The sequence below is a fragment of the Cornus florida genome, unplaced genomic scaffold (assembly GCF_030987335.1).
Source record: "Cornus florida cultivar Cherokee Brave unplaced genomic scaffold, ASM3098733v1 CherokeeBrave_3.0.0_Hap2_Chr05, whole genome shotgun sequence".
NCBI classification, from domain to species: Eukaryota; Viridiplantae; Streptophyta; class Magnoliopsida; order Cornales; family Cornaceae; genus Cornus; species Cornus florida.
Window position 1 is genome coordinate 82,577,483 of NW_026775575.1, and position 107,466 is coordinate 82,684,948.

The following is a 107,466-nucleotide window of genomic DNA, read 5'->3' on the forward strand; positions in this document are numbered from 1 at the left end:
TATATAAATTCTAATTTCAAGCCAATAATGTATTGTCAAAGACTTTCACCTCATATTTCGAAGGTCGAAAATTTGAATCCCTTTGGAGCCATTCTTTGGCAATTTTGTCCAGAGATGAGGAATTATATGTTTCCGATGATGGATATGAGTATTCTAAGAGGCATGACACCACCATCATCTACAAAATATTTGTATATAAATAACATAATATAAAATTTTAATCTTTTTATACTTCTAAAATTTATAAGGCTTGTGTTGGGGAAATTAACTACCTCCAACCCACTCAACGGTCGACTGTTATTAAGAATTAAAATCCCTCATTCATCACACACAACAGAAGTATCACATCACATCAACACAAACATATATGGAGATAACAATCATACACATCCACGCACAACATAATATTTTATATAGTTTAACCAACTCTAGGGTTACGTTCATGGGAAAGATATTTCACTATTATGAATTAAAAAAGAGAATATACAATCACATATCAAAACCCCACTCACTCACTTATCATCTCTTTTGAGGCTACATGTATACGCTTGGGAATTACATATACTCTCCCCTCTCTTCATAACACCCACCCTTAAACCCCTTACATATTTTCTCTCTCTTCTCTCTCAACCTCTCATACCCATCTCTATTTATAGAGTCTCCAAAACCCAAATCCTTGTTGGACAAGAATTCCATAACGTTCCTACAAGGAATTACTACATCAGTCATAATTCTAAAATAATGAAATACAATTTCCTCCATAAATTTGAGTCTTTCATAATGGAAAAGGAAATTAATTCTCATACACAAATTTCGAACCACAAATCCAACAATCTCCACATTGGCTCGAAATCGGTCTTCACACACTCCACCATAGCTTCACTTCGAACGATGATCTCTCTATAGCTCCACCTTAATTGAAGTTCTCTCCACCTCGAACAAAATACCATGATGAAATTGAGGAACACTCTAACAATCTCCACATTTTCTTAAATTTCATCATTCTCCTTCATCTTCTATATCCACCCCATTGGTGTTCAATTGCTCACGCATGACAACCCACCAATTTTAAACTCATCTTCATCAATTGCTATTTTGCCTCAAAGCAACAAACCTCTCCTCTTCATTCTTCATATTTCTCCTATTACTCTTTATCGGGCTTAGAGAAAACTTCTTCATTCTTCACACCCTTGCCCTATCTTAAGAACTTGCACATTCTCTGGTTTGTTCCCAAAACTTGTTCCTCACGGGCTTCACACCAACATACCTTATGTCATCATCAACTCTGATTGAATCTCCATTGCACCTCACGATCAATCTTTTGCTCTGACAAACTTCACACTAACATTTTGCAATGTTCTTTAGGACCAATCACAAGTTCTGACTCACCATTGGCTTTGATACTAGTTGTTGGGGAAATTAACTCTCTCCAACCTACTCAATAGTAGGCAGTTGTTGAGAGTTAAAATCCCTTATTTATCACACACTGCGGAAGCATCACATCACATCAACACAAGCATATATGGAGATAACAATTATATACATCCACGCACAATACAATTTTTTACATGGTTTATCCAACTCTAAGGCTACGTCTATGAGAGAGAAATTTCACTACTATGAATCAAGAAAGAGAATATACAATTACATATTAACACCCTACTCACTCACTCATCATCTCTTTTGAGGCTACACGTATACACTCTGGAATTAATATACTCTCTCTTCTCTTCACACCACTAACTCTTAAACCCGTTACATCTCCTCTCTTAACCTCCTGTTACATCTCTTCTCTCTTAACCTTTCATGCCCATCTCTATTTATATAGTCTTCAACACTCAATTCTTTGTTAGACAAAATTTTCGTAACTTTTTTATAAGGAGTAACCATATTAGTCACAGCTCTAAAATAGAAACATAATTGAATATAATTTTCTCCATAAATTTTAGCCTTTTTTGAAGAAAAAATTAATTTAATTTCCTCACACAAATTTCGCGCTACAAACCTAGCAACTTGAATGGGTAATGGAAACTTAAAATGAATTACCCAACCAATGGGAGCCAGTCCCATCTTTATTATTTTCTGGTGGTCTTAATTTCTTAAATGCCTGCTTAGTGTTTATTATATACTACCTCACCAGATAAGGATAGAATCTTAGCCTCATTGGATCTTAGCCAAATATGACATCCACCATGTCATGGTCCCAGTGGTTGACTACCTAATTCTGTGTGTGAACCCATTTACTCTTAATATCTTTTCTAAAAGCCATCATAGAACTTCTGTTAATATGTCACATCTTAGAAAAGTAGATGTCAAATTTTTAATATCTTTTCAATTTTAACTTCTCTTGAGTTGTTCTGTAATTATTAAATTTAATGTCCAATGCTTTAGTTTATGACAATTTAAAGACATCATAAGGTTAGCAAGCATGAACTTTCATTTATATAGTATATAAATCCATCTATCTATATATCATAGTAATTCTCCTTCATATGTGGAGTAATTGCGAGAAAAAATTTGAAGACTGCCCAAGATTTCAACCCAGAAGCATTTGGATTATTATTAGTAATTTTTTTTTTGAAAGTTCAAATAAACACACGAACTCAACTGTATATTTGCTCTCATCAGGACTCGACATTTAATATTTTTAAAGAAGGAGAGTTTATGTTGTAAAGGTTAGAGTCTTTAGATTTTGAATTTTAAATTCATTAAGGGTATGTTCAGCTGCACGAAATTAGAATTGAAATTTTAAAAAATAATAATAATTAAGAAAATTGAATAAATTTTTTTTTTTTTTTTATATCAAATTCTACCAATTTCAATTCCAAAACTCCAATTCTGTACTGCCGAACACACCCTAAACTGTTGTTAGATGTCGTGAGTTTTAGAATATGATGGCAAAGTGTGCGATTGTAAAGTTATTTAAGTGAATTTTAAAATATGATTTACCAAGTGTGTGATTGTAAATTTATTTTTTAAGTAAATTAGTTGAAAGCTCAATCATGTCCCAGTGAATTCTTAGGCTCTGTTTGTTTGAATATAAAATATTTTTCAAAAAATATTTATTTTATTTCCTGGTGTTTAGTTGTCATAAAATATTTACGAAAAAAAAAAATATTATAATCTAATAAAAAAATTTACCCATTAATTTTAGACAAGTTATTTTACACGCCTTGTCCGATGAACTCTACCTCAATCTCGACTTACACCTTTGCCATACACCAAAAAAACAAAAATATAGAAACTATTTTACCTAAAAAAAAAAAAATTCCCAAAAAATATTAGAGCCTTAACATTTAATATTAATGTTAGTGTAAGTTGCATTTAATTTCATGCAACTGTTTGAATTTAGTTAAAAGATTCTATTATTTTTATCTTTCTTGAATAGTACATAGATAATTGAAACTTATTTTTTCTGCCTTCACGCATCACCATATTAAAAGGTCAAAATCATAAATTATTCATAATCATTCATATAATCCACTAAAAAAAAAAAAAAAAAAGTATCTCATAAATTTTTATTACCTTTTAAAAATCCATCATATCACCTTCAATTGGATACCGGTCATATGTCAACTTTTAAAATATTACATGATCAAAATGTCCTTTTAACCACTTAAATGATCAAAATATCCTTTTAACTATTTACAATCAAAAATTCCCTTTTAACCCTTCATGTTAGTTCCAAGTTGTCTTCTCCACAAACATCTCTTCCATAGATATCAAGTCTTGGCCCTGGAACTTTCATCCGAAGCCCCAAATTACTCTAGCTTGTTTAGGTGGTATATGTCATTCTTTAGTTCAAGTTTCAAAAGTATTATTTTTCTAAAAATATCAGCCAAAATTAGCAACTCCAATTTTGTTCATTTATAATGGACCCAAGAAGGACATAATTGTCATTGTAAATTAACTCTATAGCTTTTAAACCATCAAGGTAATTTTTGCCATTTCAAATGTCAGTTACCAGCTTTGTCACATGATGGGAGTAAAATGATTACTTTTGTTAGTTCTGGGAATTATTTGTTAGTATATGGGCTTATATGATCAAATTGGATAGTATATGGGTTATGTGATCAAATTGGATAGTAGATGGGGTCTTATAAGTTCAACAACATGTTATTGCATTAGCATATGTCTAGCATAGTTAAGCCTTAAATTTTTTTATTTTTTTTTTCCTACTCAACCAAAGAAAAGAGAAAATACTACTATTTATGTCATTCAAATACTTATTGTGATTAATTTTCATATTTGTCAATCTAATTGTTTGATCGTCCATCTCATATACTTGTATATATGCATTGTATAAAATTAAAAATATAATATAAATAAATAAATAAATATATATATATATATATATATATAATATAATATAATATAATATATAATATGAGTAAACATAAAAGATTTGAACTTATATGTATTTGTGCTCGTAACTATGAATTTTTACTCTTTTTTAATATACTCACATATTTTTTTAGTTAAAAGTACGATGATGCATGACTCCCCTAACACTTTGAATGTTCTCTGAAAAAAGCCTTTGCACTAGTGCTCAAGTATTTTCTAACTAGGTCAAAACGCAAAGTTCAGAAAATATAAATTTAAATATTATTATTCAATAAAGAAGAAAAAAAAAAGAGAATAAAATATTTTAACTAAATTTACACAATTGGGTGAATCATATAAAACCTCTTTCAACTTAGCGGGGTTATTTTTGACAAAAATAACCCTCAAGGTTAGTTGCGGCATACCATTGACATTAATTATGAGTAATGTAATTGAGTATGACTCACACGTGTAATATGAATAAGAATCCCATGTTCATGTCCATGCCTACAAAGCCTCGCTTACTTTTCTCCCACCTATATAATTCATCTATAAAGAGTCATGTAAAAAAAAAATATGGGATTGGGCAAAGGCAATAATATCTAGAGACATTGTTTGTCCTAAAAGGGTATAGAACTAGAGTGGGTAAAGAAATAGGTGTAAGAAAGTGTTTCAAATTAAGCAAAAGCTACTTTTTGCAGAAAGTGAGATATCGAAGCCATTATCACTTAGATACTTTTTTTAATTCATTCTCAAATTGCAGCCAACAGAACCAACCATTTGTTGGTGCAGATTTGCATTATTACACGCGCGCATGGGCTTGCAAGTTGTGTTGGGGTTCATGTAAGTGAGTCTGTGGAGTGAGTCCAGAGCTGTCACTAACAATCAGCTTTTGGAGAATGGCCCGTTTGGCCCTTGAGAGGGTAACACATTCTGATAATACTGTGACAATGGCCTCTCTATCGATTCTTAACCAAATGATTTCCATTATTTGAGAGAGAAAAAGAGATTGACGTGTCCCTTTTTGTCTTTTTCATCTTTCTTTATTTCTTTTCATTTTTTTTTTTTTGGGGTCTCTCAACTTTTTTTTAAATTAGTATTTATTGAATGGCTAGTAAATTTACCTTTTCTAAATTCGGTAGTTGGCCGTATTAGAGGTATAGCGGTGTTGGTGTGAATTTATAATATAAGTTTTTGAAATTTCGTTTTCGAATTGCACTCCTTGCTTAAATGGTATGTGTGTTGTAAAGTCGATACGATACACGTTCTCTAATAAATAAATAAAAATTCATTAATTGACTAGCAAAAAATAATTTTAAGTATGAAAAATTAATAATATTTTTATATTAGAATAATATATTATATTATATTATATATAAGAAAATGATAAAATTATCATTTTATAAAATTTGATTAATGAAAAAAAAGAAGAAGTTATGATTGTTCTTGAGCACGCGCGTCAAATCTTAAAAGAAATTAAAAGTAATAAACGTTGAATTATTATTTATTTATTTTTTAAAGTAGGATTACACTAAAAATCAACATCAAATCCATATATATTTACAATAGGGTTAAATGAAACGACGAAAGATATTCGATGGTATATAATATTTGAATATGACATTATTTTATAAAGTATTAAGAATTAAAAAGAATATGTGGAATGTAGATTTACCTTTTCCAAATTCCGTGGTTGACCATCTTAGAGACATAGCTGTGTTGGTAAAGATTTAGAATGTAAGTTCTTGAAATCTTACTTTCAAACTGCACTCCTAACTTAAATGGTGCATGTGTTGTGGGGTCGATACATGTTTTTTAAAAATACAAAAAAAATAATTCATTGGTTGACTAGCAAAAAATAATTTTAAGTATGAAAAATTAATAATATTTTTATATTAGAATAATATATTATATTATATTGTATTTTCTATAAAAAAAAAAAATGATAAAATTATCATTTTATAAAATTTGATTATTGAAAAAAAGAAGAAGTTATGATTGTTCTTGAGTACACGCGTCAAATCTCAAAAGAAATTAAAAGTAATAAACGTTAAATTATTTTATTATTTATTTATTTTTTAAAGTAGGATTACACTAAAAATCAACAACAAATCCATATATATTTACGATAGGGTTAAATGAAACAATGAAAGATATTCCATGGTATAATACTATTTGAATATGACATTATTTTATAAAGTATTAAGAATTAAAAAAGAATATGTGGAATGTAAATTTGATAAAATAGCAAAAGACAACCATATAAAAATTACAATTCAAGATTAAAGAGTTATTTAAAACAATTACGTTTATACATATTAAGTAGGATTGGGCAGAGACGGAGGTGAGGGCAGAGACGGGGGTGAGATTTTTAAACGGTTATGAGGGTGGAGGAGGGTGTACCCGTTGCCATCCCTAACTATATTGTATAGAGTTGAGTGTGAAGTGTAGACAAATAAACAAGAACAATGAATGATGAATATGGAAATGAAGATGTCACAATTAATAATACTAGTGGACTAGAAAATTAAGATTAATTAATTATGAATGTATGATAGTAGCATTATTGGTATGACAATATGAAGATAAACCGCAACAATTAGGTGGAATAAAGTTGTTTGCATTAAAAAAAAACAAAACCTAATAATCGGATTAGACTAAATTAAATATAATAAATAATTGTGATCACTCGTGTATATGAATATTTGATGTGTATTTGCCCGGTATCTAAGTCACACAATTTTTTTTAAATCGGTGGGAGATCTGTCGACAGCGGTTCCAGACCCACAGGTGTAGTTGTAAACTAGGAATGGCACCGGTTCCGGTCACACCAGTGTGGTTGTCGCGTGGGAGCCACTCACAATGTTCGAGTGTGGTACAACAGTCTGCTGTCCACTCACAACTTTTTATACCCTTGACACGCGGAAAGGATGGAGGTGAAAAGGCTGTGAAATAATGAGGTGCACCCAAATTGCATGCATCAAAACATGTCCGAATGAGAATTAGCCAGCAAAAATCTCAAATTGTGACGCCCAAAGTGGACCAACGAATAATTATGAGGAGAGTGTTGTCCACGCGATGAATAGCGAGTGGAATTGAGGCACAGGAGATGCCCTTGGTGACATGAAAGCGAAGGAAGAATACGTGTGGTTGAGGATGTGGAAAGAGAGAGCCCCGATCAGTTTAATCTTCCTACCACACTACCTTATCACAAGGATTAGTAAATCTTTAGCCAAAAAATTGAATTGACATTCGACACTCTCTTTTATCTCTCTCTCCCAAAGCTAGACAGTGACTCCATTGTCATCAAGTGGACACGGCATCTCTCTCCTTCTTTTCACCCCCTTTTCTCTCTCTAAAAACCATCACTTTCTCTCTCCAGAACAGTAGTGTACGCGAAGCTTGTGAGCTTGATAGGATACCAATGCCATAGATCATAAGATGAGAGAAAGATCTTTCTTTTTATTGAAAGAGAATCTCGCTCACCATATGTTTGTTCTAGTGCCCCAATGAGAGGGACCCACTTCAACAACAAGAACCAAATGCCTCTTTCTCTCTCCTCTGCTTCAATAAATAAATCTTAAAAGGTCATGAAGTATACCCTCTTGGAATTTTTTATTTGGTTGGAGGTTGGTTGAGAAGAGATTATTGTATTTTATACTACAAACACATATACATCATATATTCACACACATACATACATACATATATATATATATATATATACACGCTCGCCGGCGATGCCAACGCCGGTAGGTACGGCCAGGCAATGCTTAACCGAAGAGGCCGCGCGTGCACTCGACGACGCCGTGGGGGTGGCTCGCCGCCGTAGCCACGCCCAAACAACATCCCTCCACGCCGTCTCGGCACTCCTCGCTCTGCCATCTTCCACTCTACGCGACGCATGCGCACGCGCTCGGAGCTCTGCGTACTCGCCACGTCTACAGTTCCGTGCGCTTGAGCTCTCCGTCGGTGTGTCACTCGATAGACTGCCGTCATCGAAAGCCGTGGACGAGCCTCCGGTGTCGAACTCTCTCATGGCCGCCATCAAACGGTCGCAAGCGAATCAACGGAGACAACCGGAGACTTTTCACTTGTACCAGCAATTGCAGCAGCAGAACCAGTCGTCGCTTACATGTGTGAAGGTTGAGCTCAAGCACTTCATACTCTCGATTCTCGATGACCCGATTGTCAGTAGGGTCTTCGGAGAAGCGGGGTTTACGAGCTGTGACATCAAGCTCGCAATTCTTCATCCTCCCACCATGTCACGATTTTCACGGTCTCGGTGTCCGCCTCTGTTCCTCTGTAATTTAACCGATTCGGAATTGAATCACCGGAGTTTCAATTTTCCGTTCGCGGGCTTTTCAGGGTTTGAAAATGCAGATGAAAATTGTAAGAGAATTGGGGAGGTTCTTGTAAATAAAAAAGGGAAGAACCCGTTACTGATTGGGGTTTGTGCAAAGGATGCGCTTCGTAGCTTCACGGAGTGTGTAGATAGAGGTAAAGGTGGTATATTGCCAGCTGAAATTGATGGGTTGAGTTTGATTTGTATTGAGAAGGAGATTTGTGACTTTGTGGCTCAAGGTGGGAGTCAAGAAATGATATGTATGAAGTTTAAGGAATTGGGTGAAATGGTGAAGTGTTGCTCGGGGCCTGGTATTGTTGTTAATTATGGCGAACTGAAGGTGCTTGATGATGACAAGTCGACGGATGCTGTGAGCTATGTGGTGTCTCAATTGAGTAGCTTGTTGGAGCTTCACAATACGAAATTGTGGTTGATGGGGGTGGCGGGGAGTTATGAGACCTATATGAAGTTTTTAGCTCGGTTTCCGACAATTGAGAAAGATTGGGATTTGCATCTGCTACCCATTACTTCTTCTAAAGCTTCAACTGGAGGATTATATTCGAAATCTAGGTGAGTGACTTATCTTGTGTTTAATTCTATTTCGTGCTCTTTTTTAAGTGTGATAGTGTTAAACTCCGTACTTTTAGTCTTAAAGTTTGTTATGTGCGTTAGTTGTTGTTTGGAATTATATGTATAATATAGAGGGGGTATTAGACAGTGGGACAAGGCCTCTAGATTTCTCTTGTCACCTTTAAACTAACATTTCATGAAAAGCATTGAGAAATGAGTGTGAGTTTGGTATGCATAATTGAATCTCCACTGAGAAATTCTAATTTATCAGTTAAATAATAGCAGTTTAGTAGATACACCATTTATATAACTCCATGTTAGTTTAAAGAAACTCCGCACGGTTACTTATCAAAAAAAAGAAACTCCGCACGGTTAAGTTTCCTACTCATCTCAACAAGTTGTTCATGTGATTGTTTGACATCTAGCAGATTCTGGTCAGGGGAGGCTGCAGTTGCTAGTAACAAACGATTTGGATTTCAAGTTACACGTTTGTAAACTAGTAGTGTCAGACTGTGTCACCTATTTTTTGGTACAAACTGAAATTGAGTGATTCAGAAGATCCCGTATTATTCTTCCTTTGTTTTCTGTTCTTTTTAGGAAATGTAAAAGAATAATGAATTGAAATTTGAGCATTATTAACTACTCAACAGAGTGTTTTTCCTACTATATATTTGTTGGTTTTAACACACAATTGTAATTTTTATTAGGTTTAATTGAAACCTAAGATTTTTTTGTTATAGTCTTCAATTTTCTTTCTTCTATTAGTTATAAATAAAACTATTTTCCACTGGAAGCAAGCTCCTCAGACTCATTAACACATGTTTTGATAAGTGACTGATAGAGTAACCCAAACAGTCTAAAGTTCAAAATCTAAATATTGCATTATGTTCCAAAGGTAGCTGGAAACTACAGCACAGATTTCTTTTGCTGTTTTGCATACCCTCCAGCCCTATTTAGAGTCCCAACTTTGTGGCTTATAGAGTGGTGTAATTTGTTGTTTTCAATCGTTCTGTCATTTTGGAAGGAGAAGTGTAACAACTATTTTCTTGAAACTTAATTGAAGAGAAAATTGTACTATAAGACAATCTTCATTTAATTTTTTCTTCAATCAATAAGTAAGAACACAATCTTCATTTGATATAGCTGATCACTTTTCAATTTAGTATTCTAACTGGGTTTTGCATTACCTTTCATGTTTGTATAAGGCTTTCCATATTCTTAGTAATATTTTGAGGTTTACTCGTATCTTTCCTTCTTGAGATGTTATTGTGTAATATATCTATGGAGAATCAATTGTTTTCCAATATGCACTTCATCCCTCTCCTAGTAATGCGTCTTTGTTTGCAAATAAGAAATTTAAGGTATAAGAGCAGATCACCTGTTAGGATTGTATGTGGTTACATGTTTTTGTCGCTGTCAAAATTCAATTGATTTCATGGACTTTTTCCACTATGCAATGGGGCCAAGATTATATATATGTTTAGCTTAGATTCAACTTACTAACTTACATAAGTGTGTCATTTTTGTTTATTTAGTTTTACAGTTTTTTTAAATTGTATTTGGAGAGTTGGATTATAATAATTCAAGTGTGTTTGATTCTGTAGGCCTTTATGGCATGCTGAATTGTTCTCCGCATTTAAGTTTGGACAACTATCTTGCTTCATTTGTACGGTTGCAGTCGACTAAGCTAATATTGAAAAATAGCTTTCTCAAAGGTGACAAGTAGGGGGAAGGCTGTTGGTTCTAGAATTTTAGTGTGGGTTTTTGGTAGGAAATTTATTTTTGAGGTTACCTTTGTGCTTCTGATTTTCTCTTTTAACCTTAGATTAGTTGGGCAATCATTGTAGTGGGGTTTCATGTTTCTCTTGTTTGCATCACTCCTTTTGGACTCCGAATTTTGGGGTTGTCCTTCTTATGGGGATAGTTTGGTTAAGCAAATTGTTTGACATTGCATTACTCCAAATTTTGGGTTTGGCCTTCTTATGGAAAGACATCCGGCTTCTTTCCTCCTGTAAGTAGAGAATATACATTTTGCATTGCTCTGCAAGTCTGCATATCTTGACCACCCTATAAAATAAATTTTTAAAAAAAAAACATTTATCCTATTCTACAATAGTCTTACTTCCACCAGGCAAACGAGAATGGCACGTATAGATGATTTCCCAGCATTCTTGGTTTAGTGTCTCAGAGAAAGAGACTATTTAATTCTAACAGTGTACATTATAATTATGGAATTTTCAATTTAGTCAACCCATTTTTTCCTTAATAAGATTGTTTCAAATTGTTTCTTTACCAAGCTTGAAATTAAGGCTATATGACGCACAAATCAAGTAATATATCTTCCCATTAAACACCTTTGGTGCTTTTATTTGGTAACTTAGTTGGAGTTCGTAGCTCATCTTCGGTATTGATTATCCTTCAGGTAACCTCTGGATTTAAACAGAGGAAATCAAGTTTAATATGTTTGTTTTAGAAGGCATGCACAACTTCCCTTCAGGTGTGGTGTTAGAACTTGGAATTTTATATCCCACAATGCTCATGCTGCAACTTGTTAGACACAACACCTGTAGGCCGAGGTTTTGACTTGCATGCAACTACAGTTCCTTTTTACATACAATTGTTTTTATTACAAAGTTATAAACAACTTTTTTTTTTTTTTTTTTCCATGTTATTTCATCTTTTAATAAGCATGTATCATTTAAGGTTTATTTAACATCAAGGGATATCATGATGGATATATGGATTTGTTTTGACGACAGTAAATTTTAAGTGTTGGATAGAAGTATTGCAATTGTTATATCCATTTTAACACTTGATTTTGATACTGTCAAAACTTTATGAAACTGAAGCTTCATGCCTTGAGGTTATGTCCTGGCTCAAGAAGGAAAAGCAGCGAACTTCTTCTCCTAAAATTTTGATGAACAGAGAAAAGTTAATACTTAGGCAGGATATATGCTGCTTTTTGAAACCTTGCTTACGATTGATTATTGATCATTGAAATTAGATGAAAGGAATCACCCCTAGAAAATTGTGATCCATTTTCTGAACATGTAGTTTTTCTAACCTCCCAAAAACTGAGATCCACTCTCCGAATATGTATTTTTTTTCTAGATCAAGGGTAAGAGTTCTCTAGTAGTAAATTCTTGGCAGAACAGTCCAGATAATAACTTTACTTGCACCATCTGGCTGGGTGGCTATCTGAGCATTTAGCCAGATAAAAAAAGATGTCTGACCTGACAAAGTGGGTAAGAGTTTTATATTTTCCTCTACAATTGAAGATTTAGTATATATTTTTAATAAAAAAAGATGTAAGATAAGGTATTTGGAGCCGTAAATTATTTCATAACCTATGCATACAAAAATGTATTTAGTCGTCCTTGGCATAGTTATGTATAAAATCAAAAAGAAAAAAGAGTATTAAATTTATGGCTTCAAAAAGTAAGGCCTAAAGAAGCCCAAACTGGGATGGCTTTGTTTCTTTTTTCTTTTTCTTTTTTTTTTTTTTTGGTTTGTTTGTGGGGGGTGGGGGTGTCTTTTTCCTTTAGCTTTCAATTGAATTATATCCCTACAGTTAAACTTTTTCGCCAGTCTACTTTTTTCCTTAACAGTTTGTAAGGAGGTCAAATTACATATTTTTGCATTATGTTTGTGTTGCATGACCTGATTTAGCTGCTGTACCATTTCTCTTAAAGTTTTGTGCTCTGACAAGGTACTAAATTAGACGGTGGTCTAACTGGGAACAACATCAATTTGTGATCAGAGATTCATATGGAAAGTGACATTTAGGATTATTTCTATGGTTCTTTTTTACAATTTCCCTAGTGAATTTCCACGTATGTATGCATCACATGTTACAATTAGTAGTACCTTGATTGATTTAATTTGTCCAAAGATGTCTGTATGTAGGTACAAACTTATGCAGCAATGTGTTTACTTTAGCTTCTGACTGTTTCTGTCCATTGGATCTCACAGTTCCATGCTCATGATATGCTTACAGCTTGATGGGGTCATTTGTTCCGCTTGGTGGGTTTTTTTCTGCACCATCTGAGTCCACAAATCTATCAGGCAGCACAAATCAATCCTCAACTCGCTGTGACCTCTGCAATGAGAAGTATGAGCAAGAAGTTTCTGTTGTTACGAAGGGAGGATCCACTACTTCAGTTGCTGATCAGTACTCAGCAAGTTTATCTTCTTGGTTACAAATGGATGAAGCTGACACGAGCAAGAGAATGGATATGCTGAAGGTGTGTATCTCCTTCAAAGTCTGAATTCTTTGACCAATTACCATGGAGACCCATGCACAACTTGCACACAGAGTATTTCATCTATTTATTCGTGACTATAACATGTGCTCCGTCAATTCAGTGCAGACCAAAGATGACGGGACTGTTCTGAGTGCAAAACTAAAGGGGCTGCAAAGGAAATGGAATGATATCTGCCAGCGCCTTCATTGCACTCGACCATTCGAACCAGCTATTTCACAGGTCAGGTCCCAAGTTACAGGTGTTCAAGGCTTTCAGGTGGTGGTTGATGGTAAGGAAAACAGTAGTAAAGAATCACCTCTGAATGAAAGTGGATCAAAATTTTCTTTCATGCCCATGGACTTGCGAAAGATTTTTCCACCAAAACCAAACATTACAGGAAGTGGTGTTTCTGATGCTGAGAAAGCCAATCTCCAACGCAAGCTACCGTTAGAAGTTTCAAAGAGTCAGCAGCTAGAGTTGGAGAGCCATTGGCCTCCCTCTTACCATTTGCACAGTTTGAACCTGCCAGATCGTACATCACCGTCATCTGTTACTTCTGTGGCTACAGAATTGGGGTTGGGAACACTTTATGCATCCGCTGCTGAAAAGCCTAGGAAAAACAGAATTCAAGATCATAAAGATAGTCCTCAGTACTTAGCATCTGTTTCTGCTGAGTTTGATGGGGTTAGTGAGAATGCTTTGAATCGTACCCAATCTTCTTCCTGTTCAGGTACTGGGTTGGGAGGGCTGTTGGATCCCAAAGATTTCAAGTCCCTATGGAGAGGTCTTGCCGAAAAGGCAGGCTGGCAAGATGAAGCCATTTATACGATTAGTCAAACTGTATCCCGTTGCAGAACTGGACATGGAAGGCGTCATGGCTCAAATCAGAAAGGAGATATTTGGCTCAGCTTTGTAGGACCTGACAAAGTGGGAAAGAGGAAAATTGCAACAGCACTTGCTGAGATGATCTTTGGCAACCGAGAAAGCTTAGTTGCTGTGGATCTTAGTTCTGAAGACGGGATTAGCCACTCAAACTCCATTTTTGACCGTCAAGATTTAAGCAGCCATGGTGTAAAGTTTAGGGGGAAGACAGTTGTTGACTACATTGCCGAGGAGATGAGCAAGAAACCTCAATCAGTTGTGCTCCTTGAAAATGTAGATAAGGCTGATTTCCTTGTTCAGACTAGCTTGTCTCAGGCTATCAGGACTGGTAAATTTCCAGATTCGCGTGGCAGAGAAATGGGCGTCTACAATATGATCTTTGTTACCACCTCAAAGATAAAAAAGGTAAAACAAAATATGCTTTCCAGGAGTGTGCAAGTTAAATTTTCAGAAGAAAGAATATTAGAAGCCAAAGGTTGGCAAATGCAAATTTTAATTGGATGCGGAGGTGGAAATGCCAACAAAGCTGATGGCACAAACGTGTTGGTTATGCCAAGCAAAGGAGCCTCAAATCCAGTTTCTGCAAGTAAAAGGAAGCTGTTTGACGCCAGTTGCACAAAGCAGGACAATATCTTGCAGATACCAAAACGAGCACACAAGGCTTCCTGTTTGGATTTGAATCTGCCGGTAGAGGAGATGGAAGGAGAGAATGATTACGAAAACTATAACAGTGACTCTGCCTCTGAAAATTCAGAATATTGGTTGGAAGATTTCTTTGAGCAGCTGGATGAAAATGTGATTTTCAAGCCATTTGATTTTGATGCGCTTGCCGCAGAAGTTTTGAAGGAGATTAGCCGTAGTCTCCAGAAAACTGTTGGATCCGAGGCATTTCTGGAGATTGATGAAGAAGTCTTGGTGCAAATGCTTGCTGCTGCTTGGTTATCTGACAGAAAGAGATCGGTGGAAGATTGGATCGATAGGGTTCTCAGCACAAGCTTTGTCGAAGCTCGGCAGAGGTGCCACCTTACCGGTCACTCTCTATTGAAACTTGTCACTTGTGAAGGCCGCCTTATGGAACAGCAAGCTCCTGGAGTCTGCCTTCCGGCAAGAATAAATGTACAATGATCTTGCCTAGATATCCTTGTATTTATTATGTATAATGTAGTTTTTAGCATCTTAAAAGGTTTGTTTGGCCAGGTAATTTCATAATTTTTGTTGGCTCCTTTTGCACATTATATGTGTTGTATTAATTGCATATAATATAATGCATAATATTCTTAGTCACACGTATGAACCAGTTGTCTTTTTTTTCTAGCTAGATTTTATTCCTTGTACTTTCTTTAAACCATATAAAAAGATTGATTTTTTTTTTTTTCTTTTTCACTTTTCTATAATATTTCTTAATTATATTTAAGCCTATGGTTAGAATATCCAACTTGGGTAAAATGGGGTTTGTGTGTGTGTGAAGAAAACCGGTAAATAGATCATTTAAGTATAAATGGCCCGAACTAACTCGAACATCCAAAGGAACTCAAACTGGGCTTAACTTATTTAGTTTATCTGTATTCAGTTTCCTATTCAGGTCCAAAGATGCTGCTCTAATAATTTTTAGGGCAGGGCCCATTACATTTGTCAGGCTCATGCCCTTTATATTGTTAGTTGGGCTACCAAGTCATTAACAACCCAAATACTTAGACCCTGATTGGCCCAACTATAAAAAAAAAGTTTTCAATAATCCTGAAAACAAAACAAAATTTTGAAAAAAAAAAAAAAAAAAAAAAAAACATCTAACTGCTCTGTGTTTCAGCATACAAGGAGAAAAACTTAATTGCACCTGTTGTAGTGTTCAACGGGTGCATTTGGACCGTTTCGTGTAATACACATGTCCACCCGTCGGTGTGTCACTCGATAGACTGCCGTCATCGAAAGCCGTGGACGAGCCTCCGGTGTCGAACTCTCTCATGGCCGCCATCAAACGGTCGCAAGCGAATCAACGGAGACAACCGGAGACTTTTCACTTGTACCAGCAATTGCAGCAGCAGAACCAGTCGTCGCTTACATGTGTGAAGGTTGAGCTCAAGCACTTCATACTCTCGATTCTCGATGACCCGATTGTCAGTAGGGTCTTCGGAGAAGCGGGGTTTACGAGCTGTGACATCAAGCTCGCAATTCTTCATCCTCCCACCATGTCACGATTTTCACGGTCTCGGTGTCCGCCTCTGTTCCTCTGTAATTTAACCGATTCGGAATTGAATCACCGGAGTTTCAATTTTCCGTTCGCGGGCTTTTCAGGGTTTGAAAATGCAGATGAAAATTGTAAGAGAATTGGGGAGGTTCTTGTAAATAAAAAAGGGAAGAACCCGTTACTGATTGGGGTTTGTGCAAAGGATGGGCTTCGTAGCTTCACGGAGTGTGTAGATAGAGGTAAAGGTGGTATATTGCCAGCTGAAATTGATGGGTTGAGTTTGATTTGTATTGAGAAGGAGATTTGTGACTTTGTGGCTCAAGGTGGGAATCAAGAAATGATATGTATGAAGTTTAAGGAATTGGGTGAAATGGTGAAGTGTTGCTCGGGGCCTGGTATTGTTGTTAATTATGGCGAACTGAAGGTGCTTAATGATGACAAGTCGACGGATGCTGTGAGCTTTGTGGTGTCTCAATTGAGTAGCTTGTTGGAGCTTCACAATGCGAAATTGTGGTTGATGGGGGTGGCGGGGAGTTATGAGACCTATATGAAGTTTTTAGCTCGGTTTCCGACAATTGAGAAAGATTGGGATTTGCATCTGCTACCCATTACTTCTTCTAAAGCTTCAACTGGAGGATTATATTCGAAATCTAGGTGAGTGACTTATCTTGTGTTTAATTCTATTTCGTGCTCTTTTTTAAGTGTGATAGTGTTAAACTCCGTACTTTTGGTCTTAAAGTTTGTTATGTGCGTTAGTTGTTGTTTGGAATTATATGTATAATATAGAGGGGGTATTAGACAGTGGGACAAGGCCTCTAGATTTCTCTTGTCACCTTTAAACTAACATTTCATGAAAAGCATTGAGAAATGAGTGTGAGTTTGGTATGCATAATTGAATCTCCACTGAGAAATTCTAATTTATCAGTTAAATAATGGCAGTTTAGTAGATACACCATTTATATAACTCCATGTTAGTTTAAAGAAACTCCGCACGGTTACTTATCAAAAAAAAAAAAAAAAACTCCACACGGTTAAGTTTCCTACTCATCTCAACAAGTTGTTCATGTGATTGTTTGACATCTAGCAGATTCTGGTCAGGGGAGGCTGCAGTTGCTAGTAACAAACGATTTGGATTTCAAGTTACACGTTTGTAAACTAGTAGTGTCAGACTGTGTCACCTTATTTTTTGGTACAAACTGAACTTGAGTGATTCAGAAGATCTCGTATTATTCTTCCTTTGTTTTCTGTTCTTTTTAGGAAATGTAAAAGAATAATGAATTGAAATTTGAGCATTATTAACTACTCAACAGAGTGTTTTTCCTACTATATATTTGTTGGTTTTAACACACAATTGTAATTTTTATTAGGTTTAATTGAAACCTAAGATTTTTTTGTTATAGTCTTCAATTTTCTTTCTTCTATTAGTTATAAATAAAACTATTTTCCACTGGAAGCAAGCTCCTCAGACTCATTAACACATGTTTTGATAAGTGACTGATAGAGTAACCCAAACAGTCTAAAGTTCAAAATCTAAATATTGCATTATGTTCCAAAGGTAGCTGGAAACTACAGCACAGATTTCTTTTGCTGTTTTGCATACCCTCCAGCCCTATTTAGAGTCCCAACTTTGTGGCTTATAGAGTGGTGTAATTTGTTGTTTTCAATCGTTCTGTCATTTTGGAAGGAGAAGTGTAACAACTATTTTCTTGAAACTTAATTGAAGAGAAAATTGTACTATAAGACAATCTTCATTTAATTTTTTCTTCAATCAATAAGTAAGAACACAATCTTCATTTGATATAGCTGATCACTTTTCAATTTAGTATTCTAAATGGGTTTTGCATTACCTTTCATGTTTGTATAAGGCTTTCCATATTCTTAGTAATATTTTGAGGTTTACTCGTATCTTTCCTTCTTGAGATGTTATTGTGTAATATATCTATGGAGAATCAATTGTTTTCCAATATGCACTTCATCCCTCTCCTAGTAATGCGTCTTTGTTTGCAAATAAGAAATTTAAGGTATAAGAGCAGATCACCTGTTAGGATTGTATGTGGTTACATGTTTTTATCGCTGTCAAAATTCAATTGATTTCATGGACTTTTTCCACTATGCAATGGGGCCAAGATTATATATATGTTTAGCTTAGATTCAACTTACTAACTTACATAAGTGTGTCATTTTTGTTTATTTAGTTTTACAGTTTTTTTAAATTGTATTTGGAGAGTTGGATTATAATAATTCAAGTGTGTTTGATTCTGTAGGCCTTTATGGCATGCTGAATTGTTCTCCGCATTTAAGTTTGGACAACTATCTTGCTTCATTTGTACGGTTGCAGTCGACTAAGCTAATATTGAAAAATAGCTTTCTCAAAGGTGACAAGTAGGGGGAAGGCTGTTGGTTCTAGAATTTTAGTGTGGGTTTTTGGTAGGAAATTTATTTTTGAGGTTACCTTTGTGCTTCTGATTTTCTCTTTTAACCTTAGATTAGTTGGGCAATCATTGTAGTGGGGTTTCATGTTTCTCTTGTTTGCATCACTCCTTTTGGACTCCGAATTTTGGGGTTGTCCTTCTTATGGGGATAGTTTGGTTAAGCAAATTGTTTGACATTGCATTACTCCAAATTTTGGGTTTGGCCTTCTTATGGAAAGACATCCGGCTTCTTTCCTCCTGTAAGTAGAGAATATACATTTTGCATTGCTCTGCAAGTCTGCATATCTTGACCACCCTATAAAATAAATTTTTTTAAAAAAAACATTTATCCTATTCTACAATAGTCTTACTTCCACCAGGCAAACAAGAATGGCACGTATAGATGATTTCCCAGCATTCTTGGTTTAGTGTCTCAGAGAAAGAGACTATTTAATTCTAACAGTGTACATTATAATTATGGAATTTTCAATTTAGTCAACCCATTTTTTCCTTAATAAGCTTGTTTCAAATTGTTTCTTTACCAAGCTTGAAATTAAGGCTATATGACGCACAAATCAAGTAATATATCTTCCCATTAAACACCTTTGGTGCTTTTATTTGGTAACTTAGTTGGAGTTCGTAGCTCATCTTCGGTATTGATTATCCTTCAGGTAACCTCTGGATTTAAACAGAGGAAATCAAGTTTAATATGTTTGTTTTAGAAGGCATGCACAACTTCCCTTCAGGTGTGGTGTTAGAACTTGGAATTTTATATCCCACAATGCTCATGCTGCAACTTGTTAGACACAACACCTGTAGGCCGAGGTTTTGACTTGCATGCAACTACAGTTCCTTTTTACATACAATTGTTTTTATTACAAAGTTATAAACAACTTTTTTTTTTTTTTTTTTCCATGTTATTTCATCTTTTAATAAGCATGTATCATTTAAGGTTTATTTAACATCAAGGGATATCATGATGGATATATGGATTTGTTTTGACGACAGTAAATTTTAAGTGTTGGATAGAAGTATTGCAATTGTTATATCCATTTTAACACTTGATTTTGATACTGTCAAAACTTTATGAAACTGAAGCTTCATGCCTTGAGGTTATGTCCTGGCTCAAGAAGGAAAAGCAGCGAACTTCTTCTCCTAAAATTTTGATGAACAGAGAAAAGTTAATACTTAGGCAGGATATATGCTGCTTTTTGAAACCTTGCTTACGATTGATTATTGATCATTGAAATTAGATGAAAGGAATCACCCCTAGAAAATTGTGATCCATTTTCTGAACATGTAGTTTTTCTAACCTCCCAAAAACTGAGATCCACTCTCCGAATATGTATTTTTTTTCTAGATCAAGGGTAAGAGTTCTCTAGTAGTAAATTCTTGGCAGAACAGTCCAGATAATAACTTTACTTGCACCATCTGGCTGGGTGGCTATCTGAGCATTTAGCCAGATAAAAAAAGATGTCTGACCTGACAAAGTGGGTAAGAGTTTTATATTTTCCTCTACAATTGAAGATTTAGTATATATTTTTAATAAAAAAAGATGTAAGATAAGGTATTTGGAGCCGTAAATTATTTCATAACCTATGCATACAAAAATGTATTTAGTCGTCCTTGGCATAGTTATGTATAAAATCAAAAAGAAAAAAGAGTATTAAATTTATGGCTTCAAAAAGTAAGGCCTAAAGAAGCCCAAACTGGGATGGGTTTGTTTCTTTTTTCTTTTTCTTTTTTTTTTTTTTTGGTTTGTTTGTGGGGGGTGGGGGTGTCTTTTTCCTTTAGCTTTCAATTGAATTATATCCCTACAGTTAAACTTTTTCGCCAGTCTACTTTTTTCCTTAACAGTTTGTAAGGAGGTCAAATTACATATTTTTGCATTATGTTTGTGTTGCATGACCTGATTTAGCTGCTGTACCATTTCTCTTAAAGTTTTGTGCTCTGACAAGGTACTAAATTAGACGGTGGTCTAACTGGGAACAACATCAATTTGTGATCAGAGATTCATATGGAAAGTGACATTTAGGATTATTTCTATGGTTCTTTTTTACAATTTCCCTAGTGAATTTCCACGTATGTATGCATCACATGTTACAATTAGTAGTACCTTGATTGATTTAATTTGTCCAAAGATGTCTGTATGTAGGTACAAACTTATGCAGCAATGTGTTTACTTTAGCTTCTGACTGTTTCTGTCCATTGGATCTCACAGTTCCATGCTCATGATATGCTTACAGCTTGATGGGGTCATTTGTTCCGCTTGGTGGGTTTTTTTCTGCACCATCTGAGTCCACAAATCTATCAGGCAGCACAAATCAATCCTCAACTCGCTGTGACCTCTGCAATGAGAAGTATGAGCAAGAAGTTTCTGTTGTTACGAAGGGAGGATCCACTACTTCAGTTGCTGATCAGTACTCAGCAAGTTTATCTTCTTGGTTACAAATGGATGAAGCTGACACGAGCAAGAGAATGGATATGCTGAAGGTGTGTATCTCCTTCAAAGTCTGAATTCTTTGACCAATTACCATGGAGACCCATGCACAACTTGCACACAGAGTATTTCATCTATTTATTCGTGACTATAACATGTGCTCCGTCAATTCAGTGCAGACCAAAGATGACGGGACTGTTCTGAGTGCAAAACTAAAGGGGCTGCAAAGGAAATGGAATGATATCTGCCAGCGCCTTCATTGCACTCGACCATTCGAACCAGCTATTTCACAGGTCAGGTCCCAAGTTACAGGTGTTCAAGGCTTTCAGGTGGTGGTTGATGGTAAGGAAAACAGTAGTAAAGAATCACCTCTGAATGAAAGTGGATCAAAATTTTCTTTCATGCCCATGGACTTGCGAAAGATTTTTCCACCAAAACCAAACATTACAGGAAGTGGTGTTTCTGATGCTGAGAAAGCCAATCTCCAACGCAAGCTACCGTTAGAAGTTTCAAAGAGTCAGCAGCTAGAGTTGGAGAGCCATTGGCCTCCCTCTTACCATTTGCACAGTTTGAACCTGCCAGATCGTACATCACCGTCATCTGTTACTTCTGTGGCTACAGAATTGGGGTTGGGAACACTTTATGCATCCGCTGCTGAAAAGCCTAGGAAAAACAGAATTCAAGATCATAAAGATAGTCCTCAGTACTTAGCATCTGTTTCTGCTGAGTTTGATGGGGTTAGTGAGAATGCTTTGAATCGTACCCAATCTTCTTCCTGTTCAGGTACTGGGTTGGGAGGGCTGTTGGATCCCAAAGATTTCAAGTCCCTATGGAGAGGTCTTGCCGAAAAGGCAGGCTGGCAAGATGAAGCCATTTATACGATTAGTCAAACTGTATCCCGTTGCAGAACTGGACATGGAAGGCGTCATGGCTCAAATCAGAAAGGAGATATTTGGCTCAGCTTTGTAGGACCTGACAAAGTGGGAAAGAGGAAAATTGCAACAGCACTTGCTGAGATGATCTTTGGCAACCGAGAAAGCTTAGTTGCTGTGGATCTTAGTTCTGAAGACGGGATTAGCCACTCAAACTCCATTTTTGACCGTCAAGATTTAAGCAGCCATGGTGTAAAGTTTAGGGGGAAGACAGTTGTTGACTACATTGCCGAGGAGATGAGCAAGAAACCTCAATCAGTTGTGCTCCTTGAAAATGTAGATAAGGCTGATTTCCTTGTTCAGACTAGCTTGTCTCAGGCTATCAGGACTGGTAAATTTCCAGATTCGCGTGGCAGAGAAATGGGCGTCTACAATATGATCTTTGTTACCACCTCAAAGATAAAAAAGGTAAAACAAAATATGCTTTCCAGGAGTGTGCAAGTTAAATTTTCAGAAGAAAGAATATTAGAAGCCAAAGGTTGGCAAATGCAAATTTTAATTGGATGCGGAGGTGGAAATGCCAACAAAGCTGATGGCACAAACGTGTTGGTTATGCCAAGCAAAGGAGCCTCAAATCCAGTTTCTGCAAGTAAAAGGAAGCTGTTTGACGCCAGTTGCACAAAGCAGGACAATATCTTGCAAATACCAAAACGAGCACACAAGGCTTCCTGTTTGGATTTGAATCTGCCGGTAGAGGAGATGGAAGGAGAGAATGATTACGAAAACTATAACAGTGACTCTGCCTCTGAAAATTCAGAATATTGGTTGGAAGATTTCTTTGAGCAGCTGGATGAAAATGTGATTTTCAAGCCATTTGATTTTGATGCGCTTGCCGCAGAAGTTTTGAAGGAGATTAGCCGTAGTCTCCAGAAAACTGTTGGATCCGAGGCATTTCTGGAGATTGATGAAGAAGTCTTGGTGCAAATGCTTGCTGCTGCTTGGTTATCTGACAGAAAGAGATCGGTGGAAGATTGGATCGATAGGGTTCTCAGCACAAGCTTTGTCGAAGCTCGGCAGAGGTGCCACCTTACCGGTCACTCTCTATTGAAACTTGTCACTTGTGAAGGCCGCCTTATGGAACAGCAAGCTCCTGGAGTCTGCCTTCCGGCAAGAATAAATGTACAATGATCTTGCCTAGATATCCTTGTATTTATTATGTATAATGTAGTTTTTAGCATCTTAAAAGGTTTGTTTGGCCAGGTAATTTCATAATTTTTGTTGGCTCCTTTTGCACATTATATGTGTTGTATTAATTGCATATAATATAATGCATAATATTCTTAGTCACACGTATGAACCAGTTGTCTTTTTTTTCTAGCTAGATTTTATTCCTTGTACTTTCTTTAAAACAAATAAAAAGATTGATTTTTTTTTTTTTTCTTTTTCACTTTTCTATAATATTTCTTAATTATATTTAAGCCTATGGTTAGAATATCCAACTTAGGTAAAATGGGGTTTGTGTGTGTGTGAAGAAAACCGGTAAATAGATCATTTAAGTATAAATGGCCCGAACTAACTCGAACATCCAAAGGAACTCAAACTGGGCTTAACTTATTTAGTTTATCTGTATTCAGTTTCCTATTCAGGTCCAAAGATGCTGCTCTAATAATTTTTAGGGCAGGGCCCATTACATTTGTCAGGCTCATGCCCTTTATATTGTTAGTTGGGCTACCAAGTCATTAACAACCCAAGTACTTAGACCCTGATTGGCCCAACTATAAAAAAAAAGTTTTCAATAATCCTGAAAACAAAACAAAATTTTGAAAAAAAAAAAAAAAAAAAAAAAAAACATCTAACTGCTCTGTGTTTCAGCATACAAGGAGAAAAACTTAATTGCACCTGTTGTAGTGTTCAATGGGTGCATTTGGACCGTTTCGTGTAATACACATGTCCACCCGTGTATTACACAGGGACGGAGAATATTACTTTGTGTCCCTTTGAAATTTAATTTTTTTCAAAAATACCCTTGAAAATGAAATTTTTTCACACATATCGATATATAATTTATAAATTACTACTTTTTGCCTCCACTAAAACTAAATCCTGGCTCCGTCGTCGTGTATAAACAAGTGAATGCGCCAATTGTAGGCAAAGAAGTTTTTTTTCTCAGCCTATGTGTTTTTATTTTATTACATTAAATATCACTAATTTGTTTCTATTGCATTAAAGTGATTATATTGAGTAATTTTTTAATTTTGAGTTTTTTTTTATTATTATTTATTAAATTTACATTCATATACTACAAGTCATTTTTATTACACTAGTTATACTTTTCCAGCCCTTTCCTTTCATGCTATAAATCATAAAATGGTAGTTTTGTTATTAAGAGTGTAGTTCAAGTAAAAACTCACATCATTTAGTTTTGTTATTAAGAATATAGTTCAAGTAAAAACTCACATCATTTTGAGCTTTTCAAATTATTCGAGAATTTAAAATGGTTAGAGAGTGAGTTAAATTTTCGTTATTTTTATGAAAAAGAAAAAAAAGATAATTGGAGGATTCGAATTTCCCACTCTGCTTTATTTTTATTTATTTATTTATCAACCTATAGTTGAGACCATGTAATAATTATTCTATTTAATGGGGCTGTGTACTCATTAATGGAGTGGCAAAGAAATCAAAGGGAAGGAAAAGGACATTTTAGTTTTTGTAATAAAGTCTACTTGGGTTGCTCCAATTGATTGTTGCTTCGTGGGTCCTACATTACCCACAATCTGCAATCCTTGGTGTCGTGATGTGTTGGTGGGGTCCCCAAGCGACGAAACACACTAGACTTTTCTCAACTTTGACACGTTTACCATAACATTTAATTGACCATAGCACACAATCTTGACCGTCCGATGTTTGACGTGTTGATAGATCAATGCTTATGGATGCATTGGGCCCAGCCACGTAGATCTACGGATGCCTCAAAAGTCATCAGTCTAAAATATACATCGTTAATAAAAAAAATGCTAGAATTTCAAATGCCTGTTTTTTAAGTGTATATTGAATTTTTTTCAATAACAACACCATATTTAAATACGAGAAATATGTTAATTTAATTCATGTGCAATCTTTTTAAAAAAAAATATAAAATCAAAACCTTAATTTAAGGGATAACTCATGATAAGTTACAGTGAGCTGCAACTCATCAAAGCCTTGCTTTTTTAAAATCTGAAAAAGAGTAAAAAAATTTAGGTCAAGCAACTCATCAAATGAAAGACTTGCTTTTTTAAAATCTTAAAAAAGAGAGGAAAAAAAAATTAGGTCAAGTTAGTATTAATTTTTCATCATCAGCAGCACTAAAAGCCATGTGTGGTGACTCATAAATCTTTATCTCCACATAAGCTTAAAAAAATAAATTTAAAAAAAAAAGAAAAAGAAGATTCTGAATCCATTAATTTCATATTAATGAACTTGATTATTCACAGAGTTAGTCGACAGTTACTAAACTCAACTTATGTGGAAAAGGTGATGGATCATGAAATCATGATGACATCATATAATATGACTTATTATTCATCTCACAGAAATTAAATTCGATAAGTGTTAAATTATATTCTTAAATTATTATTTTTATTCATATTATTATAAAAGATAGCACAGTGCAAAACACTCTCGTCACTACATGTTTTTTGAAAGGTTTGATGTAAATAATTTTACTTTCATAGTGCGGAGAATGTATTTTTTAATTTTTTTGTTATGAATCCGTGAGTCTAGATTATAGCGTAACAATCTTATCACTGCACCAAGACAATGGTGTTAATTATTGTATTTATCTTTGTTGGAATTTGGATCTTCTTGCTGCTGCCGTTGTTTGAAGGCAATTCTTTATTTGGGCTGCTTTCTCTCGTTGGTTTCGATTAAAATTTGTTGGTCTTCTCTTACATACTCATTTTGTTTCATGTGTTCCTAGTTGGTTTTGGATCTTTTTTGGGTGAGAGGACATGTTTCTAGTTTGTTATTTCTATATATTATTGTTTTGTATACTTGTCTTTTCTAATAATTCAAACTTATCAAAAGGAAGAAAAAAAGAAAATTCTCATCTCCATTCTTATCCATTTGTGAGGAAAATGTTCTCTGGTCCTTGTCTTGGAGCTAAAATTCTAATTCCTTTCCCATTCTATTCAAGTTGCTATTACTCTAAATTTATATGTAGTTGTACGAGAATAAGGGTTCGTTCGTCGACCACAGCTGCTTTATGCTTTTTGCTTTGATTCAAAAACAAAAATAATGTTTCTGTTTTGGAATATGTTCAGCATTATTTTGAAACTTGTGTTGATAACGTAAATTTGTTACAATAATTTTAGAAGCAAAAACATGAAAGTATATTTGATAAAAAGTGTTGCAAGTTTGAAATTTTGAATGAGTAGTTAAAAAATTATTATAGAAATTTTTTTTTTTGAATAGTGCTTTGCTACGATGCGGAAGCAAATAAAAACATTATTTTGATGCTTCCGATTTTGACCTTAATTTTTAAAACGTTTTGATACTATTCAAATGACAATAAACATTATTAAACATGCTTTGTGTTTTTGCTTCGCAATAATATACTAATAAAAACAAAAAATACGAAACAAAAGTGTTAGCCAAACGGGCCTAAATTCTATAATTTTGTTGATAACTTTTATGAGATTCACTTCCTCACAATTCTATTCATTGAGTTGAGACTTCCAGTAACATTACAATTCTAGCCATTCATCAGTTTAGACTTCTTATAGCAGTTTTCATGCTTATAAAATTTAATTTCATATGAATGGAGTCGCCAAATTAATTCTCTTTCTTCAATTTATTCTATTACGTGTTTTTTCAATCTATTATACTTAGTTTTTTTAAATTATTAATTTCATTCATATATATTTTTGCCCTCTCCATCTCTCATCTTTGAGATGAAGACAAATAATATTCCTTATTGGACACGAGCGTCTCTAGATTTTCCACGTGTATATTCAAATTATTTAATTTGATTGGTGTATAGTATGAATTTCAAATTAAAAAAGATTTAGAATATTTTACAATACGATCATGAATTTTCTTTCTATCAACTTTTCAAAGAAGAGGAGGAATATCAAAAAGAAAAAAAATATAATAAAAAGGACATGCTTTTCATTTTAATAGATCCTAGTAGTCTGTCTTATCAATGAAAAAATTTATTACTCCGTATATTTTTATTTATTAATATAACTTTATGGTCTTATAAAATAAGACTTTTTAGACTTTAGTGATCTTTCTAGAACAAAAAATATATAGGGAGTATATCAAAAGAAATAAAAAAGAAATAAGAGAGTGATAAAATAACATTACACTGAAATATGCTAATGCCAATATCAAAGGAGTGATAGAATAACAAGCACCTGACATGCTCCACCATGACAATCACCTTCACCGTATTAAAGGACTATTAAGTATAGGGCACGTTTAAAAATAAAAAAAAAAACAAATCTTTGGTTCTCATTATTAAAATTTAAGACAAAGTTAATATAAATTAGTCAATACAAATTACGTATCAAATTAAAAACAGAGTCGTGTATAGTAAGATACGGCGAAACAAGATTGTTATTATTACGAGGTCTCTTACCTAAATTGTACTGTATCATTTTCCATTTCAAAATTGGCCGGAAAATTGATAGGCAGTCATGCAATGAAATAGCTGACAGACAGTAACGATAGAAAAGCCTGTGAAGACGGTGCTGATACATCCACGTCACCCACATAGATCCAAAACGCGTGAAGCGTGGCCAACCCGGGAATCTAAGTCCGGCCACTTTGGGGAAAACCTTTCTGAAAATGACCCGACACGTGGCGCCCCAACAGCGGAGTCAGTTAGATATATTAAAAGAACTGGTGGGGTCCACACCCTCCTTTTTCTTTTTCCTTTCCCTCCTCAAATTTGCATTTCATTTCGATTTGAATTTGGGTTTCATTTCATTTTCAAGGTAAAAAAATCGGAGGAGCCGGAGAGAGCGCTACCTTCGACCTCATCAAGCTGCTCTTTTTGACCGAACGAAACAAGGAAGGAAAAGTCTCTCTCTTTCCCATCCTTTTAACTCCCTTTCTCTCTCTAGCTTTCCCTCTCATAGTCCGGACGTGTGTGGTTATATCATAACGGAGTCAAGTTCTGTTCTTTTTCTCTGCGCAAACCCAATTCTAAGCTCTTGTTTCTTTTTCAAGGTATCAAGGTATGTTATAAACATGTAAACATGTAATTTTACACACATATTTGTATATGTATGTGTATGTATAAGCTTTACACATATATTTTGCTAGGTACTTGATTTTGGTTCCTGACATCCTAAAATTCGATGTGTAGTTGTGATGGCTTTTTTTTTTTTTTTAATAATTACTATTGATTCATAAATAGACACAAATTGAGGAGTTTAGTGTTAAATTTTTTGAAAATTCGTGTATGAAATCATTAATTCAAAATGCATTTACCAATTGTCGTTATAATATTTGTCAATATGTTTTAGTTTAAATGGTTTCATAGACTTTGGACGTAACTATAGAACTAGCTGTTGGCTTTGAGTTGATGTTATTAGTATTTTCATCTTGAATACTTGTTAAAGGTTTGTTCTAGGAAGGAAGAAAAAAAAAAAAAAAAAAAAAAAACCCAATTTGTGATTTTTATAAAAGAAGAAAAAGAAAAAAAAAAGACCAATTTGTAATTTTTTATATATTTTTGGGTGGATTATACATTGAATGTCTCTGTGTTTCTATTTTGTAGAAAAGAGCTTTCCATGTGTAGTGGTTCCAAGAGGAAACTCTGCCCAACTGAATCAATCATGGTGGGGGATATATTTCAAAAGCAAGAGGGGGGTTTTGATAATTTTTCAATTTTGCTCGAAATAACGGCCTTGGATGATCTGATTGGGTTTAAAACTAAGGTGGAAGTGGAGGGTCATGATGTTGATGAGTCAGGCTTATGGTATGGTAGGAGAATTGGTTCAAAGAAGATGGGATTTGAAGAGAGGACACCTCTCATGATTGCTGCCATGTTTGGTTGCAAAAAAGTTTTGAGTCACATACTAGAAACCGGTCGTGTGGATGTTAACAGGGCTTGTGGTTCGGATGGGGCCACTGCCCTCCACTGTGCCGTTGCTGGTGGATCCGTTTCTTCACCAGATACTGTCAAGCTCTTGCTTGATGCTTCTGCCGATACGAATTCTGTTGATGCTAATGGGAACCGGCCTGCTGACCTGATTGCTCTTACTTTTTGTTCATTTCATTCAACAAGGAAGAGTCTGGAGCTCCTGCTAAAAGGAAGGAGTGATTTTGGAGAAGCAAGCGACTCGACTGACCAGTTTATTGATCATAAGGAAGATCAACATGATCAACAGATTTCAACATCTCCGGTCTCAAAAAGTGGGACTGAGAAGAAAGAGTATCCTGTGGATCTCTCTCTTCCAGACATAAAGAATGGGATATATGGGACAGATGAGTTTAGAATGTATATGTTCAAGGTGAAGCCTTGCTCAAGGGCCTACTCTCATGACTGGACAGAATGTCCCTTTGTCCACCCGGGGGAAAATGCAAGAAGGCGTGATCCACGTAAATACCATTATAGCTGTGTCCCCTGCCCAGAATTCCGAAAGGGGGCTTGCCGGCAGGGTGATGCCTGTGAGTATGCACATGGAATTTTTGAGTGCTGGCTTCATCCTGCCCAGTATAAGACCCGTCTATGCAAGGATGAGACAGGCTGCGCCAGAAAGGTGTGTTTCTTTGCTCACAAGCCGGAAGAACTTCGCCCTTTGTATGCTTCAACAGGGTCGGCAGTTCCTTCTCCTAGATCATTCTCAAACAGTTCTTCACTCGATATTGCATCCATAAGCCCACTAGTCCTCGGTTCTCCATCTTCTCTGATGACTCCCACTTCAACACCCCCCATGACTCCCTCAGGAGCTTCTTCTCCAATGGGTGCTTCCATGTGGCGGAACCAGGCTGACATCGGGCCCCCTACCCTGCAGCTTCAGGGTAGCAGGTTGAAAACTGCTTTAAATGCTAGGGATATTAATTTAGATGCTGAATTACTTGGGCTTGAAAGTCATCGTTTCCGGCAGCAGCAGTTGATGGACGAGATGTCAAGTCTTTCCTACCGGACGAGCTGGGATAATACCTTGGCCTCCGCTGCGGGTTTTGCTGGCACCTCTGGTGACCGAAGCGGGGAATTGAATAGGCTTGGTGCTGTAAAGCCTACTAACCTTGATGATATTTTTGGATCCATGGATCCTGCAATTTTGCGTCACTTACAGGGACTTTCGCTGGATTCCACTGCAGCACAGGTGCAGTCTCCAATTGGGATGCAGATGCACCAGAACATGAACCAGCAGCTCCGCTCGAGCTACCCTGCCGGTCTCTCCTCCTCTCCTGTGAGGTCATCACCGTCATTGGGAATGGATCCATCCGGGGCAGCAGCTGCAGCAGTTTTGAATTCAAGGTCAGCTGCCTTTGCAAAGCGGAGCCAGAGCTTCATTGATCGGAGCTCTGTGAACTCTTATTCCGGGCTTTCTTCACCCGCTGCTTCTGCAAATGTAGTTCCTTCTTCACTTTCGGGTTGGGGCTCCCCTGATGGCAAATTGGACTGGGGTATCCAGAAAGAAGAGATTAACAAATTGAGAAAATCTGCGTCTTTTGGGTTCCGAAGCAGTGGCAGTAGTTTTCCTGCACGTGCTTCCTCGATGATGGCCAATGTTGAGGAGCCAGATGCGCCTTGGGTTCAGTCCGGGGTAAAAGATGCAGAACATGAACATTCCGGGCCATCTAATTTTGAAGAGGAGCAGCATCAGCAGTGTCATTTGAACAGTGGAGGTACGGAGATGATCCCACCATGGGTGGAACAATTGTACATGGAGCAGGAGCAGATGGTTGCTTAAAAGCAATGTTAGCCCCACATTGGCTCCTTGTTTAACCTTTTAACAAGTTCTTTTTGCCATTTTTTGAATTTTTATTCGTATCACCATATAAAGTAGGTGGAAGAAAATGGAGAAAAGTGAAGAGAGAACATACTCGAATGGAGATTACAAGGAAGTTGGGCCGGATGAAATGATTCTGCTCATACCATTATTAGGCTCTTTAAATTAATAAAATTCATTTCTTATCTTATCTTATTATTGCCCTGTACTACAAGCTGTGAAATGTTTGATTACTTAATTATGTTTTCTATATTAATGTGAAGGTATTTTATCTTCTGATCAATGATATATTGTATTTTCTCGTGTTTGAAAATTCTTAGAGTAATGTGAATGAAACCCTGTTCTTATCATTTGCATCATGTTAATTCTTGTGCTTCTGGAAGCATTTTGAGTCAGAACTGCTTTAGCTATATACCTTAGCTTATACAGGGGAGGTATTGAAGCTCAAGGCGTTGTTTGGCTACATTGAGATTGAACAATTGGACCAATGCAATTCTTCCAGAGTTTTTTCTACATTGAAGCTATGTTTGGCAGCATGGAATTAGAATATTGGAGTTTTGGAATTGGAATCGATAAAATTGGGAAAAAAATTACTCAGAAAATTAAACTAATATATATATATATATATATATATTTTTTTTTTAATTTTACCGATTTCAAGTCTAAAGTTTCGGCGAAGAGCCAGAAATTAGACTTCATAAACAGAATTAGCTAAAGGCAACAGAATTAGCTAAAGGCCTTGTTTGGTTACATTGAGATTGGACTACGGGAGCCAATGCAATTCTTTCAGAGTTTTTGTACATTGAGATTAGACTTTTGGAACAGAATTTATTGTTTTCCACTTCCAAAAGGTGAATCCCCTTGTTTCTATAGTTGACAAGAAGTAGATGGTGGAGCACTAAGGTCATAAGGTGGTCCTCTCAGTGCGCTTACTTTGTCTTTTGATTGAACTTCTTCTTTAATTTTTTTTTTTTTTTTGGGTGGGTAAATTTTTAGTGGCTTGGGACCAGTAGAAAAAGAGAGTTGAAGCTGTCATTTAAAGTAAAGATGGGATGAAAATGAAAATCTCCCACGTTTCCTTAATTTGCTTTTTTAATTGACGCATGAGTCAAGTGTTAGAAAAATAAGTCTTATTATAATTAAATAATTTTAATCATTTGATTAGACCTAAATTAATACTCCCTTCGTCCCATTTTACATGTCAGTTTCGGGAATTGTGACTCACAATTATAATTAAATAATTTTAATCATTTGATTAGACCTAAATTAATATTCCCTTCGTCTCATTTTACATGTCAGTTTCGGGAATCGTGACTCATTGTGAGTCACGATTCCCGAAACTGACATGTAAAATGGGATGGAGGGAGTAGTTATCTTGAGTCACGATTTTCGAAACTGACATGTAATAGGATGGAGGTAGTAGTTATCCTAAGAATATATTGCGCCAACTTATCAAACTTGTGCATTATACCTTACATATATTCTTAATTGTGAGTCACGGTTCCCGAAACAGTCATTTAAAATGGGACGGAGGTAGTAATTATTTTGAGAGTATGTTGCGCTAACTTATCAAACTTGTGCATTATACCTTACATGCATTCTTAATAGTTAAAAATATAAAGGTCACTTATATGTAAAGAATCGGGTTAGTTGATGGAATCAATCACATATCTTGATATTTAAACTAAAATGATCTTTACTCTTACCATATATGCGAATGAAAATCTAAAATCTATGGTTTTAGTTTTAAAGACAAAAGGAGAGAGTTAGAAGAACATTTTTGCTATTAATTGAATTGAAGCAGAGGTTTCCTATTGAGTGAGTATGTTCTCCATCACATTTAATTTGTGTTGAAATTGCTTACATGAAGATGATTTGCACAAAATCATTCACAAATTACACATTCATTGATAAATTCAGCCAAGAGTTTAATTATTGCCTTAGCCGATACCCACTTTGGATCTCACTATCTCCTCAATATTTCTTGATTATTAATGTTAGATAGCCAACCCAAAGCACATTGAGAATCACATTAGCAAGTTTCATTTTTGACCAATTGCTGCCGGCTAAGTTGTTTCAATCTTCATTTTTTGTTTTGTGTTTTATTTTTTATTTTTTTTTAAAAAAAATTTTCCTCTAAAAGTTGAAGCAAACAACGCATCCATAAGTCTCGAACACTCAACCTCTCTTCGTGAGAAACAGTAAGAAGAGATAATATCATCTCAGACAATGCCCATTAGTTTTGCTATTCACATTTTAGGTATGGTAGAACTTTGTCACTTCCTATGCACAACTTGAGAGCTGACTAGTTGCTTAGACAAGGTAAGATTGTTCTCCAAATAGGGAGCAGGGTGGAGCGGGTTTTTAGAAGGATTTCACCATCTGCAGAAACAAACATGAATGCCGTTTCACGCACACCAATCAGTGTTAAGAGTTATATTAAACGAACCAAGATCCTCTCCTACGTCTTTTTTCATCTCGTGTCTGTTACGTGCTTTTACTATCGCTAACATAATAACTACATGTTACATTGTTGTTTCATGGTATTGCATTTTCTGATATAACTGTTGCCATGGTTCGCAATCTTGGTCACGGTTTTAGTGTAACGGGTTTGAATAAAATTAGTATAAACTGATCGATACGAGTCGACTGAAAGAAGGATGATACGGCGAACCATGGCTGTTCCACTACGATGTAGTATGCTGCAATAACAGTACAAGATGAGTGTCAAAGATCTCCTACACAGGAGGAGATCCAATTCGTAATGAACACTTCATTATGATTTATTAAAACACAGAGCTAATGAAGGATAGGACTTCGTGTGTCTTGCTGTTTCTATTTTTGCTCTTGTTTGTTAAAACCTTGAACAAATGCACATGAACATGAACATGAAAGCTGACCCTAAAAATTTGGTCAAACGCATTGTTAAGTTGAGCCGTTTGGTTTGGATATCTATTGTAGTGTACAAGTAACAAAGTCTTCAATTAAGTCAGAAAAAAAAATACGAAAGTATTACAAGCCCAAAATTTTCTCATTGGAAGTTGCAGCAAGTTGATCTACCAGCTCATTTAACAATTCTTCAAAGATTTGAAACCCAAAATCTGCAACTTTATCTTCTTCAAAATCTTGTAATTTCCACATTTCTCTGTACTCCCATTTGGTTTCCTTCAATTCTTGTTCAGCCATTTTGCAGATTTCACACCACAGCTCTGCATAATTTTCACTCTGCTGATCTTTCTTCATTGATCCATGAACTTTCCCTCCAAATTTTTTTGCTTCTTCATCATTGCTCACCGAACTATTGGTGCTACAAGGAGGTGAGTGCTCGGAATTTTCAAGTTCTGATAATTTCCTTCTTGAATTTGAATCTGTCAACCTTGAATCTTCAGCTGCTACAAATAATATATGAAAATAATTTTAAGTTCTAATAGAAAACTACACAATTCACATATTTTAAGTTTGAATCCCTTGGGCCACTTAGGAAAAATTTTCTGTAATTGCCCGATAAACGTGGGACCAGACTGCATTATGAGATACTCTAAGAGTCCCATCGAACAAAAAACACACACAAATTGAATTACTCTACAGTGGTCTCATCGAAGAACAGGGAAAAAAAACGTATAAAGAGAATTTAGAAACAAACCTGAGATTGGAACTTTAGGATCAGCAATGAATTCAACAAAATCAAGAACAGAAACAGGGCTTGAATTTTCTGAGTCACACTCTGTTTGAGCCTTCTTAGCTACAGAGACGTTCTCTTTCTGCTTTTTCTTCTTCTTCTTCTTCATTGATTTCACTCCATCAGAGTTTCCATGGTGGTTCATGGGTTTTGACTGATTTGCTACCTCCATAGCCACATGTGAATTCCCATTAGAATTCTTCCTAGGACGAAGAACATTACTCGAATCTATCACTTTCCCATTATTCCCAACCTTCTTAGAAGGCTTGTGGTTGATTCTCCTACTCAGCTTCTCATCTGAGACCACCTTATTAGTCTCTTTATTTTCTGTGTCATTCTTTTCATACACACTCTGTCTCCTATTGCTCTCTGTTTTTCTAGACTTCATTTCTCTAAAACCCATATCAGATTTCTTCGATTTCAACCCCAATTTTTTACTTTCTCCTCCATTCTCAAAGCTAAGAACAAAGAATTCATCTAGCTCTAAAAAGGTTGGCGTTTCGCGGAACGACAATGAAGTCTTGACGAGTCTTGACTCGAATTCCTTGGAGGAATCCACAGAATTCATTGATCTGCATCGCGAAATTGAACTGGGAGTGGATTGGGTATTAGCCAAATCGATCCGCGGCATCGATTCCAAACCCATTAGCCTTGCCACTACCCCAGGAGTTGCTGTGTCCCCAACCTTTTCCTCTGTTTCCGAGAATTGAAGCTTGTGATCATATTCAGATAATTCAACAGATGTCACTTCCGGGTCTTTGATCTGATCAGAAGGGTATGTGGGGAGAGAATTGAAGCAGAGAAGTCTACGCAACACACCGGAGAGACAGCTGGTGGTGTTGGCACCCTTGGAATTGCAAATGTTGCTGCCGGTAGTGGTGGTGGTAGTGGTGATGGTGGAAGAAGCTGAGGATGAAGAGGAAGACAAGAACTTCATGTTGGGTTAGTGAAAGACAGAGAATGAGTAATAATTTGGGATTGTTGAGTTTGAATTAATTACTCGTACTAGCAAAAAGCAACAGTGATGATAGGAAAAGCAAATGGAAAAAAAAGACGCATTTGAATTTGTGTGGTGTGTGTGTGTGAGAGAGAGAGAGAGAGGAGGTGGGTGTGTGGCGGGCTTTGCATTTGAATGTTGGCAGTGTGTGGGACTCACTGCGTTTGATAGAGAAAAGAAAGAAGTGATGTTTCCACGCGCGCCGAAAAGTCTATTTGTGCATTTTGTCCTCACCAAAATGCTGTGGAAACATGTCCCAGTAAGTACGCTGTAAGAGCGCCGTACGGTGGTAGTAATAGTATCCCCTCCTAAAGTTCAAGAAAAAAACGTCATTATGACGAAGTGTTTACGTGTATTACTCCTTTTTCAAATTAGATGTTTTGTTTGAGAGAATCTGACTCACAATTAGTTTGGAACAGAGGGAGAATAAGGAACGCTGGTGAAGTTTGCAATGTAAGGAAATGAGACTTGTATTGATATTATATAACGGAATCAATTATTGCAGTTGTGATTTATTTATTTATTTTATTATTATTTTTTTTTTTCTGACCCAATTCCAAAAGTCGAGAGAAAATATCTCACAATCTACCATAGGACGATTTTTCTAGTTGTTTGCAAGAGTGACAGAGGAGGAATGAAGTTAAGGACGGCTTGACAAGTCGAACCGGATAGTAGATAATATTTTTACACACTTATAAATTATTCAACTGATATTACTTTGATCAATGGCTTGACAGGTCGAATCGGACAATAAGTAATATTTTTACACACTTATAAATCATTCAATTGATATTACTTTGATCAATTGATAGTAGTTAAATTCTCAGTAATATTTTTATATTATAATAATAAATTACTTCCTCTATCCCAAATGAGTCACAATTGTCAAAATACCCAATTATTTTGAAATAGTGGGAGTTTATTATTTTATACAAGTAAATATTAAAATTATCATTTTATAAAGAAGCCAACATACTAATATATATGTAAACAAAATACTCTATTTTTTTTTTTTTTACCCGCTCTTATTGGAGTTCAAACACTTGACCTCGCATAAGAGTGAGAGGAGAGTCAATATGTATTTGCCTTTAAGCATTTATGAGTAATTAATTTAGATGAACCTTGGTCAAATTATACTATTTCTATTCTATAAAGGATGTCGCTTCTGGAGAAATGTAAAAGATGTCATAGTTTTTCAAAAGCCACGTCTTTTTTTTTTTTTTTTTTTTTAAAAGACGGGGAGTAATAAATTTCTTCCCATTGTATACTCATTCCATAATAATTAACAGAATTTAGAATGTACATTGTGTGGCACGAGGGGCTGTGAGCTCTCTGGTTATGTGTCAGTGACCTGACAATATTCTTATTGGTTTTGGGGTGTGGGAAGACGAAGATGCTGACATTGGACTTTATACACACACACACACACATATATATATCTCTATGGTGGATACAGAGTGTATATATAGTGTCTCTGTACATGGTGACATTGTGTCAAGGGGACGACAGTGTGGACCGGGGACCGGCCGGCTAGTGCAAGGTCAGTGAGTCTTTCCAGACCAATTCTGTCTTCTCTGTTATTGGAATTTTTTGGTATCATTTCAAGAGACAAACCACATATTTGAAAAGAAGTTTCATATCCTATGTTTATCAGTAGGAAATTTACCATCCAACGTGGAGGACCATGAGTACAAGAAAATTTCCCACCAGTTCTTTTTTTTTTTTTTTCTTTCTTTCTTTTTTTCCAGAATTTCCAACCAGTTTTCAAGATTTTCCGACACCTAGTTGAGTTGATTAAAAGTAAACATAATGGAATTTAAATTAAAGAAAATTAGTTCAAACAAACATAATATCTTTGTGATTCTTTGTACATAATCTCTAACAACATGACATCCTTCACATCCCATTCCCTTTCCCTTCTTTTCTTTTCCTTTTTCCACTGTCTTTCTTGTTCCATGTTGACTTCAATTGTTAAGTTACTTTCATTCAAAATTTAAATAAATCATCCCAAATTTAAGTGTTTTTTTTTTTTTTTTTTAAACCAACAAGAAAGATACATTCATGAAGTAGAGCATGTAACAACCAGGGGGCCAAATACTCCACTTCGGATCACAACATTCGGCTTCGAGAGCCTTCTTGCTCAATAAATGAATTACACCATTTCCTTTACGAAGAACCCAAGTAAGAGACGAACTGACACAATCCTTTATAAGCAAGGCAATATCGTTGAAAACCATCAGCTGAGCGACACTCGAGACCTGAAGCCTCATAACTGATTGGCAGTCTCCTTCAATGACCACATGGTGAGAACCCCAAGCTTTAAGGAGCACCAATGCTTCTCTCAGAATAAAAACATTCAGCAAGCAAAGGATCACAAACATTCTCAAGGAACACGGATGCCACCTTAATAGACTGACCAAGATGGTTCCTTAAAATCATGCCACCTCCACAAGTCCTACGGGAACTATTAACACCGCATCAAAGTTAAGTTTCAGACAACCAGACTCCAGCACAGACCACCACCTCGCAGATGGAGAAGGCGGGACAGGAACAATGGAAAGCAGCTGGTGCTGCCGAGACACCTCCAAAAATTCATGGAAAGCACTAAGAGCTGTTTGGGCCGCATCAAAAGGAAGGTGCTTTTTACTCTTTTAACACAAGGTCATTACGACACTTCCAAGTGGTCCAGCAAATGAATGCCGCCAAGCTAGTGCAATCACCAGGAGCATCAGACTTCACCCAACCGTCACATAAAGGAAGGCTGATGACCACTGAAATCCACATGAAGGGGGATAAGCTTCCATACCAAGCAGGCAAATGGGTAATTGCAAAGGAGATGATCCACCGTTTCAACCAAACTCTCACAAACCGGACAAAAAGAAACTTCAGACGCCCCACGAATGTGAAGCTGAGAGTTTACTACCAGTCTGTTATGGAGACTTTGCCACAAAAAAAGAATTATTTTCCTGTGAGCATGGATTTTCCATATACTTTTCCACATATCCCCTCTACTGGCATCAAAACTACAGCTCTCTATTGGGAATGAACAAGACTTTGACTGAAGGAGAGAAAGAGCTACCTTGTAGGCACTCTTGACAGAAAACTTGCCATCTTGAGAGGCACCCCACACCTTGAGATCTGCTCCTCCTATGACACTAAGGGGAATTTGAGCAATGAGATTCTCATCTCTACTGTTGCCGAGCTTATTGACCATTCTTCTCATAAATGGAATTTTGCCTTGGTTAATCGTTTTTTAAGGTACCCTATTTCAAAAACTTAAAGGCTTAGTCGATGGATTAAGTATAAAAATGAAATGACTACTCAATAAATTATAGTAATATTATATATATAACGTACAGGGAAAAAACTACACATGGGAGTGCCAACCTGCAACATATACATGAAAGCTCGATCAAGATATTAAAACATTCTATAAAAGGGTTAGGGGAGTTCAAAAATAATTTGATGTATGACAATGTACAAGACTCGGTTTCATTCTCATGTGATGTTGATTTTATAGACTAATATACAAGAATTTTTTTTTTTTTTTTCCTGATCTACAAGACTGATTTTGACTATGCTTATAATTATACAACATCAATAGTGTAAATGCAACAGTTTCTTGGCCATGAGCTACTTACTATCTCCTTCCTTGAGTTTGACTTGATGTCTTCCCACTAATTCCTGATATCTGCTTTAGGTTGGTAAGAGCTTCTTGAGAAAGCCTCTTTGTGGCAGCATTTCCATGCTTCAAGGCTTCCACCAGAGCCCTAACCAAAGACTGATTCAGTGAGTGTTTATTGGTGACGCTTTCCGCTCTCAGCATCCTCTCTAACATCCAGATTGCCCTTTCTTGAAGTTCCCCTGGTCGAGCATTGGAGAAGAGCGTGATCGCAGCATCAACTACGCCAAGCTGTTCGAGCTTGTCTACCGCTCGTTTGAAATCATTATTAGTATCTATTACTAGAGTGGAAAGTGCCTCCAGTGCAACGATTTGAACATTGGTGTCCTCATCTGAGAGAAGATCAACCAGGGGTTTAATGGAATTGCTCTTCAACAAGCAGAACTGACTGTTTTCTTCACATGGGGCGTTGTGTACAGGACATGTGGGAGGTGCCGGAGGACCCCTCCCACACATGAACACCAACGAAGAGCAGAACCCATGGGGAGGCTGTAATTCTGAGTCACTGCCAGCAATAAGTGTCCTTCCGGTCTCTGATAGGTTTTTCAAGCCAAGGACAGCTAGCTGTTTAACTCTTGGTTTTGAAGTTAAAACAAGTGCCTCACGAAAGACTATCATGAGCTGATTCTCGTTAACAACACTAACAGTTTGTGGATCAGTGCTCCTTGTAAAGTGCAGTAGGAGGCCAAGAAGCCCTTCCACCATGCTTGATGCAGACCGAGAAGTCCTTCCACTAGAGGCTCGGCACTTGTCTTTGAGAGTAGTAACCGTCCATCTCACAAATCCAGCTCCTTGAACTGATTTGACTTCATCTTCTGAGAGGGTAAGGTTTGCAAGTATGCAAGCAGCATCAGATCTCTCAGCATCTGTTGATTGATTATCTAATAATTTGTCTTTAAAAAAGGAAAGCTTGTTGGAGGTTTTCAACTCATTAGCTAGATCATCACCAAACCTTTCTGAGAGGACTCTTGTAAGCCTAAAAGCATTAATTCTGTGCTCAACTTCTGGGTGTTCAAGAAATGGTATGATGATTTTGAAACCATCTCCAGATTTTATATGGGTGGTAACTGACTCTGCAGAAAAAATATATATAGTAAGTACGTCGCAATGGATCTGAAAGCCAACTTAATATGATTAAAATTCAAGCAATTTCCAGAAGTACTATAATGTAATAAGAATATAAAATAGAAGATGTCCACATCTAATATTCAGAATGTAAATACTGAACTAAAACATCCAATTAATGTAAATACTGAACTAAAACTAATCGGATGTTTCCATATTAGGGAAATCTTTATCCTATTCTGCATGCCAACTTCATGTATCTTTCCGCTCCGCAATTCTTTGTATAAATAACTACTGTCAATATTGTATATGCCAAGACCTCATATTCACGACAGCAGACCTCAGCATTTGGGAGAATTTGATCCTAGAAATTGTCTAAACTACCATTACCTCTAATTTTCTAAAATAGCAGCACAAGGATAAAGATGTTTGGTCGATAATTTCAAACAACAACAACTTCAAGAAGATGAACAGTGTATTCCCTTTTCAGTTTTTGGGAGGCATTTTCCTAGGATACATGCCAGACATGACAACCCAATTCATTGCTGCATGATATATATGCATTCTTCATAAATAGGGATTACGAAATTAAATTCTAGAAACTTTCTGCTCCAACAGCTTGGATAAGTTCTTCTTCCAATGAATTACATTTTCCCACAAAATGAATGGAGCCTAAGGGGGAAGAGGTGGGGGGGAATAAGAACAGCAAATATATCATGATTGGCTACAAACTATGCACAAATAGATCTCAGGTATTAAGAGGAGTTAACCAGACAATAAATTTTAGTCTGGCCTCCCCATGCGGAAAGTCCTGGTGACAAGGAATCATTTGTAGCCAAAGTAGTCAACAAAAAATTACCTGATGCCTGGGGAGAGGATGCAATTCCATATAGAATCTGGAGAATAGACACTTGGCATTGAGGAGATGCACGAAATAAAAGCCCCAAAAGACTAAAAACAATTGACTCTGATTGCATTGAGTGCCTTCCTTTGTCAGCAGATGCTAATTCCCAGTGTCCGGGATTTGACACAATGTTTGCAATTGTTGATGCAGCCAATTCCTTCAGCTCCCAACCCCGTGATGCATCCTGGTTTTCAAAAAGAATATCTGTAAGGGCTGGAAACACAGCAGAATCTACGAGGATCGTTGCATTGTCGTCCAAGGATGAAAGGTTATACAAAGCTTGCAAGCTCGGTGCTCTTCCTTCTGGCTTATATAGCAATTCAACGAGTACTCTAGCACTTTGGCGAGCAATTTGTTCTTTACTGTTATTTGTCAAGGTCATTCTCCCCACTAAAGATGCCATCTTGATTTTAATATCGTCAGAACCTGTTTCCAGACGATCCCAGAGCTAATTATTATATGGTTGAAGAGTTTTAATGGTAAGCAGTGAGTATGTGAAATACAAATACATTGGATCTCCACAGAGTTTCTTTCTTCTTTCTTCTAGATCATCTATTGTGATCCACAAAGAAATATAAACTGTAATAACTATAATTCCCCCTCATAGAACACAAAAAACTAGGTAATTTTTAAGAAATGTCAGATAGCATGATTATGTTATTCTTACTTTTACTATCTATATTCAATAACTGCGCGTGCGCGCGGGGCCAGGGGGGGGGGGGGGGGGGGGTGGTGGTGGTGGTGGTGGTGGGGTTGTGGGGGGTGTGGTGGAATGGATTTAAAACATTTAATACTCTCAACCATCATTTTAGGGAATCGCTAGAAATGGAATTCCATATTAAAGAAAAAAAGAAGAAAAGAAAAGAATACCCTTAGTTTCAAATTTTCCGGTTTATACTTTTATCCTTGGTTTTGAATGTCCAAACTCTTTTACAGCGTTGATAGAACTGAGCCAAGAATTGCATATTTTCTTTATTAAAATTAAACTGCCATTTTTAAGTTGATGGTCCCAACGTAGTTCCAGTAGCTTAAAATAAATCCTAATAAAGAATTTTTTAATCAAGAATGGTTAACTAATTCTCATTAAAAATTGGCTTTCATTTTCTACCCAATTGGGTCTTTGACCTCCAGCTATCAAAAGAGAAAAGAAAGGTTCCTTGCTAAAGTGACACCAAAGCTATACCTACATTATCAGCACAGTGAAGTTGCTTAACATACAGTAGCATGAACTTGTTATATTAAAATGGAGCCAAATGGCCTTAGGAAGATCCATTCACAGAAAGAGTAAGACAAAAAATTAAAAATAAATCACGAGGGTGAAAAAAAAAAAAGAAGCAAAGACAAGCACAGCCGGGAGTGGGGATACATTGAGTTTTGGGCATGAACAAAAACTAACAAGTTCTAAGCAAATGATTTGCTCTTATATTTATACCTTCTCCAAAATCTTCAGTATAAGTGATTATTCTTGTAACTACTTACATTACTTTTGTAGTAGAAAAGTAATTAGTATAAGACATACCTTCACATAACCGGCTAAGTAAAGGTTCAAATCTCCCTGCTGCAGCTAAATGCTGGATGTTGTCCTCCACCCTCTCCATCATCTTTAAGACCTCCTCAGCTAAATTAGATACAGCAGGATACTCCAGATTTCCGGCCAAGCTTGAAAGTAGAACTAATGCGCCTTTTTCTGAAGCAATTTTTTTACAATAAGTTTCGTCGCTTGAGAATTCAAGTATTAACTTCACAGCAAACTCCCTCTCTTTCTCTAAGCTCCCAGTAAGACTATGTATAGCCAATCTAGTGATTCCCTCCTCAAGCATGATATTCTGGGAAAATATAACCCATTTTTAGAAGAATTAAGAATAATCGTAATATCAAACACTATAAAAGTTTACTATATAAATCAGATGAATAATTTATATGATATTAGATTGTGCTTTCATTGTTGAAGGTGAAGCCAAACCTTAGGGTTATGCATTGAGTTTTACAGATGATGTTAGCAGGTCAAGTAGTTTCTTTTAGCTCAGATCTATCAGCTAGTTCACTCTCAAAGTTTTATTAATTTCAACTTACTAAATTAGCTTCTCATTATTGAAACTTTATTTATCATAATATCGGTCATGCTAACAAGTTGGCCTCTGCTATAAAAGAGAGTGAGAAGATATGCTCAGTTTAACCTAGTTTGGCCAATGAGTCAACCTCAGTCAGCCTGTGACTTCAGTTTAGGAAAATTCTGACAATCCATGACTACATTTAATATAAATATCTCCATAAAAGGAACAAATATGACTCACCCCTTCTATACTGACATTGTAAGAATATAATAAGGAATTTCTAATGGGGAAGAAGTTTTGCCTATAAACCATTATGAAGGTTAGTATCTTTAAAAGGCAGAAGTAAAATTGTTGTTAGAATCTTGGTTAGCTCTTCAACAATTAGGATCCTTTCTTTACTTTTAGCTCAAAGCTCTTTATTTTGTAAGAGTTCTATCAATAATCCTTGTTAATTTGTCATATAGAACAAAAACCTAAATTTCAACTTCCTAAATTAGTTTCTCATTATTGAAACTTTATTTATCATAATATCGGTCATGCTAACAAGTTGGCCTCTGCTATAAAAGAGAGTGAGAAGATATGCTCAGTTTAACCTCGTTTGGCCAATGGGTCAACCTCAGTCAGCCTGTGACTTCAGTTTAGGAAAATTCTGACAATCCATGACTACATTTGACATAAATATCTCCATAAAAGGAACAAATATGACTCAGCCCTTGTATACTGACATTGTAAGAATATAATAAGGAATTTCTAATGGGGAAGCAGTTTGTTTTTGCCTATAAACTTATTCGAAGGTTAGTATCTTTAAAATGCAGAAGTAAAATTGCTGTTAGAATCTTGGTTAGTTCTTCAACAATTAGGATCCGTTTTTTATTTTTATCTCAAAGCTCTTTATTTTGTAAGTGTTCTATCAATAATCCTTGTTAATTTGTCATATAGAACAAAAACCAAGAGAAGACTTAATTGGATTGTTAGATCAAGTGTTTCGATATAAAAATATTGCACGTTGTAGAATGTGCATCTAGGGCATTTACATTTTTCTATTAACTTTGCCTAACAGAATCCATGGAAGCATCTTTGTTCATTTCCAATTTTCCATCCAAGGTTTCAAATTGCTGTAACGATGATCTTAATGGTAATGGTCGCAGCGACACTAATGCATGGAGTGACAGATGCCAATAACAGAGCCATGAATTGTTTCTATTTTATTAGAGAACTCCCCACAACATGTATTAATATACTTCTCTTAAATCCAAAACCTCATATGTAGGTCTTTAATGAATCTTATTGAAGTTGTAAACATGATATTTATATGGGTGATAACTTTATATTGATTGAATGGTGCTAGCCAGGCAGATCAGCCAGCCTGTCACACACAAAAGTCCTACACAGACTTTGTGAGTGGATCGATCTGGGCCAAATCGGCCCAGATATTATTATCCATGTTGATTTGTTAACTCAACATTTTAAAAAAATAATTAATATTTTTACCTTTCACTATTTTTTTGAGCACAAGAGCAATTGAATATTAAAAGTATCAAATGGAAAGTAGGTTTAAACAACATTACTGTCTCAATGTCTACTTAAACAACTGAATGTTTCAAGAAAGGTAGGCATCATTTCCTTAATCTCTAAAGATAGGGTGTCCTGACCATCTAACAACTATTCCAACCTCATTATTTATTGAGCCTACTCTGATGCTCCGTTTGGTAGGAAGGAAGGAAGAGGGGTGGCGAGAAAATAGGAAGGAAGAGGGGTGGCGAGAAAATAGGAAGGAAGAAACAAACTTCCTTCGTTTGGTAGAGAAGAGGCAAAGAGAGAAGAGAAAAGACGATGGATGGGTCATCCTTCCTCCTTCACAAAATTTCATCCCTTCAAATATGGACGGAAGACATGAAGGAAGAAAGGCAAGGCTATTATAAATGTTTTTAGATTACAAAACTTTCCTTATAATTATCACTTTCTCTTTTCTTCTCTCCTAACAAACAAAATAAGGTATTGTCTTATCATCTTCTCTTCCATCCAACCAAATAAAAAGAGGGAAGGACACAATCTTTTCCCTAGGGATGTTTCATTCATCCCTTCTTTTATCCCTTCCATCCAATTTTCTTCCTTCATACCAAATGAAGGATGAATAATTCCCCTTCTGCCAGATTATACAAAAGTGTTAAATCAAATGGTAGATCATATGCAAATTATGGCAAAAGGGTATGTGGTATGCCACATACTCTAAAATGGGACTCCATAGGAATAGGCTTATCAGATAACACAGTTAGAATCCAATTAGGCAGTTCTAACTGGGGGAGCGGTTTGTTTTTGCCCATACACTGCTGGAGCTTAATATTATTAAATTGAAAATGTTGTCTATTGACTTCTGGAAACTGGAGCACTTTATGTATTGTGACTCTTATATTCATCTTCTGAAAATTCTTTACTGTATAAAAATTCTGTTTGTAATAGATGATGGTTTGTTTTACAAAAACAAAACTAGGGAAGAATACAAATAGATATTTTGGATGGTTAAATTCAGTGTTTTGCTTTTATGGGATGCATTCCCATTTATTTGTTCTCGATTATATGTTCTCCTTTTTTTTTTTTGATAAGTAAGAATTCTTTAAAAGCGCTCAAAAGGGGAACGCATCCAGTTATATATATATATACATATTTTTGTTGGGTTTTGGGGAGAAATTGTAAATCAATGGGGGAAATAGTTGATATTTTGGACTCTTTGAAAGTGTAGAGCCTTTTTGGCCTTGTGTAGCTTTTATGGGATGCATTCCCCATTTGAACGCTTTCTAATACAATCTTACTTATCGGAAAAAAAAAAAAATTAATGTTTTGCAAAAAGGTTTACCACGTACTGGAAAGACAGATCACTACGCTATTATCACTTCTAATAGCAATACCCTAAAAGAAACTTTGGAAACACCTTTGACTCAGCTCAGGCAATTCAATCACGTCCAGAAGAATTAATTTAACTCTGTGGAAGGCTGAACTATAATGCCAAAAAGGTCCTAAACCAAACATTACCCTTGTCAAGCACTCCTTTTCTCTCCCTCTCTAATGAGAGACCCTCATTCTCCTAATACTTACATCTCTTAAAGGGACGGACCCAGGATATTGAGTGAGGGGGGGTAAAAGTGAATTTTTTTTTTTTTTGTAATTTCAGGGCGGGGCAATGTTAAAATTTATAGGTGTATAACTGAAAATAAGAAAAAATAATAGTGTTTAATGGTATAAAAAAAAAAAAAATTCGGGGGGGGGAGGAATCCATCCCTGCGATTCTCTTTCCCTATTATCCCTATCCCTTATCTATCCTCTTTGCAAGAATGATAAAGGTCACTTAATCCTGAAGAGATTTTAGCATGTTCTTTCTAACAAAATGGCTGTTGTATCCCTATCCCTTATCTATCCTCTTTGCGAGAATGATAAAGGTCACTTAATCCTGAAGAGATTTTAGCATGTTCTTTCTAACAAAATGGCTCTTGGATTGGAGGCATCTGCCGACAAATCAGCTAGAGGGGTCTGATTAACAATACAATTGAAGCCACAAACTTCTAATTGGCACTATTATTTCTCATCTATTCCTCCCTCAAGCTTATTAGTTGAACAACAAGACCATACCATTAAACATTGTTATGTTTCTCTAAAGGTACTTACAAGCTTTTCACATGACATAAATCTTCCCATAGAACAACAAATTATCCAATAATCAAAAGTTCTAGTGATGTATTCCAATTAATCCACAATTTATTTAATGCAAGTGGCATTTTGACCTTGTAACATAAAAAGGTTGAGAATACGCTGCCTCTGGAAAACATTTGGGAAGGTTAAGCTCTTGTGTAGACTCGTGGATAATGAAAGACTAAAAGCATCATATATTGGTAAGTGGGATGAGAAATATCAAGTTAGTGTTTTTTCATGCAAACAAAGAAATTCCAATAACAACTTACATGCATTTGTCAGGCTTAAATTATATATTAAAAGGCAAATCAACTGAATCTAACTCCTGATTGATGTACTTACCTTACTCTCTTCATCCTTGGCCATGCTAAGCAAGGCCATAAGAGCTTTGCTTCTCAAATGTGATCCTATTTTCTTTGAAGAGTTCCTAAGCAATTTAACAATGAGAAGAACTATACCAGCACTCCTCACTCTGTATCTGCTAGAGGGATGCTCTTCTGAAATTTTATAAATATTATCCAAAACTCGTTCCATGCCATCAACAGGAGGAGGATCCTCCTCATTAAGACACTGTGCAGCCGACTTAATCTGAATATCAATATTCCTATTGACCCACTCTTCAATTGCTCCGGCCAATCCAATGTTAGGTTTCAGCTCCAAAGAATTTAGAACCTGTCCAGTAACAGGACAAGTTGGATCGCGACCATCCTCTTCACATCTATCAAACCAGTACTTAATGGCAATTCGCTCATAGGTTTGTGAAGACTCCAAAACCACAGGATCCTTCATTACTTCCTTAGTCAATGGGCATAGGAAAGTCTTGAATGGCGAAATGTGCACATCATCATCCCAATCAAGAACCAAGTTTTGAATCAAAATGTCAGGTTCAGTTGACCAGTTGGCCATAATTCTCTCAAGTGAAGTCAAAATTCGCCTCTCTGAAACTGAACTCGAGTGTGACAAATCGTTCTTTAAGAGCTTTACCTGTTCCAATAACTCTGAGTGATTATTAGAGTCAATTCCGAGAGCTCGAGCTAAATCCATGATTATAGCAGTCTGTACTGCTTTGCTGTTTATTCTTCCTTGCCCTTCTTTCTGCAGTGTACAGTACACTCTCTCTTCATTATCCGTCACCTGCACCATCACATAGTATCACACACACACACACATATATATAGATATAGATATAGATATAGATATAGATATATATAGAGGGATTTTGAATTAAATATTTGGAAGAGAGATTTCGAAATTAGGTTTTGTTAGAGAGAGATTCGTACTCTGAATTGAAATTCTCCGCAGGTGACTATCACATAGTATCACACACATATATATAGATATATACATATATAGAGAGAGATTTTGAATTAAATTTGTTGAAGAGAGAAATTTCAAAATTAGGTTTTGCCGGAGAGATATTCTTACTCTGAATTGAATTTGCTTCATATCTTTGGAGAGATCAGCGACCTTCTTGCGAAGATCGGGAATGTCGTGGAGGGAAGACTCGAGCAAGGCCATCCATCCTCCGATTGCTATAGTACGCTGCTGGAGAGATGCGCGCAGTGACTGGCAGTTGATTAGCACGAAGATCTTGCTCTTGTTCCTGTACACGGACAACGCCTCAACGACCTCCGTCAGATCTCCAGCGATTCCCTTCAGCGATGTCTGCACCGACGGCGGGAGGTTATCCGGCGACAAAAATCTGAGCAACTGGTTGAGAACCAGCTGAAGTCGCTTGGCGTAGCCCGAGAACCGCCTAGGGTTTTCCCACGAGTAGCAGCTTTCGTCGGCGGAGCAGATTTCGGATAATGAGCGGTTGATTGATTCTACCGCGGGTAGGGTGGACGTCATTTTACGGGCAGAAGAAAGAGCTCGGTGCTCGGCATGTGTGTCAGATTCTGGGATTTGAAGTCAGTTTCCGGTGGGTTGAGTTGACTGGTGCCAACGCTGATTGAAAGCAAATGCCGAGTCTTAGCTCTTAGAATTAAGGTCATTGGCTTCTGGTTTAGGCTACCACTACCTCGTTCGAACTTTCGGAGAAGAAGAGTCAAACTTTGACCATAGAGCAGTCTTCTTCAGATAAAAAAAAAAAACGAATGAGTTGGAACTACTTTCATTCTTAACTACAATGTCAACGGAAGGGGATCGGTAATAATTTGGTCAGTCAGTTTGAACGGGTTTTGGAGTAATCATGAATATTACTGAGTTAATAATATATTATTTTATAATGAATATTAAATAAATTAATTAATCCACACCCAACCGAATTAAGCACAAATTATTACGTTATTTTCGTTGTCAAATGACCTAAAAAAAAATTACACTGCAAATATAACCAAGAGCCCAACTAGCATTTATAACCCTCACCTCTGGTGATTGTAATATTATTTTTAGTGTAAGAAGTCATTAACACCCTTACACTATAATAATTATAACTAATCCTATATTTTATTTACATATATCTCTTAATTTGAACACTACTGACCACCTACCATTTCAGCACTATTTTCATCTCTCTATATGCCACCATGGAGACCCTAACACAGCATCAATCACAAACCAGATCTCCACAATCATCTTTTTCACAGAAACCCTAAGACGATAACCCTGCACCATCCATATTTTCATATTTGTGTTGCGGTTTTTCATTTATTTTTTGGTCTTACAATTTTTTTTGCCAATAATATTAAATATATATATTTATAAAAAGTAGGAGTTTTAATTAATTGGTGAATATTAGGGATGAATATCCCTTTTCTTATATTTAATAATTAAGCTTTGGCAGTTGAATATTTAGTTTTTTTTTGAAAAATTTAAGCAAATGTATACCACCATCATATGGTGGTATAAGGGTTCATTTGGCATAATTTTTGTTTTAATTTTTACACAAAAGAAAAACAAAAACAAAAATTATCACTTCTATTTGGCTTATTTTTTAGTGTCTGGAACATGTATTTTATAATAGCTTTTTATGTCAAAAGAATTTTTATGTCTCTTTGGAAAAACAGTTATTGAAGCTATTCTCTTACTAAAATAACTATTTTGCTCCTTAATCACCATATAAATAAACCATTCAATATAAAAAGGAAATAATATAAAAGGAAATAAAAAGAATAGACAAAATAACAACACAAAAATAAGAAACAGATAACAGAGATTGAAAAATAGCAATTGATCACGACTGGTTAGAAATTGGAACAAAGAGATGCTCAGCATGACTCAAAACACCAGTGTGTGTATATATATATAATTTTTTTTTCTTTTTTGACGGCATAAATAAGAATTTTTTGTTTCTACAATTTAAATCCCCTGGGCAAGTGTTGATCTTTAGCCCTTAAATTTTCTTTAAACCATGACATCTGGTTGATTTTTTTCCTATTTTTCATGACTCCAGATTAGGGTTGGAAATTTTTTTTTGGCAATCTTTAAAATACTTTATTCGCTCATTAGTCTACCATCGTGATTAAGTGGCTGGAATCACATTCAAAGCTTATATATATATATAAACATAAAAGATCAAATATTTGTGTGGCAAAAGATATGGAGGTTTAGTGCAGTTGAAATAGCCAGTTAAAATTGCCGATGACCCTCGTAGGAGTAGCAGGAATGGTTGGTTGTCTGAGGATACCGCCTCTGCAAATTATGCCAGAGCTTTGTCATCTACTAGGGTTTAGGAAGAATATACGTGAGGAAGAATATACGTGAGGGTTATATAGGGACGCGTTTGGAATTCTATTTTATTGAATAATAAAAGGGAAACTCCTGGAATTTAAAAAGTTTCACTTAAACAATAATTTGGCTTCCCCTGTCCTTTTAGAAGAGCGTTTTAAAGAAGCTTCTTCAAAACACTCTTCCAAAGACTAAAAGTTCTTTTGAAAAAGTAGTCAAACACTACTCAAAACAGCTTTCAAATCTAAAAAGTTAAAAGTTGTGTTTCAAAATCCAATCGAAACCGGGCCTAAGAAAAGGGATACAAGAAGCAGAATTTCAATAAAAATCAACCCAATTCGTAGGCACAACCCAAAAACACCACCGGCCCAGCAGAGAGAGAAACCGAGAGGAGAGTGAAAAAGAGAGGAGAGAGAGAAACAATAAAAGAGAGAGAAAAAGAGATGCAGGAGAATACCTAAAAAAAAGAAAGAAAGAGAAAAATGGTTAATTCCGCCATAACCCTTTTCCCAAACCCATCCCATCATTGATTTTCTTTTTTTCTCAAACTTTATTCGTATTGCCTAGCATAGGATCGGGCGAGCTTGAAACACTCCGATATATAGATATTAAAAAAAATCAAACTTAAAATAAATTTTGTAATTTTTTTGCAGTATAATCAAATATCTACCGATCATAATAAAAAATATATTGATAAATTTAAATTATCATAAGAAATAAAAGAAAAAAAATTATAGCTAATAAGATGATGTTTATTTATGAACTCTTATTATTAGGGCGAGTTCCGAACTTTGTGGGTTTTAAGTTCTTTTTTTGAAATGTAAAGCAAAACACACACACACTCTCTTGAGACTTCAATCTATGACATTCCTTTAAAAAGCATGAATGTATTACCATTGGGCCACTGACCCATTGGTTAGAGACACGTTAAATTGACATCTCTATTCGTAATTAGAAAAAAAAAATAAAAAAATTTGTTTGTTCAAATAGCCATTTTTAATTACTTGTATTTATATCATATTTGGTATGATGGAATTTGAGAAAAAATTGACATTGTTGAATTTAGAATAAAAAAAGTCCTTGTAACCTGGTTGTACCTCGTAATTAGGGCCGATAAAGAAAAAAATTATTTGTTCAGAGATCCATTTTTAATTATTTGTATGAATATCATATTTGGTTTGATGGAATTAGAGAAAAATTTGACTTGTTAAAATTAAAAAAAAAAAAAAAAAAAAAAATCCTTATACTTCTTCACCTCATAAAGTATGAAGTCCATTATTCAAGTTCCCATATGATTGGATATCCAAAGATAAAGTAAACAAGAGTCGAGAGTTGGGCTACAAAGACATAGCTTGGATTTGGGCCGTAAGTCCATTACTGTCCAGCTAGGTCCAAGGACGAGGCGGTTTGTTTCTCTCTCTCTTCAAGAACACAAATCCTCGTCAGAGTTTGCTTTAGCAGCTTCTCGCAGAGAGAGAAGACAGTGCATTCTTCGCACTCGGCGCGCGTTAGGGCACTGGGAAGCTAAAACCACAATACGTCTGTGCAGGTTAGCGTTTCTTCACCCATCTCTTATCTCTATTTGAAACTTTCACTACCAAGATTATTCAGATCTGTACTGTATCTAGGGTTTTATTTTTCTGGGATTTTGCAATAATTTTGCATTAGAAAAGAAATAGTTGATCCAGTAAACCAATGAATGTGATGAAATATTATAAAATTTTATTTTTTGAATAGTATACATAAAATAATTACAAAATGTGAGACTGACTGATACTGACGACACAATCTGCTTCGGCACTCCGCAGGGCGCAGCCTCCGCTATCGCCTCAGGTGACAACGTATGTTCATCCTCTCTCTTCTCTCTCCTTTTGCATGAAAACATCTTTTTTATATGTTTCTTTCGTTCATCTCATCATTTGATTTGTTCTAACTTTGGTTGGTTTGATTCATGCCTTTACCTTTGTTCCAATAGTGAAAAGTAGCTTCCAAACTAGGTTTTGTTGTGTGTGTCACAACACTAAACAAAGAGGGGCAGCTGTAGACACCCAATTTTGCCCTTACCTATTTGAAGGGGTTATTTCGATAAAACTAGTTTGGTCAAGCTAGGAAAATTAGAAAATCAGACCAGATCATAAAATGGATGCCATCAATGGTTCCGGAAGGACTCAAAACAGTAGAGTACACCTAGAGTCAAGTTCGCAATGCGACTCCTGGTTATCAAGCAGGTAACCGGCGAGTATGCCATTCGTGAGCCTGCGCTTGCGTCCTACCTTATTTTAATAAATGTGTGCCTTTCTACATGTGTCTTTCATGGCGATCGAGCCCATAATCTATGGCAAGTACTTTTTTTTTCCTCTCCCTAATTCCACTCCAATCTCACAACAGCAGCAACCATACCCCTTTTCCTCATAATTTTTTGCATTTTCACATTCAATCCTACGAAAATTAAGGATCCCTTCTACTGGGTTGAGGACCTGAGGTAATTAACTTTTTTGATCTCTAAATTATGCTCATACTTAAAAGTGCCAAATTAAGGGTTTTTTTTCTTTAATTTTTTATTTTATTTTTATATGAAGATTCATGCCACCATTATTGATGTTATTTGAAGTTGGCTCAGCTAGAATTTCAGTTAATAATACTGTCAAAGGCTCAAAGCGATTGCCATCATAATGTAAAAACACATGGAAATCAAGAGCAGGCTTTAACAAAACAAAAGTTATGGTTTTTTCTATTAATTTGCACAGGTCTTTTCTAGCAATGATCAATCAATCACTGCTACTAAAATTTATAGTTATTAGTTAGTTGTCTTATGCACAATGCACATGCGCACAATTATATTAGCTGTAGAATTTGAAAACATCGTGTTAAAATTTCGCACTCTTATAATTTTTTTTTACACGTGTGAAAGTTAAGGGCCTCACATTTAAAAGTTCGCCTAGGGCCTCTCAAAATATTTTGAATCTCAGGGCTGGCCCTCAAAAGGGTGTCTTGCAATTCTTGTGATTGTGGATATGAAGGACTGCGTTAAGCTGATGATATTATATGAAATAACAGAAAAACACCCTAGTAGGAGAACAGAACAATATAGTGTTTTTTTTATTTGAGTTGAGAAAATTACTCTAAAATTGTGTTAGTGAGAGCTATATAGGGATATGGTGTTCTTTCTTATGCTATTACGATTTAAATGAATAATTCTCTTGAATTTGTCAATTTTGGGTAAGTGCTCTTGACGAATTATATAGTTTTAAAAAGGAAATTATACTTAATTAACACTCTGCGTTTCCAATGTAGCATAATCAAAATTCAAGGCATTGGTGGAAAGTAGAGCTCACATTAATGATTCAGTTTGTTTAGAGTTTTGGACAGTATCATGCTCTGGGATAGATTATAAGGTAAAGGTTTTAATACCTAACCATTGTAAGCAACAGAAACAAATGTCTTTGTTGCACTGCTGGAACACGGTCCTTTTCTATTCTCCCCCCACCTATGCTTAAAATTTTAGTATATGTCGTACATTTGGGTTTCTTCTGGCTGGCACTGTTTCATGGCACTTGCACAACCACTTGAGCCTGTATATTGCTATCTCTGCGTAACCAAACTACACTACACACACTATTGATCAAAAATTTTGTTCCTTGGTTGGGAATTAGAAATTTTAGTATCTGTAATACATTCGTCTTTCTTTTGCGACTATTTCATAGCACTTGCGCAACCTCTTGAGCCTGTATTTTACTGGCTTCAGGGGAACATTGCAGTAGTGCTCTTGCACCTATAATAATTACGCCCTCATTGTTGTCCATTTCGGACTTCTTCATTGTTCTTCAGTAGTGAAATTCCATGTCCTTTGTCATCAAATTGTGGCAATTATGCTGAAACAATATGGGTTCCTACTCTCTCCTTGTATTTCTTACTTCTAGATTTTACAAAGAAAAGGAATATAAGTCGTAAATCTTTTTTACGAGTATACAATACATGTCAGATGTTGTTTTCATGTGTGCAAATTTTCCAGCTGCACATTCTTTTTGCTCAATTGAGGTTCATGTTTATCTGACTCGGTTATAGAAGGGAAGTTTAAAAATAAGTTCAATTTAAAAAACTCTACTAAATGTTCAAATCAATGTGACTCAAGTAGCATGCAGTATGCTCCTGTTATTCCAATGCATGCTATAATCTTGGATAAAAAAAGATAGTGAAAATTGATTGATCTATCCTAGGAAACACGGACACACCTAAAATGGCAAAGTATCCGTGTCGGACACCGACACAACCGGACACGCCAAAAAATTTGTTTGAATTTTATATTTTTTAATATTCGGACAAAGCACAGACATGCCGTGGATACTTGTCCGACATGCGTGTCCCATTCTTGGGTTTTTTTTTTTTTTTGATAAGTAAGGCATTCATGGGGATTTTTAAGGAAGTTTTATAAAGAAAGCTGAAGTGTAAATATGAGAAGTTGTTTAATAAATTTTTAGTAATATGATGACCACTACATAATTACCTAGAAAATGTTTTGTAAAACAATTTTATATTAAAACAACCAGATATTTATGCTTATAAGGTTCAAACTCTTGCACTATCCTTGTTCTCCCACCAACCAAGCTTCATTGCTAGTGGATCTCTCTCCCCTCTTTTCTCACTTCTTCTTCGCCGTCGTCTTTTATTTCTTCTTCATCTTCTTCTAACTTTCTATAATTCTTTCTTTTTCAAGCAAAACACTTTCTTTTTTTTTTTGTTCATTAATAGGTTCATAAAAATAATATTACTCTTAAATCTTCATTTCTTATAGTACATCATCATCATATATAAAAAACATAGGCCTTGTTTGGTAATCGTTTTTGTTTATTGTTTATCATTTAAGCTTAAACACTGTGAGTGTTTATGTTTAGCTTTTGTTTATCGATAAACACAGACATTGTTTGATAACGTAAAAATGTTTTGTCTTATTTTAAAAATAATAAACAGAAAAACATGTTTGTTAAACTTAAACTGTTTTTAAAAAATTCAACACCAATTTTAAACAAATAATAAAAGTATCTATGAAGTGTCAATTAATTTCTTACTTATAATGGCTTTCAAGTAACAAATTGCTACTCTAATTAAAAAAATTCTTTTCTTTTTCGAAAGGTACTAATTGCTTAAGTAATATTTCAAGACACCCATTATGAAGTCCCACCAAAAGATTGTAGGAATGAAACTTTGGATTTCTTTATTCTTTGGCTTGATATACAAAGATAAGTGACCCACTTCTTTTCCAATTAATATAGACAGTGTATATCTATATATATTGTTAAGTATTTTGTCTTATGTTTTGACCCACTTCCACTGGGACCATTGCCACTAATATATATATATATATATATATATATAGTGTATGATGTATCTATACATATATCTCACTATGTATATATATATATTTGAAGTTTATTTATGGAGTTTTGTCGCTGTTAATCAGAGTTCCTTGCTAGCCCATATCTTTACAGGCTTGAAATTCAGTACGTCTGTTCTAGTCCAGTACGTAAGTACACACACACACACACACACACACACACACACACACAACTCTCTCTACTTTCTCTCTATATGATTATACAAGTATATGTTACTAATTTGGGTTTTTGGTATGACTCGCCACTATTATCATTTCCGGCGAGTTGGGTTTCGATGATGAACGGCGGCTACAATAGCTCGGTGACGTTGCTATCGGAGGACAACGAGAGGTTGAGGACGAGCAACATCATATTAGAGCACCATAAATGATTCTTTTTTCATTGGACTCCTAGATCCTCTAACAAGGTTGCTCACAACCTTAGCAAATGGATGTTCGTCAAAAAACTATTGGTTTTTAGTGGAATGTGGCCCTCTTGGTTATCTACAGCCATACAAAATGATGTAAATAGTTACCAAACGGGGACATATTTATTATTTGCGCCTTGTCCGTGTCCAAATTTATTAGGATTTTCCGTGTCACTTTGTCTGTGTCTTGTCGTATCCATGTCATCCGTTTCCGTGCTTCTTAGGATCTATAACAGGTATCCAGCTCTTATGAGCTTGGCTTGAGTTGATACTAAATCTCCAGTCCTAGCTGCTTTGTGACACTATTAAATTTCTCACCGACTTTTATTTAACAATCTTTTGCCCCAGGGTTGAAGCTATTCTTTTAGGAGGTAGGTGGGAAAAGGGGATGACTTTATTTTACATCTCATCCAATAGTGTCCTTACTTGAGCAGTTGCTGGTGCTGGATTCATTTCTGATTTAAAATGACACCTTGATTGATGATTAATTTACTGGTTTGCAACTGAATGCAGGTCACTGTCAACTTTGATACCTAAGAGCTTGTTGTATACAGCATGGCCAAGCATCATCCTGATTTGATCATGTGCCGGAAGCAGCCGGGAATTGCAATTGGACGACTATGTGAGAAATGTGATGGGAAATGTGTAATTTGTGACTCTTATGTACGTCCTTGCACACTTGTGCGAGTTTGTGATGAATGCAATTATGGATCCTTTCAGGGCCGTTGTGTTATCTGTGGAGGAGTGGGGATTTCAGATGCCTACTACTGCAAAGAGTGCACGCAGCAGGAGAAAGACAGGGACGGGTGTCCAAAAATTGTCAATTTGGGAAGTGCCAAAACAGATCTGTTCTATGAGCGTAAAAAATATGGTTTTAAGAAACGATGATGGTTAGTGGGTAGTTTTCTCACTAAGTTATTCACTTTTGTCCTTGTGTACTTCTATTAACAGACAAGTTTTGTAATGTTGGAACAATATTCTTGGTTTTATGGTTCCATTGGAAGACATTATGAGGTTGTTTTTTCCTATTGATATAAGAAGAAAAATCCCTATCTAAATGGAAACCTTATTAAGACTTTTGCAATAACTATGTGTGTCTCTCTTCCTGTTGTATATTGCATGTAATTCTTGTCAAATATCTTCACAAGAATGCTGTTATTTGCGCGTTAAAGATTGTGTGTGTGTGTGGTGGTGGTGGCGGCGGCAGTGATGGTAGTTGGATGGCATTTGTATTGGTGATGGCCAATACATACTGGTGGGGTGGTGGTGGTCAAGAGTGGGTGAAATGACCAGTGATGGTTGCATAATATTATCCCACAGGTTTCAAAGCCTTCTAATTCGAATAAGATGACGAGGCAAGCAATTGGATGGTCACATACTTCAATCTTTTTCATTTACTATTGTTATTAGTCTTTCTGTTAAGAGCAAGCTTGATAATGCAGGAAAAAGCTATGATGTCAACGTATGGGCACACGATGGTAGGTGTGGAACCAACCCGCGTGTGGATGTAAAGCCCTTCGGCTCCCCATTCCGGTGGTTGGTGTGGGACTAACCCTAGTGTGGATGTGGAGCGCCTCTGCTCTCTGCACTCCATTCCAGTGGCTTCTCCGGTCAATTAATCATTTATATATATATATATATATATGTACAGGTCGAACACTTGGAAGTGTTGGGCCAATGGGTGCGTCTTTCTCCCTCATGGTACCCAAATGCCGTTAGTGGGGAGAGAGAAACCTTATGCCATATCTTTGACTTTGATACAGAAACACACATTGCCATTGTGGTAGCAATGATATGATACAGGAATATGTATGTGTTGTTATATCACTTGTACAATCCAGTACGGAGGCAACAAATAGCAAAATACATGAGTACCAAATACGACGTTCACTTATCCTCTTTTCAGCCAAATGCTCCTAGAGTCCAAGCTGCACTTACTGTAGCTAATTTTTTTTTCATTCTTTTTTTTTTTTTTTTTTCTTCTTTGTGTGCACGCGCGCATTGAGAAAGAAAATGTGTTTCGGTGAACTGAGATTAATTAGGATTTGGATTTTTTCGGAGAGAACATGTAGTCCAATATTGTTGGACTACAAGCTGATCAGTGTGATTTTGGGTTTAAAAAAATAAACAATATTGGATTTATTTTAGGATGAATGAAATATTAAAAAGGGACATTTAATTTGAGAGGAATGAATATTTCTTTTCTTTTTTTTTTCATGCAAATATAAATATAAATATATATATCTATATATATATATATATTTTTTTTTTTTTTGGGGTAATTTTTTTTTAAGGTATTTTGTGACTTTTTTAAGTAAAAAGTAAGCGACGGCAACACGTTGACCCAAAATGAACGGTTAGGATTCGCTATCTGAGAGGCCTATGTTTGTACCACGAACGTGTTGCGCACGATTTGCAAACGTCAACTTCATCTAGCAATTACACTTCGCCACGTGTCCCACCCGCAAACCTTATAAATTATGAACGGCGGTTAGTTCGCCCCCATCATACCAGACATCCGATACGCAGAATCCACAACATATACTTGCATACATACATACATACATATATATATATATATAGATACAGACAGAGAGAAGGAGAGAGAGAGATGACGAGTGGACTTCGACTCTGCTGGTGCCTCTTTTTGGCCTTTGCGATTATCTGTTCTGCCCCTTACACTGTTTCTCTGTCGGGTACGTGATATATATATATATATATATTTGTGCATATGCATTGTATGGCTCGCATTAGTAGTTTGATGCTCGTATATGTGGAGTTTGATCAGATGGTGTAGAATGGTTTTGGAAACGGTACTCGATTTTCATGCATGTGATTTATGTACAATTACATGCATATTTGTAAGAATAGAGATTTCTTGAAATGTTGCAAGTTCTTAACTTACCTGTAATATGAGGCATTATTAGTAAGGGATCAGTGGATTGCTTCTCAAAGAGAAGTAATGGGTTAGTCTGAGAGAGAGACAATTGTTATTCCCCTTTTATTATTATTATTTTATTTTATGGTTTTATAGTTTTCTACCTGTTTTTTGATAATTATTTGTAAATGACAAATCCAACGTACCCTAGTACTACCTATATTAGTAGTTCACTATCTTAATTTTAGATGTTCTGAATTAATTATCCATTTTAAAAAGTCAAAGCAAATAAATCTTATCTTTTCATTATTGGTCTTTATATTTTCAACAAAATTTGAACTTTGAAATTATACATATCTAAACTAAAACGGACAAGTTGGTAATTTTAAAAGGAGACAATGTATTAATTACTTGTTCTTTTAAAATTTTCAATTTTTAAACATGCACAATTAATATAGGACGATAGACATCTAATATTTTTTTCGTTTCAAAGTACATAACCGCTTTACAAATTGTGACACATATTATTTATGACTGACAAATCCAACGGACCTGGTATAATTAATGGAGTATGAGCATAACTCTCTAATATGGAGATAATAGGCTGTATGAAAGTTGAAATGATTTTTCTCTCTCTACAAGTTCGGTAGATGATTAATTGAACCATTAGAAGAGAGTGATCATTAGCCTTATCAATGATAGGTCTAGACTTGACCGTCAAATTAAGTACCTTTTCGAACCAAATAAACGGTCTCTAACCTCACATGAAAATACACACATTTTGATTCTTGAAGAGTCATCAATCTACTCACAGGATGCTTAATTTTTTGAAAAAAAATTGTACGCAGTCTTATTACTATAAATGTTTGTTACTTGTTTTTTGACACATAAATTATCGGAACTATTCAATTTCTTATTTTTAAATTCTATATAGAAAATCAAATAATAATTTATTTATACCAAGATACTATTAAGTATCAAAAGGCTTTATTTTTAGGACAACTCTTGCCTACGGTGAATAGGTTTATTCTATTGATCGATTATGTGTTGTAATAATAAGTGGACACATCAGTTTTAATGATAAAAAAAAAAAATAAATAAATAAAAAGGTAATAAAAAAAATAATAATAAAGCCAGATCGACCCGCTTTAATTCGGTAGCTGTATTCAAACCCTATATATTTTTTCTCTCTTTCACCCCCTTCCCAAATTCACACCGTCCTCCCTCCACTGTTCTTCTTCCTCTAGTCTTTCATGGAACATCATCAATCAATAAGAGAGCACTTTTGCAAAACCTCTCGGACTTCAAATCACTCAATAAGCAAGGGTGGGTTGTGGAGTTACTATTTGATCACACTATTATTATGATCATATATGCTTTCTAGTATGAATTGATTACGTATGTTTAGAAATCAAAAAAGCAATTGATGTAATAGCTTTGTTGGTAGAAAATTAAATAGAGCTTCTCAAGTTTCTGCTACGATCGTGTTAGTCAAAAAATTCTGGTTGATTAATTTCTGGTAAAAAAAAAATTCTGATTGATTTGTTTATTTACTTGAAAAAAATATTTTATATATCACATTAGATGTTATAAATAACATAAATTGTATAATCCAATCTAGGTACATCTTCAAATCCATTGAAGACGTAGTGAGAAGAGAATTAACAATAACAAGGCCTATTGATTAATGATGTCCCGTAAGGAGAAGAAGAACGGTGAATAAACTGGGATGGAGTGAAAGAGAGAAAAAAATAAAAAAGGGTTTGAATACAAGCTATCAGTTTGACAATTATCTAGTTGAAATAGGTTGATCTGACTTTATTATTTTTTTTCTATTATTTTTTTAAATTTGTCTTAAAATATGTCAATTTATTATTAGAACATATAATCGGTGAGTAATGGAACCTACTCACTAGTAAATAAGCAAGTATTGTCATTTTCAGAGTTATTTTTTTATGCCTAAAATTGCATTTAGCCGGTCATGGATGTGAGCTTGAGTCATCGCATTGAATAAATGAGTTTAGATGCTATAAATTAGTGTCTACTAGTACTTAATAGTTATAATCTGAATAATAATGTTTATAGTGATACATCATACATGGTCTCTTACAGGAGATGAAATGATGGTGGTGAGCAAGGAAGGTCGGTCTCTGGAAGTGAAGCTTGACGATTACAATGAAGCATCGGCGAACGAAAGGCACGATCCCCGGAACAGAGCAAGCGCTAGCAGTGGCAGTGCAGGTGGTCGGAAGAGCCGCAATCCTTAATTCTCCATCTTTATATATACCGTTTGTGATGGAAGATTATTGTTCCTAGTGATAATTGCTCTGTTGTTTGAAATGCATGGGATTTGGTGATATTTGAAATTCAAAATAGAATTTTCGTCTTTGAAATGTAAAATTGGAATTTATGAAATTTGATGTATCAGTTTTCGAATACTTATCTGGTATTCTCAATACATCATTTCATAAGGATTTAGAGTTTAGGGTTTAAAATTTATTTTACTCTTTTTCTTTTTCTTTTTCATTTTTTTTTTTTTTTTTTTTTTGGAAAAAAAGGGAAGAGCCTGAACACAAAATGGCCCAACGGGGAGAGAGCTCCGAACTCAAAGCTACAGCCTAGCTAAGCAAGCCCAACATTATCAATTACATCAAAAACCCAAGCCCCAACGGCCCAGCCCATTGACAATCAACTACCGCTCAATATTTTTATGCCGTTTGTGATGGAAGATTATTTTTCTTACTGAAAATTATGTTATTTACCTTTTTAAGATTTGGAATTAAAAATAGAATTTTAGTCTTTGTAAATAGATAGATATAGTAAGAAGAAAAAGAAATGGAAATTTTCTAAGTGAAGGAAAAGAAAATTACTTTCTATAACCACTTAACTTTTTATAGATTTTTTTTTTTTTTTTTTTTTTCATTCACTTCACTTTAATGAATGACCCATTTCTAATTTGCGTTTCTTTGTAGGAAATAACATAAAAATTCATTATTTGCTTTCCTTTTTTACCTTCCGGGAAAAGAAAAATAATAATAAAAAAATAAATTCCACCGTATAGCTTAGAAATCGCTTTTCAAACCATAGCCCCCACTTGGAACATCTCTTGATTAATGATATTTCTTACTTTAAAAAAATAATAATAATAAAAAGATTTGCTTCATCTAAGTCACTCCTTTGATCCTCCCAGACCTGAAAACTTTGTGTAATTTGACAAAGCACCAATCAAATCATCCCATACTATATACAATCACACATATAACACATATATAATTATATATGTACACCAATTATGAATAAAAAAGAGTCATACGTTGTTAACGCCTAAAACTATGATCGAAAATTATCACGCCACGTGGTTGAAAATCACGAGGACTGGACTCTGGATCAGCCCATGGTCGTCGGGGCGAAAGATTAATTTACTAATCATGATCATTGGAATTAAGGCCGAGAATTATGGAAGATGGAATTCCTAGGTCATTACAACTGAGATAAAATAGTAAGAAGCTCGACCAACCATGTTCAAAAGTCTCGACCAAATTCACTCGGTCACCGTGACTTAAGAATCTTGATCAATTATGGTCAGGAGTCTCAGTCACTATGACTGAAGAAGGTCTCTCGATCACTATGACCCAAGAAAGTTTATCGGTTACCAGGACCAAGGTCTCCCAGTCACTATGACCTAAGCATCTCGACCAACCATGGTCAAGCGTCTCGACCAAAGTCTCTTGGTCACTATGACCTAAGAGTCTTAATTAGTCATGGTCAGGAGTCTTAGTCACTATGATTGAAGAAGATCTCTCGATCACTATGACTAAACAAAGCCTCTCAGTCACTATGGTTGAAGAAAGTCCCTCAGTCACTATGGCATAATAGTTTTGATCAGTCAGGGTTAGGAGTTTTAGTCACTATGGCCTAAGAGAATCTCTTGACCAATGACCGAGTATACGCCTAATCATTGGACAAGCTCAGGCCAACATGGATATAATATCTCGTCGGGTCATATGTACTTGAATAATTTTTGGTATAATTCAAATAAAGACCAGCTGTGAATCCTAATGCCTCAAGAACCAAATAAGTCAGGTTTGAAAACTTAAAGAAACTTGAAATAGGAAAGGATAACTTGACCATGTTTAAAGTTCAGAGATTCAGAACTACAAATGGAAGGTTCTCACATACATCTGAAGAAGGAAGTCAGAATCCTAAGTAATCAGAAGATTCCATAGCCAAGGTACATATCAAGTCAGGCTTAACAGATGCAGAGAGCTGAAAATAGACTGAAGGCCATGATCATCAAGCATGAAAGAAGATGCATCCTTTAGTCAAAAATACTATGCCAGACAAATTTGTATCTGCCCATAGAGAAATGTGCAAGTCAGTTAACCTGATCAGCTCAGTAAGATGGTTAGGATCATTTTCAACCTGCAACCAATTAATTTATAGAAAAACAGATTGAAAGGGACAATACCAGATTGAAGCCTCTATAAATACCCACTCAAGTCTCACAACGAAGAGATCCAACACCATTTCTAAAGCTCAAGCCTTTAGCATTCATATCACTTAGTACTTAGCTTTTATTTCCTCAAGTTTAGTTATCACTATCAGTTTAATATTTATTTCATCTTTCAGCATTCAATACTTTAGTTTCCATTTTAATCAAAAGTTTGTAATCCATTCTTATCATTGTAATCAATCCAAAGTTCAATAAAAAAAGGTTTGCAGATTTAGGTATATTTATTGTTCAGGTAATTTGCTTCTCATCGATATCTTTCTTGAATGTTTAAAGTCCTTTTCTTAAAGGCAATAACAACCTTAAGGAGAGGATCATTCATACTCTCCAACTTTTGCCCGAATCACATTAGGTCGGTGACCCGACCTGATAGAAATAGTTTGACAAGAAATCTTTGAGTCCATCAGGACTCTAGCACGCCCGCGTTTTAGGTCAGCCATTCATTGGTCTGCGACCTCAGACCACTTTGTGAGCCAAACAACTGTTTATATTAATTTTTTTTATTTTATTTGTGTACTTTGTAGCATGGTGATATGCAACTAACCCTCTCGTTCGTGCAAGTAGTACAATAATAGTACAATAATAATACAATAGTTGGAAAAAGGAAAAAACTAGTAGTACGTAGATAGAACGTCAAAAATTAGATTGATATATAATAATAATAATGATAATAAAATAAAATTTAAAGTCATCAGCAAAGTCATTGATACCTAAATAAATGAAACTTGAATTTGGATAAGTCAAAAGAAAATTTAGATACTTCATCCACATGAGGGAAGTGAACTAAGAAGTTAAAGGTAAAAAGAAATCTAGTAAAAAAGAACTTTTGATTTTGTTTTTTGAAAGGTAAATTTCAATTGAATAAATATAGAGTAATTGTACAAGGCCCATTATAGAGGGCAATTAAGAAAGGTTAAGGCTAGCCTAACAAGAAGTGAGGCCAAAAAAAGGTCCAGCCCAACTAGAGGTCAAAATAAACATGATCAATGCCTATGAGCAACATGACACATGAACAGAACATTCACAATTTCGATGAACATGCTATTACTAGCCAGAGCTTTGTAACAATCCTAGTCTGGGGGACATGGAGGAGGTCGAATAACACAACTTGGGAGTTCCCATTCATCAGCTATGTGCCTTGAGATCACGGAATCATGCATTGGGCAAGTCATAAGTTTCAATTTGACTGCTTCAAATATTATATTGAGGACTGAATTTGCTGAGAGGTATTTTTTCTTGAAAACTCTACGATTACGTTCCATTCAGATATTATACATTGTGGATGTGAAGATAATTCGCGTTGTGACTGTTCTATAGCTAGATGTTTTGCCCTTCTAGTTGTGTGATCCCCAGGATACAAGCTCATTCCATGATTAAAGATCAATATAGAATGAACAGCGTGTTTGGATAAATACCCAAATGAGAGATGTGAAAAAACATTGGATAAACAAATAGTTATGGGATTCAGGTAAGAGTTTATATAGAAGGCATATGTTTGGTGAGTTTAAGTATGATGTGCAGTTTTTATCTAGGGTAGGAAGTCTTGATTGTATATATAGCCAACCATAGGAAAAAAGGAATGCTTGAGAATAGATGGGTTTGACCAAGCTAAATGTGGCCATGGCAGAGAAGGAATGTGTTGGGATAGGTGTTTCAGATTATGGCTAATAAAGAACAAACCTGATAGAGATGGAATCTATTTGAGATTGTCAGGTCTAAGTGGGTTAGGGAATAGAAGAAGATTGACATCAAGAGCTCTGAGATAAGAATGGTGACTGCAGTAGGAAAGTTCCTTATGCTATTTAGGATGAAAGAGCTCACTATGGTATTGCAATCAACTGCAGATTCATCAAGATTTTGTCTTGATAATCTATGGTGGAGAGGGCCAAAGTGTAACCAGTTGTCAAACCAGAAATTGGAATTGATCCATTTCTAATTTCAAGCTTGACAAGAGGCTGGACTACGAGCTTGAGTTGTAGTATTTTCCTCCAGCTCCATGAACATTGACTTGGTATCTTAACCTCCCACACACTATTTCGTTTAAGAAAATATGTTTTAACCCAAGTGATCCATAACATACTTTCTCTGTTGCTGATGATGTTCCAGAGGTGCTTCATGATGGCTACACGATTCCAAGCTTGAAAATTTGAAATTCCCAACCCACCTGCTCTCCAAGGTAGGCAAACTGAAGACTATATAACTTTAGCACTGTACTTTTTAAGCTCAGGACCTGACCAAAAAAATGCTCTGGAAATACAGTTGAGCTCATTTAGTACACTCCTTGGAAGGATGAACTTAGAGCTCCAATACATCGGGGTACTATGAAGGATTACTGTAATAAGTTGGAGTCTCTTTACAAATGAGAGAACCTTGCTAGCCTAGTGCCTAATTCTAACAGTAACTCTGTTGATTAAGGTTCTACAATTAGTGGACCTCAACATAGTTGTTACCAAGGGTACCCTAAGGTATCTAATAAGAAGGATTCCTTTCTCAAACTCAACTTGCTTAATTATTTGAGACTCCACGGATGGATGAATGCTAGATAAAAAAATATAACTCTTGTTATTGTTGATGTGAAGTCCATAGATGGAGGAGAATGTATTGATGGCTGTAAGGAGTGTTTGGACAGAGGGTAAACTCCCATGATAAAAGAGAATCACATTATCAACAAAGATGATGTGCATGAGATTAAGCTTTTTACATCTCCAATGGAATTTGAAAGGATTTTCAATGGTGACCTTGTTGCGGATTGATGAGAAGACCTACATTACAATAACAAATAAGAAATGTGAAAGGGGATTACCTTGCCTCAATTCCTTTGCTCTACTAAAGTAACCATGGAATTCACCATTGATTGAGATGGTGTATGAAGTGGATAAGATACAATAGTGGATCCATGCAATGAAGACTAGTGGGTAGCCAAGTAGATTGAGGTGTCAAGTAAGAAATCCCATGATACAAAATTGAAAGCCTTCCTCAGATCAATTTTCGTTGGACATTTACGTGAGAATGTATGTCTCTGATATCCATTAAGCAATTCTTGTGTTATAAGGATGCTGTCATCAATGAGTCTACCTTAGACAAAAGCTGATTGGGAAGGACCAACAATAGAAGGGAGGCTGGGCTTGAGTTTATTGGCTAAGAGTTTGGAGATGCATTTGTAAATGATGGAGCACCATGAGATAGGCCTGAACTCATTGAGGGTTGAAGGGTTAGGGTCTTTGGGGACTTGGGATATGTAGGTTGAGTTTACCTCTTTGAGGAGCTGTCCATAGATGAAAAACTCTTTGATAGCAGTATTTACATCATGGCCAATGATGTGCATGCCTTCTTAAAAAATAGAGCATTGAAGCGATCACGTCAAGGAGCCTTCTCATTGCTTAGTAAGAACATACAATTGAAGCCCTCGTTGAGCTCCAATTTTCAAAATCCCAATGTCACCTCCGATCAAATCGAAACCCTCGTTGAGCTATATAACTTTGCCTTCTATGGCATAGATAGAAAATGGGTGTAGATAGATGAAATCTGTGCTTTTGTGTGTAAAACAATGAAAAACTAGAGAGAAAGAGATATAGAGATTTAAGAGGGAAGGCTTGGCTAGAAGTTGGAAGAAATGGCCAAAAAATTTGACCATATGACTCTTAGTCATGGTCTTGGTAAAATAATGAGACTCGCTTTAATTAACACAATGTCTAAAATGCCCCTCGATGCCATTGCACCATAAAATATGTCACAAATGCACACGTAAACACATAACCACATAAACATACATCAAATAAAAATAATGAAATGTAGTGAACCCGAAAAGTAGCACCGAGCACTAAAAATACGGGTGTGGGGCTCACTCGGGACCTCCCAGGCCAAAATTTTGAAAAATGGTAAAATGATTCGAAATGCATTTCTAAGAGTCTTAAATTTTAAAAAATGCCTTAATCAACTCCCGAGATTCACACGGCACGCAAACGGTGCCTGACAAGTAAAATGATGTAGAAAATTCAAAAAAATGCCAAAAAATTCAGAATGTCACACTAATATTTTAGGTATTTCCTACTGAGCCGTTATACTCACCCATTCTTCTAATATTTTTAGGGCATGACAAGGAAGTCATCGAAGAGGTACCCCCGCAAGCTTAGAAGTTGATTGATGTATTTTTGTTACTTTTTGTAATAGAATTGTGTAGGCAATGATCAAATGCATGTAACCTTATTATTTTGTTAGCTTCATTGGAAGGCCTTGTAATCACGGCGATGCCTTATTATTTTATAAACTTATTCTTTTAGATATGGGATTATTCTTTTGGAGTATGTATGTAATGGATTATATAGATTTCCGACCTTTAAATGATGAATCAATGAGTTATTTCGGTGATCAAATGTGTTGTTGTTGAGTTAAATGATGTGCATAAATTTATATTTGATGTTTGAGCAACTTGGATTTCATCTTTATAGGTTTGAGAGGTAATCTAATCAACCACTTCATTTATGGGCATCATCTAACCAGTTAAATGGGGTCATCTAATCACTTAGATCAGATTCGGAACCCATCTGATCTGTTAGATGCTCCCATATAACCGATTAGTTAGGTGGGGCAGTGAAGGGGTTAGATGGATTTTTCCATCTAACCGGTTAGATGGGTCCTCATATTTGCATGCTCTTTGGACTAAGCCATCTAACCGTTTAGATGAGCTGGTATTTATACTTTAACCCCAAACTTCATTATATTTACCTATTTGTCCCAAGACTTCATCTAAAGCACAGAATAGCCATAGAAAATGACCGTTTTACCCCTGATGAGTTTAGAAGCTATAAATAACGTATTAAATGACTACTTTACCCTTTTGGGTTTTAAACCATTATTTGACTAGGGTAAATGACTATTATACCATTATGGACTCTAAAAACTATTATAATGACGTGAAATGACCATAGTACCCTTGTGTGAATTCGGATTCGGGTAAAAACTCGGTTAACGATCTAGATCCCCAGATTTGGGTCGTTATAGATGTTATAATGACAAAAATGCCCGTTAATATAAACTTAAGAAAATAGTGCCTCTTAAAACATATAATATATATATAAGATTAAAAATTAATACAAATAACTCATTCAACATAGTGTTGTTAAAAATTAACAATTTTTATAATTTTTATCTTTAAAAAATCAAAAAGGAAAAGAAAACATGAAAAAAAATTATTTTAAAGGCAACCTAAATTTTCTTAAATTTATATTTAGGAGAATTTCTGACATTATAACATCACTTTAATGGTGTGTAATTTTTAAACTTTTCTTAAAGCTGAAATTTTCAAAAATTAAAAAGGAAAAGAAAACCTAAAATGAATTTACAGAGAATATAAATTTTATTAAATTTATATTAAGGGTCATTTTTTGTCATTATAACATCAATTTGTAACAATTGTATAATTCAGGTGATTTAGGTTAATTTTGTGTCAAAAATATAAAGTGGAGGGGTTAATGCAACTTGTCAGTCATAAAACTATTGTTAATAAAATGTATGTGGTGTTTGACGATATATTAATTATTTAATTAATAGGTAATAATATTGTTATAAGCACTTTTATTATTAATTTTACAATATTATCCTTTAAAAGAATATTACCATAATTAATAATAGTATCACTTCATGAAAGGAGGGATGAAATTAATTGTCTTTATTAAAAAATAGATAAAATTATCTAATGAAAAATAGTCACCAAAAATATATGAAATGTTGACTTACAACTTTTTAAAAGATTAAAATTTTAAGTTCATTCAAGAGCTATAGCTTTAAACAATATAAAATAAATTAAATAGTTAATGTAATCATCAAACACCAAATTACTAATGTTACCATAATTAATAATAGCATGTTATATCTTTAAAAAAAATTAAATAAAAAAATTTAATGAAAAATAATTACCTAAAATATAAACGTTTAAAAAATATAAATTTTAGCTCCATTCAAAAGTTCAATTAGTTAAAATCCGTAAAACACATGCAGCCTCTAAAATACTTTCAAGCATATTTCAAACTTTAGTTAGTTTAGTAAAAACTGAGGCTACGGAAGTAAATGAAAGAGGTGTAAGAACTTATTTCTCTAAATAAAGAATTCTCTAAATTAGTTTTGTATAGATGTATCTCGACTTTTATAGTTTATTCTTTAGTTTTGTACAGATGTATCTCGACTTCTATAGTTTATTCTGTTCTAAAGTCACATTCTAAAATTCTCTTAACTGTTTGATCGTAGACGTGGATGTGGATATAGATTCTAGCCATTTATTGTAAGAGCATTAGTCTATATCAGGAGATGAGAGTTCATTTGCTCTTACCAAGCAACCAACTTGTTATCAAATAGTTCTAATTGTAATACAAGCTTTGTCATTCACTCAAACTGTCTCTTGCTCTTGTGCAAGTGTTCTCTTCCAACACACCCAATAAAATACACTTGTCTCGCTGTAATTTTCACTAATCCAGTACCCTCAGACTAATTTAACCCTTCAATAAAGCCTACATGGATGGAACCGAACCGAACGACGAGTTGCACCTGAACTGTTTGCAGCTTATTCCTGTAAAGTGGTTATGTAACTATCTCGCTTTAAAATAAATGAGGTCCAACGCAATTTAAATGCTTATATATATATATATTTATATAATATTTTTATTAGATTTGATACATCTTCGTGTCTATATTGAATGATGATGTCTATATGTTCTATCTATATTTGTATTTGTACATTATAGTCCGTATATAAAATTAGTATTCAGTTCGTATTGAATTGTTAATGTTACATCTATCTCATATTTTTATAAGATTTGCATTTTCATCGTGTCCGTATCGAACCATTTATCTTAACATCTATGTCATATTTTAATAAAATTTATCTTATTGTCGTGTCCGTATCGAAGCGTTACTTGTTATATCTCTCTCATGTTTTTATATGATTTCAATATCTTCATGTCCGTATTGAATCGTTACATCTCTCATATTTTTATACCATTTGCAATATTTTCGTGTCCGTATTAACATTCCATATCGTGTCGTATTGATATTACAATGTATCGAACCGTTAATCGTTATATATATCTATATTATATTTTTATACAAACGGTATATCTATCTCATATTTTTATAAAATTTGTCTTATGGTTGTGTTTGTATCGAAGCGTTACTCGTTATATCTCTCACATATTTTTATATGATTTCAATATCTTCATGTCCGTATTGAATCGTTACATCTCTCATATTTTTATACCATTTGCAGTATTTTTGTGTCCGCATTGACATTCCATATCGTGTCGGTATTAGAATGTATGGAACCGTTAATCGTTATATATATCTTATATTTTTATACAAACGGTACATCTATCTCATATTTTTATAAAATTTGTCTTATCGTTGTGTCCGTGGTTACTCATTATATCTCTCACATATTTTTATATGATTTTAGTATTTTGAAGTTATATTTATTATATTTTTATACGATTTTCAGTTTCTTCGTGTCTATATTGATATTATGTATAGTATTCGTATCGAACCATTAATCATTATATCTATCTCATATTTTTATAAGATTTGCATTATCGTGATGTTCGTATCGTACCATTTGTCGTTACATCTATCTCATGTTTTTATAAAATTTGTCTTTTATCATCGTGTCAAAACGTTTACAAAATTTATAATACAACCGTGTCTTCCTTTGTATCTTCGCAACCATTACCCTTTACATCTACGTCACATTTTCAAAAAATTTACAATATCGTCGTGTATAACAACTATTTGTTGCTCGTTATCCCGTAGTACCCAAAACTTTCTCGTCTGCAACGTCCCTTCCCGTTGCATTTCAACTTCTACCCGATCACTTCATTACAACTAGACTAAACTACCCTTGTGTTTAGTTGAAAAAACAAAGCAATCCGCGTTCACCTATCACCCTATCAAAGAAGGAAAGAAAGAAGATAAATAAATCCGAGGGACTATAGAATTTTAAATTCAAATCTATACAAAAGTGAAACTGCTACAATCATTTAAATTTTAAAACTTAAATATAAAATTTGATAACCTAATAAACAACGAAAAGTGTATAATGGTATTTTTGTTAAGTAATTAGAGTTTACAAAGTCATTATAATTTTTTTTTTTTTTTTTTGGGGAGGAATTGTTTATGAAAACACAATATTTAGTTAGGGTTCCCTAGGAGGAGGCCCGCCACATTACCAAAAGGGTTTCTCGGTAATTACGCGCTGACCGTGAAACGTATATAAGTAGAGAGAGAAAGGGAATGTAATCTGATGAGAGAGAGAGAGAGGCACAGAGTTTCTTCCTTGGTCAATAAGAGTCTCCTTCTTTTTCTCTCACTAAATTGGTTTCTCTTAGTACTCCTCGAATTTAAGTATTAGTCGAACACAAAACCTCATAGTTCTCGCCAATGGCGTTCCAGACTGAAGTCTCGGATGGTTGGAAAAAGAAGCGCAAAATAGAAAACAACAACCCAAAGCTTATTGTTGGTGACAAAGTTGAAGTAATGTGGCTTTGCTTTTATGATTTATATCATTATACATATGTGTATATGATTGTGTTCGTTTTTATTTCAATGGGTTGTGATTTCTGTTATTTTGGGTTTTCTGTTTTTTTTTTTTTTTACTTTAATTTTTGTTTTAATCTTGTGTACAATAATTTCAGTCTCTAGGCTCTGTTTTCTTGTTTGGTAATTTTTATATTCTTGATTTCTTGTCTTTGTGTTTTTCGTTCAGTATACAATAATCTTGCCTTTTAGTTTGATTTGAACGTATATAATTTGTATGGTTTTTTTTTCCTCTTTCTCTTTCTATGCACATATATATATATATATATATATATAAATATGAATAAGTATTATTTTAAGAATATGGCTCATAAGAGCATGAGTTCTTTTTATAAATCACCACTGTAGTTTTGAGACTTATGCTATGTTTGGGGCGGCTTAGATTTGGAATTGGAGGAAACTTGTTTCAGTTCCAAATCCAAGGGGTGGATTCGGTGCTCCGAACGCAACATTAGGAAAATTTAATTGAATCTTAACAATGGATGGATCATGATCAGTGACATTGGTGCGAGTTTAATCTCAGAGGTTAGGTCTGTCTCGAGTCTTCCCTCTCCAACACTCTGCCTGATCGAACTAGGTAATGTTATACAACATACACATAAATATGTATTGTATGATAGTTTCATTGCAAAATTATAGTCAGATAGGGGTGTTGCGGTAATGCCCTACAACTTGCTGTTTTTTCAGTCATAAATCTGTGTATGAGCTGAGGAAGTGTTTTATGTGTGCAATATTTAGCAATTAAAAACTTATAATTTTATTGTTTGATTTGGTTATTATTGAATTCAGTATAAACAATTATTCTTTAATCTATGTGTGCCTAATTTAGTAATCAAAGAAATTTATAGTATTTAGTTTAATTTATAATTATACTTAATTGTCTATATATCATTTATATGTTTATCTCATCAAGGGTTTTTGTATACTTTTGCAAAGTTTCTATGATTGTGTTGATTTTTTACAGCCTCTCTGTCTCTCTAGCTGTTCATGCAATTATTAAGTTAGGATTCTAGAGGTTTAACAAGTTTGTGGATTTTAATTAATACTTCAGATTTTTCTTTTCATCTTTTTTATCGTAATTGAATTACTTCATAATGGATTTTATTTGGTTAACGAGTTTATGGTTCCATACCAAGGGGACAAAAAAGTTCCATGTGTTTCATGAATGCTTTTCCTTTTTTATCTATAGTGTTCATGCAATCCTTATTTTGGGGTTTTATGGGGTAAAAAAGTGTGCATTGGTTTCGTCAATACGTTGCTTTTATAGCTGTTTTTTCAGTTTCAATTTCAAGGACTTTTTTTTGTAAAAAATGTGATTTTTATTTCAGGTAAGGAGTCGTGAAGAAGGTTTAAAGGGGTCATGGCACGTTGGAACTGTAATTGCCCGTGAAAAACAGGCTCGTCGGGTGAAATATGAACATCTTTTATGTGATAATGAGTCAGAAATGCTCACTGAACGTGTACGAGTTAGTTCCATTGTTGATGGGATCGTTTCGAACAACATGACACAGTCTCATTGTCGTGGCCTGATAAGGCCATTACCACCTCTGCTTCATGTTGCAGAATGGTCTCCCCACTATGCACAATGTGTTGATGTGTATTACAAGGAGGCTTGGTGGGAAGGTGTGATTTTTGACCATGAAGATGGTTCGGAGCAAAGAAAGATTTTCTTTCCGGATACAGATGAAGTAATGAAGTTTGGAATTGAGATGTTACGTATTACTCAGGATTGGGATGAGTTTACCGAAGATTGGAAGCCTCGTGGGAATTGGCTATTTCTCGAGTTCATTGAGGAATTAGAGCCAGAGTGGCCCCTTCAAGTTTCTGTGAGGCAAATGTGGTATGACTTACAGGGCAAAGAGGGTTTTGTGAAGCTTAAGGAGTGGATTTGTTCTGCCAGATCTATCTGGGAAGATCTGGTGTTGGATGTTCTTAATGATAATTTTAAGCTAACTCTAGACGAATTTTTTCTCAAATTGGATCCTCCGGAGGGCTTGGTCCAGGAATCCCAGCAGGCACTGGAATTATCTGAACCTCATGATGTTGTACCCTTTCAAGATGATGGCTCAGAGACCGGATTGCTACCTCCAACTAATCCCACTAATGCTAGTGTTCCATCTCAAGAGGACATTGATTGGGGTTTCATGGAGGAAGGTGGATTGGATTTCAATCTTCCAACAAGCTCAAAAATGCCCTGCCCTGAGGAAATACTGTGTGAGGAACCTCCGGCTTCATCAAGTCCATTGTTAAATCCTGGTAATTTTAGGATCTATAGCAAGCGGAAAGATGCTAAAGACTTATTGAGAAAAAAACCAACAGTGAGGAAGGAGATAGCTGTCAAGCGTCCTCGTCAATATATAGATGTTGAACCTGAATATTGTCCTCAAGCCGTGTGGAACTATTATTTGCTTACATTACGGGATAAGGATGACCACTATAGCAAGCGGAAAGAATCTAAAGACTTAATTCCTATAGTAAAGAAGCACCTCTCATTTATTGGGTGGAAATTCTTTGCAGCTTGGAAGCAAGCTAGATGGGAATTGCGGTATCAATCGCCAAGTAAAGTTTACTATTCTCTTCGAGAAGCCTGCAGATGCTATATAAATGAAGGAGGATTATCTGGTTTTGGTGTTTCTACCAGTAGACCAGAGCAAACTACAAGTGCCAATGAGGATGCCGAGCAGTTAGCTGGTGATAAACCATCTTCACCATTAATTGGTGAGATGAAGGGAAATTTGTTACTCCAAAATGCATTACCTGAAAACTGGGCAACAGAACCTTCTAGTTTGTCACCATCAAGGAAACTTATTGAACTTGATGAAGTAGAAGTCCAAGGTATTAGAGAACTCCAAAAAGAGAAAAAAAGTAATGAACTAGACTTTGCATCGCACTTGCTTCATAAGGAGGACCAAAATGCTAGATCCCAAATTCTGAAGAATGGCCAAGAATCTAAAAATTCTTCATTCAAATTAACACGTGATTCGGATGACGATTCTCCAAAAAGTGTGCCTCTATCTAGAAAACGAGTCAAGAAGGTAGAGGTTCCTTCTTCCTCTTACCACGGTTCTCGAACTGTATTGTCTTGGTTAATTGACAAGGGTGTGGTGTTGCCTGGGGCGAAAGTGCATTACCGTAACAAAAAGGATCATCATTCAATGGCAGAAGGGCAGATAACTCGTGATGGGATCCTATGCAGTTGTTGCCAAAACTTTTTTACACTTACTAAATTCGAAGCTCATGCTGGCAGCACTTACCACCGACCATCTGCCAACATTTTTTTAGAGGATGGAAGGTCTCTATCAGAATGCCAGTTGCAACTCAAATCTAATGATAATAGTAGAAGCTTTATAACAGATACACATGAGATGAACGGTAAGAGGCATCACAAAGCAAATGATCGCATATGTTATGTCTGTAACTTTGGGGGTACATTAATTTTATGCGATCAATGTCCATCTTCATTTCATACTCATTGCCTTGGTTTGAAGGTAAATATTTTGATTTTTGCGAATATGTTAGCTCCAATTTTGTTTATTTTTTTTTAAAGAATATATGACTGAATATTATGAGTTTTTAATGTTGAACTGAATTTTGTTGTTTATTTAGGATATTCCAGAAGGTGACTGGTTCTGCCCGTCATGCTGTTGTGGAATTTGTCACGAAAGCAAATTTGACCAAGACGCTAAACAATTGGAGAATAGTGTTCTCATTTGTGATCAGTGCGAGCATCAATGTGAGTTAATTGTGATCTGTTCGTACTTTGTAGTTGTGTTATATTATGAGCACACTCACATATCCATAGGGGTGATGGGGTCATTGCTGGTGCAATGGTAATAGTTCGGACTGACATGCCCAAGGAAGTGGTTTTAAGTCTGAGATCAGTCACTTCCAAAATAATCCTAATCCACTCACTGAGCCACCGGGCACCCATGTAGGCAAAATCAGTACTGAGTAATAAAATAAAATAAACTTATAAACTAAATAGTTATTAAGTGACAATTAGTAAATTTAAACTGTAACTCAAAATAACTATTTTAATGACATCGATTTAATGAGCCTGCTAGAGTGTTGTGGTATTTTAGGTTTAGTTATAATTTTGTGTTCAAGTAGAGTCATGTGTTTTGTGGTAGATTAAACTACAATAAACTTGAGATGAGATGATCAAGTTGTGGATCTACATAACCTTTGGAAGGCTTTCCTCTCTCCTTGTCACCACATAAACTATTATAATATATTCTTTGACTCTATTATCTATTTTTTTTATTATTATACTATTATTCTATTTCATTTCAGGTGTTTAGTCAGCCTGACCTAATATGATTTTCTAATAAAAATATTAGATGGATGAAAATTCACCTAGCATCTCCCACCTGACACTAGCTTGATTTCAAAAATGAAGTAATTTTATAATAATTAAAACCAACTTTTGAGAGCTAGACATTTTTTTTTTCTTTTTTTTCCCTGGAGAGCAACTTTTTAGATGGATACTTATTGGCCAGGTAGGCGAACACCAAACTAGTCCAAACTAATAATATTAGGTGAATCCTCCATCTTTCTGTGTTTTTCTACAATAATCAGGCATAAATGGCCGGGATGCCAGTCTGATGTGTGGTGCCTTCTTGACATGAATAAAATTGGGCCTGGGAAGCCAGGATGTGCCTCCGGCCCTTGGACCAAATTCACACCATAGTATATATGTTCGTATGCATGTAAACCTGCAGTTATATATGTTTCTGATGTATACATCAATTTTATTCAGACCATGCAGGATGCCTAAGGAAGCTAGGTCTTATGCAGCTGGACAGTAATCCTGAAGGAAATTGGTTTTGCAATAAAAATTGTGAACAGGTATTTCAGACATTTCCTTCCTTTTTTATATAGCTTTAGGGTTAACACTAGTTTTGTTTAGACTTTGCTTTTGTTCACGTGTATCTTTTTTTCAAGTTGTCTTCTTCAGAAGCATCATTTTTTATCTTTGTATTAAAATCTTAAAACCTTGTGAATAACTTGTACTTTATTTGCCTTAGTTGCACTTTGATTTGAACCAACATGGACATAATTCTTGCTTAAATTGATAAAATAAGCTTGTTTCTTTCAGTTTCTGATGTGGCATGATTCCCTCTTTTTTCCTGCGCTCCTTACAAGAACGAATAGCCAGTATTAATTTGCAGATTTCAGCTGTTGATGCAAGAATAAAAAGAGCAGAAACTATTATACTTTTTTCTATTAATTGTTCATCAAGCTAGGGTTAGGAACTCTCTATAAATAGAAAGGGAGTTGGGTGGAGAAGGTAGAGAAGAAAAAGAATGGAGTGAGTGAGTGAGAAGAGAAGAGAGTGGGTGAGAGTAGAGAGATGCAAATTCATAGAAATTGGTGTGTGTGGCGATAGAGATAATGAATGGGTAGAACACCGATGGTGAAGAGTGGTAGACCGTGAAAGGCTCGAATATCTGACATCATACCTTGAGCAGAGAGTGTGTGTACACGGTTAAGTGTTCAAAGTCTCTACTGGTGTAATTTCTCATGAGGTAGTAAGGGAGTGGGCATTCTTTGCAGTTGTATATTCTCTTCTTGATTCAGTATAGTGAAATTTTCTTCTCTCCAGGAATGTAGGTCGATTTCGGCCGAACCACGTAAAATATCAGAGCAAGTTTGCACGCTTCCGCTGTCCAACAATATATACACACACACACACATAGTTTGATATACGAGGGCAGGCCTTGGTGCAACGGTAAGGTTGCTCCATTGTGACCTGTAGGTCATGGGTTCAAACTTCAAAGTAGGAAACAGTCTCTCCACATACAGAGATACGGCAGTGTATGTCAAAGCCTCCCCAGACCCCGCAGTGATAGGAGCCTCGTGCACTGGGCTAGTCTTTTTTTATACATGGTTTGATATTTCTAGGGATTTAGGGGTTTTGAGTTTTCAGTTGAGCTGGTGTTGGTTCCAATACTAACAATCCTCAAGCTTGAGTGCATTACCTTCCCGGTTGGCTAATGTAATTTTATGGAACTAACTTTCAGGCTTGGGTCTGAAGAAGCAAATACAGGTAATGAAGAATGCAAGATTAATATATAACTAGGTTTTCACATATTTGAACAGAGGCAGTCACATATGCAACTGGGAAATAAGCACTCAAGTAAGTCTTCTAGTCTCTTCATCCATACTAGCATTCAACCTTTGGAGTATCCAAGACTTAATAAAGGAACTCTAATAGTAGATATTTCACTTGCTCTTTCAGGAAGATCTTATTCCTCACGTTCTTATGTGTTTAGTGAAGCCTCATTGTAACCTCTTATTGGAAAATCATAGCGTTAAAGAAGCATTAAAAATAATTGTGCTACTGAGGTGCAACAATTTGGAGCTGAGTTACCAAGGCTATTAAAGTTTTTCAACCCATTGCAAGACCAGAGTCATTAGTGTATTTACCAATATTATATGAATTTAGTTCAAGTATTATATTAGTTTTGTTGGAATTTTTTTGATGTGGTTTGTGATTTTTTATTTTTTTTACCTTTTTCAGATGTGTTTTGTGATTTAAATGATTGAGATAATGATTTTTTTTTTTTTTTTTTTTTTTTTTTTTTGGGTAAGTGAGATAATGGTTGCCTGGGAGCACTTATGTGAAAAACATGGTTATCCTGATTATCTAACAAATTAGACTAATAAAGAGCATGGTTGAAGGCCATGCTTCATTGACTGTGCTTGTAAGTAATATGTAAAATTTTAGGGGCATGATAAACATAACTAACATGTATGGTTGGTGTATACCATCTCATAGATGGGACCTTTTTAAACATAATAATATGTGTGGGTTTTGATACTCTTTTGTTCTTTATGCAGATATTTATCAGCCTTCGCAAGCTTTTGGGTAAGCCAGTTTCACTGGGTAAAGATGATTTAACCTTGACTCTATTGAAATACACGAAACGTGACAAAGATGATGCCTCTGATTATGATGCATCACTGGAGAATAACAACAAGCTCGTTGATGCCCTTGGTTTAATGCACGAGTGTTTTAAGCCTCTAAAAGAATTTCGCTCGAGGGATCTTGTTGAAGATGTTATCTTCAGCAGATGGTGAGATAATTCTATCTTCAAATCCAGTTTTCATGGATTATTGTGCATGTCTCCGTGTGTTTTGTCTCAGCAACACTACATTGCTTATATTGTTACTCGATGTATACCTTAGAAGTCATGCAAATTCACCTGTTAACCTCGTGATAGTCTTTATTTTTCTTGTTAACTGTTGAACTAGAAAGTGCTATTTTATTTATTTATTTATTTTCTGATTTCAGTTTTATAATTCCTTTACTGATATTCTAGTCATACCATGTAATCGGATTATATGTACTTGTGGTTATGTTAATATTCTTAAAATTATGTTATTCCTTGTTTTAGTAATTTGTGACTTTGTTCGTATTCTACTTCTTCGTTGAAATTCCATTTTTTCTGATTTCAGATTTATATTTTAGTTATTGGTATTCTAGCAATGCCTTGTAATCAGGTTGTTTATACTTGCGGTAACGTTGATTTTCTTACAGTTCTGTAATTCGTTGTTTTAGTGGTATGTGACTGTGTTTATGACTTCATTTTTTGTCAAAAGTTTTTCTCATGGCCTCAGTTTTCTCCCTTGATAGAGGAAACCTCTTTTGTTTGCTTCCTTGTGTCTCTTCTATTAAAGTTTGTTCAATATCAGGTTTACTACTTCAATGATCTTCTCTTTCAGCTTTGAATATCAATCCCATGTCACTAATAACTCATAACTCTCTTACCTCACTTTCCTTCACATCTCTGTACCTATCTGTATAATTACAACAGATTCTTTGCACCATCATGTATGTTGTCTCTTCCTCATGGCATGGACCCTAAACAATTACATACGTCATTAGGCCCATTACCTAGTGTTAGTCGTTAGCCGAGAGTGCTGGGAGGGGTGGAGCGGGTACAGACCTAACCTTTGGCTTCGTTTGTACAAAGAGGCTGCCCTCAAGCTCACATATGCGTTCTCACGTTTGAGAAGTAAAGCTTTTACCACTCTACCAAGCAAGTCCCTATTCTGAACTCTAGCATGCCAAATATAAATGGTTCCCAGCCATACATTATTATAAAGATGTGTATAATTAAAGAAGGGTACTCAATAGATAGTATTCTTTCTTATTATAGGATGACATGTTATAAATCCTATCACCAGCTAGAATGACTTTGATATATCCAAAAGAAGTTTTTTTTTTTTTTTTTTAAATTAAAGTTGGACAAACCTTCCCCGTTTTGTGTTAGTTTGATGAAAGATATATTTGGTGAATACTTTTGCTTAGGTCTGCCATTGACAAAAGTTTTAGATCACTACTTTTAATTGATTTCATCTACCTCTAAACCTTGTGATGTTTTTCATTACATTATTGTTGGCATGTAAAGTTATGTCTGTCTGTCAGTGTCCTTGGATAGTTCCTCTATTCTTTACTTAATGACACCCCTTATCATTGCTCCAAGACTGATGGGTTTTTTTGCAAATTTTGCAGTTCAGGGCTCAGGCGTTTGAACTTCAAAGGGTTTTATACATTCATTTTGGAAGGATATGATGAATTGATTACAGCTGCTGCTGTAAGGTATTCGTAATTGCAGATCTGATTTGAACCTATATTCTTCTTGTTTTGTGGGACTATAATGAAATGAAATACATTCATTTTTTTTTTTTATATTTTTTTTGTAATTTAATATATCTGTTTCTTTTTCCTTCTTAAGGATTTATGGTAAAAAGGTGGCAGAAGTACCGCTTGTTGGTACACGGAGTGATTTTCGCAATCGTGGAATGTGTCACATCTTGATGAATGGGCTTGAAAAGGTAATTTTTTTTTATTTTTTTATGTGCTTGTATGGATAGGGGTGTGGGGTAAGGGAAGTGCTGGTATGAACTTTTGTCGAACACAGTTTGTTTGTGGTTTTAACATTTAGTTGTTCTATCACTGATGCTATTGGTGGTTTGAAACCCAAGATATAATGCATCGATTCTAGTTGATGTAGGTTTTATATGAAATGAATGTATTATATAAATGCCATAGTTCTCTTCGGTCTCTAAAGTGTTATTTGATTTTCTTCTGGGGATTGTTATAAATTGGATCAGTACGTTAGAGCATCTTTCATTTAGAATTGTTAGTGCTATCTTTTCTTTTAATTTATTTTTACTTCTTCTTTTCCCCAAGTAAGTAAATTTTTAGTCATTCATTATCAATTCTGTACTTATTGATGTCTGCTTCTATAAGCACTGCGTTTTTCATAGTATTACTTGCTGATGTCTGCTTCTATAAGCACTGCGTTTTTCACGGGTGTCTTTATAATCGTTTTATTGGTTAGGATAACATCTTATGCCTATATGGTTTACATTTTGTCATTCCTTTAATAGTTTTCCACATTTGTTTTCAGATGCTCATGGATTTAGGAATCGAGAGGCTAGTTTTGCCTGCTGTTCCTGGCGTCGTGAACAGTTGGATTACTTCATTCGGGTTTTCAAAAATGACAAAATCTGAGAGACACAGTTTCCTGGATTACACTTTCCTTGAATTCCAGGATATTATCATGTGCCAGAAACTCTTAACGAGAATCCCTTCTGCAGAACCAAGCCTATTAGAAGGTACTTTTAATGTGCCCCGGCTACTTTATGGAAAGAGACTAGAACATTTCACAAGCTAACTTTCACTGATATTGCAGGAACTCAGCAACAATTTTATGAGGATGTCAATGGAGGTGATAATGATATTGATATCGACCGAAATTGTGCCGATGAGTTATTTCAAGCTGACCAAATGGAAGCGACCGAAATTGAGGACCAATGTCAGGTGCAGTATGTCTCCCCTCTCATTTCTTCTGTGTTATGTGGTTTAAACTAGAAGGAATATGTACAAGGACTCAAATTTTCATTATATATAATGATGAATAAATACACACCCCCAAAAATTACACTCAGCATCCAGTAGAGAGAGTCATATTCAAGTCAGTTGAGGAAGATAAAGGAGGATTTCCGATTTTGAGAGTTCAATTTTTACTTTGTACATGTCATACTAATGTAGAAGAAAAGTTTGTACAGAGAGAATTCATGTCATACTAACGAAGAAGAAAAGTTTGTACAGAGAGAGTTCATGTGGCCGAGCCCATTCATTTGAGTTAAGGCAAGGATGATGATGATGCTGATATCAATTCAGATGAAAGTGATATATATATATATATATATTGGGTTTATTGTATCCGTTGTTTTAGAAAAATATGACGAGAAGCTAAAAGTTGCATTGAATATTATGTCAAATGCCCAGAAAAGACTAGCTACAGATGATACATATAATATATATATATATATATATATATGTACTGGGAATTTCAAGCGAACGCATGCACAGTTACAATATGTTGTCCCTACCAATTTCTTGATGAAAATAAATTTTATTCCAATGTCAGAGTTATTATTAAATGCTAAATCTAACATTGTGCGCACTATGGACTCAGCAACATGCAAAATATCACACATGAACTAAAATATTATCCAAATGTAATTATATTATATTTCGTAATACGAATTAGTGCTTTGAAATTGAAATTGAAAATAAGTTATTTTGAGTAAATGATGAGTCAGTGGCGTCGGGCCACTGTCACGGTCGGGTCGGATTCTTTTTGGCATAACCTTTCAGAGAGAAAATCAAAGCAAAGGAACATTTGAAAGCCTTCCATTTAAACGAATTACAAGATATTGATGGTAAACTTCAAAAGCTTGCATCCAAAAAACAACATGCTGATAGTGATCAAGGCTTAAATATCACAACACCAAATATTATTATCACTTTTACATATCACCTATTACAGTACACCAGCAGGGCATCTATATTACCACATATGCTGCAAGTTCTACCCTAAAACTCGCACATATGAACCGTCCTCCAGAATGGACATTAGCTTCGGATTGTGAGTCCCGGAGCACCAACTTCCATTATCTGCGGCACGTTGTCGATGATTTTTGGCATCAAATTTCCGTTAGCAGCGGCAGGTGGTTTGTTGTCATAAGCTGAAAGATGGACACCCAGTGCTGCTCTGCCAGAAGGATCGAGGTTGTTCGACCAAGAAGCATCCCACTCGATAGCTTTGGCCGTGCTGCATGCCACACTTGCTCCTCCCGGGACAGTTTGCCTGGCCGGGTTCTGCAGAACCAACAAGAAGAAAATTGACACAATTGAGTTTAGTGTTCCATGAACATGAAGATGACTAACATTTGAGCTTGTTTTGTGATTGGTTCAAACTGATCACCTGTGGGAAGAACCTCTCAAAAATCATTCTGTAGTAGTAAGCTTCCTTTGTGGTTGGGGTGTTATGGGGGAAGATATTTGCCGCTTTAAACATCATTTTATCAGTCACCTGAAAATGAAAGTTTAAGCATCAACTATTCATACCAATCATAGAACTTTCCATAATTAAAAGCATTAACAAGACGTCACAATCTATGTATATTTGACCCTCCACAGATCCCACAATGGCGGGATATTCGTGCACTGGGTTTGCCTTTAACAATCAGTAAGAATCTCTGTCTATACACACACACACAGAGACACATACATGTAGTGCCGCATGGGCTTTGAGGCCATCAATCCAACTGTAGCCGACACCGTCGCTGAATTGCTCCTTCTGCCTATAGAGAATATGCTGCAGGGCATAAAACAGAACATGTCAGTTTAAGTGCTTGATGTTGAGCAATACACACCGAATCAAGAGGAAAATTAGCATTCTAGACCTTTGGCAGATAGGGATGCTCTACGTCATCAAAGGCCTTCCTCAGAACCCACTTTTCCATGCGGCCTTCGTCTCGCTTAATCTGAAAGGAATTTGGAAGATTCAGAGAAACCCACATGATCAATTTCAGAAATTTTGCGTGTTCATATAAAAACAAGCAATTCGATCGATAACCATACCATCTTCCACTCGGGGTCAATGCTCATTGCAACGTTGATGAATTCCTTGTCCAAGAAGGGGACACGAGCTTCCAACCCCCAGGCAGATGATGATTTATTAGCCCTCAAGCAATCATACTGGTGGAGGGCCTTTATCTGCAGAGGAGAATACAAAGAGAACATCAATTTACTGGTATAATCACGGCTTCCAATCATGTGTAGAGAAGCAAGTTGCCATATAACATTTGTTACCTTGCGACATGTCTCATGGTGGAACTCTTCCTTGTTAGGTGCCTTGTGGAAGTACAAGTATCCACCAAAAATCTCGTCAGAGCCTTCACCAGAAATGACCATCTTCACTCCTAGCGACTTAATTTTACGCGACATAAGGAACATAGGGGTGCTTGCTCTGATTGTTGTCACGTCATATGTTTCGATATGATAAATAACATCTTCAATGGCATCAATGCCATCCTGCCACAATCCAGAGACAAATTCACAACTAGTGATTATTAAAATTTTCAAAATGGAAGAACCTAAGAACTTGATCTTCGCAAAACTATGATTGCAGCAATACCTGAACAGTAAAATGAAACTCATGGTGAACGGTTCCCAAATAATCCGCAACTTCTTTTGCAGCCTTCAAATCTGGTGAACCCTGCTCAACCAATTAAGAGATTGGTATAAAGACTAAAGGCAACTCCTCAAAAACTATTTTACCCGGGAAAAAAAAAAAAAAACAATCCTCTGAAGCAATAATTTTCAGGACTTACCTCAAGACCAACACAGAAGGAATGGAGTTGTGTGCCCCATTGCTTGGCAGCCCTTGTGCCTGCCAAATGGCGGGCAGTGATAGAGGCAACCAACGATGAATCTAGGCCTCCGGATAGCAGAACTCCGAAAGGCACATCAGTCATTAGCCTCTTAATTACAGCCTGCACATATTGCAACCAAGACATAACCATCCATGCAAATTCTATCAGTATTATAGTTTCGTAACTGAAAAAAGACTCGATATTGTTATGAAATAGGTTCTAAAATTCATGAATCTCACATTCTCAAAAGCACGTCTGAGAACAAGTGGATCATATGGGGTTGATGGAATGGCCTCGGAGAACCAAGGAGGGTTGTACCATCTGCGAAGACCGCCTTGTTTGCTGGAGTATAAGTGACCAGGAGGAAAGCTCTCGAAATGCTCACAATCATCATTCAAACCTTTCAGTTCGGATGAAATCCAAACAGACCCTGAAGACAAATAGACCAAGTATAATCCTTATTCAGTTCTTAGAGCTAGACATACCAACAAATCAAACTTATTATATGACCCAATGAATTATTACCATCAAGTCCCCAACCAATATAGAGGGAAGTGATCCCAATAGCATCACGAGCAACAATGAAGCTGTTGTCACGGGTGTCAAGTAACACAAACGAAAACATTCCATCCAACATGTCCACAAAATTTTCCCCATGTTCTTCATACTAAGGAACAGTGATTAAACACCACAATTAGCTCAATTAATTGTAATTAAACGAAAAAATATATATAAAATCAATCACGAATCAAGAACTCGCAAGCCTTTCAGATTTCACTGACAGTAAAAAATCAAATTTTAACAATGAACTGAAATCCACTTGTTTCGACGTATAATATTTTTTTTGGAAAATATTTTCATTTTTTAGATAAAATATTATTTTATTTTACTTTTTTTTATGTTTGACAAAGGTTTACGTCAAGATTGAGTTCAAATCTATCGGGCTGGACATGTAAAATAACTTGCCGAAAATTAATGGATAAGTTATTTTTATTAAATTTTAATATGTTTTTTCTTCATAAATATTCTGCGACAACAAAACATCATAAAATAAAAAAACATTTTTTTGAAAAATATTTTACATCCAAACTATATAATATGCTAATGAAATTGCTCACCAGATGGGCAATGACATCACAATCACTTCCAGTGTGAAACTTGTGATTGGGCAAACTCTTTCTTAGCTGCTCATGATTGTATATCTCTCCATTTACCTGGTTTTCAACATATAATATTAACCCATCAACCAATAATTGTAGCAATTTGGTCCATCTGAAAATTAAGAAAAAGAAAAAGAACAAAATTGACAACAAATTTTTTAAAAGCATTGACAAACGACTTACAGTGACGACTATGGACTTGTCCTCATTGAAGAGAGGCTGATCACCGGAAGCAGGATCGATGATCGCTAGCCGTTGATGAGCTAAATAACAGTCACCATACTGGTATAGCCCACTCCAGTCTGGACCGCGATGCTTCAATCTAATACATATATAAAATTGTAATTCAATTTGCATGTATATGGTGTATCAGATTCTGGTGCAGTAAGATATGTACTCCTTTCCTCCATTTGATTTTGAATGAATATAAGACTATTAATTACATAAACTTCTAATGAAATTGATCAATATATGATGGTAAAAAGAAATTCAACATTTTAATATGCCTTAATGAGTGATTAACAGAGTCTTGCTACCAAATACAGTAATTTTGAGAAATGGGTCCCATATATGTATATCTATAATATTTTATATTACTGATGGAAAGGGGATTGAATTGATGATTCAAGTGACCCTTTACAGATATTTTTCATAAAATAATGAAAGTTGCTCATATAAATCAAACTGGGTCCGGCTTCATGTATGCGAGTGAAATAGCAGTTTTTTTCAACAAATATAATCAAAATATGCAGGTTTACCCACCGATATATATATATATATATATATATACCAACTGGTGAGATTGATGATTATCAATATTTCTCTCTCCTCAAATGTGGGATAAGTGAAGTTGTTGATAATTTTGTCTACACATGGTACTAACTTTTTATCTTGAAAGAATTATATGTATATTATATAATACAGACAAAGCGGTCATGCATTGTTACATAGGTAAAAATTCTTACCCATAAATTCTAGCTTAGATGGCATAAACTTTTTCCAAAGGTAAAAATTGGAGCGGTAACAATTACGAAGTTAGATAATCTTTCAATTTTAGCACTCATGTAGAAGTAACACATACTATAATACAAATTATTAGTGAGAAAAGAAAAAATGATGGCAAAATCTAAAAATGGTATATAGAGATTAAGATAAGAAAAAGGAAAAAAAAAAAAAAAATTGAAGAGAAAGAAGGGAAATTGCCTGCGAGAGAGTTCGAGGACTCGAACCCTTTTGGCCTGAGACTCATCTGAGCAGCCCAAAACGGCAAGTATCCCACACATGTTTAATTGTTGGAACTGTTTTTAACTCACTGATAAGCACAAACTTAGACTTAGAAGAAGAATTTAGAGATATACAAATTTAGATAGAGAATTTAGAGAGGGAAAGTTAGAGAGAGAAAATTGAGGATCGAAAAGAGGGTGAGGTTATTGATGCAACTTTGTTGGAGACATGGGAGAAGAAGTAAATAGAGAGAGAGAGAGAGAGACAGAGGTGTTGGTTTGTATGGGAATGAGTGTATTTGGACACCGCTTCAATCGCCACGTATTTATAGTAGACTTGACAAGTAAGGACCCCATCCAAGCGGCGACGTATCCTCGCTTCAATTACCGGTCACCGGCTCCACTCTGATTCTCCCATCACCTCCGGGACCACACCTCTTTCATCACTATGCCACGTGTCCATTACCCATTTGCTCTTTTGTTTAATATATATATATATATATGTAATATATATACAGTATATATTTTTTATTATAGGCAAGAAAATACACAACACCAGCTGCTGCTGCGTGTATTACACGTGCAGTAATGAACGGTTCGGTGTGCTCAGTATTCCGTATACAGTATACAATCAATTTTTTTTCCGGTAGATCCCACTAGGTCACAAGGGCGAAAAACAAAATGGTTACGATAGTTTTATTTGTTGATTGGTTGTACCTTAAGTTACATAAAGCATGAACGAGAACAGGAATGCGAAAATAATAAAATTAAGTCACAAATAATAGTGAAGGAAGCGAAAATGCGTGCAGAACGTGAGAGTAAAAACAGAATTAGAGCGTAAGAATAATAATCGTAAAAGAAAATTGTGTGACTTAGATGATACAAGCACCGTACTACATATGTTGTAACTAATAAATTTTCACCACGAGGCCCTTTGATTCCTTTATTTCATATTGAGTAGTGATAGGCTGTTAATGGCTGTTGGCCTGCAGTATCTGAAAATGGTGAGTAATCTTTGTAGGGACAAAATAGGGGTACATAAATTTCTTGTCAATTGAAAAAAAAAATAATAATAATAACTTTATCGTTTTTATCATTTTTCATTTTGAACCCATAATGTGAAACGTATATCATTGGGAATTAACTTTGTAGTTATGAACTACCCGAATGGAACCGTGAGTCATTATTTTAACATCTCTTGTTTGTCGTTTTTAAACAATGTTGTACAATTTACCTTTTTTTTTTTTCTTTTTTTTTTTTCTTTTTTTTATCTTTTTTTTCTTGTAAATATATATATTTATACATATATGAATCATAATCTCTTACTCCCTATGGAGCAAGAAAATTAATTCACACTTTTTATATAGACCGTTAGATTTAATTTAACGGTCATTTTTCAAACCCACCTACGATATTTCTTTTTAACACAAAACCACTCTCACTCTATTTTTAATTTTACCATTATCACCTATTAACAATAAAAGGTAATTATCAAAATAAAAATAGAAATCTTTAAAAAAAAATAATACTAGTATATTTTACTTAAAAAATTGTTTTTATTTAGATGTTTCTTTGAAAGAAAAACAATACTTGTAGTTTTCAATTTTGTAACAAAAGTATGATATTATAGTTTTTTTCTAAAAAAATCTTATTATTCTTAGTATAAGTAAATTAATATACTTCTCTAGTATAAGTAAATTTACCAACAAATATACTGTAACATTGCATTTTGTGATATGGAATTGATTTATTGAAATTGAAGAAAATTTCATTTAAAGTTTGAACAAAAATCCTTTCTATTTCAATTTGAAGTTGGGCATTTAGTGAAATTCATTATTGAATCTGTGAATTTGTGAATTTGATTATTGGATGATGATGATGTACTGACTATGGTAGGACTGTATAATCCACCTTAGAAATAATAAGGTAACCAAAAAAAATGAGTGAAACTCTTGTCACAACTTTATCTATAGAGAGTAATTATTTGTTTACACTTTTGTCAATGAATTCAAATTCAACACACGAAGAAATGAAGAAAGAGAGTTAATAATTACCTTTTATTGTTATGTATGTGGTAATAGTAAAATTAAATATAGAAACTAAAAATAGGGTGAGAATGATTTTGTGTTAAAAGGAAAGGCTAAAGGTGAGTTTGAAATATGACCGTTAGATTTGATCTAACGGTTTATATAGAAAATGTGAATTAATTTTTTTACTCTATAGGGTCCGTTTGGTTAGACGAAAATTTATAATAGAAAATGAAAGTGAAAGTGAAAGTGAAAGATCAAAAAATCAAATTTCCTGCATGCATTTGGTTAGCAATAAAAAATTTCAATAAAGTTGTGAGAAAATATTATTTTATTAGTTTGAATAGTATAAAAGGGAAAAGAAAATGATTTACTTACCAAAACTACCCTCGTGATTTCAAATATTATTCTATACCCAATTATTTATATTAATTATTGGCAATTAAGTAGTAAAATAATGGATTAATAATAATAATTATTATTATTATTTATATTCATATTTAAATTAGACAAATTAAGGAGGATTGCATTTTAGTTGTCAGATTCTTTTTATTTTCTGTTTTCAAGAATAATTATTTATATTTATATGTAGAATATAGTTCATTTATGATAACATACTCATATTTTATTGAATTATTAAAAATATCTTTTTTTAAGCCCCCTCAAAGAAACATTAAATGACAACTCTAGGATAAAAATTGTCATGCGAAAGTAATATATTTTATAATTCATGCATAATAATTTTATGGTTCATGCATAATTTATCAGTCCCCTTTATATTTTTTATGAATATGAACCACTTTTATGCAAATTTTTCTTTTCAAAATCATATAATATAAAACTCTATTCAGTTCAAATTTGTATAGATAGTAAAAAATAAATATTATATTAATTTTCATCCATATGAATAATCAAACGAACACATAAGAAACAAGAGATCAGAAATATATATATATATGTATATATATATGGTTTACTGGTTACAATATATTTGGTTTTGTCAAATCTATGACAAAGGAGTGATTGGATATCTAGTCACTTTGGGATTTAGGAATCAAAATTTTCTTACTCTGAAGTGTGTGATTTTAGCACGCTATTAACAGGTTTTATCCAGTTAGAATTCTACGTGCTGAGTCAGCATTGTTTATTTATTTAATAAATTTGACATCAGAAAATGTGAAAAATGAACTGCATTTTTTCCACCGTCAACGCGTACACAACTGGGACACTGGAATTTTATAACCATGCTGACGTGGCTTTGATCGGTTTTTTTTTTTTTTTTTTTTCAGAATATATATATATATTTTTTAAAAAGTCATTTTCTTTGATGTGGCTTTGATAGTTGATTTTGAACCAAATGACCACACGTACAGGTACAAAATACAAAAAAGTCATTTTCTTTTTATCTTACTTTTTCATTTTCTTTTTATCCCACTTTTTCATTTTCCTTGTTGCAACAAGAAACCAACCATGAATCGGAATTGTATAAAAAAGTGAACCGAAGGAAACAGGATCATGGTAGAGAAGGAAAGTGTCCTCTTGTTTTGTTTAGTTGTGTTGAAAGGAACAATTTGACGGCACTTCTGTTGTTTGGTAGGATGGGATCAAACAGATAAATTTTCAATTTTATTACTACACAAGTATACTAAAATTTTATAAGGAATATAGGGAAGTCCTTTAATTTTATCGAACAAGAAGTATTTCTTTCTCTATATACCCCTTATAATATAAGGTTGACTTAATAAATAAAGTTAATGTTGAAATATGTAAATATATAAATATTTTTATATAATTGTGGAGCAAAATTCTCCACAAATCATAGTGATCCGATCAATTTCATTTTACCATAAATATTTCTATATAACGGTGGAGCAAAATTCTCTACCAATTATGGTAATCCGGTCAATTTCCTTTCATTATAAATATTTCTATATAACGGTGGAGCAAAATTTTCACAAATCATGGTGATCCGGTCAATTTCATTTCATTATAATATTTCTATATAACAGTGGAGCAAAATTCTCCACCAATCATGGTGATCTGGTCAATTTCCTTTTATTATAAATAATTCTATATAACGGTGGGGCAAAATCCTCCATCAATCATGGTGCCTCCTTTGATTATTGTGCACCTTCCATATATTCTTATATTTACCATGCCTATATATAGGCTCCTTGTACTGAAGGAATATACAGATCTCAATAATAAAAATGTAGGCCTTAGTGGCTTTTTATCTATCAATGTAGGTTTTAGTGTCGAACCATGTATATACCTGAGTTCTCCATATTTCTCTCTTCCCTTCTCCTATTTGCATTTCTTATTTTTGCATTTAAAATTTAATATAATATCATAGCCATGTTGTTCTTGTAATGCCATCTAAAATTTGAGGGGGGTATTGGAATTATTATCATGGAACATATTCTTTATGTCTTCACATTCATTTGCTCAGGCTTTTCCCAGCGTTGTTCTGGCAATTTTCCTTTCGGCCATTTCCCGGTTTAGTTTCGGCTTTTCCTGGCGGCGTTATTTCGGTTTTGTTCGGGACACCTTTTTATCATATTTCAAAGCTTATTTTTTAGCAAGTTAGGCATTCATGTGATTCATACTTCAACTTGAGGGCAAGTGTTGAAATATATAAATATTTCTAAATAATTGTGGAGCAAAATCTTTCACCAATCATGGTAATTCGATCATTTCCTTCCAATTATAAATAGGTGGAGCAAAATCCTCCACTAATCATGGTACCTCAAGCCCTTAGTGGCTTTTTCTACATGGATGTAAGTCTTAGTGCCGAACGATGTATATGTGAACTGCGATCGGTAGTTATACTTTCCGGCAGATCGGTAGTTATACTTTCCGGCAGACCAAACCCATGTAAGTACAACGATGACTAACCAACATAGCCTCTCTTTTGATCCATAGGTGGTATAGTGATGTCTTTCTCATGCCAGATCATGAATTGGTAACTGCATCCAATTTCCAAAAAAATCCCAATTGTCTTTCTTATTCTTAAGCAATAGGTCAACCTTTTGAACTGCTGCTGAATCCATGGGCAGGCAAGAGACAACCTGGCGAACTGAAACATCTTAGTAGCCAGAGGAAAAGAAAGCAAAAGCGATTCCCGTAGTAGCGGCGAGCGAAATGGGAACAGGGAGAGCAATACAAGCAGCGTCGTGCTGCTAGGCGAGTTCTCCATATTTCTCTTTTCCCTTTTCCTATTTGCATTTCTTATTACATGAGGTTCCTCTTTCTTATTCTTAAGCAATAGGTCAACCTTTTGAACTGCTGCTGAATCCATGGGCAGGCAAGAGACAACCTGGCGAACTGATTAGTAGCCAAAGGAAAAGAAAGCAAAAGCCGTAGTAGCGGCGAGCGAAATGGGAACAGGGAGAGCAATACAAACGTCGTGCTGCTAGGCGAGTGAGTTCTCCATATTTCTCTTTTCCCTTTTCCTATTTGCATTTCTTATTTCCGCATTCAAAATTTAACGGTTAATGATGCCTTTTAGTTTTATTGAAGAATTATTTTTATTTTTTTTAACTCCGGTTTTGGACAAAAGCACATCACACAACCCATGTCAACCTCAAATCCATCAACTTTCTTTAAAAATGAGAGTTCATGCAATTTGAACTAATAGCTACCGGTAGATGAAAGCAAAATTTGGTAGATCCACCGAAGATCATCATCATACTCTAATCCATTCAATTTTTCGTCTCCCTCCACCTAACCAACATTAGATGTATGTTGCATTCATTTCTTGTTTCTCTCCCTTGCTTCTTTCTCTTTTACAAAACATAGCATAACTTTAGAATTTAGAGTATCACTTAATCAAACCAAGTGGACTAAGTTGTTGTTTGATTACTCAATTTAATTCTTAATCCTAAATGATTATCCAATTAAGTATATTTAATATTTAAAATGAGACAAAATTTTAAGTGACAGTGATTTCACTTATCACTAGACACTAAATACTTTTAAATAATTTATTAAAAAAAAATTCTCAATTTACAATTACCCTTAAAATTTAACCTTAAGGAATTAGCTCTAGTGGTAAGTCACTCAATCCCCGTGTATCCCGATTACCTAAAAACATAAAAGTTAGAATCTAACTCTTAGAGCATTTCTAGATGTCTGTTAAGATACACAGCCACAGCTACATCAGCATATTTGTTTTCTCTCCATCTTTCACATTCCATTAACGAATCAACCCTATATTAACCCTATATTAAGTAAGTTTGGAAAAATTATGTGGGTCCGCCATGACACTGGTTGGCTAGGGGAATATATTTTTACACAAAAGTATAAAATAATATAATTCAAAATATTTGAATAAATTTATTATGACACATCAAATTTACACAAATATATATATATATATATATATATATATATATATATATATATATATATAGTTGGAAATGCTCTTAAAAATTTTAAATGCTAACAATCTCAAAGTAATATCAATTTATAAAGTTTATTTGGGTTTTAATTGGCATTTCTCTCTTCAATGTAATTTGACTTTCTAAACTTTTGGTAAGAATTGGTATCTTTTGAATTACATAGAGAATAGACATAAAATAATTTATGGAAGTAAAATATTGATTTTTGGAAGTAAATTATTTATAAATAGTACTTTATATATTGTACTCTTAAAAATAATCCGAGTTTTCAACAAGTAACAACACTCTTTGACAGTTCTTTATTAAAAGGTACAATATATTCAAAGGGACACTAAATTCAAAATTAACCTTTTATTTGTTAATACCTAAATCAAACAATTCTTATAAAGCTTTCACATTTCGCGTCGTACAAATTTTCGTGTTCCGTGTACATTCTTACTTTTATTTTAATTCTGTATGATTTAGATTATATCGCTCTTACACTTCCGCTCTCGTACTCAATCCCGTTTTTACACTCTGACTTAAATTAATAATACATAAAATAAGGCTATATTGACATGAGCAAACTACTAATTTACTCTATGTGTGTCAATAGTTTTAAAATATATGCATGGGGCATGTCTATTTGGTAGATGACAAGATGAGTTCAAAATGAATCTGAAGACATCCCACACAAAAGGGAACAAATAATTATATTATTATAAATTCAAATGTAGATATGACATAGATGATAGAAACCATAGAACCGTTCCATATATATATGTTATCCAGAATATAATAAATTCATTATTATTATTTTTGCACAATTTATTATTATATGATCATGATAATAATTGCACAGAACGTTCCTAGCGTCTTCATGGTCTCACCAAATAAACATGCAATGAAATTATTGAAAAATAACAAAAGAAAATACAGGTAGAACAATGTCAATGAGGATCCCAAGTCCACTAGTAATGAATTATTTTTCCTTAATTTTTCCATTTATTAGTGAAATATATTTAATGTCCTTTTTGTTGTTAAAATAAACTTTTAAAAATTCATACCATTTTTATGGACTTTTTTATACATTTTTTAAAATCAAATTTACAAAAATTTACCATTATTACTTAAATTTAATTATTTTTAAAAAATCCTAAGTAGAAAAATTTTACAACGACATTAACAATTCCTTGATTTTTTTATGAATATATTGACTTTTAAACATGATACTTGATACAACAAGTTTCATTATGAATGGTGAAACAGAAATAATATTTTAATCATTTTAGAAACTGCAAAGTTTGGTAGCACTTAAAACTAATTCAGTAGCTTGATTGTTTAAAATTACAAACTCCAAAGGAATCTTGGATGAGTATAACTTTAGAAGTCATAATTAACAAATATTATTTACCCCACAAAAGTCATATTTAAGCAAATCCCAAACAATTAAAGAAAGCTTAATATCTTAACAGAGGGAGATTAATTGACTTTCATGCACCTTATCTAACAATTTTATTCGTAAGGTTTTCAAATTTTGATCTTTCCAAGCCAAGACTATAAAATTATATGTAATGTGTATGTGTCTCTCTCTGTCTATATATATATATATATATATATATATATATATATATATCAATAGGAATGAACAGATTTTCTAATGGTTTGCTCTATAATCTCATGCATGATGATTTTCAAAAGTCATACCATTTGGATACAAAAGATAATTGTGTAAAAAATAAATGAGATGTATTATTACGTAGAGTACAAAGAATAAAATAAGATTTTTTTTATACTTTTCGGAAGTTCAAGTACCGGCAAGCTCGTATCCAACTCAATAAAAATCAAATTAATACATTTGTGGGATGTGTGTAAGACTATTATTATGTCTTTTATGCTTAGTTTGTGTTGAGTGTGAAATTCACATGGTCTAATATGACAATGTTTATCGGCAAGGGAAAGAGGAGAAGATCGATGAACCTTCACAGCACTGGTGTGGCGCCTGCCAAGAGCTCTCCGACGATCAAGTTAGTCACCGGAGGTCTAAAAAGAAGGCAGGGATTTAATAATAGTTTTTTTGTCATATTTTATAGTTTTTTTCGTCATATTTTATTCCCGAGTCCTCGTCCTCGCTTCCTTTCTTCTGGATAAGGGAATTTCATCATCCTTATCCCATGAAACTTATCCCATAAAAATCTTATCCTTGATAAAATTTGTCATCATCCCCATGGAAATTTTATCCTGCATAAGATTTGTCATCATTCTTATCCATGGAAATCATTACCCCTAATAACAAAATATTATCGTTGATCACCGAAAAGATCTGGCAGTTGGTCAACACTTGGTTGCCTCTATTGTTAGGTCAAGATAGGTTTATTTTTCCCTATCAGTTGCCCCCCATTCTAAAGCTTGCTCGTCTAACTTTAGGAATGTAAGAATTTTTATTTTTTTATTTTTATTTTTTTCTGCCCCGGGAACAATTCCCTCAGGTATTGTTCATATGAACAGTAACATTTTTTTTTTTTTTTTTTTTTTTTTGGGTACGCTTCCCTTGGGTGGTACTATTCTTAGTACCCTTGGGTACTCTGCCCCTGGGTACTATTTTTGGTACCCTTGGGTACTCTGCCCCTGGGTACTATTTTGAGTACCCTTGGGTAATCTTCCCTTGAGGTGCTCTGCCCTTGGGTACTCTGTCCCTGGGTACTAGTTTTGGTACCCTTGGGTATTCTGCCCCTGTGTACTATTTTTAGTACCCTTGGGTAATCTTCCCCTAGGGTGCTCTGCCCCTGGGTACTAGTTTTTGTACCCTTGGGTACTTTGCCCCTAGGTACTAGTTTTACTCAGGTCGTCACTCATTTAATAAGGGAATTGAACTTTATGAGCTTTACTTAACTCACTCCTTTAGTAAGGGATTTTTATTTACTATCTCTTATTGTAAGGGGATATTAATTACGGAATTCATTCAGCCCGGATCCTTATCGTACAGGACACTCATTTATTATCCTTTATATTACGGGAATATGGATTACGGGATTCATTCAGCCTGGGTCCTTGTAATACAGGACACTCATTTACTATACCTTATAGTACGGGGATACAGATTACGGGATTCACTCAGCCCGGGTCCTTATAATACAGGACACTCATTTACTATCCTTTATACTACAGGGATACGGATTACGGGATTCACTCAGCCCAGGTCCTTGTAATACAGGACACTCATTTACTATCCCTTATAGTACGGGGATACTGCACGTATAAAGATAATTGACCAAGAGTCAAGACAACTGAAAGAAATTTTATTAAAGACCATTATTGCCTCAAGGCTTATTAAAAATAAGATAACACGTGAGGGAGCTACCTTCCATTTAAAATGATTAACTAAGATGCCCCCAGACTTTATTGTGAATGACTTGATAAGGCTAATTTCAGCCGTGAGACAATTTCTAGTCGGTATATTCATCTGAGTCCTTCTCATGATATGTGCTATTGCTCTGGCTGAAAAACAATCTTTTATATTTGGTATTATTTTCATCCCTGGCGAGAGGGACGGGCCTCTTCTTGTCCTCTCCTTCCTTCCGTGCACTCATAGTGTTTTCAGCGTTAATATGTTTTTGCGCTCTGATCAACAACTCTATCATACTGGTGGGAGGTTCTTTTGATAAGGAGAGCAAGAATCTGGAGGTTTGGAGTCCTCTTATGAAAGCGGTCAAAGCTACTTTGTCGTCCACTTCTTCTACCTGCAACATCTCTGCGTTGAATCGGGTGATGTATTCCCGAATCGACTCTTCCTTTTGTTACTCCATGGTAAACAGGTAGGTAGCCGGCCTCCTATGCCTCTGACCTGCAATGAAATGGCTCACAAACTGCTTACTCAGTTCTTCGAAGGTGTTGATGGTTCCTGGCTTCAGCTTGTTGAACCAAACTCTTGTTGATCCCTTAAGTGTAGTGGGAAAAGCTCGGCACATGATTTCGTCTGGCACAGCGTGTAAATGCATAAGAGCTTAAAAAGTTTCTAGGTGATCGAGGAGATCTTTGGTCCCATCGAAGCTTTCGAACGAGGGCATCCTGAACTTGCTAGGTAGTGGACATTTCATAACGGCGGGGCTGAACGGCAAGTTGGTCCCTTGTACCAAGTCATTTACGGCGGCAAGACCTTTCCCTTTCAGAGCCTGCATTACATCTTCCATTTTCCCCTTGAGATCCTCGATCTGCAGGTCGAGATAGGTACTTTTCTTTGTCTTTTCCTTAAGACAGAAAGCTGTGCTTTCAGGAAGTCGGGAACTCCGTGGGAGAGATGGATGGACTACCTCTCTATGTCGGGTTCCCACCAGGCTTTATTCCACTTCAGTCTCATTTTGGTCGGGGGGGGGGGGGGGGGGGGGGGGCGGGGGGCGGATGATTATCCTGCTCTTCAAGATTCCCATTACCTCCGTTTTGATTTGAGGGATCTTGTCGTGGCAAGTTTTGTTGAACCGGTGGAACAAGATATTGCAGGAGCGTTGCATTTTGCTGGATCAACTGGTCCATAACCTGACTCAGAGTTTGGACCTGCAGTTCCAACGCTGCAAGCCGTGTCTGGTTGTTTGGGACGTCCAGGTTTTCACCTGACTTTACCCTTTGACCAGATCCCTGCGACGGTGTTCCTTTAGTAACCATACCGGACTGCAAACGTATATACCCAACAGAGTAATTAATTGATTCAAGAGAATCGTCGTTCCTACAGACGGCGCCAACTGTTGAGGGTGAAATTCACACGGTCCGATACGACACCGTTTACTTGCAAGGGAAAGAGGAGAAGATCTATGAACCTTCACAGCACCGGTGTGGTGCCTGCCAAGAGCTCTCCGACGATCAAGTTAGTCACCGGAGGTCTAAAAAGAAGGCAGGGATTTAATAATAGTTTTTTCGTTGTACCTTATTCCCGAGTCGTCGTCCTTTTTATCGTCGCTTCTCTTCTTCTCGATAAGGGAATTTCATCATCCTTATTCCATGGAACTTATCCCATGGAAATCTTATTCTTGATAAGATTTGTCATCATCCCCATGGAAATCTTATCCTGCATAAGATTTGTTATCATTCTTATCCATGGAAATCGTTACCCCTAATAACAAAATATTATCGTCGATACGGAAAAAATCTGGCGGCTGGTCAACACTTAGTTACCTCTATTGTTAGGTCAAGATAGGTTTATTTTTCCTATTAGTTTGGTTGGAAAGTGAAAAAAATAGATGGAAGAGATAAGGGAGGGATGGATGAAATATCTTTAGGGAAAGAATGTGTCCCCATTTTTTATTTGGTTGACTGGAATTGATAGTAGAAGGGATGAACGGAGTGATACTTTTTTTCTGTTTGGTTGAAAGGAATTAAAAGAAAGTTTTTATATTCAATTACCAATACATCCTCATTATATAAAATTATAAAATGTAGATATTCATTTCAAAATTTTTAAAAATGTTAAATTAGAAATTTATAGGTAGTTATGGCTTCTTTCTCTCCCCTCTTCCCTCCAAAAGTGGACGGATAGAAAAATATTAAGGAAAGAGGGATGAAGTATTGATCCCTCATTGTTTCCCCCCTCTCTTTCCTTCCCTCCAATGCATCCCCTCTCATCCATCCCCCTTCAATCATTCTCTCCAACCAAATATAGCATAATAAAAATTGAAAGAAGTTTTAAGCCTTCAACAATATAATAATAATGATAAATTATGGGTTTTTTTTTTTTTAGGTTATTAAATAAATTATAGGTTGCGAAAGGTATTTCAATACAAGTTGTGCTTTGAAATTTTGTCACAATTTTATTTGGTTTTGTATTGCTTAATTTCTTTTTCTATGTTTTCTCAATGTAAGAAAATATATAATAATAATAATAATAATAATAATAATAATAGGCTACCAAATGAATAGTAGACTTTTAGATTTTGTAGATTGAGTAGCATCAAGCATAGGTGGTCGCACATGCTGATTGATTAGAAAAAGAGATCAAGGAGTAGAAATTATGTATGTTTTTCTTTCTTTCATTTATTGAATGGCAAATTATGTATGTTTGTTGTGTAATTAAAATAATATATCATGTTTGTTGTGTAACTAAAATTCTTTTGTTGTGTAATTAAAATAATACATCGTGTTAGTTGTGTGACTAAAATAATTATATATCCATGTCCCACGAGCTTTATTCTTCATTATTAAATACAAGGGAGATAATATTAACTATGGGTGCAAGCTATCACAAAAGCATTTTCACCTTAAGAACTTATTTTTTTCCCGAAATAATAAATTTTATCCATTGGATTGAAATAGTTGTTTCTACTGAATAAGTGACGTTTGCTAATAAGATTATTCTTTGAAATATACGACACGATGATAGTAATGAGAATATTTTTTATCCGTTGAAATGAAATAGTTGTTTTTATATAATTGTGGAGGAAAATTCTTCACCAATTATGATGTCTCTTTTGATTATTGTACATTTTTCATATGTTCTTATTTTTACCATGCCTATATATAGGCTCCTTGTACTCAAGCAATGTATAGATCTAAATAATAAAAATACAACCCTTAGTGGCTCTGTGTCCATAGATGTAGGCTTTAGTGGCTGAACCACGTTATATTTTATCTTATTTCTCTCTTCAATTTTTTTTTATATATTTTAACATGATACTACCTATCAGAATAGGTTTATTGTACCATACTCTAGATCATTCTTCCGCTCATTTCATCTCGATTGATTTTCTCTCCATTAATTATTAAAGTGTTAGGCAAAAATTGTTGATTTTTTGCCATCATTTTGCACGTTGCATCATTTCGTGAATTTCTTCTTCATGTGAACTTAATAGTGACATCTTCAAAGGAGTCTCTCTCTAACCATATCATCAGAAGAACCTCTACACCAAATATCATCATATATTTTCATCTTGTTATTACTGCAGAGTTATTTTTTGTATGCTTAAATGCATATTGTTGGCTATATGCCGAATTTTTTATGAAGTGCTGAGAATCATGTTCTGCACTCTTACCGACCTTATGTTCACTTGCGTATATCTTCACCAAATCTTTAAAAAATTACTATACTTGAGTAACAAGTTTTTCACTAATTGGTTGTTACCATATTTGTCTTTTGACTTTCTTTTAAGTCTTTCATTTATAATCATATTTTTGTAAACTTAGAATACTTGTAAAACAAGTCTTTGCTATTCTTTATTTACAAGTCTTTTCTAACCCACCTATCATAGAGGTGGGTATTCGTAAACACAATTAAGAGAGTTCATAATAAAAAAGGATGTAACCCTTTGAACTTTGTGTGTAGTGAATATAAGCTCTAATGGCTAAACCAACGTTATATTCTATCTTATATCTGTTTTTTAATTTTTTTATATATTTTAACAGTGATAAACTTTCTTGATTGAAATGTAGGACAATATATATTGATGAAGATCACAAAGACGATAATGATTCTGCATCCTAACAAGATGAATGTAGTCGGTTATGGAGTGTGTCAGTTGCTAGCTGCACCACCAACACAAACAAGCAAAGGATGGCAAATCCATCATCCAATATGAGTTGTTCAATCCTTATCAAATAATTGAGACCTTAATTTAAATATTCAGAGGGCCCTCAACCCTATTATATATCAATCTAATGGCCAAAAGTTAATTAAATTTAGCACTAACAAATCTTAATGTTTAATTAACAGTGTTAAATACCTTATGCAACTAAATTTTACCATGTATTTTTTTTCCCGGTTTCAAAATTCATAAGGTCTTAAAAGAATAACGCGTATTTTACTTTAATCCACTACATGTCATCTAAGATACATTGTTATGAAATTAAGGGTAGTAGTTCAGTGATTTTTCTTTTACGTATGTTTTAAAGTAGAGGTTTAAGTTTGGAGTACTTCAAGTGAGAGTGGGCCACGTGAAACATGCCAAAAAAGAACGGAGAGTTCTATGTTTTAAAAATGTTTGTCATTTTCGTCTTGATTATCAATTAGGTATAAAAAAATGAGATTTGATTGAAATTTGTGAGATCTAGATCGAATAAAAAAATGAATGATGAGATTTGTCAGAAATATGATTTTTTTTTAAAATGAAGACATTCACATTTGGGCGAGTATTAACGTCCTATATTAATCGATCCAATAAAAAACTGAATGATGAGATTTGACAGAAATGGTAAAAATTTAAAATGAAAACATCTACATCTGAGCTGAAAATCAATGTTCGTTGTTAATCTAGGTCTAAATAGATAAAAACTGAGAATTTGTTTGCTTTAACAGTGACACAAAATATATCTTTTTGTTCTCTATCTTGATAAATGAGTAAATAATATATACACGCATCCACTTGTCTTCAACACGTCACATTTTATTTTAAACGGCGAAAAAGTACTTCTAAGTTAGAGGGGGTATACTCAAGTGAAATACATTGTTGATCTACTTAGCTCGCAGATAAAACTTAGAGGTTGTATAGAATTTTTTTTTTTAGCACAAATAGCTCTAAGCACATCTTTATTTGGCTTATGGAAAATTGTTTGTCTTCTTAAGTTCTAAAACTGAACATGAGAGGAGTTGATGGCCCCGCACTAATGTGCTATTGTGGAGTCCACCAACTCTTTTCACGTTTTATTTTAAATGTTCGAACTCTGTATCATTGCTCTTAAACTTATAAATATTTGTATAATTTCAGCATTGCTGTCAACAGTTGTGACAGTTGCTGCATAAATTGATTTTAATAATGAAATGCATCTCTTCGGCAGGACAAGTGCGATCATCACAAAGCATAACTCCCATAATATATTAACATAATTTGTATAATATATTATAATTGACAATTATGATTTATTAATTATATAGTAGAGGTGGAATTATACACATAAAAGATGTGGCTTTGTTTGACTGTAGCATTAAGCAAGATGGTGTACAATTAATTATGTAAGCATAGAAAGTTAAAAAGTTAAATAGAGACATATGTCGTTTGCTTCTTCTTAAACGTTGTTTTCAACTTCCACGTTACCATTGTTATATTCAAAAATGCCTAACTTACAACATTTTCCAACTTGGAATTATTTAATTCATTAGTCGAAAAAGCAATTTCCCAACTTGAGAGGTGAAGAGACATAGAAATGGTCAAGAAAGTTTCTTCAATCTTTTTGCAATCAATACTTTATCCTTGACCTTGACCCAATAATTGATTCAGAATGACCCCCAAAATTGTTAAATTTTATGAAAGAAATAGAAGTTATTTATTTATGTTTTACAATAGATTTTGTAAAAAATAAAAGGAAAAATTACTCCCAATGGGTTAGCTACTTGGCTCAAGTGAGTAAGAAATTCGCACTGGTTGTAGTCCTTCAGGAAGCATCAGGTTTAATGTTTGAAACCTCTTAGGATTAAATAATTCCTTAAGAGAGATGTCTAAGTATCAATTAAGAAATAAAAAAATAAAAAAAAAAATTTAAATAGTCTCAGCACATATTCAATGGAAAAATTAGCAACATTTGCTCATATTTCAATAATGTATACTGAAATTTTTGGTAGAAGCCATGGAGGCAACTATTGTTCTTTCCATTCTTATCCTTTTACCGGGAATTTTTTTTTTTTTTTTTTTGGCAAGATTCTACCACGACCTAGAATGATGTGTGTGAGTAAGGATAGCAATTTGACCTGCGGAGACGAGTATCCGCCCCACCCCGCCCCATTTATAGCAATTTTGGGGGATCATTTAACTTATTTGGGCAGGGATGATTTTCACTAATAAAAACTTGTGCGGGTTCGGGGCGAGAGCGGGGGCGGGAGAGGTTGCCCCGCTCCTTTTAGGTAGGTAAATTACTAAGTTACCCGTATTTTATTAGTATATATAATTAGCTTTAGAAACCTTAGATCATATTCACTCATTTTTTTCACTCGCTCTAGAGAGCAGAAGAACCCTAAAAACTAAAAACGCTCATACCCTTGAATTTTATGTTAAATTATTGATTACCCATTTTTTATAGATTTTTTCAATAGTTGTATAATTGTATTTGAAGGAAAAAAATAAAAAATGAAAGAGAAATCTGGAATTAAACGGGGCAGGGCAGGTACCCGCGGGGTGAAAAAGTTAAACGGGGCGGGGATGGGGTGAAAGGCCCCCGTTTTGGGCGGGGATGGGGTAAGGGTTTCTAAACGGTTACGAGAGTAGGAGAGGGTACACCCCGCCCAAAACCGCCCCCATTGCCATCCCTATGTGTGAGTTATGCGGTACAGAAGCTAACAGTTGATTAAGTTGTGATTTAACTTTTTAAATAACCTAGATGAGGTGATTATGTCAACTTGTCTAATTTTTTTGATTGATTAATTTATCCACAAATATGATCAATTAATGATGTGGTACTGGCATAGTACATTTCGACGATCAAGATAGTAAAGATTAGAAAAAGGAAAAACTCTGTCGTAAATAATTATATCATACTCCAATAGGTTGACCGACCCCTCATTTTAAAGGAATCTTGGTACAAATGCTAAAGGAAACTGGTTCCATTAACTTTTCCATCATAGAAAAGAGGAGAGTCACCAACGAATCAGTGGCCTAGCGGTATCGGTCTTTTACTTCTCAAAGAGAGGTCAGGGATTCAAGTCTCAGAAGAGATAAATTTATGTGAGTACAAAAAATAGAAGAGAGTCGTTGAAAAGAGTAGTAGTCTAATCCACTAGCTTACACGATTCCGAGTCCTATATCACAAAGTATTGTTCTTTCCAAATTCTGCTTCATTTTTCTAATCCAAATTAAGAGAATCAATAAGTGATTAAGTGGTGTAAAGAATGGTTTGTACAGTTGACCACACTAAAATTGAATGATCACAAAGATAATTTAATATTGTTTTGGTAGGTAAGCTCAATTAAATGGACCATGAGATGGAAAAGTGTTGCGTGAACTACATTGGAGCAGCTATATTGGACCATTTCGACGGTCACATTCTTCTAATTTTTTCTATCGGTGAAAAATAATGTAAAAAAATTGAATATGACATTATTTTAGTGATTAATGTTCTTCAATTATGAGCCCAATCCCAAGAAATATTAATAATGTAAAGAAAATAATCATAGTGGATTGGGTTTTTCAATTATGGGTCAAATCCTAAGAGATATTGATGGGGGCATTTTTTTCCTTCTGCTGACTATGTATGTGTCCTTTCGATAACACCATTTTTTTTGTTATTGGTTTGTTGTGACCTTATTTATATATGAAGAGTTAAATGGTGCCATTATTTTTGTCCATTTTGAGCTTCATTTCTATTCGACAAAAGGAGATTAATTTTATTCTCTTTATGGATATGAGTCAGTTATCATATTCGTGGCATTTCATTCACTGAAGGGTTGTGTTATGATCTAAATTTTAAATTCTCTAAATTTTATGCCACAAGAGAGGAGGGTATGCGAGGACATGGAGCATGAGAAAAATGACCTTTTTGTTTTTGGAATTTTGTTTTTGGTTGTTAAGCAACATGCCCGTACACTACGTTCCTGTTTTTTAGAGCTTGAACCGCTTCTCTCTTCTTCTTTTTTTTTGAGGAGAAGAGTTTATATCACCTTAGCTGATCTGATGGTACAAAAAGACAGTTTTAATTCTACGAAATTTTTTTACATGTTCTGAGATTACATAATTTCGTTCACTCACAACTCGACACATAAATAAAAATAATCGTTTACCTATGCGTTCGAGTTATGATTGTCTGAAATCATGTAATTTCAATTACACAATTTTCTGAAATGTTGTTATACAAGTTGATTTTGAGCCAATTTCTTACATCAATTAAATTACAATTATCGAATGATTAAAATCCATAAAATAATTTTAAAAAAAAAAAAAATTGTTGCTTACTGGTACTTTCTCTCTTTTGAAGTGAAAGGAAGAGAGTTTGAGCCTTTTTAAGTGCATGTGTGGGTGTTAATTTCTAAGACAAAATAAATAAATAAATAAATAATTCGTGTAAAATAGAAACTCGCCCTAAAATTGTTCAAAATATCTTTTTCTTTTTTTCCTTTTTATTATTATTTTTATTTTATATTTCTTGACTCATCTTTGAATATTGCCAGGTATACAAGTTGCAACTTTAAAGTGAAAGATAAAAGTTTGAGTCTTTTCAAGTGCATTCAAGTGCATGTGTGGGTGTTAATTTCCAAGACAAAATAAATAAATAAATAATCCGTGTAAGATAGAAACTCTCCTTAAAATTGTTTATGTTGAAGGATATAAATATTAAAGTTGCACCTTCTCTAATAGCTTAAGCTTTTGGAGTAAATGGTTATTAACATGGTATCAGAGCCAAAGGTTTCGAGTTTAAACCTCACCGTTAATCTAATTAAAAAATTGAAAAGCACGTGTTGAACTAAAAAAAGAACACACGTGAGGGGGCGTGTTGAAGGATATAAATATTAAAATTACACCCTCTTTAATAACTTAAACTTTTGAAATAGATGATTGTTAACAGTTCAAAATATCTTCTTTTTTTCTTTCTGTTTCTTAACTCATCTTTGAATATTGCCGAGTAGACAAGTTGCAACTTAATTAATTTCAGTGCCATGATGCTCAATAAAACAAACAGGTGAGATGAGAGGGACAGAGACGATAGCAACAAATACAATGGTGGGGCGACAACAGGAATCTATTGCTCAAACATACTATAACGAGACACTAACGGAGAACAGTTCAATTTCATTTATACACATCCTTTGATTATATTATATATTTATGGAACACAAAAATTAACATGAAATCGTTTAGTTTGACTAAATTTACCATCCTAAATAGAACAAAACCATGATTGGTTCAATTTCATTTATATACATCCTCTGATTATATTATATATTTGTGGAACACAAAAATTAACATGAAATAGTTTAGTTTGACTAAATTTACCATCCTAAATAGAACAAAACCATGATTGGTTCAATTTCATTTATATACATCCTCTGATTATATTATATATTTGTGGAACACAAAAATGAACATGAAATAGTTTAGTTTGACTAAATTTACCATCCTAAATAGAACAGAATCAAGATTGTCTAGATCTAAGTCAAACAGGAGTGAGCATGAGGGCGGGAGTGAGAACGTCTTGAGAGCGTTTGTATATTAGGTTTAAATAAAATGATGTATATATTTTATATTTTATATTTATTTAAATCAATATGCAAATATATTCATTATTATTTATTTCATTAATAATATAGGTAATAAA

General features: G+C 34.8%; 9 protein-coding genes across 16 annotated transcripts; 6 read left to right on the plus strand and 3 right to left on the minus strand.

Moving 5' to 3' along the window:
• The first annotated feature begins 7,701 nt into the window (after positions 1-7,701).
• On the plus strand, positions 7,702-15,648 carry LOC132307199 (protein SMAX1-LIKE 6-like). Its single transcript, XM_059804889.1, has 3 exons — positions 7,702-9,238; positions 13,236-13,482; positions 13,609-15,648. The coding sequence occupies exons 1-3, from the start codon at positions 8,064-8,066 to the stop codon at positions 15,487-15,489; spliced, it is 3,303 nt and encodes a 1,100-aa protein (XP_059660872.1). The 5' UTR covers positions 7,702-8,063; the 3' UTR covers positions 15,490-15,648.
• A 599-nt stretch (positions 15,649-16,247) lies between these two features.
• Positions 16,248-23,619, plus strand: LOC132309569 (protein SMAX1-LIKE 7-like; the record flags this gene model as incomplete). Its single annotated transcript, XM_059807863.1, has 3 exons — positions 16,248-17,203; positions 21,207-21,453; positions 21,580-23,619. Coding segments are annotated over 3 exons (3,084 nt in total), but the record flags the coding sequence as incomplete, so codon positions are not given.
• A 4,651-nt stretch (positions 23,620-28,270) lies between these two features.
• On the plus strand, positions 28,271-31,536 carry LOC132307200 (zinc finger CCCH domain-containing protein 66-like). 3 transcript variants are annotated; one of them, XM_059804890.1, is made up of 2 exons: positions 28,271-28,493; positions 29,039-31,536. In XM_059804890.1, the coding sequence occupies exon 2, from the start codon at positions 29,052-29,054 to the stop codon at positions 31,182-31,184; it is 2,133 nt and encodes a 710-aa protein (XP_059660873.1). In that variant the 5' UTR covers positions 28,271-28,493; positions 29,039-29,051; the 3' UTR covers positions 31,185-31,536. The 3 variants fall into 3 exon arrangements, with proteins under 3 accessions (XP_059660873.1, XP_059660874.1, XP_059660875.1); XM_059804891.1 differs by having other exon boundaries at positions 28,271-28,485; XM_059804892.1 differs by lacking the exon at positions 28,271-28,493 and adding an exon at positions 28,500-28,581.
• A 2,650-nt stretch (positions 31,537-34,186) lies between these two features.
• LOC132307201 (uncharacterized) lies at positions 34,187-35,993 on the minus strand. Of its 2 annotated transcripts, none has more exons than XM_059804893.1 (2): positions 34,867-35,993; positions 34,187-34,615 (listed from the first exon to the last, which is right to left on the minus strand). In XM_059804893.1, the coding sequence occupies exons 1-2, from the start codon at positions 35,837-35,839 to the stop codon at positions 34,236-34,238; spliced, it is 1,353 nt and encodes a 450-aa protein (XP_059660876.1). In that variant the 5' UTR covers positions 35,840-35,993; the 3' UTR covers positions 34,187-34,235. The 2 variants fall into 2 exon arrangements, with proteins under 2 accessions (XP_059660876.1, XP_059660877.1); XM_059804894.1 differs by having other exon boundaries at positions 34,187-34,612; positions 34,867-35,992.
• A 989-nt stretch (positions 35,994-36,982) lies between these two features.
• On the minus strand, positions 36,983-49,354 carry LOC132307203 (U-box domain-containing protein 44-like). Of its 3 annotated transcripts, none has more exons than XM_059804896.1 (6): positions 48,714-49,354; positions 47,631-48,422; positions 43,070-43,376; positions 41,506-41,976; positions 39,541-40,654; positions 36,983-39,162 (listed from the first exon to the last, which is right to left on the minus strand). In XM_059804896.1, coding segments are annotated over exons 1-6 (3,111 nt in total). In that variant the 5' UTR covers positions 49,140-49,354; the 3' UTR covers positions 36,983-39,161. The 3 variants fall into 3 exon arrangements, with proteins under 3 accessions (XP_059660879.1, XP_059660880.1, XP_059660878.1); XM_059804897.1 differs by lacking the exon at positions 36,983-39,162 and adding an exon at positions 39,201-39,286; XM_059804895.1 differs by lacking the exon at positions 36,983-39,162 and having other exon boundaries at positions 39,297-40,654.
• Positions 49,355-52,271: 2,917 nt separating this feature from the next.
• On the plus strand, positions 52,272-57,843 carry LOC132307204 (PHD finger-like domain-containing protein 5A). 3 transcript variants are annotated; one of them, XM_059804899.1, is made up of 4 exons: positions 52,273-52,506; positions 52,766-52,798; positions 54,252-54,352; positions 57,270-57,843. In XM_059804899.1, the coding sequence occupies exon 4, from the start codon at positions 57,312-57,314 to the stop codon at positions 57,642-57,644; it is 333 nt and encodes a 110-aa protein (XP_059660882.1). In that variant the 5' UTR covers positions 52,273-52,506; positions 52,766-52,798; positions 54,252-54,352; positions 57,270-57,311; the 3' UTR covers positions 57,645-57,843. The 3 variants fall into 3 exon arrangements, with proteins under 3 accessions (XP_059660883.1, XP_059660882.1, XP_059660881.1); XM_059804898.1 differs by lacking the exon at positions 54,252-54,352 and having other exon boundaries at positions 52,284-52,506; XM_059804900.1 differs by lacking the exons at positions 52,766-52,798; positions 54,252-54,352 and having other exon boundaries at positions 52,272-52,506.
• A 1,408-nt stretch (positions 57,844-59,251) lies between these two features.
• On the plus strand, positions 59,252-62,262 carry LOC132310267 (uncharacterized). The gene is made up of 2 exons (XM_059808459.1): positions 59,252-59,452; positions 61,747-62,262. Exons 1-2 carry the CDS (start codon positions 59,368-59,370, stop codon positions 61,899-61,901), a joined length of 240 nt encoding a protein of 79 aa, XP_059664442.1. The 5' UTR covers positions 59,252-59,367; the 3' UTR covers positions 61,902-62,262.
• A 10,303-nt stretch (positions 62,263-72,565) lies between these two features.
• LOC132309570 (uncharacterized) lies at positions 72,566-83,028 on the plus strand. Its single transcript, XM_059807864.1, has 9 exons — positions 72,566-72,658; positions 74,050-76,209; positions 76,328-76,454; positions 77,481-77,569; positions 79,565-79,800; positions 81,243-81,329; positions 81,466-81,565; positions 82,144-82,351; positions 82,429-83,028. The coding sequence occupies exons 1-9, from the start codon at positions 72,566-72,568 to the stop codon at positions 82,605-82,607; spliced, it is 3,279 nt and encodes a 1,092-aa protein (XP_059663847.1). The 3' UTR covers positions 82,608-83,028.
• Positions 83,029-83,407: 379 nt separating this feature from the next.
• On the minus strand, positions 83,408-88,124 carry LOC132307205 (asparagine synthetase [glutamine-hydrolyzing] 1-like). Its single transcript, XM_059804901.1, has 13 exons — positions 87,826-88,124; positions 86,806-86,944; positions 86,581-86,676; positions 85,988-86,129; positions 85,702-85,892; positions 85,421-85,582; positions 85,225-85,305; positions 84,900-85,121; positions 84,669-84,803; positions 84,491-84,571; positions 84,316-84,402; positions 84,010-84,117; positions 83,408-83,903 (listed from the first exon to the last, which is right to left on the minus strand). The coding sequence occupies exons 1-13, from the start codon at positions 87,903-87,905 to the stop codon at positions 83,658-83,660; spliced, it is 1,770 nt and encodes a 589-aa protein (XP_059660884.1). The 5' UTR covers positions 87,906-88,124; the 3' UTR covers positions 83,408-83,657.
• Positions 88,125-107,466: the final 19,342 nt, after the last annotated feature.

What these genes read in the sequence shown, in the direction of transcription:
- LOC132307203 (XM_059804896.1), bottom strand. Translation starts at nt 49,139, where the DNA reads ATGACGTCCACCCTACCCGCGGTAGAATCAATCAACCGCTCATTATCC. An exon ending in TGAAGCAAATTCAATTCAGA is followed by an intron (nt 48,423 to 48,713) that starts GTAAGAATATCT and finishes GTGATGGTGCAG; the next exon opens with GTGACGGATAATGAAGAGAG. An exon ending in CCAAGGATGAAGAGAGTAAG is followed by an intron (nt 43,377 to 47,630) that starts GTAAGTACATCA and finishes ATATTTTCCCAG; the next exon opens with AATATCATGCTTGAGGAGGG.
- LOC132307201 (XM_059804893.1), bottom strand. Translation starts at nt 35,839, where the DNA reads ATGAAGTTCTTGTCTTCCTCTTCATCCTCAGCTTCTTCCACCATCACC. An exon ending in TCCTAAAGTTCCAATCTCAG is followed by an intron (nt 34,616 to 34,866) that starts GTTTGTTTCTAA and finishes TATTATTTGTAG; the next exon opens with CAGCTGAAGATTCAAGGTTG.
- LOC132307199 (XM_059804889.1), top strand. Translation starts at nt 8,064, where the DNA reads ATGCCAACGCCGGTAGGTACGGCCAGGCAATGCTTAACCGAAGAGGCC. An exon ending in GGATTATATTCGAAATCTAG is followed by an intron (nt 9,239 to 13,235) that starts GTGAGTGACTTA and finishes ATATGCTTACAG; the next exon opens with CTTGATGGGGTCATTTGTTC. An exon ending in AGAGAATGGATATGCTGAAG is followed by an intron (nt 13,483 to 13,608) that starts GTGTGTATCTCC and finishes AATTCAGTGCAG; the next exon opens with ACCAAAGATGACGGGACTGT.
- LOC132307200 (XM_059804890.1), top strand. Translation starts at nt 29,052, where the DNA reads ATGTGTAGTGGTTCCAAGAGGAAACTCTGCCCAACTGAATCAATCATG.
- LOC132307204 (XM_059804900.1), top strand. Translation starts at nt 57,312, where the DNA reads ATGGCCAAGCATCATCCTGATTTGATCATGTGCCGGAAGCAGCCGGGA.
- LOC132307205 (XM_059804901.1), bottom strand. Translation starts at nt 87,905, where the DNA reads ATGTGTGGGATACTTGCCGTTTTGGGCTGCTCAGATGAGTCTCAGGCC. An exon ending in TATTGGTTGGGGACTTGATG is followed by an intron (nt 85,893 to 85,987) that starts GTAATAATTCAT and finishes ATTTGTCTTCAG; the next exon opens with GGTCTGTTTGGATTTCATCC. An exon ending in TTGACCCCGAGTGGAAGATG is followed by an intron (nt 84,572 to 84,668) that starts GTATGGTTATCG and finishes AATTCCTTTCAG; the next exon opens with ATTAAGCGAGACGAAGGCCG.
- LOC132310267 (XM_059808459.1), top strand. Translation starts at nt 59,368, where the DNA reads ATGACGAGTGGACTTCGACTCTGCTGGTGCCTCTTTTTGGCCTTTGCG. An exon ending in TTACACTGTTTCTCTGTCGG is followed by an intron (nt 59,453 to 61,746) that starts GTACGTGATATA and finishes GGTCTCTTACAG; the next exon opens with GAGATGAAATGATGGTGGTG.
- LOC132309570 (XM_059807864.1), top strand. Translation starts at nt 72,566, where the DNA reads ATGGCGTTCCAGACTGAAGTCTCGGATGGTTGGAAAAAGAAGCGCAAA. An exon ending in CTCATTGCCTTGGTTTGAAG is followed by an intron (nt 76,210 to 76,327) that starts GTAAATATTTTG and finishes TTGTTTATTTAG; the next exon opens with GATATTCCAGAAGGTGACTG. An exon ending in AGAACCAAGCCTATTAGAAG is followed by an intron (nt 82,352 to 82,428) that starts GTACTTTTAATG and finishes CTGATATTGCAG; the next exon opens with GAACTCAGCAACAATTTTAT.